Genomic DNA, 139,646 nt, shown 5'->3' with positions numbered 1-139,646 from the left:
TGTCGGTACACGGGCTGTGATTCTGTAGCTGAGTTTGCCTCTACCCAGGAATGCATTATCGTTAGTGACTGCAGGTCCTGGGCCACTGATCAATAAAGCCGCAGAGGTTCAAACGTTTGTTCTTTCCCACGGACCCGAGTGTTTCTTTCCCCACAAATTGAAAACCGAGATTCTGTCACTGCCTTGAAACCGGCACCTATATCGTATGCCTAGACAGGGCAACGGTGGCAAACACTCCCGTTTCCTTTCGGAGGTGGCTGGGAAGAGGATCTGCAGTCGGTAAGAGGCTTGAGGACCGAGAACATCCATTCAGGAGACAGCCTGGATGTGGGAAGGAAAGACGAGACCCTTTAGCCGTGCTGGCCCTCAGCCAGGACTCCCCACCCCTCAGGGAGTCTCTCCCTCCTACCCCCTGCTCCTCCTCTTCCTCTGGGCCAGAGTGAGAGGTGGGAGAACAAGCAGGCTGCCGTGGGGAAGCGGTGGGGCAAAGCCAGGGTTATTTTTACCCTGTTCAACCCACAGGTTCTGCTGCTGGTTTCATCGCATCGTTTGTGCTGGTGCTCTGCACGGTCTGGTTTCCTTTCCTGGCTCCAGTGCTTTCTGCCACGCAGCTTCCTGGTGGCTCAGCAATTGCTCAACTTAGCAATTACACTTCTGGAAATTAGGTTTGTTCTATGAACCACGCTGGAGTTGCCCCTCTGCAGCTGAGCACGGCCCTTCCTGTGCAGCTGCTTGTAAAAAGCTGAAAGGGCGAGCTGGGGGGTGCGGCTGCTCTCGGCACCTGCAAGCAGAGGTGAGCGCGGAAGGAGGTGTGCGCCATAAAGGCCTCGTTGAGCAAACCGGAGCGCGCATGACAGCATCGCTATTACTAGCATTAGACTTTCATGGCACCCCCAGCCCACTGGGCTCTCTGGGCGGCTTGCAGATGTAAAAATACACACAGAACACCCATATGCTCATATTTAACAAGCAAAGCACAGCAGATACAACAGCGCTCTGACGACCATGGCCAAGAGTCTCTGCCCCAAGTGGCCAAGCAGGCGATGCCTGCAGAGCCGAGCCGGGAAAAAGGGCCGGTGATGGGAGGCCCCGCCTGCTTCGGAGGCAGGTGTGGCCTGGTGCTGCCCTCTCTCCCACAGCCTTGTCTGCTGGCTCTTTCCAGGGGTGTGGGGGGAGTTTGTAACATCTGGGGGAGTTTTGGGGTGGCAGCGGCTGCGAGGGTCACTGAGGCAGCCTTCCTGTCCAGGGAGCGCTGCATGTGCCCTACGGATCTGAACTGGGTGAAGTGAGGTTTTCTCCCACAGCAGGGAAAATGCGTCATTTCATTGTGAAATCGAAGGGGTGCAATTTCCTCTTGTCTAACTGCTCTGCCGCAGTCTCTGCCCCCTCCCCACATCTGTCCTGAAAAAGCGGATGTGTTTACTCAAAGTCCTCTCATCTTACCTCTGTGATGGAACTGAAAGTGAGAAAAGCTGATTAGCAGCTCAGGAAGAGCTCCAGGTAGAAAAGGCATAGAAAGCACAAAGGTGTTCTAAAAATCGCATTTAAGCTTGCATGCTCCACTCTGTATTGCCCCAGGATCTCAGCAATTTGCCACGATGGTTCTGTCCCCAGGAGCAGGGCTGGTGTTTCCAAGCAGCCACCGGATGGGGCTTGGGGCTTCTTTAATGTGCCAGGTTCCTTCTTCCAGCATTGATGGAGGAAGCTCTTCCCAAACCTCCAGGCACTGGAAACTTGGTGCGGATCTACGGGGGCAAGCCTTGACCCAAGCCACAAGCCCCATGTAAGCACAGCCCACCCCCGAGTGAGTAGTTTTCCAGACAGAACAGAAAATTTTATTTATGTACTTAAAACTTTTGTATAGCGTCCCATCACTGACGTATCAGGACTGTTCACAGTAGCAGCAATAAAATAAGATGAAGAAATAGAAGTAGGGCTGCATTCAATAATAAATATAGGAACCACAAATTAAAACAATTAGCGATTAAAATAGTGAGAGAATAAAATGTTTTTCGCCTGGCACCAAAAGGAAAGACACGTGGGTGCCAGGTGAAACTCTCTGGGGAGCATGTTGCACAGTTGGGGTGCCACCACAGAGAAGGCCCTCCTCGGGTAGCTCCCCTCCTGAACTCCTGCAAGGAGGGTTCCTGGAGAAGGGCCTCTGCCCCTGATCTCAAGGGGTGGGGGGGGGGCGCACAGGGGAGATGGAGGCGAACACAACGTATAAAGCAGAACACGTGCTTGAGGAACCTGCAACCCACAGTGCTGCAAAGCACCCAGAGAGATTTGGCCTGTGGCTGATACTGAAGTGAAGTGAGATGCAAGCAAATGCTATTAGTGCCTCCAAGCCGGCAAGCCAGTCCTGCGGCGCTTTACGGGGCGAGGCAAGTGGCCCGCGGCCGTTTCCCGTCCTCGCAAGCACGAACGTAGCCTCTGCTGCTGGTGTGAGCTCACTGCGCTCACAACTGAGCACATGAAGCAATGGTTTCACCTGCGGCAAGGTACACTGCAGAACTGGATCTGAGCACCAGGGCACCAAACCTTGCCAGAGGTGCGCTGGGTGGTGCTTGGAGGGGAAAAGCACGGCTCCTTGAGAGGAGAGGGACTCTGGAGAGGGAGCTCTGGAAGTTCTCGGTGCACCTGCAGGGGAGGGGAGTCCTCCTTCGCAACCAGGGCAGACCTGGGCATCGTACGGCCCGCGGGCCACATCCAGCCCGATGGCTGACCCTGACTGGCCCTCATGAGGTCACTGGCAAATTAAAAGTCAATGCAAATATATATTGTCGCAATATAGCTGCAAGCAGTACAACTGTTCGGTCCGGCCCTTAACAACTGTCAAAGTTTCTCATGTGGCCCCAGAGGAAAATTAATTGCCCACCCCTGAACCAGGGGCATGACCGAGTCAGCACAGGGGCTTGGATGTGTCTGAGAGCAAGGGACCAGGGCAACTGCAAAGACTTTGACAAGGTGGGGCAGAGAGATCCCGGGATAACGCGAACCCTGCCAGTCCGGATGGGCCACGCTCTCCCAGCCAGCCTTCGCTGCCGGACAGGCAGCCATCAGGCCTTCCGGACACCTGCTTTGCTGGGGGAGCGGGCAGCGTTCTAATTTTGCTCCGAAATACGCCAGGCGCTGCTCCTGCCGTGCTTCCGATCGTCCTGGCCGCGTCGTCTGCCCTGACGTGCTTCGCTCGTTTCATCGCGGTGGCGTCTTGTTATTCTCTAACGCGGCTTGAGCAATAAATAGATATTCTTGGTGTTCTTCGCCTCAAGGTGTTTCAGCAACCACAACCATAAATTCCTTCCTGAAGTACTTCACCACTCAGCTGAGATGTACCAAACTGCTGGGGAGAAGGAGCTTTCCATCCGGCTGTTTTGCATCTCGGTCAGGCACGTCCTGGCCACACTTGTGGGAAAGGAAGAAGCGAGCCGGGTGGGGTGGAAGGCGGTTTCCCACAGGCTGTGGGGGGACAGCCTGTCTGAACAACAAACAAACCTCCTTTGCCACCTCTGTGTACAAACAGGAGACGCACGGAGGGTGACCCGGAGTGGACGTGACGGGATAATTCTCAGTGGGGAAGCACCATGACCGGTGTGCAAGGACAAGAAAAGGCCAGATGGACGAGGAAAAGACAGATTCTGCTGGGGAGGGGGGGGGGAGAAAAGGTCAAAAGAACACTGATGGTCTATTTTGGCATACAGGAAATACCTGTGGCAGGTAGGCAGCCCCGGAAGGGACTACCAAGATGGAGTCTGTACAAGAAGCTTTTATACTCTTTCAGTTACATACAGTCTGGGGAAGGGGGGGATCCCATAGGCAGTTTGCCTGGGGCACATGCAAATAAAACAAACCACTGGAATGGGATTAAGACAACATAATATGAAAAGAAGAACCTTCAGGGCAGCAAACATGTTTGTTTGTTCATGTATTTAAAACTTGGATAGACTGATCAATTAGCAAAAGCTCAGGGCGGTGTATGGAAAAATGAAAAACCATATAAAACCATAATATACATATATTGATATCAACAGGACATCTAGAACTTCCATTGAAATATAACATAACCAGCAAAGACAATGAACAACTTTGTTCAGTCGCAAAGTCATGCTGACTCTTTGTGGCCCCATGGACAACACTCCTCCGGGCCTTCCTGTCCTCCACCGCCCCTCACAGTCCATCCAAGCTCACGCCAACTGCTTCCGTGACTCCATCCAGCCACCTCATCCTCTGCTGTCCCCTCCTTCTTTTGCCATCTGTTGTTCCCAGCATCAGGGTCTTCTCCAGGGAGTCCTTCCTTCTCCTGCAGTATGCCAATGAAACGAAACCAATATAAAATTGAGTATTAATTAACTGAGTATTAATGTTTAACAATTAAAATGCTGGCGAAATAGAAAGGTTTTGACCTGGCGCTGAAATATTTAAAAAGTCCGTGTCAGGCGCACCTCCCTGGGGGCTGGTCCCACAGGTGTGTATGGGAGAAGACATGAGCATGCCCGAGGTGCACCTGGGAAGCAGGTATGTATTCCTGGTCAGGTCAGGAAGCCCACCTTATGCCTACGGCTGTTCTCAGTGTTGGGCTTTTAGCAGCCACCTGATGGCAGAGTTTCTGCTCATTTTGTCCTGACGGCCACCTCCCACCGGCATCTTCCCACCGGCCAATGGAACAAACCCAGGCTGAACCCGCCTGTGGTCCCTGGGGGGCTGAGCCAAGGAGTAGGAGCCCTTCCCTTGAGGAAACATCGAAGAAGGTGGGTGGTCCAGGCCCCCTCCCAGCTGGCTTCCTGCTCCACTGACAATGCCCTTTGCTTTCTTTCCATACTAGCCTTCGCCTGCTTTGGGGAAGGGTGCACTGAGTCGCTGGAATTACTTCCGGAAGTGCAAGTTCTGAACTTCCATGGCAAATCTTTCCCAAGGCAAATTTAAATATGCACCTCCTGGAGTCCTCCCAGTTTCTGGAATAACACCCTCCAGTTATGCCATCATGCCAGTGAAACTGCCCTGGAATGCTGATGAAACCCTAAGAGGTCACTCACCTGTGCCACCTGATGGGCACCGTCTCGGGCTTCCCTAAGGAAGGCTGCTTCCAGAAAGGAGGACGCCATGAGAAGCACCAAGCTCTCGCTGCTGCGGGCCGCATGTTTTCCTTGCCCGAGTCGGGAGGCTGGCTGCACGCGGCCTCTTCCCTGCTCCCGTGGCTGCTCGGAACAGGAGTGGAGAAACTCACCACACGATGACCGCATTTGGAGCTTGCAAACAAACGACCGTGCCTCCTGGGAATCTGGGGGAATTCTCACTAGCCTTCCAGCTGTTCTTGCTGTTACGGTTGGGTGCGACTAAACCGCAAGAGCAGCTGGCCAGTAGCTCATCCTTTTGCCTGTGCTGCCATGGACAGAGGACTGAAATGAAGGACAGTGGCCGGTTTTAGAGAGTAAAGGGTCAATTCCATGCCTATTTGGAATGAAAAAGCCCCGGGACACCCAGCATTCCCAGCCATGCCTTTTTCTGTCTAAGCATGCATCGGATAGCAGCCCTGGACACGCATCCGGGTTTCCAGCCACGGAGGAGCTGGCTGGCCGTCTTTCTGGATGTCTGAAAAGGACTGGAGTTGGGTGCTCCTCAGTCTCTGGGCAGCTAGCTGGGTTCCCAGGGTTGAGATGCACCTGCACCCCAGGACACCCCCAGCCCATTCAGTGGGGCTCAGGGGGTGACATCTTCATCCTTTCGGGGAGCACATGGGAGATGACTTCCCTAATCCTAATCCTAACCCCAGGCCCAACTCCAACCCCAACCCCAACCAGGGCCTAGGATCAGGCTATAAAATTCCACCTGAATCGAAAAACCCAGCCTATGGCTTGTGCACGCCCTTCCTACTTCCTTGAACAAGGAGCAGTCCAAAGATAAACTTCTCTTAAATCAACAACCAAGGAGAATGTGGATGGTGGTTATTCCTGACCGTACTAATCTCTCACTAATTTTCCTAGTGAAAATGCTTTTGTTATTGCACCTTGTACATTCCAGAACGTTTTATTTAGCCAGGTAAACATCTGTGGAGCCTGGCACATTTGACTGAGTCGAGTCCAGCGGTTTTCCAAGGACTCAGCTGCTGAAGAGGCTCTTGCGCAATTCCAAGCGTCCCTCTTCTTGATGGGCACCAGTGAGCACCAGTCAGAGGAGGAGGGGGAGGGCCTTCGAGGGAGAGCCCATAGGAAAAGCTCTGCAGGGTCAGACCCCAGGTCCTTCCTGTCCAGCACCCTATGCACACAGCGTCAAACCAGCTGCGCACAGGAACTCACCAGGATAGGTGCAAGATCTTCTCCTGCTCAAGCTCTTCAGTGGGAGTTATGTACTACTTTACCCATACTCCTTAAGGGACCCTGCTGCTGCTGCTGCTACCGCTGATGTTGGTGAAGTAGCTAAGGATCCAGCTGCAGAGATGGTGGGGGTCGGGAGAGTCAGGGCTTTGATCCTGGCTCAGCCATGATGCTCCGGGCCAGCCACTGACACTCAGCCCAATCCATGGGGGGTCTGTGGCTTGGGGATCCTCAGTGGAAAAGTGCCAGCTGAGGGGGGGCTAAAAGCCAGCCAGTGGCCAGGCCCTGGTCCAGGCAGAGGGAAAGTCCAAAGAGAGCCACCAGCGCTCAAAGCCAGAGAAGCAGCCAGGCTCAGGACACAGCAGAGCAAGGTCGGAGGAACGAGGGAGCTGGTGGATGATGCTGTTTCCAGCAATGGCGAGAAGGACACGGGAGGGTCCTCTTGCCAGAGCCTCCTGAACCCACTCGGGGCTCAGCCACAGCTCGTGACAGGCCCCCCAGCAAAGGGGGAGGGTCTTGCTCCCCAGGAGTCCTTTTCTGCCCCTCTTCGCCTGGCCGTGGCTGAGCCCGCTCCTTCAGGCTCTCTGGGGCTTGGAGGGGGATGACTCAAGAGCAGCTGGGGAAGACCTTGAGGGCTCTGGGCCACTGCCCGAGGAAGGCTCCCCGGGGTGGGGGAGGCCGGGGTGGGCCTGCTTCAGGAGCTGTGGAGGGGCGGAACGCAGAGGCGGGGTGATTGCTGTGCGCACATCCACCCTGGGCCGGGAGAACGGCTCTGGCTGCCTTCAGGGTGACTCTTGTTCTGCAGTATCGTTGTCTGTGTGAAGTTGTTGGGAGCGGGACCGAGATCTCAGTGAGATCTGTGCCGGGAGAGGCTGTGCCAGTCCTGAACCGGTTCCTGGGAGCAGGGCTGGTGTGGAGGAGGGCTAACGAGCTGGAGCTGAATCCCAGCAAGGAGAGGGCCTGCGTGTGGACAGCTCCCACACCCAGGAATTGGGCTGATCACCTTTTCCGGGGGGTGGGTGGGGGGTGGCCCTCCCTCTGCAGGACCAGGTGCCTAACTGGGGGGTGCTCCCGGCTCCATTTTTGCCCCGGGAGTCCCAGCTGGCCCTGGCAGCCCAGAGGGCTCCCTTCCAGCCCTGGCCGGCTCGCTGACAACGCCTGTTCCTGGAGAGGGGTCGCCTAGCCATGGCGCTTCATGCGCTAGGATTCTGCAGGGCGCTCTGCGTGGAGCTGCCCTCGGCTGGCTCAGCAGGCACAGCGCACAGCAGGCCGGGGCCAGGGGGCATTGGGGAATTTCAGCTAAATCCTGGTAGAAACATGTTGCTTGTATGTGCCTTCGTGTTATAAAATCAAATCTACAGCGCTTTCTCCCAAAGCAGCAGAATTCCCAGCCAGGTCTCTGTTTAGCATTGCTGTTGCCTTAAGAAGGTGGCATTCCTGGCTAGACTGAGAAGCTGCTGGAGGCTGACCCAATCAGGGAGGAAATACCTGTGCAGGAAAGCTGAAACAACAGTGTCCGTTTGCTCTGAAGGGACCCCTTTAATCATCTAGTCCCACAGAGGCGAGCCCCTGATGGGTGTGGTTGTCAGACCAGATTTCCGGGATAGTTCCTCCATCAGACGCATTTGTATGTTTAAACAGACAGACCGGCTGACCTGAACAGTCCAGAATTTGCTAGACTGACCCATCAATACGGCAGTCAGTGATGTTTTCCATGCTATTGTTACCAGTATTTCTGATCGGTTCAGAACTTGTCATGCCTCAAGACATCATCAGGCTGCTCTTGTGCTAAGATTATCTGCAAGCTTCACACTCTGTGTTGGTGTATGGGATTAGCAGCTTCTAAAAGTGTCGGTACACGGGCTGTGATTTTGTAGCTGGCGGTGGGGACCACTCCCCTGGGTCTGGGGTCCTGGTGATCTTTCCATGTAACTGCTGAGGTTCCAGGCAAAAGGGGTCTTTCCTGAGTGAACCTGGTTTTCTTGGTTGGGGCTGCCACTGGGGCTTTTCCTTAGAGGGGGCACCAAGCTTGAGCATGGCTCGGGAGCTAACGTAGGACCCATGGGAAAAGAACACCGGCCACCTGTTAGCGCCTGAGCCATGCTCAAGGTTTTGCTCATGCGATGCAGGGCTCTGCAAATTCTGACCAGACCACCTTCCCTTAGATACACGCAACTGACCTTCTGATGGCCAGGAGGGCCTGGTGGGTATTCCCCAATCCAGAGGAGGCTGCTGAGCAGCACCTGGATGGCAGGGCCCCTTTGGGGGTGGCACCCACCCTTTGGAACCCCCCCCCAGTGCCACCCAGAGGGAGGAAAAGTGGCCCTGTCAAGCGCCTCCTGGCGATGCCCTTGCTTACCCCACTTTCCTTGGCTTGCAATCAAGCTAATCAAGTGGTTCCTATAGTGCTCTAAATCATTAGTGTGGCTGTGACTGGAATTATTTGCAAATGTGCATTTAAATGTGGTTCTCATATCAATATTTGAAATGGGAATTTAATGTTTATTCATAAACCACTTAGGGATTTAATGAGACTTAGCTGTATATAAATACTATGAATAAATCAGAAGGCAGGATATAAGTCTTGAAGTGCAGGTTAAGGAGATGCAGGTCTCTTGGTGCCTAGGCTGGGAGGCTCCCAGCTGCCGGGAGACAGGCAAGGGATGCTGGGATTCCGAGGGTGGATCGGTGGGGCGTCTCCCTCAGTGGGGCTCCCTGCTCTACCCTGATGTGTGGCCGGGCACTGGTGGCCCCAAACGCCCCCTCTCCAGATAGGGCCACTGCAACTGAGAGAGCAGGAGTGGATTTGTGGGGTGGGGGTGTGAGCCCAGACTGGATGCACGGACCAAAGAAATGCCTGGACTCAGGGGGCGGCCCATTTCCTTGGCTGCTTTGATTAGGACTGCCTCTGAACTAGGAGTCTGATGAGTCTGCTGGCCAGCTTGAGAGCTGGGGGCTAGATTTCCTGATCTTTCTGTCGGCTGAAGCAACTCATCCATAGGCTGGTGCCTGTGTCTAAGGAGTCCAGCCCAGTGTGTGGATCCCACTGGAGCTATGGAAAAGTGTTAGCTCCGCAGCCTCGAGCCATTTCACTTGTGGTTTGTGACCCTAAGGGGTTACTTTTATCTCTTGATTTGGACAACAAAATGAACTTTGGAGGGATAGATACTTGGGAAGGAAAAAAAACACAGATGTCAAAGACAAAATAGAATTTATTGAATACAGTGAATGCCAGGATCTGCATTCCTCAGACTGCCACGTCCAAGAAGCCGCCCAAAAAAAGGCAACAAGGAAGGGGGGCTTCTTCATGGTGGCCCCCAATTATGCAACAACCTCTCTACCAAAGCATAACATTGTCATGTTTTCAGCCTCAAAGTAAAACTGCCCTCTGTTCTCGGGCATTTAATGGCATATGATGGGTTAAGCCAATTCTTTTAACAGGTCTAGTTTATATTGTCATTGTTTTAGATATTTAAACTGTTTTGGATATTGGATTTTTGCACTGTACTTTATTGAATCTATATTTTTATGGTATATATTTTTATTACTGTACTAATCTTACATTGCTGTGAACCGCTCAGAGAGCTTCAGGTATTGGGCAATATGGAAATGAAATTAATAATTATAATAGGAATGATAATAATGAGCTCTGGATGCAGAGGGGGAAGGAAGGAAGGCTTTTGGTCCTGTTCTCTGTGGCTTGGCTGGTCCCCTGACTAGGTCAGGGGATACTTGGTCAGCCTCCAGTGCTCCAGTATTTATTCGCATCAATCCCTGTTCCAGGCTGAAAGCAAAAGACGGTGCCTCGTCCCATGCACTTTATACGCTTCCTCTCTCCCACTACTGCAGAGCTGCTCCGGTAAGGCAAACAGTGTTGTTCTCGCAGCAAAGGCAGCTCTTGTCTAAAGAAGTTGCTGCAAAGGCAGCTTCAAGAGAATTTTCTCTGCTGATCTTCCCAATCTGCTGAGGACCAGCATGGCTTCAGGGAACTCCTGGATTTTGGCCACGGGGAAGGTTCTCTACTCTGCCTGTCGAGTCTTAACCACTTCTTCCCCGTTCTTCCAGTAGAGCCCATTCAAAGCTGGCCTCGTGGTCTAGCTATAAATGCTTGTATTGACCCTCCCTGGAGACTCAGATGGAGGGCATGTGAGATATTGATAACGTGGATTTGGCTGTCAGGATGTTCTTGGGGCTTACAGAGCAGGCCAAGCGTGCCCTCAGCACACCCGCTGGAAGGCGGAGATCATCCAAGAATCGCCATTATCCCACTGGGGAAACAAAGCGGAGAGGACCAAGCGCATGCATCTCCTGAATCTCCATGGGTGGCTGTATGCTCAGAAGATGCTTCTCGCTTTAGTCAGCCTGGGAGCAGCTTCCTAGCCTGGGTCCATCAGATGGTGTTGGGCTGAAAGCTGTACTAGGTAAGTCCCATCACTCTCAGCCACGTCTGGAGGGCCCTGGGCTGAGGACAACTGTTGCTGTTGTTATTTAAAACTTTTGTATGCTGTCCCCCATGCAAGACATCTTGGGATAGCTCACAATCAATACTTTAAAACAATCAATGAAATCAATTACATTAAAACAATCCAAGCAATAAAAACATTTAGAAAATGTGGAAATGAATCGAGCCTGACTGTGGCGCCATGATTCACGGAGAAATGCTGGTGAGAGCCAGAGTTGAATGGTGGGTAAGACCGGGACTCAGGCGATCTGGGTTCTAGTCCCTACTGAGCCATAGCACTAACGGGGTGACTTTGGGCCAGTCACAGATTCTCCGCCCAGCCTACCTCACAGGGTTGTTGTTGTGGGGATAAGCTTGAGAGGAAGAGAACTATGTAAGGGGGAAAAAGTCAAGACTTAAATATAGTAAATAAATAAATAAGGTTTATTTTGAGCATGCAGTCTTTTCTGCTGCAGAAAAGCAGGGAGAGACCAAACACTTGTGCAATCCAACCCTTTGTGCTGCAGGAGCGTTGAGAATTCTCTCCAGTTCTGTCTTGCCCAGTCAGCTAATCCAAGATAAGAGGCTCTGCCTGTTGAGTCATTTTGCAGAGTTATTTTGTGATCACATGACGTGCTGGGCTGGGTTAGCACCTTATTCTGGAGCTGGAAATGGAGGCCTGCAAAATGCAGAAAAGAAAAGAAAAGAAAAGAGGATGCTATTTATTATGGGCTGCTTGAATAGAAGGGTCCCACCCAAATCATGAGACATTCTACTTCCCCTCTGCTGAGCACTTGGTTAGGTCTCCGGCGTCCAGTTCCGGGTACCCCACGTGAAGCAAGATGTGGGCACTACTGATCCTCCAAGCTGGCCTTTGAGATCTTGGAGGGCGCTGACTTATTCACATCAGGTTTAGCAAAACCAGTCATAACTATCTGGGTATAAAACTGTCTGAGGCTTGAAGTAGGGTCTGAAGCCAAGGCTCTCTCATAACAGTCGAACCCAAAGGGGTTATCTGATGAAGCTGGTGGTGGGCATTCAGGATGGATAAAGGAAGGAGTTCTTCCAGCCGTCAGCCCAGATCTCACCAGGGCATTCAGTGCTCAGGTGGAAGCAGAGCAAAATTAGGGGCACCACTGCTCCATAAGGCCGGCATCACCCGTGTGTGGAGAGAAGCTGCAAAGAAGGAAAAATCTTGCCCTGAGATTGGGCAGATATCCTCACACGAACGGCAATGATCCGAACAGATGGACAAAGGAAACACTGTGAACATAATCTTCCCAGACTTTAGCAAATCTTTGGACCCAGTGTCACGTGACATTCTGATAAGCAAGTCAGCAAAAGCTTGACTAGATGGAAAAACTATTAGGTGGATCCAAAATAGGCTGCTAAATTGGACACAAAGAGTGCTCGTCAAGGGCACCTCCTCAAATTGGATGGAGGTAACCGGTGGGGTGCTGCAGCGTGCAGTCCTGGGCCCAGTGCTCTTCGACATTTCTATAAATGAGGTGTTAGACGGAGAAGTACAAGGGAAGATAATCAAATTTGCAGATGATACAAAACTGTGTGGAATAGCGAGATAAAATGAAGATTCAGGGCGATCTAGATAAACTTGAACATGGGGCTGAAAGCAGCAGAATGAGATTCAACAAGGACAAGTGCCAAGTCCTCCACCCAGGAAAGAGAAACCAAAGGCATCGGTACAAGATGGGGAACACGTGGCTCAGCAGAACCAAAAAAGAAAAAGACCTCGGAGTCGTTGTGGACAACAGGGTAAACACGAGCCAAAAGGGCAAATGCTATTTTGGGATGCATTTACAGAAGTATTGCTTCCAAATCACGAGAAGTAGTAGTTCCTCTATACTCCTCACTGGTCAGACCTCACATGGAATCCTGTGCCCAGTTCTGGGCACCAAGATTTAAGGAAGATGCAGGTAAATTAGAAAGGGTCCAGCGGAGGGCGACAGAAATGATCCAGGGTTTGGAGACACTGCCCTGTGGGGAGGGATGGAGAGAACTGGGCATGTTCAGCCTTGAGAAGAGGAGACTGAGGGGGGACATGATATCTCTCTGTAAGTCCCTCAAAGGCTGTCCCAAAGAGGAAGACCAAGATCTCCTCTTGCTGATGCCAGAGTGCAGGACGGGGAATAATCAAGTCAAGCTGCGACAACCCAGATTCAGGCTGGACATCAGGAAGAGCTTCCTCACGGTCAGAGCAATGGGGCAGTGGGACCAGCTTCCTGGAGAGGTGTTGGGCTCTCCCACACTGGGGACAACCAAAAAGAAACTGGGCAGCCCTCTGAGTGGGATGGTTTAACTTCCTGTCCTGCAACAGTAGGGGGTTGGACTGGATGGCCTTCATGGCCCCCTCCAACTCTACCATTCTATGATTCTATGAAGACGCACTGGCTGGTCCCTGCTTCTCCTTTCCCATAGCTGGAACCACCCCAAATGGCTGTACTTTTTCAAGGAGGAATGACCGTAAATGGCAGATGCTCGGTCCCAAACCATGAGAGACATTCTCAGCTGCTTCCCTTAAACCGGCTGGTTTCCTGTTTTCTTCGTTTCTGCAGCCAGAATTAGCTCGTTAAGGCAACACTTTTAACCAGTGGCCTAGTCAAGCTGACCTCTCCACACAGCCCTGCGTTGCCTTCACCCTTCACCCATTAGCTGACGGGTACAGTTGTCCAAGAGTTTGGGGCCTGTTGGAGGCTGAATCTCCAGAGAGGAGTTCAGGTTGCTCAACAACTGTGAAGCTCACAAATTTTATGGGATTGTCCCAGACGGGTGAGTTGCCCCCACAAAGAGCTGTTGGTCACCCCCAGTCTGGACAAGTCGCCAGTGCTGAATCCTGCCCTGGCCGACTCTGAGCTGCCCGTTGTAAATTTCCCACATGTCCCTGTTGTGGGCTGCTGCACAGCATTCTGGGAAATTGAAGATTGTGGTTCTGTTGTGTGCTGCCTCTTAAGGAGGGGAACCGATGAGCAGGCCAATTGAGAAGCACAGAAGGAAACATGTCGCTTTGGTGCGTGCGCCCAGGGCTGGACCAGATGCAATTGTCCAGCCATGTTGTTTATGTCCTCCTTGCTGGTTGAAGGGCTGCAAAATGAATCGTGGATGGTGTTGGGAAATTTCAGATAAATTCTGGAAGAAGAACGTTGCTTATATGGGCCTTAGTGTTATAAAATCAAACCTACATCTCTAACTTCCTGACGGTTAGGATCCTGAGGGGGTGGAATGGGCTTCCATGGAGGTGATTGAGGCCCCATCGGTGCGGGTGTCCAAGGACAGGCTGGACATGCACATGTCGTGAGAGGAGCCAGCTGCAGCCGGGGGTCAGACTAGATGGCCTGGGAGACCCCTTCTGACTCGCTCTGTTTCCATGTTTCTCACACCGCAGCAGAATTCCCAGCCAGGTTGCTGTTTAGCGTTTCCTTTTGCCTTAAGAAGGTAGCATTCCTGGCTAGACTGAGAAGCTGCTGGAGGCTGACCCAATCAGGGAGGAAATACCTGTGCAGGAAAGCTGAAACAACAGTGTCCGTTTGCTCTGAAGGGACCCCTTTAATCATCTAGTCCCACAGAGGCGAGTCCCTGATGGGTGTGGTTGTCAGACCAGATTTCCGGGATGGTTCCTCCATCAGACGCATTTGTATGTTTAAACAGACAGACCGGCTGACCTGAACAGTCCAGAATTTGCTAGACTGACCCATCAATACGGCAGTCAGTGATGTTTTCCATGCTATTGTTACCAGTATTTCTGATCGGTTCAGAACTTGCCATGCCTCAAGACATCATCAGGCTGCTCTTGTGCTAAGATTATCTGCAAGCTTCACACTCTGTGTTGGTGTATGGGGTTAGCAGCTTCTAAAAGTGTCGGTACCCGGGCTGTGATTTTGTAGCCGGCGGTGGGGACCACTCCCCTGGGTCTGGGGTCCTGGTGATCTTTCCATGTAACTGCTGAGGTTCCAGGCGAAAGGGGTCTTTCCTGAGTGAACCTGGTTTTCTTGGTTGAGGCTGCCACTGGGGCTTTCCCAACATGAACCATGGAATTTGGAGGCACCTGCTCATATACAGAATGGTGGTGGTGGTGGCGGCGGGGGGGGGGGGGTCTCTCCCCATGCTGGTGGGCAAGGCCAAGCGTGCTCCCCAGCTCTTTTCCCTCTACCATCGGCTGCTCTGGCAAATGAAGGATGAACTTTGCATTGGCCACACTGAAAAAGGCCACTCTGTCCACCCGCACCTTGGCCCTTTTATGCAGAAATATGACCTTATGGCCAGGGAGCGAAGAATAGCGAGGGTGCCAAACAGAAGCAGGTAATCTGTGATGGCCGGCATGGCGACCACCTTCGCAAGGCCTCGCAGCACCTGCTTTCTCAAGCACTCAGACCTCTGCAGAACAGGCTCCTTGAGGAAGGCATCTCTCTGCCCAAGGCGCTCTGGTCCCCTGTCGAAGTATGACCAGCAGGCCAGCGAAACCCGGCTCTTTTGTCTTCTGCATTTCACATTTCCTCTTCTTGCAAAGGGGGCTTACAGGGTCCTGTGAGACATGTCAGGTTAAGACCCAGGCATTGGCCTCCGATCTCTCAGTGAACTTCAAGGCCAAGTGTGGACTGGAACCCGGGTCTTCCAAGCTCCCTGCTGGCGCTCCAACTCTTGCAGCACACAGCTTCTCTGCTGTGCTTTGCCGAAATTTGTAAGTGGAACCATTTCTCACACAGCCTGCAAACACAGAGGCCTCCTGGGCTTGCCACTTACACAAGGGAGTACACAATGGGCCACAGCCATGCGCCGTGGCCACCAGTTCCGTCCACGGGCGAAGAGCCACGAATGCAGTGGGAGGCCAAGCTGGCCCCCTCAAAGCAGCCCTGCCACAGGGGGAAACAGGGCTGCTAAGAAGGCACAAGACAGATGCACTTGCGGTGAAGGGCAGAAAATGGATTTCCAGAAGGTCTGGAGTTCACCTCCCAGCGTTCGTGACAAGTCCGGAGCCACTGGAGAACCACATTCTGCCCATCCCTGGTACATGTATTTATTTATACATGTATTTATAGGCTGCCTGTAACTGCCAAGGCTTTTCTAGTGCCTCCAAGAGGGCCAAGGACTCTCCTGAGCTTTGGAGAGGCAGAAATGGCCTCCAACGCTCCCGGACTCAAAGCAGCAAGAATGTTCTGCATTAAGCCATGCCTTCCCCAGTTGGCATTGAGTTATTTTCTCCTTCTGCCTTCAGGACTTCCTGTTTAAATTATTTTTATTGCGAATGACAAGAAAACAAATAGAACAAAAAGAACCCAACAAATTAAATAAATAGGTAACTGCATAGATTTGCTGTTTCTGGAAAAACAGCTTTGGCACAAGTTCCAACAAAGGCAGGGCAATTATCCTGCCCAGGGTGCATTCCTGACTTGCGTCTGGATGGCACCTGATCAAGGGCTGCAGGCATTGTTTGGGCCTTAATCTGGTGCGTGATCAGAGGTCAGCCCTTGTTCTTCCAGTGTCGTAACACACCCGTCTTTTCACTGTGAAGCAGGCACTGAGAAGCCATTTACCAGTCCCATGTATTAACTCCCAGGCAATCAGCGTGCACAAGCCTATGGCGTTGGGCGCAGGCCCCAGAATCTTGGGACTTCCAGTCGCCTGAAAAAGAGCAGGAGGAGCTGTTGAGGCTGTCTCCCCCATCTTTATTTCCTCACTCTGCAATGCGAGGCATCAGGATAGCTCAAATCCTGGCCTCTTGAGTCTCCAAACCTCTCTGCCCACTGGAATGCTCTGAGGTTGCTTTCCCAAACTGGGAGAGCTGCCAGTGCAGGGGGAGTGGGGTCCAAGCCCTGATTCTTCACTCCCAGGTCGGAGTGTAGTAGAGCTGAATCTATCCTGCAGCCCCTCAAATGCCATTTAGGGCTCATTGCATTGGTCCCTAAAACAACCTGCACACTGAAGAGTGTTCCAATAGAAAGGTGATCCATATTATAACCTCCTCCTAGAATGAGGCCACTGCCGAGCGTTGCCAAACCCTATGATTAAGGAAGCACTGGTAGTCTCACAGCACCAGCACTTAGCCAACGCAGAGAAACCCTTATTAAAGGGATGCTGCAACTTCTTTGATCTCATTACATTTAACCCAACAGGTTTTCCTTCAGCTTAATTATCAACTTCACTTCCCACCCAGTCTCCTCCTCCTCCTTTTCACAATCTTAGAAGAGCCCTCCAGGTAGGTTAGTCATACTGGGATTTAGGTAAAATACCAACTGAGCTAAATATAATCACAAACAATATATTTTGGAGTTTATCTGTAGTGGAAGGGAAAGAGAGTAAGAGACATGAGACTTCCCGGGAAAAACATGGATATTTTAAGGCAGTGATTCACTGTGTATTGTATTAGTCATGGAAATGTAGCAGAGGTGTGGCTATTTACCTGTCCTGCCACGATTTTTTAAAACCCTGGATTGAATCTGCGCAAAACTCCTATCCTCTTGTAACAGAGATCTCATATAGCTTCATATCTAAACCAAACTTAAAACAAAGAATTAATGAGCATACTCATGCCCCCAAAATAGAATGACAAAATAACTGGGAGAAAGGAGTATATTGGGCCCCAAAATGCAGAACAATGGATGGGCAACCAGTAATGAAAGGCGTTAAAATGTTGGGCTCTAGCACCCTGCAATAGCATAAAAATGGGTGATCATGTATTTTATTTTCTATTTTCTTTAATGTTATTTATTTCTATACCACCCAAGAGCCAAAGCTCTCTGGGCAGCTCACAGCGATGCGTTCCCTTCTCTCTGTGCTTTGTGCAGGCTTCCTCAGGGTGCAATCCATGCATGGTTAGACAAAAAACGTCGTCTGCCTTATCACAGTTAGGCTCATGCCCCTTAGCGACTTTTTTTAGAAGGTTGGGAAATTATTTGGCTGAAATTGAGGCAGTCGGCCAGACTTGTGTGTATTTCATCATGTGTCTTGCTGCATCAGCCCTTGCCCTCCAAAATCGTTTGAGCACTTGCTGCGTCCATGCAAAGACTCAGCGTGGCTGAAGCAACTCTTCATCTGGAAAATGGAATAATCGGTGAACCTATCCACTCTCGCTTCCTCTCTTTTCCCAACATTGATCCCGAATCACCCCGCAAACCCGGCCTGTCCTACTAGGTCTCACAAAATTCCTAGACAAGAGTTCCATGGTTTAAAGGACTTTGGAACAGTATATGCAAGCAGATGGGCTTCCCAGTGAAGGAATATTCCTTAGGATGAGCAGGTTGCTGAGTTTAGTGTGTATATTTATTATTGTTACATTATTTATGTTATTTATTTTCCTCTGGCAAGGAATCCCAGCAGCTTACATGGGCTTTTTCCTCTCCATTTTATCCACACAACAACCCTGTGAGGTAGGCTAGGTTGAGCATCTGCGACTGGCCCAAAGTCACTGAGTGAGGTCCATCGTTAAGTGGGGACTAGAACCTGGATCTCCGGAGTCCCAGTCCAGGAGAACAACCACTGTGCTGCACAGATTCAGCGCCACTTGCTTGGAGCCTCCGTGGAATGAGGAGATGGTTAGATGCACTCTGCACATGGCCTGAGGTGATAGAAAGCAGTCCATAAGTAATATTCCTATCTGTTATCATGTCAGGTATTCCTGGCAGAATTTTGGCACGTAACCCAGGTCAGGAGGTTAAAGTCTGGTGAACCCTGCCTCCACTTACAACCTGATGCTTCTCAGCAGTGAAATAATTTAGCGAAGTATTTTAGTGCCTGCGGCAGGCAGTCCCCACGGCCTCTGTTCCCGCTGCTTCTCCCCTAGGCACAACCCCACGGAGGCATCCTCTGGCCTGAGCCAGCCCCGCTGAAAGGAGTGGCACTTGTAGCATCATGAGCCACAGCTCAAACGCGCCTTCCATCCTCTTGTCCCCAGGCCCCAAATCTGCCACCTCTCTTGTCTCGGGGTCCAGTTGTCCTGGGGAGGCTTGGCAGAAGGTCTGCTGGTCACGGAAAGACGCGGCCCTGTGCAATGGGCAACTTTACACCAGCAGGTCCCTGGTTTCCTTGCTGAGAACTCCAGGGGGCACTTCTTGTGTTCTTCAGCAAGCTTGCCCATCTTCGCAATGCACAAAAAACCGGACTGCGCAGGACCCGAGTCGGCCCTGCCACAGTTGCACCTGCCACTTGGAAGCCAGTCCTTGCCGGACCGGAGACCTCAGCTGGGGCGAGCCCCACATTGAGGCCTGGTCTGGGGAACACACGGGAAGCACAGGCGTGAGCTGCTGCCAACAAGCACGGAGGGTGGGAAAGAGGAGAAAAGCAGGCCAGCAAGAGAGCGCCTGGGAGCCTGGCGGTCTGGGTTCTAGCCCCTGCTCAGCCACAGAGCTCCCTGGGTGGGTGGCTTTGGCCAGTCACGCCCTCTCAGCTGATCCTGCCTCACAGGGTTGTTGTGGTGGTGGTGAGTGAAGATGGAGTGGAGAGCCACCTTGGGCTCCTCAAGATGGCACTGCCTGAGAAGCAAAGCCCAGCTGGAGCCGAGCATTCAGGAACAGGAGGCAAAGGCATGGAGAAACAGACGCAACTGGGAAACGAAATGCCGTGATCATAGGGTCCGGGCGGGGGGGGGGGTCCAGCTGCTGGGGGACTGAGGGGTGCAGGTTGAGGGAGGAGGGGCCAGGGGAGCACACGCATACAAGAACACAAGGAGCTGCTTCTGGCAGCCACTCAGCACATGCAGGCGAGGAAAGAGGACCTGGGACTCCACAGGGAAGGGGATCCGGACACGTCAACCAGGGATAAACCGCTGACTGCTACCAATGGGGCACGTCTGAATGCACACCACCTCCGTCTCCGTGTCCCACCCTCCCACACACTTGCTCGTGGGTTGGCCAGCCTAGGAGGCACAGCCGTGAGTAGATTGCACATGTGAGCAGATGAGTTGCGTGCCACCCATGTGCATCTAGGATGCTTCGACTTGCTTTTCTTACACGTGTACGGTCACTGCATTCAACGCTGCACACAGTAAGTTTCAAAGACGAATTTTCTTGTTGGTCCACACAACTGAGTAGCCCTGCAATCAGCTAAAAATCTATGGAATGCGCTCCCCGGAGAGGTCCGCCTGGCGCCGTTGTTATTTGTTTTTCGGCGCCAGGCGAAGACCTTTTTATTCAAATGTCATTTTAACTGTTAATAATATTTATTTATTTTATTCTTTGGCCAGGGCGACTTACTTTATACTGTTCATTTATATTATTTTAATTGAAGTTATTTATGTTTGTGAGCCGCCCCGAGGCTTCGGCGAATGGGGCGGCATAGAAATTTTCTAAATAAAATAAATAAATAGAAATAAATAAAAACGGGAGTCGGTTTAGCCTGAGATGGCACCACCAGCCATTGCAAGCTTGTGTTGGCGTGGGGGTAAAAATCAGCAAGATTTCAGACCGATTCCAGCTAGAAAAAAATGTTGAGGAAAGTAATGAGCATGGAAAACAGGACACCTCTTTCCCTCTCCCACTGAACCTGGAGTCAATCCCGTGAAGCTGAGGGGTGGTGGATTCCGGGCAGATCAGTTAAAGTATGGGATTCAGTCGTACACGATGCAATCCGGATGGGTTTAAAAGGGGACTGGATCAATTCTAGGAGGAGAGAGCCCGCCATGGCTACGTGCTCCATTCCTCTGTGCTGCGCAACACGGGATGGAGCGCGCTATTAAACGCAGGGTTCTGAGACACCCGCGTTCTCCTGCACGCGCGCGCACGCACGCCTCCGCAGCATGCGTGTCACGGGCAGGCGCTGCGCGGGACGCGCTCAGTCCGCGCAGCCACCGCCCCGCGCCCCGTCCTTTGCTCCGCTGCCCCTTTAACGGCGCGCCGGATCGTGCGCCTCCGTGTGGCGGCGCGCGGCCAGGAGCAAGGGGGCCCGGCGGGCGCGGCTGCCCCTGCGCGCTCGCCCGGCGGCACGGGAAGCCGCCTCCGCGGCCTCCTCCTCCCGGCCCCTCCCCGCCCTTATAGCCCCGGTTCGCCCTCCGGGAGCGCCATTCCGTCGCCCGCCCGCCCGCGTCGCACCGCGCCCAGGATGAAGTCCGCCTTCGTAGTGCTTGTGGCCGCGCTGCTGTGCGCGGAGCGAGGTGAGGGATGCCGGGGGGCGTCGGGATGCGTGCAGCGAGGGGGAGGCGCCTGGGCAGAGCGGGGGAGAGCGGCTGGGACGGTGACCTGGCCCCCTCGCCGGGTCTCCTCGCGTGCCGGGGGGAAAGGGAAGGCCGCTGGGAGGGATGCGAGCTAGGACTGGCCGCCATGCGAGAGGTGGGGGTCCGTAAGACTCCTGGGAAGAAACGGAACGGTCGACCAGCTCTCTTTCGTAGGCTGCCTCTCTTCCACAATGAGGTATTGCGAATGGTTTCTTCCGTTTACCGCAAGCTGATGCAGCGCCCGCTGGAGCAGAGGCCCTGCCCCGAGGTGCTTACAGTTGCTGCTCCCAATACCGCTCCCCCCCGACAAGTCGCTTTGATGGCAGGAATGGTCCACAGCGCTCTTGCGCAGCCCAGATCCTGCATTCCTGGTGGGAGCCGACGGTGCAGGGCTGGGTGCGATAAAGCGCCAGCGCGCAAGAGGCAGGGGAGGAGCTGGTGGTCTCCCGCGAGCCAGGAGCTCTGCGGGCTCCGGGTCCCGGTGGAAGCCCCGGGTCCCTTCTTGAGCGAGGAAGGCAGGCTGCCAGGTGCCGGGAAGTGGGCTCATTTCTGATGGCCGGAAGGCGGCTGGAAGGATTGCAGTGGCAATCCATCAGGAAAGGGTTCGGCATTTTTCAGGGAGAATGAGCGGGTGGCTGGGCTGCATACGAATGAGCGTGAGAACGAGGCACTGAGGACAAAGAGCCTGAAAGCGGAGCCCAGGACTGGGGCAGGAAATGGAGCGGAAAATGAGCTGGGCGTTTTCTCCTTAGGTTGTCGCTGGACTGCCTGGGAACCTATTTTTTGGGGGTTTTGGGATTGGAGGGATGATGGGCTCCCAACACCCCCCTCTGGCTCCTCCCTCCCGGGTTTTTCCACATTCCTCATAGCAGCTGGTGGAGAAGTGGATTTTCTTAGCCCGCCGCATAGGCCTGAGCAACCTTGTAAAGTAAAGTATATATACTGGGTGAGTCCAGACTCGAGTCCACTTGCATCGCAAAGAAGCTGCTCTCTGTTTGCTGAGAGGAATCAGCCCACGCCTCCGGGCTGTCCTGCAGGGCGGGGCTCTGATGAGAGCCCCCGCTTCAGCTTTTGCCTAGAATACCAGCTTTGTGGGGAGCAAAGGTGCCTGCTCAGCTGGGACTGCTCCCTTTCTCTTGGGCCCCCCGGGGCAACTGTCGGGCCACTGGTGGCTCAGGATGGTGGTGGGGATGGGCGTGTGTGGGTCTGGTCCGGCCCATTTTTCCCCTGTGCTGCTTCTTGACCCCGCGGCAGCTTGAAAAAGCTGAGGTAACCTGTGAGAAGCTTCTCTAAGGACCGCCCTGCCTGAAAGGGGCCATCCTGGGTGGGGGGTGCCCATGGCCAGCATCTGGCAGCCACGGAGCAGAATCTGCTCTCCCCAGGTTATGCATCGCATATTTTGCAAAGTCTGCTCTGTAAAGTACAGCTTATGATAAATGCTTCTAGATGGAGGGGGTGCCTTCTTCCTCCCTTCCTTTCCCTGACACCCCAAATGTCGCATGGGGGTGAAGGAAAGAAGGAAGGGAGCCAATGTGTCGTGTACAATCCACCTTCTCCATCAAGCAAAATTGTTCCCTGGAGACGGTGCTCGGATTTGGAGTTTTCCACCAGGAGAGCTGAGCTCTGTAGGACGGAGTGAGCTGTTTGCTGAAATATGTCAAAACCAGGGCTGTTGGTCTTCTGCTAAAAATCTGTGAGGTCAGCTGGGAAATCACAACCGAAGGGGCAGCAGGGAGCGGTGGGGTGGGGGAGAGGCTGGGGGGGGGGCTGCTTTGGCTCTTTTGTCTCTGCTTTGGGTGCTCCCCTGCCCCCCCTGAGAAGGAAAAGTGCGGAGAGAGAATGCCCTGGCTGTACGGCCATTGCAGCTTTAGCGTTTGGACTCTCTTTTGTCTGTGGGTGCGGCAGCCTGGAAGACCAGGAATGCTAAGGGGATCCCAGGAAGCACCTTGAAGACTGAAGCAGACTTCCAGCGGCAAATCCCCACCCCAGGATCGTAGCTGTGGGTGTGTCACTGGCAGCACCCGCATGACGGAGGATCCAAAGCAAAGACCATTTCACCGAAACCAGGGACGTGGGATGCAGTTTTTCCAGTGCATCCTTCTCCCCGGTACAAAATCCTTCTCCTGCATTGCTTAGTAAGGATGAAAGGCTGCCGACTGCAATTGCAAGGCGAGGCAACTTTAGGATGGTAATTAGTGTCTTGCAGATGATTATCCCTCGCTGTCTGTGAGCGCGTATGCAGATGTCATCGGACTCGGTGTTAGATGGGACTAAGAAAGGGGGACAGAGAAATTGGGGCACCCCACAAGCTCACTGGGCCCTGGGTTGCGAAGGAAATACATTGGGATATCAAAAGTTGTCAGTGCTTTTATTCCACCCCTGCCTTCTATGCAATCAAGCAATCAATCCTTTATTCGGTCATTGACCAGCCAATAAATAAAACATAAAATGGCAATTAGTTAAAAATAAGAAAAATATAGTACTAATACTAAACAGTAATTAAAATAAGAAAGTAAAAGCATTCTGGTAGAACCTAACAACATTTAGGGTTAATTCTACCATGCACTGTACAAACAACTGAACAATATTTGGGTGTGTAGTCAAGGAGATAAAATCGGATTGATCGGATAAAAGTGACTTAAGAGAAAAAGAATTGAAGTAACTGGGGTATTTAGAAAGGAGTGGGGATAGTGATTCCTGGCGAGCACCTGCATAGAGAGGGCAGAAGAGAATAACATAGAAACAGAGCGAGTCAGAAGGGGCCTCCTGGGCCATCTAGTCTGACCCCCGTCTCCAGCCGTCTCCACTCACAACATGCCCACCGTCTAGAGAAACGAAGCAGAATTGCTACTGGGCAAATTCTGCACTCGGTATTTTCCAGTTTGGCCACCTGGGTTTAGTGCAAAGAGGGGGAAAGCAACTGGTGCCAGTCTGCAGCCCCCCCCCCCCCCCCGCCGGACGTCCACTGGGGCTACTTCCCACTTCCAGATCCTGCCCCCGCATGCTGTTCATGCCTTCAGCCTCGGAAACTTGCTTTTTCCGTTGGCTTTGTCGACTCTCACATCATGCAGAGAAGTTGCAGAGCATTCCTGGTTTTGCAAACACCGCTGGCAGCGTCCCGGTGCTAATCACCTCCATCAGCTGCCTCACTCGGGCCAAGTCTCGGGGGGGGGGGGGGGGGGGGGGGCAGACCCAGAATGGGATTTGGGAGCCTGCCGTGGGCCAGAGCCTGCTTTTCATCTCATGCCCTTGGCTGGGTGGAGCGCCTCTGTGCTTTTATCGCGTGCCCTTGCGTCTTGAGAGAGGCACGCTTTGCAAACAGGCACGCTTTGCAAACAGCCGCAATCGTTGCCTGGGGCAGCCGGCTGGCTCAGCTGAGAGGACGGCAGAGGAGAGGAGAGCCCGGGGCTGGCTCCCGAGGTGGGTGGAGAGACGGGGCCTTTGCCGGGGACCCCAGCGGCTCCAGGGGGCCCTGCCCGCTGCAGCGGCATCGCAGGGCGAGTCTCAGGGCAAACAGATCGTGCATCCCCATCTTTTTCTCACAGGTCTGCCATCTTCATCTGTTCAGTGTTACTCAGGAAGAAGTGCAGGGGTCTGATCCAGGCGGTGTCTAGTGTGTGGCTGGGAGGTGTGGAAGCCTTCAGGCTGGGCGCCTTGTTAAAAATTAAAAAAAGAAGGAGCTGCAAGCACTGGATTTGAGGGGATGCCTGTCTTGGCCCTTCGCGTGTCCGTGGCAATTGTCAGTGGACGCCCCTCCAGAGGAGCTCCTCCACAGCCAGACCCTCCATGCGCCCCCCGCACCTTGGAGAGGGGTGCAGGCGCTGAGCGTGGGGGCCGCACTTTGTGTAGGCAGGGGCAGTCCCTCACCGGCCTCTCCGGCTAAAGGGGTCTGAAGTGGCAAAGTCGGTGGGAACCTGCAGCAGCTCGGACAGCCGGGCAGGTGGAGTGTGGGCCGTTGAGGAGCACGGGGCCCCCTTCCGTGCTCATGTGCACCCCAGAGTCCCAGAGCTGGAAGAGGCTGCCTTGCAGGGCGGCCACAGCCTCCGTTAAGGGCTGGGTCCATGTTTAGCCACCCTTAGAGAAGACCCCTTGCAGTGGCCAGGCCTTGCCTTGCAGACGAATGGTAGGGTACAGCCAAGAGGAATCTCAAAAGATTTGGGGGCTGGTTGGTGGTGATGCTGAAGAGGTCGATTTATGCAACCGCAAGTAGAATACGATTGTGGGATCTGCTCGCCTGGCACCAACACGTCTTTCTTTTCGGCACCAGGAAAAATCTTTTTATCCTCCCATTATTTTAATGCCTGATTGGTTTGAATGTGCTTTATACTGCATGCTGTGCTGTTTTAATTTCTATTTTACTTGTTGTTTGTTGTAAGCCATCCCGAGACACTAGTATCGGGATGGTTTATCGAAGCTTTAAATAAATAAATAAATAAAATAAATATGTACATTTCCCTGTGGCAGGGAGTTCCACAGGACTTTACAAAGACTTCCTAGAAGTAGGCGCTATTAAGACTATGTCCATATTTAGCAATAATGTAAGGCTTACAGCTGTGGATTCTATGTGTGCTCAGTGTATATGATGCCAGCTCAGCAACCCTGGAAAATGAGGAATAATACCAATGCTTCCAAAGAATCAGCTGAAAATCGGATTTCAAACAGCCTGCGGTCACACAGCCAGGTCGCCTCGCTAATGCCCCTGAACTGGGTGCTGTGTCTGTCGCATTACATGAGTGTAACAAGTGTGTGTGACCTTTTGCAGTGTCCTCTCTGGCATGCTTCTCCTGTGAAAATGCAGAGTCCAACCTGGAATGCCTGAGCATCAAGTCCTGCGACTCGAAAGACAAATACTGTATCACGAAATACTTTGGAGGCGGCATGGGTGAGTGCTTCTGGGGGGTCTTGGACTGCTTTGATTTAGAATCTGTGGATCGGGCCCATGGGACTGGCGCGCTCCTCAGTGGAATGGGTGGCTGCCAGCTGCTGGAGGTTCGATCACGGTCTGAGGAAGCCAGTGTCTTGCATGTGACAACCCGTCCTGGGCAGTGAGCCATGGGGGGCGCCGGGACCTGCGAGTGAATCCAGAGTCCCGCAAGGCACTTGGCGAGAGCTGCAGGCTCCCGTTGCTGCCTCTGCCGGGGCAAGCGGCCCACAAGGGCCCAGGGGCTCCCCCTGCCATGTCCTCCTTGTCTTTAAATCCTTTTGCCATTTTTTCGGGGACGGCCCCTGCCAGGCGCCTGATGGTCCTTTGGAGGGGCTGTCGGTGGCCGATGATTTTCTTCCCAGACAAAACACGCACAAAGAGGTCCGTTCCTTCATCTCGCCACATGTGCCCAGCTGCTGATAACGGCAGTTGCATGAAAGTGGGAATTGGAAGCCTCCGCTGGGTCAGCATCCCAGAGAGGGCTCCCGCTGTCCGTGTGCCGGAAGCACCCGTCTGGGACATGGCCTGAAAGGGGATCCAGCTAGATTTTTCTGCCCGCTTTCTCGTGGTTTGGGAACCAGCTGGCACCTTGTTGCCAGAGAGCAGGGTGGGTCGCAGATGGGGTGGGTGGGAGCCCGTAGTTTAGTGTCTCGTTTGGCGGCGCTGGGTGCCAGCTCTCTGGAATCCCCTCCGTCCCGAGAGATGCGGGGTCCTCACTTCCAGTCTCGGAGCGAGTTGCAGGACTGCAGCCAGGCCTTGTGCTAACAGCCAGGGCCTACGTGCATGGTGGCCTAAGTGACGGGCGCGGTTCTCTTCTCAGCCGGAGGGCTTTTAGTTCGGTTGAGCGCTGCAAGGACGCTGCCTCCGCACCCCTCACAGCCCCCTGTGGTGCAGGCAAGCAACCAGGGCACAGCTGCTGCCCTGTGAACGGGCTCACCCGCCGAATTCGGGCCGCCAGGTAGCCGCTGCTGCACAGTGGGCGGCCGGGCGGAGTCTCTGTTTGGCGGCTGGCCGCCTGAAGCAGCCGCGTGATGCAGGCGGCGTGGCCCCCCGTGACCCTCCCTTTCCTTCCACGCCTGCAGGTGAGAACCACAAGCAGTCCATCAGCAAGGGGTGCTCCCAGATCTGCCCCCAGGCCGGAGTTGACCTGGGCATCATGGCCTTCTCCGTGAAGTGCTGCGAGAGCACCCTGTGCAACACCAGCGGCGCCATCAGCGTGCGGGGCAGCCACGTCATGCTGCTTGTGGCCACCGTGGCCAGCCTCCTCTGTGTCTTCGGAGCCAAGCTGTGACATGGGACTCCGCGGGCTGACGAAGGCCCCCGGGGAGGGGCCCAGCCTCCCCCGCAACGCTGCTTGTTCGGCAGAGTCAACTCCGTGTTTCCCAAGCGCTGCCTGCAACCTCGATGTTCACTGATCCCTGGCCGTGTCCTTTGCACCCCTTGGCACGTGTTCCCACAAACGTGGACCTTTTTCTCCGCCAAAGGGCAAATCCTCTCCCTTCTTTCTCAGAATATTCCCGTGCTGTCCGTTGTCTGTTGAGAGTCTGTTCACATAAAGTGCCATACAGGGATTACTCTTGTGTAAGCCCCTCACGTTTCTTCTCGAGCGGGAAAGGAGAGAGTCAGGCTGCCGTTCGCTAACGCTGGCCCTGAGCTTCTCGCTGCAAAGGGCATCCTAGGGGGCCAACTTGCGAGTGGAAGAATTCCGGGTGGGCACCTCAGGTTGCGTACCTGCAGGTTGGCCTGGGAATGAGGGTGCGCCCGTGGCCTGCCCCTTCCTAAGAACAAGCCTGCAGTTCTCATGATGCCTCTGGGGTCTTCTGTAAGTTTGCTTGGAAATTAGTTCTTTAACAAAGTACCGTTTTCCAAGAAAACTTGGCAAGGGGAGAACTTAGCTGGGATAGTCCCCCCACCCCACTCGGGGAACTTATCCCTGGAGAACCGGCTGCGTGGGCAGATTCCCAGAAGGAATTTTTGGCTGGGGGGGGGGGTGGAACAACGTATGACACTTGATCTACTATTGGACTTTTTGTGGACTCCCTGATTTGAGAGCCAAAAGTGGCCTGAGGAGGTTTTTGCTGGCTTCCCCTTTTGAAGCAGATCACAAATTATTTGTGTACGTGTGTTTTAAAGTCGGTTGTGACTTCGGTAAATTGCTAAAATTTGCGTGACTTAACCCACCACCGCCTGCTTCAAAAGAGGAGGACTGTTTCTGGTTCAGCCTGTGTCCGGCAACCTGGCTCCAGACTCCGTTGATGGATGGATGGATGGACGGACGGACAGACGGGGGTGGGGGCAAACTGGTCCAGTCTGCTGGATTTTCTCCTCCCAGCAGGATTCCTTGCAGATCCGTCTGTCTGGAAGGGCTCCGTGTTTGCACAAGAGCAATGTTGCTCCCTTGAGGCAGAAGTCAAACTTGCACTGCTAGACGGAAAATCAGAGCCAGCTGGAAAACTCTTGAGCTGACTCAGTCACGCCTCGGGAGACTTCCGCGCATGGCCAGCCCCTTCAGGACTGTGTGTTTGTGCAACTCCGGGCGCTTTCTCAGGTTTACTTAGAAGTTAGTTCTTCTCTTCTGAGTGTCAAGGGAGGCTGTTTAGGGCGGCAGTCAGGTTTTGCTAGAAGTCACCATAAAATCAGTTACACAAATCCCCGTCAAGGAGGAAAAGAAATAATCTTGTTTTCAGACAATTGGTTGGAGTCTGATGTTTCATAATTGCCACTCCCTTCACCATGTACAGTGTATTCTTCACACAAATCTCTCTGAACCAGAATTAAAAGAGAGCTTTTCCTAACCATGCATACAGTTTCCCTGTCATTGTGTGATATTACGTAAGCAGCTTATTTTCATAACGGTTATTTTTACAGTCACCAAATCTTTCAAAAAGCGATAATCCAAGGAGTTATACCAGATGGGAAGGTCACCTATATCTACTAGGTGAATTGGAAAAATGCTTAGAAATTCCATAGCAACAATTCTGGTGAGATCTATTTGGTTGGCAATAAGCCATCGCTTCTGCAAAATTTCTCTCAATATTTTGCTCAGAGCAGCCCTAAGGGCAGGTGTTCTACCTGGCTGATACAAATGTTTGGAGCTGTAACCTGCACACATCCTGCCCAGTTTCTAAATGGAGGGTTCAGAATGACTGGAAGAGATCCAAGGAAACACAGAATATACCATGCATGTGTATAATGGGCATAAACTGTGGGCTTATGCTCACAGCTGCTGTCCAGCCATGCTTACCTGTGCTGCCAGGTGTGCATGGAAGAGCCGAACTTTTCCAGATGCCGCTTAGAGAAAAACGAGCTCACCTAGCCCTGTGTTTTGATGGTGCATTTTGCACCAACGTCGTCTTCACTTGTGCGCTGGGCAACTGTGCGCCAGGGTGAACCATCCGCTCCTTTCCTTCCAGGGGCGGCATTCACAGGCCTGGCCTAGTGGCTGTCCGGCGCTGGAGCCAGTTGGCTCCAAAGCACTGGATGGTTTCTGTGCAGCGCAGATCGGCACGGGGACTTTGCAGCTCCAAGACAGCAACTCTGGAAGCCCCCTGCTCATTGGACCCAACTCTGGAAGCCCCCTGCTCATTGGGCTCCTCTGCAAAACTCTTCTCATTTCGCAACTCCGAGGGCTTCCCCTGCTATGCAAGCCCTCTAAGTGGGCAGCTCGTCTCCCCGGATGGGGTGCTTCGTCTTGGGGTCGGGGACTGGCAAGGCAATGGCTCTCCCTCCTCCCCTTTGACGCCTCCCCTCTCTTCCAAGCATCCCTGCTCTCCTGCGCAGCCTGGCAACCGGTGGGCAAAGGCCGTGAGGCTGCTTCAGAGGCTTCCGCCTGCCTCTTCCTGAATTCCCCAAATGCCCATCGCAGAGTCTTTAAGGCCATAGAATAGAATCATAGCAGAGCTGGAAGGGGCCAGAAGGTCACCGGGCCCAACCCACTGCTGTCACAGGACACCATGTTACACCATCCCACTCGGAGGGCTGCCTCCAGTCCCCGAATCATCCTTGTTGCCTTCCCCTGAACCCTTTCTAGATTTTCTGCATCTGTTCAAAACTTGGGTGCCCAGAACTGGACATGACTCCAGGTGAGGCCTGACTAGTGCTGAGTGAAGGGGAACCAGAACTTCCTGTGTTTCGGAAGTGATGCTCCCATTCATGCAGCCCAAAATAGCATTTGCCTTTTTTGCAGCTGCCTCACATTGTTGGCTCATGTTTAGCTGCTGATGGGGCACCTGCAGACCCCTGTGGCCAAAGCCCCCCAACTTTCCCTCTTCCCTTTAACAAACAGTGAGCCTGCAGATGCCATTTTATGGCACAGCCTAGCAACAACTGGATTTCATGCTTCCAAATGGGAGAGCCTCCATTTCCCCCATTCTGGCCACCAGCAATTCTATGGAAGGCTGCAGGTCCAGGTTGTGACCATCCCGTGACCTGCAGTGCCGAAATAGACTTTTCCTCCTGCTCTTCATCTTGGGACTCTAATTATGGAGGTGATGTGACGCTTCCATCAACTCTCATTTCTCCTCTCCCCTATTTCCCCTCCCATGAACCTTTTTGTAATAATTTGCATGTGGAAGCTTACACTTAGGGTGATCCTTTTGGATGGCCCAATAAATATATTGCACTGATACTGGGGTTTTTAAATTTTGTTTAGTCACAAAATTGTGCCTGACCCATCATGACCCCCTGGACAACACTCCTCCAGGCCTTCCTGTCCTCTACCATCCCTGGAGTCCACCCAGCCCCACAGCCACCTCCCCAGTGACCCCCTCCAGCCACCTCATCCTCTGCCATCCCCTTCTTCTTTTGCCGTCAATCATTCCCAGCATCAGGCTCTTCTCCAGGGAGTCCTTCCTTCTCATTAGGTGGCCAAAGTATTTGAGTTCCATCTTCAGGATCTGGCCTTCTAAGGAGCAGTCAGAGTTCATTTCCTTTAAGGTTGACTGGTTTCATCTCTGCAGTCCAAGGGACTTTCGGGAGTCTTCTCCTGATACACTGATAGGATTGAAGCAAAGTACAAATGCATTTATCTCAGTTTCCTCACCGTTCAGTATCCTGTGAGTGGATCCTTATCCATTAAAAAGCAGAAGAGTTTCACTGAGCCCTCCATGAAATAAGCTGCAGCAATCTTTGGAAAAGACCAGACCCTCTCCACCAAGTATGTTTTTTGTCATGGCCAGAATGAGGATCCCTTCCCTTTCTGCACTCTGTGCACACGGGTGATCATGCGCAAGCTATGCGTAAGGGCTTTAGACCTGGAAAAGTCGTGGCTCATAGAAGACACTCTGTGCTTAGAACACCATCCCAGAAATGCTGGGCCTTGTGACCACGAAGAGCATGTGACGGGGCTGCATTTCTCCCTGGACACTCGTGTCCGCTGTTTCTGCGCCTGGGTGGATGACACGGAGCACTCCAGCCTTGCTCCGTCCCATCTGCCTCCTTCTCCTCGTGGCTGTTCTGGAGAAGAAACCCCGTGCTCCATGGGGTGCTCCAGTGCTCATAGTTTCCGGGGCTCTGACTCACGCAGGGAGCCTTTATCGCTCAAGAAACACTCTCTTCCGACGGCCACGCTCCCCGAGCTGAGGTGACAAACATACCAGCAGAGGGCAGGGCCGAAGCGTGCTTTCTTGCCCCGGTCTAGCCCTCGTCAGGAGCAGGACGCTTGAACAGGGCTCAAGAGTTGTGGGAACAACGCTCTCTGATCCTGCAATCGAGACCGAAGCTCTTTGGACGGCAGGTGGGGCCTCCTACGGGGTGCAACGGAAGCATTTCTCTTGGATCGTTCGCCAGGATGGCTGCATTGCAAGGGAGGTCATGGGTGGCTGGGCGGGGTGTTTCCAGACTTGGTGATTTAGTCATCTTTATGCACTTCCTGAAAACCACACGGCCCTTGCTTCGGTTCAGCTGCACTTCCCATTGGGGTGGTTCCTGTCGGTTAGTCATGTCTGGACAAGACGCTGTTCCCCACCCCATTCTACTGATCTTCTGGAAGCCTAGGAGATGCCACACCCTGGGAAGAGATGTCCTTACTAAAAGCATCGCTCTGGTGTCACCACAGGTCCGGGGACCGCATGTGCCTGCACACACAACACACAACCACAGTAAGCCTTTGCTCCCAGGTTTTTCAGGCACTTTGCACCTGGGCTTGCGATGTGAAGCATTGCGTCTGCAGGAGAGTATCCTTGCTTTGGCTTCTGAGAAAGAGAGAGGGGCAGGTTCAATGTGGTGGGTGCTGGCAAGTTCGGGACTTCGACCAGGCACTGTGAAGCAGGAACTGATCTGAACAGAAAAGGCAGAGCTGACAGAATGTGGGGAAGTGCGGAGATGCAGGAAGAAATTGCCTGCCTTAGGGTAACCTGCTTCAGCCTGATGCTGTTCCAGATGGGCTGCAACTCCAGCAGTGGCACTGCCTGGAGATGATGTGGGCTGTAGTCGAACACATCTGGACTGGAAACACTGCCTTAGGAAGGCTCCTGGGTTCGCACAGATGTGGACAAAAGCCATGTTTGTGCAAAACCTTTGTGCAAAACCTTTAGGTCCTATGGGCACTTAGAGATCTAGTAATGAACTCTGTAAGCAATTCCACAAAATGGCTCTTTTCTTACAAGTATATAACAGGCAACATGAACTATTTTAACGACAACGTAAACAACATAAGCCACAACTTATGCCAAGTCGTCAGCAGCCGCACTAGCACAGAAGTTGCTTGCAGAATTGCAAAGTTCAAGTGTCGTTTTGAGTTCATATTTACACAAGAATCCAAGATAGCGTTTTCGGCTGGGTCGAGCACCATAGCATAGAAGAATCAGCTCACCGTGCAGAATCTTCAAAACCCTGGAATTAAATGTCAGTACGGTGGTTAGATAGTGTCACTGATCCAATGAACCTGAATTTGGGTGATCTCTGGGAAACAGTGGCAGACAGGCAGGTCTGGTGTGCTGTGGACGAAGTGGTCGTGAAGAGTTTGGCATGACTTTGCGACTGAACAGCAACAACAAAGACTGCATATACAAGATTCCACTATGTGGGTTCACCCCTCCAACACAGACATATGGGAATTAGACCGAGTTGGCACAGGCCTTAGCAGGCTTCATGGCATCAGCAGCTCCTGTTCCCTGATTCAGGTCTGTTGCTTACAGCCTCCCCCGCCCCCAGCCCCCAGTCCACCCCTTTGGGCCGCACCAATATTTCAGAGCGGTCACACATGCGCGAATTGCCGAATTCAAGTGACAAATGCGGCATGTACCCCCCAAACCGGCATTAAGATACCCATGAGATCCTTTCATCACAATGGAAGGTGGAGCAGAGCTTGCAGAAAGAGAGGGAGGAAGGGTGCTGGAGCTGACTAGGCCAAGCGGGCGCTCAGCCAGCGAGCCGTCCGGGACGTGGGCAGCTCAAGCTGGGCAGCGTGGCCTAGCCGGTGGCTTGGTGGGCCCTCGTGGTCGACGGATTTCAGGGTGGTCTGCCCCTTTCGCCCCGGAAACCTTGCCCTGCACTACCTGGGAATGTTCAGGGCTTGGGTTCCAGGGCAGTTGGAAAGGATGCGGACCCCTCATTGCCCAAGGTGTCCAGGCAGGTGGAAGAGAGCCGTTCGAGTTCGGAACAGGAACCCGCCGGTCTGCTGGTGCTTGAGGACAACGCCTGGGAGACCAGTGTGTAGGTACACTCAAGGGCCATCCCTTTTTTCATCTTGGACTCTGGTCCTGAACTCACGGTCTGTGTAGCCTGGGTAAATCTTCGCCCTGACCAGAAGCACTGCTTCCAAGCAGCATTCCCCCCATTGCACCGGCTCGAGAAGCTGTTTGGATCCCCGCACCTCAGCACCTCCAGAGGGCCATGCGTTCGCCAAGCCTGGCTCATTCCGCTAACCGCCTGGTTCGGGGCTTTTCCTTACTGTGGTTCTGCCATCGTTCCAGCGCTGCCGAAGCAGAGAAATACCAGGCTGTCCCATGAAGGACGGCAAAGTCACCACGGCCCGAAATGCCCAAGCAGTGGCTCTCCGAGGGCTTCACATGGAACGAAGATGAAACACATGGTCAGCAAGATGGGGGAGCAGTTGCCAAAGAAAGCCGTACGAGCAAAGGAGTAAGAAGATCACCAGGACAAGAGTTACCAGGTTACGCTTGCCTAGACCTTGCCAAATTTCTTCGAGTTCTGATTATTGCTATCTTACTGTCACAGTTCTTCGGCTTTGTCAACACTTCTGCTTCTCCCAAGAATTCCCTAACTGGGTTTCCTGGTCCTTCTACCCGTCCTCTCTTTCTCAGCCTCCCTCGACCAACACTGCCTTTTGCCGCCGACTTTCTCATGTTAAAGCGAGCCTGCTCTCTCTTCAGCAGTGGTTCGCCCTGGCTGCTCTCTGCTGAGCTGGGCACACGGTTCTGCCAAAGCGTCCTTCTTGCAGAATGAAAGGCACGCTCCGCAAAGCCGAAGCCTTGGACCCAAGCAGCTGGGCAGGGCTCTGACCGGAGGCCGACTCTCCTTGCCTTGCTAATCAGACTGATTTGGGCAACCACACAGAAAGAGAACTAATCCCATTAAATGCATTTTAATTTGGTCCATAACCTTAACTGCGCCCTTTATTGTTAATAATGTATCATCTGTGAATAAGCCAATCTTAATTTTTTTCTCAACTGCTGTACCATCTATTAAATTATCGTTCCTAGTACTATTGGCTAGCATTGATAACTAAGGCAAACAGAGCTGGAGAAACAGAATTCTGAGGAAGGCAGGGAATGGGTGGCTTGTTTTCTTTTACGGGTGGCTTGCCCAGTTCCAGCCTTCCTTCCCACCGCCAGCTTAGGAAAGAACAAACGCTTTCTATTTTCTTGGCTTTTGACACCAAAACCCACTGATCTATGTAAAATGCCCCAATATGCATGGTGTATGATAAAGTAAAAGAAGACGGCGATTCTTGTCTTCCTGGACCTGGAAAGGGGAAGACAACAGCGGTGAAAAACAAGGGGAAATGGAGATGTGGTCACGACGTGTTTCTTTTCTTGGGAAGGAACTTCGTTTTGTTCTTCACCACTCGGAAGTAAACAAGTCTGTAACGAGTCTTGTACAGTAAACAGGTCTGAAGTATGTTTGGGCTACAGTACTCAGCTAGGCAGAATGAGAATGCTAGAGACAACTTTCCCACCATCCAAAACACCTGGAAAATGTTAGAAACTTCACAGGACCTTTCCATTGTGTGCTGCTGGTACGGGAAGAGCACCAACGCCAGCTGGAAAGAGATGAAGATACACTGGGAAGGAATGTTTCCATGGTTGTGATACACTGAAATAATTCTAGATGCTTCAGCATTTCTACTCGTAAATATTAGGCAATGGATGCTTGCCTCTTTGAAGGGGAGCTGGGCTGGATCCAAGCCAAGCTTCAGGTAGGCTGACCAGTTCACCCAGGATGAAGCCCCACAAAACCCACTGGGACTCCTGTCTGTTAGAAAAAGGACAGCCATTCTGTTAAGATGCTTCCTTGCTGGAGTTGGCAGGAAGACCATACGCAGACCGTTTCTGTGGCCCAGCGACCACGACCTCGGCCGGCCCAGCAAAGGCAGCCTTGGCAGTAGCTTCGGTGTTGCTGAGAGCAGCTCCTGATTTAGGCTCTGTGTGTCTAAAGCTGTAGTTCAATTAATCAGTGAAGCTGTACATGTTGAAGGCTGCAGATCAGTTAGTCAGTTAGAAGCTTAATGAAGACGTCTAGATGCTTGGAAAGTAATACCTGGCATAACTGCAAGTGTTCAGGGGAAGCTGTTATCGGAAGACCTTCAGCAGCTCTAACCACAGATTAGGTCTGGGAGACATCTGGCAACACCCCAAATGCCAAAAGAAGCCATTCTGAGAAGGTGCCCGCGGAACATCTGACCACAAGGGCTCACGAAGGAGTCTCGAAAGGTGCCGTGACGCGGCTGATCTGGAACTGGGGAGTGCGGGGACACCCACGCTTCAGGCTGCTTGCCAGTCTGTCATCTCTAAAGGTCACGTTTTTGTCAGTTCCGCTTTTGGAGAGAAGCCCAGCGGCTGACCCTTCTGCATGCAAATGAAGGCAGTGGTGAGTAGTTGAGAAAAAGGAGAAGCAAATGAAAGTGCAAAACCACAGGGGGCCCCAAGAAAAGCTCAAAAGCTAATACAATGCATGGTATCCGCCACACCCTGCATAGCTCAGTGCCTTTATTTACAAGGTCAGCAATAGAGGAAGTGGGAGGGGAGGGAAAACATGTAAGAGGTGGACAGAGAAGATGCAGCTCCTGAGTATCTCAGGCGATGAGGAGCAACGAGGAAGGGTTACGTGGCCGTGGAAAGAAATAAAAGACATGAATTGAGAGAGATCTTTTGGGAAGGACATTGAGCGTCACTTTGTCTTTCCCCCGTTATTGCAATGAAGAGATCTTGAGCTCACTCTGTGAGGCTTCCTATTTTGTAAAGAAAACAGGTTCTAAGATGACATTTTTATAACACAAAATAAAGGGATTGAGTCTCTACTGGGTGTTGCTTCCCTTTTTCCTGATCATTGAGACTTTCTGGGAAAAAGACCAAGGGCATGTTTGCAACATGTCGAAGTCCTAAGCCCTAAGATTGTGCTGCTGACTTAGCTTCTGTTTTTCACTCCAGCTTGGAGTCCACTGGCAGACGTGGGAGCAAAGAGCCTCTTCTGCCTGGGAGAGCAACTGGGACCTGGAGACAAGAGCATTGTGGGAAAGAGGCAGAGCACATGGCTGAAAAAAGGATGCAATGAACCCTGTTCTTCTTTTGCAGGAGGAAAATAGCTCCTTGAACCTCAACCCAGAGCAAGCGGCATTTGCTAGGACAGCCCCCAGACGCTGCATCTGCCATTGCATTACAAGAGCATTATGTCCTCCTTCCAGTTCGCAGTTCTTTTGCCATCCAAAGGACACCGAGAATCCATTTCCCATTCCATTTCTTTATTTCTATGAAGCAGGGAAAATGCCTAAAAGGACACAGACCACAGCGAATATTAAATGCACCTGCTTAAAAGCCCCGTTCCCTAAGGGAGCCACCGCTGGGCATTGCCAAAGCAGCATTTTAACAAACTTATAAATTGAATAAGTAAATAAAATAATGTTCACAGCAGTACGGCCCCCAATGACCCGATGAGACAACCAGTTGTCAATGACCCATCGTGGTGAACCATGGACACAAACGAGCTTTTTATAAGTCAGCTGCAGCCAAACAGCCTTAGGCAGGTACATGCAGAAGTGGGAACCTATGGATAAACCTGAGTGTGGCAGTCTCTGAGCCCCCAGGGTATGCACGGGCCCACAGAAGTTGGGTCCCTGCTCTATTGGGCCCAGTGTCCCTTCTGCACAGTTCAAGGTCTCAGGGCTGCCCCACATGGACCGTTAACAACATCCACCCCCTCCTGAGCAAGTGGCATCACTTGGAGAACGGGCTGCGCTCCCCACCCCCAGCTCAGGCCCAAGTCCAGGCCGGAGGTTCCTCCCTGGCTTCTGGAAGGCGGCATGTATTGTCCGTATCACAAAGAAAAGCAATCGGATCAAGGCTGGCAAATGTTACTTTGGCAGCCTGCAAGGCAAGGGGGAAGAACTGCAGAAACGACCAGAGAGGAGACCTTGAAGTTGCGCCAACAATATTCTGTTCAGTTCGACACATTTCAAGTCCGAGCCTTTTCTGCAAGAATCAATAATAAAAGACAGCTTGGTAATCTGTAATAAAGTACAATTTTAAAACAACATCTCGGAAAGATCAATGAATCTTTCAAATGATCAAAAGTGGCAGGGAAAATAATGGGCTGAGCTTAGCAGTCACTGAAAAATTTCTTCCTAATTCAAGTCACCGCCTCAGAGGAGAAATTTTCCTCCAAAGTGCAGTAGGAAAGAGCTCAGCTCCATCTCCCAGCCTGTACTTATTATGATGTTTCATTTATAACACACCTTTCCTCTTGCAAAAGAAGCAATTCAGTCCAGAAGAATTGCTACTTATGTTAAAAACAACCTGCAGGTGGGGAGTAAAGGTGTATTTACGTCACACGTACAATGGGCATGTTGAAGGTGCAGGAACTGATGCAGAAATAATTTTGCCTTGCTGAATGCAAGCCAGACTTCAGGTTTCTTTTGCCTGTGGGCTGCATTTATTTATGTATCGATTTACTGCATTTTTATACCACCCAAAAGCCAGAAGACTAAGTGCTAGGATGCAGCCGTGTGCATATTCACACACGGGGGAAAAGTGGCTAGAGTACACTGGGAATGGCTGGACCTTTTTCATGTCTAAGCCTGCCTAGAATTTATCCTAATTCTTCTTCCCCACTTCTTAGACTCCAGGGAGGGAATAGCAGGGCAGGGGAACTTGTCCGTCATTATGCATAGCCAGAAGTGTGGCTTCTGTATCGAGAGAGGTGTTACTGCCACTCCTTACGACTCTGGTGTGCCCGCAACTGGAGTACTGTGCTCAGTTTTGGGCCCCTCATTACAAGAGGGATATAGCCAGGTTGGAGTCAGTGCAGCGTAGGGCCACAAGGTTGGTGGCCGGTTTGCAGGGGAAGCCGCATGAGGCGAGATTGAGGGAACTGGGTCTCTTCAGCCTGGAGAAGAGGAGACTCGGAGGGGACCTGTTGGCGACACATAGAGGGTGACACACAGAGATGGGTTGTGGCCTTTTTCCTATATATGAGGGCAGGACGTGTTCCAATGAAGCAAAGCTCAGGGAACCAGGATTCAAGGTGGACGCCAGGAAGCACTTCCTGACAGTCGGGACCCCGAGGGTGTGGAATGGGCTTCCATGGGAGGTGGTGGAGGCCCCATTGGTGCGGGTGTCCAAGGACAGGCTGGACATGCACATGGTTGGCATGTCGTGAGTGGAGCCGGCTGGAGCCGGGGGGTCAGACTAGATGGCCCGGGAGACCCCTTCTGACTCGCTCTGTTTCTATGTTTCTATGCATTTCAGCTTTGGAAAGAAGGAAAGAAAGGCTTGCATCTCCCGGTGTCTCTGAGCCTGCCATTGCGAAGGGGTGTGTGAACTGATTCAGGAACAGGTTGAGGTGTGAACAAATTGTGGCACACAAACACAACTCTGATGCACTGGATGATGTGTGCTTATAGTTCCCGGCAGTGGGTGCCAGAATCCTTTCATCTTTTAAGGTGCTTGAGACTCTTGTCTTTGTTGGAACAGGCCAACAGGTCTGCCCTCCATAAAACATTCTGAGACTGTGTAGTTGGTTGCAAGACCAGAGCTGCCCAACAGTGGCTTTTGGGCCTCCTGTCCCCAGTTTTATGAAGCACCCCCAAATTCTGCTTTGTTATGAAGAGACCTCTACCTGGAGGAAGACGCGGGGGGGGGGGGCTTGGTCCTTGGGGAAGAGAAAATCATTCCGCCATTGGACACGCGGCCCTTGCTGGTCAAAAGAGGAACAGTCTTCTCGCATCCGGCTGTCTTGCCAGCCACTTTGCTTTGGTTACCTTATTTCCTCAGAGTTTAATTACAAAATTCAGATGCCTCAGGACTAAAAGCGTTGCAGGTCCTGCCATGAAATAGGTGCCAATCTTCCTGTTGCAGCAAAATAAAAAGAAAAAGCGATCCAAGAAAAATCGCATAGATACGTAAGTGTAGTGAATGATGGGGCAAACAATCAGGTGTACACTGATGGGATCTGTGGTAGCAGGGGCTGAGCACGGGAGGGGCTGTGGGGTGGGGCGGATGGCTCAGTGAAAACTTTGGCCCAGCTGCTGTGAAGAAGGGAAACACGTCCCTCGGAACGGAGCAGAAAACAGATGTGTCAAAACCTTACTGCCCTGATAAAAGTCTTCGGTGTGGCCACACTTGGAATATTGTGTACGGTTCTGGCCTTAGCCGAAAGAGGACATTATTTGACTGGGAAAAATGCAGCAAGATGATCAGGGCCCTCCGTGAGGAGCAGCTACGGCAGCCTGGACTGTTCAGATGAGGGGAAAATGTGAGGAAGAAGAGGCATGACAGAGGTGCTCAAAATAATGCTTGCTGTGGAGAAAGGGGAAAGGGGGGCACTTGAACCCAAAGGGGTCATCCCACGGAGCTGGCTGGGGGGAGGTTTAGGACAGATCAAAGGAGGGGCTTCTTTGCAGTAAACAGTGGAATTCGCTGGCACAGGAAGTGGTGATGCCTGCTAATCAGGATGGCTCTAAAAAGGAAGTGGGGAGGCTGACAAGGAAGGAGGGGATTGGTGGCCACTAGCCTGGTCACTGCCGGCATGCCCTGGTCACTGAGCAGCTGGGCAGGCAGAGGCCCTGCACCCATCCTGCCGGAGGGGCCCTGTGGACAGCCCATTTGCCCCCGTGTCCACAGAGTGCCGGACCGGATGGACTTGTCCTCCGATGCAGCGGGGCTTTTCCTCTGTGCAATGGAAGGACAGACCCAAGTTTTCTCCGGATGTGCCCGTACGTGGGTTTAGGAAGGAGGTGGTTCTGTGAACCCTGGAAGACGAGACTGTGCTGGCCTGTTGACATTCCTATGAAATGTGACAGAAAGGGAAGATCCCCCCCCCCCCCGGCTCCATTTTCCCTGCTTTGTGCATGGACACCTTTTTTCTGCAGACTAAAGCTTTCCCCACCTCACACCCAGGAGCGCTTGGCTGGCTATGGCCCACGCCAGGACTGAATCCCACGCTGTGGACAACAGGGTCCCGAAAAGCTGCGGGCTTTGTCACCTTTGTTTGAGATAATCCCTCGGGCCCTCTGGCTGACCTGCTCACCTGGACCTGTGATAGACGGAGATACGCAAAATACAATCCGTCAACTTCCTCACGTTAGGAAGGAAACTAGAGGCCATTGTTTTCTTTCTTCTCTGAATTTCTTGCACCGAAAAGTCCATTTCCCAACATCCCTGAGGAATGTTAGGAGAACTTGGTTTTATGGGGATACCCAGATCCTGAGAAGAGAGCTCAAAAGACCAAGCCAGATTCATAGGCGTGCAGAAAAGCTCTCTTCTCTCTTCAGGACAGACCCCTCATTCGTGTGTGTGTGTGCATGTGTGTGTGTGATACACACACACAAATCTCACACTTCTATACTGCTCCAATGCCCACAGACTCTCTGGGCAGTTTACAAATTTTAAAAAACATATAAACAACCACAGTCATATTCAAATAACACAATAAACCCAAGACAATAGCATCAACAACCCAGTGACCATATGCAGATATAAAACATGGCGCTGCAGCAATGATCATAAAACTAGCACTTAACTATTAAACTAGCTAGAAAAGAACAAGGTTTTCACCTGGCACCAAAAGAAAGCAAAGATGGGGAGCATGTTTCAAAACTGTGGTGCCACCACTGAAAAGGCCCGTACTTCTTTTTGAGGTTCCCTGAGAAGACCTCAGTGGATGATCTTAGGAGCATATGGAGCGTTTTCTGCTCCAAGGAGCAATTCCCAACCCTCTTTTGGTCTCTCCTTCTCTCCAGGAGATGGAGCTCAATTGGGCTTCCCAGCATTTCGGGAGTCAGCAGCTTGGGAGGAGTTTTATATTTACTGCTGCTTTCCTTCTAGGAGCCCACACCCCATGCATTCTCTCTCCCCACTTTTTCCTAATATTGGACCCAATTCCAAACTTGCAAACCCTTTGGCTTCAGTGCTGCCTGTCATTCGCCCATGCCCTTCTCTCCACTGTTGTCCCAAATCCCTGCTTTTGCTCTCAGCCTGTCCCAAACTCCCTCGCAGTCCCCCGTGATGCTCTTTCTCCCCAAAGTGACATTCTCTCTCACATGACTGTTGACATTAAATGCCTGCTATCTTTGGTTAATGTTTGGTCCCAGTTCCCTGGACACACGTGTAGCTCTAATATCCTTGATGTGTGATTTTAATTCATGTTAAATTCTTCTGTAATAGAAGAAGAACCTTGCTGAAGTCTTTAACGTTCTCAAACATTGCAGGTAGTCACATTTTCCTAATCACCCAGAGTTCAATGGCCAAAGATCTCTCATGCATGGAAAATACATTTGGATGTCTATGAAAGAACCTACTGCTTACTCAGTTAACAGATTCTGCTCCTAATATTTATGTGTCTGAACACTGCTATCCCAGGATGCCCAGCACATCCCCTCCTAGGTCCACCTAGTACCCTGCTTCCAAGAGAAGTCAGCCTGATTCCTTTGTTCTTGTTCCATGCCAAGAAGAGAACCAGGAGAATGCATGTTTAGATCCACACTGAAGCCACTACATTCAGTTTTGGCAGTTTATTAGCAGGATAAGCAGAAATCCTTCTCTGACAGAGGAAAAAACCAACAACAACAGTGCAGTTGGGTAACCAGTATCCTCAACTGGCTATGAGCTTCCAGAGCATAGACAGAGTTTTTTGTAAGTTGTGGGTCATGTACAAGATTCTGAATGGGTGAGAAGGCAAGGACAATGGGGAATAATACAGAAACATTGAGAAATCAGTATAGAAAGCATAATGACCCATCTAAGGCTTGAGTAACAGATAAAACTATCAGGGGAAATCTAACAGGTTTAAAATGTTGTGGTTTTGCAATCAGAGGTACACAATTCCTTAAGACAAAGCATCAGCTGGCTGGGTATTTTTGCATTGCAAAGGAGGCTGAGAGCATGTGGATCATTAGCATAGAGTGGGGCTGCTTTTCTCTCCTCTGCCCCCAGAGAGGGAACTAGTAAGGAACAAACCCTGCAGATGGGAAAGGAGAGTAAGGGCTCTGCTGCCTTATATTAAAGCATATTCTTTTATTTGAGGATTTGGACTTTCCCAACACCGTCAAGTTGTCTCTGACTAACGGCATCCAGATGACTGCTCTCGGACTGTCCCATCCATGGCTCAGCTCTGGGAACCTCAAGACTGCGGCTTCCTTCATGGAGTCAACTGATCTCTCATGGGTTCTTCCTTTCCTTCTGTCTTCCGCTTTCCCTTGCACTCCTGCCTTCTCCAGCGAGTCTTGCCTTTTCGGGATGCACCTGAAGTACAGCAGCCTCAGTTGGGTAGTCCTGGCTTGATTTGATCCAGGACCCACCTACTTGTCTTCCTGTTAGGCCAGGGCACCATGTTTTGAACGCCCGCCTCCTGCCAGCTTTCTTCACGGTCCGCGCACCGTGACTGGGAATACACGAGCACGGATGGATGATCTTGGCCTTCGTCTCCAGTGACGATCTTTTCTAGGTCTTTCAGTTCTGCTTTCCCAAGTCTCAGCCTTCTTCTAATTTTTCGGCTGCAGCCTCCTTTTGAATTAATGATTGAGCCAAGTTATGCAATACCTTTTGCAGTTTAAACGTCGATGCTGACATTCAAGCTGTGTTATTCTTCCGTAGTCACGAGTTCTGTTATCCTCGCCTTCAGCTGCAGGCTTTTGCACCTCCTTCTTTCTCTTTCATCAGGAATGCCAAGCTGTGTTATTCTTCCGGAGTCACGAGCGAGTTCTGTTATCTTCGCCTTCAGCTGCACCTCCGTGTTTCCCTTTCATCAGAAATGCGGTCACTGCGCTGCTGCTTTCTGCCAGTAGCTCAGGACTGTTGCACCTCTGAGAGGTTCCCCACCACCACCCTAACGAACACCTGGGCCATGATGGACCAAGGTTCTTAGGAGCTTCCCCCAGGTCTGAGCAGCCTAGTCACATTTTCCAGCGGGTCATCAATGAGCGGGCGACTGGGCACAGCAGAGGCTGCTGCAGACCTGCACCTTTGGATGGAGAAGGCCCCAGATCTGAACCCTGGCCTGGCCGGCAGGCAAGATCCTGGCACAAAACGCTGCCGCGCGGAGCGTGGCTGCCGGTCTGTGAGGGCAGTGCTGGGCGAGATGCACGCAGGAAGTGCTGGCAGGCACTGCCCAGGCAGCGTTGGATGCCGGGCTGAACGCGGGGCGAGCCGGCCAGTCCCACGTCGGGCTTAACCGCGGACGGGGAGAGGCTCCGCACCCGCCCCCGCCCCCGGCGCCCCGCGCAGGCCACTGGGCCGCGGCTGCCGGTCCGTGCCCGCGGCGCTGGGCTCCGGGGGCGGGGCGTCCCCGGGGGTCCGAGGAGCCTCCCGCGCACGCTTTCCCCGCCCAGAAGGGGGGCCGCCGAGCGGGGGCCGGGGGCCGGCGGCGGGCGGCGATTCGAGGAGAGCGGCACGTGGGCAGGCCGCGGGGCGGGGGCGGCCGCGGAGGCGCCCCTTTTCTGCTCGCGCGGCCCGCCGAGTCCCGGGAGGAGGAAGAGGAGAGCCGCCGCTGCCGGGATGAAGGCGTCGCTCGCGATTGTGCTGGCCTCCTGCCTCTGCGTGCAGAGAGGTGAGGCCCCCCCGGCCCCCCGCAGCAGACCTCCACCCCGCCCCCCGCGCTCCAGCCGCCCGCCCCTCCGGCCCCCCTCGCCTCTCCCCAGAAGGGGTCTTCCAGCGGGCCCCCCGCGGGGCGAGCGTCGCGCCCCCCCCTCCTGGGTTGCAGGCGGAGGCGGCTTTGCGGGGTGGGGGATGCTGGGAGTCCAAGTCGCGCGCATCTGGAGGGCGCCGGGTTGGGGAAGGCCGCGCCCGCGGCTTGGCCGGGCTGTGGGAACGGGCAGCGCCTCGTGTCGGACGTGCAGCGCCTGGCACGCTTTCCGAGGAAAGGAAAGGAAGCGCGCCCGGGAGACACATTGGGCTTGCTTCTGGGCACGGGTGTGCAGGCAGGTTGTAAGGAAGGACGTCCCGGGGCGCAGGGAGAGCCCGAGGACAGGCCCGTCCCCACAGAGCGGGCGACCCTCTTGGCTGAACTCCGTAGGAGAGCACTTTGCGCATGTTCAGAGGTATCTTTGTTCTCGGGAGTTTGTTAGATCCAGGGACATGGCGGGGGCTGTTGCTGAAGATGGTCACGGGAAGAGCCTTGGCGCAAATTGCCTCCTGCGGACTAGGGGCACGCGGACTTGTGGGTGTCAGTTTTGCACGAAAATGGGACAACCCTTGGGATATGTAAGATTTGCGCTTTCAAAACAGAAGGAACCCGGGCAGCTGCCGAGCACTATGGATAGCTTCTCCTGCTTAATGTATGCGTCCATTATTCCAGTTTGTGACCATTAAGAATCGGCTTGTGTCCCTAGGTTGCAAAGCCATGCTCACAAACCCCGAACCTTTAAACCAGTGCGTGGAATCTATTGCAACTGGATAAGCCATGCAACCATAAGCCAGACATATACCTGGAAAAAATCAAAGATTAAAAACTGAATTTCTGATTTAAATTATTTTTAAATAAAATGCTTTTTGAGGAAAAAAATCTATTTAAAGATAGTTTTCTGTTTAAGATACATGATAGTCTAAAGTTATTCACCATGAAATAAAGATTCTTTTTTGATGATGCAGCATGGGGCTGTATATTCATGCAATGTTTAATTTTTTTTGGTAAATGAATTCCATCAATCCATTCACAAAGTCATGGTTTTCCAGAGGTTTCTGGGGAATTTTTCCATCGAGAACATAATATCACAGATGCTTGGTTTTGCAGTTCTTGAATTGTGTCTGCACAGCTCACACATCTTGTCTTCACAACAGAAATATAGAGAGGACAGTATTTTAAGTTTTTCATGCATAGACTGGCCTGATAGCCTAAGTTGTTTTAAAACGATACTTTGTTTAACCACATCAGTTAACAAACATGGATGTTTAAACAAATACAAAAATACATATAATGTTATTGTTTTAGTTAAATAAACCTATTTAAATTGTTCCTGTTAAAGTAATGATTATTTTTCTCCTTCCGTTAAAGTACAGCAGAAAAGTTGTCCAAATATGAATGATTAACCTATAGAACTGGACTCTGTCTGATGCCTAATTCTTGTAGGAAACTCTGGATTTTACGTATGGACAAGTTTGTAGCACTTTGCACTGGCATGGGAATGGGCCCAGGAAACACCCTATTCTGTCTTGTGATCTGGTCTTCCTGGGAGGAACAAAGAACTAACCCTAATCCTAACCCTAAAACAGCAGGAATGAAAAGAAGTGGATTTCTAGAAGGGCAAATGGGCATCAGTTACGTACAGTTTGCTGAAGGGTGGGGGTCCCGAAGGCAGTTTGCTAGAGACAGTGAGAATAAAGCAGAAGGGTTGAATGGGATTAAGACAACACAATAGGAAAAGAAAGATCTTCAGGACAGGCCCCATTAGCATTCCGAAGGCGGATGTGGGAAGCCAGACTTGCAACATGGATTCCTGGCCGGATCAGGAATCCTGTCCCAAGCCTAGAGCTGTTCTTAAAGTGTCAGGCTTGTAGCAGCCATATTATGGGTTTGCTCATGTGGGCCTGACAGTAGCCAGCAAGGCTAGTGGCCTTGTAGCCCCTTCCCCCTCCATGAATGGTTAGATTCCCTTTCGAAGCCACCCAGCTTGGCATCTATCACTACTTCTGGTGGCAGAGAATTCCACCCCAGTGAAGACACCGTTTTTATCTGTCCTGAATTGCCCACCAATCAGCTTAATGGGGTAATCCTGAGTTCAAGTATTATGGGATAGGAAGAAAATGGCCTCCCTCTTTACTGCTGGTAGGGAAACCATCTATCCTCTCTCCCCTTACTCAGCTCTTTTCTAAGCTTAACAATTCCTTTATAGCCTGGAATTTTATCTTGGCTTAATTAAGACTTCTTGACTTTGGTTTGTATGAATCATCTACTCTTTTGGGGTAGCTATTCCTGCCATGGATTGAAGGGCAGGAGAGAAATACCTTAAAATAAATGTGCTTTCCATGGGTGGAGATGCAGATAACATGGCAAGAAGGCTGTTAGAATCACAGTGTCATTTTTTAAAGTCCCAGATTAGCATCCTGCCAGTGAAACTTGGCAGAGTTCCCAAGACCATTTCTGGCTTTCTTGGGGATGTTTACGTTTGGAATGCGGGTGGGAGAAGATGTTCCTCATGGAGAACACCTTTGCTTCAGGAAGATCTTTTGGGAGGAAATAGGAGCACAAGAGAAAATTAACCTAGAAAGTAAACTGGGAGAGATGGCTGAAAAACTCCAGAAGAGCTAAAGTCAGCTGGTTTGGCACATCTGAGCTGCATTATGCTTAGGGCTGGGGGTGACGTTGCCTGTTATTTAGGTATTTCCTCGTTTGAGTCTGGTGGCTTCGCACAAGCCTGCAGATTTTAACAATTCAAATATAGGACACATCAAAACCCAAGCAACTTTGCATTCACACCTGGCACATCCATCTGGTTTGGTCTAAATTTGGATGCCTAGTGTCATATTTTTCCCTATTAACTCTGGATAAACTTTATTCCAATGAATATCGGCATGAAGGAATCGAACTGTTCAGGCGTTTTGGTGTGTGAGCTTTTTTGTTAACAAAAGGTTGATTTCAGCCCTGAGATGATTCTTACCAGGAAGTTCAAACATTCCTCCCTGAAATGCGAAAGGCAAGAAACGAAACCTAATTATTTGGGGAAACAGAAACTTGGCAGGACTGCCCCACTTTTGCTCAGTGCTTAGAAGAGTGACTTATGATAAATACAACAAGCAAGACCAGGCATGATTATGAAATGTGGAAAATGGCAGAGGGTGGAAAGAGCTGGGCATTTGAGAGCTTCTCGCTAAGTGCCAGTGATGACATGAATGCTTTCAGAACACACAATGCTTTTTGTGATACAGAAATACTTCCTTCTTGCACCTTCATTTTTCAGTTGTGTTTTACAATCTGGGGGGAGTGTTCACTTTTTTAACAATACTAAGAGGGGGAGCTAGCGATCAGGATGGATTTGATTTAAATCGCTACTCAGGAAGACTAGATTTAAATAACAATTTTCTGCATCATTTGCATGCATGCCTGCCTTGCCTGTAGGAAGAGAAACGTCTTTAAAATACTCCCAAACTGGGCTTCTTCTGCATTACCAGTTTTCTCCTCCAGTGAAAGACTAATATGATAAACCTCCGGCTGTGCACAAAAGATCCAAAGACTTGTGGCATATTCTGCACGGAAGGTTTCACTTTCATTTTTACTGCCTGCCTCTCCCTCCTCGCACTTTGCTTCTTGTGCGGCTCCGTTCCACTTCCAGCCACCCTCTTCTATTCTCTGAAGTTTTTCAGACTTGGCACTTAAGGGGCGAGGGGTTGTTATTCTGTGCACTGGTTCTGCTCCTTGGCCTTCGAAGGCTGGAGGTACCGGGAACAAAGTCCTTCTTTTCAGACCAGCAAGGCAGCTTCTGTCCTGGGTGTGTGTGGAAGGGCAGGGTCCTCAGGGCACCTGAGTCGGGCGGGTAGCCCTTGTCTGAAGATCGTTCTCACTCACAGGTAGGGCTTCTCTCCAAAAGGCAAGCGCAGGTACCTTCAGGGGGCACCCGGCCACCTCGCCCACATGTGTACGTATGTAAAAATATCTCCTGGAGTTTTGGGATTGCTTCCTGAAAGGTCCCATAGCAGGATGGGCCATTCCATCCTGGTAAAGCCATCCTTTCCTCCAGTTTTGCTCTCCTGAGGAAAGAAAGCTTGCCAGCAGAGCCAAAATGCCAGTTAAAAGTGTTGCAAATTCAATTTATATCAGAGTTTACTTCCCAGTAATCTCTGTGCTTGTGTAACTTGACCGTGTGTCCAGATAACATGGTTGATAACTGTATTTCTTCTCCAGTGAGAACAAGATCTTGTCTTTTGGTTCCAATGCTGATGGTCCAGGGGGTGGGGAGACACCCTCTGTCTAAAAAATTGGGCAGTAGATTGATTCTTCATCAGACCTCCAAAAGAGAGGAGAGGTGGGGTCCACTGATCCACACTCTCCTCTCTTACATTTATACAAATTCCCTGTTGTCTGAACTCAGAACTTCTGGCTGGGTCAAAAAATAGCAAATATGCCTCTTTCCTGCCTTAGTTATGTTATTAGTCGCGAAGTCGTGTCTGCCCCATCGCGACCCCCTGGACAACATTCCTCCAGGCCTTCCTGTCTTCCACCATCCCCTGGAGTCCACCTAAGCTCATGCCAACTGCTTCAGTGACTCCATCCAGCCACCTCATCCTCTGCCGTCCCCTTCTTCTTTTCCCGTCAATTGTTCCCAGCATCAGGCTTTTCTCCAGGGAGTACTCCCTTCTCATTAGGTGGCCAAAGTATTTGAGTTTCATCTTCAGGACCTGGCCTTCTAAAGAGAAGTCACAGTTGATCTCCTCTAGGACTGACCGGTTTGATTGCCTTGTGGTTCAAGGGACTCGCAGGAATCTCCACTAGCACCACAATTCAAAGGCCTCAATCCTTCGGCGCTCAGCCTTCCTTATGGTCCAGCTTTCACAGCCATACATTGCAACTGGGAAAACCACAGACTTGCCCATACGCACTTTTGTTGGCAGGGTGATGTCTCTGCTTTTTAGTATGCAGTCTAGACTTGCCATAGCTCTCCTCCCCAGGAGCAAGTGTCTTTTCATTTCTTGGCTGCAGCCCCCGTGTGTGGTGATCTTGGAGCCCAGGAAAATAAAATCTGTCACTACCTCCATTTCTTCCCCATCTATTTGCCAGGAAGCAAGAGGACCGGATGCCATGATCTTAGTTTTCTTAATGTTGAGTTTCAAGCCAACTTTTGCGCTCTCCTCCTTCACCCACATCAAGAAGCTCTTTAGTTCCTCTTCACTTTCTGCCATGGGAGTGGTATCATCTGCATATGTGAGGATGTTGATATTTCTCCGGGCAATCTTAATTCCAGCTGGTGATTCATCCAGCCCCACCTTTGTCATGATGTGCTCTGCATATAAGTTAAATAGGCAGGGTGACAGTATACAGCCTTGCCGATCTCCTTTCTCAATTTTGAACCAATCAGTGGTTCCGTGTCCAGTTCTCCCTGTTGCTTCTTGACCCGCATATAGGTTTCTCAAGAGACAAATAAGATGGTCTGGTACTCCCATCTCTTTAAGAACTTGCCACAATTTGTTGTGATCCACACAATCAAAGGCTTTAGCATAGTCAATGAAGCAGAAGTAGATGTTTTTCTGGCACTCCCTAGCTTTCTCCATGATTCAGTGTATGTTGGCAATTCGATCTCTGGTTCCTCTGCCTCTTCGAAACCCTGCCTGTACTTCTGGTAGTTCTTGGTCCACATCCTGCTGGAGCCTGGCTTGTAGGATTTTGAGCATCACTTTGCTAGCATGTGGAATGAGTGCAATGGTGCGGTAGTTTGAACATTCTTTGGCCTTGCCCTTCTTTGGGATGGGAACGCAAACTGACCTTTTCCAATCCTGTGGCCACTGCTGAGTTTTCCAAATTTGCTGGCATATTGAGTGTAGCACTTTTACAGCATCATTTTTTAAGATTTTAAATAGCTCAGCTGGAATACTGTCTTAGTACTTGCATGGAAATCTTTTCACCTTGCAGTGGATCTCTCTGAAAAGATTCACCTGCCAAATATTGTTGAATCCCAGCAACGGTGTGTTTGTGTGTTTGAAGGATTAATTTTATTAGAGCAACTACAAATAACTAAATGGTAAAAGGTATGAAACTTAGAAATGCAACTGATTTTAACCTTACAATGTTTGGTAAAGTGAAGGACTCACTGGGCTGCTCTTTTTAGTGTTATATCCGGAAATATCAGGATATTGTAACTGAAATGTGTTTCAGAATGATAGCCTCACACGACGTCTTTTTGGCTCCAGATAGGAGAAGCATCTCTCCGTGTGGCGGGCCAGATGCTTCGCTTCTCTAATCTTTGCACAAACTGGAAGTGGGTGGGGGGATAGGTGGGTTTCGGTGGGCGGGCAGTGAACTGGGGGTGCCTGTTACAGCGACTGGGATGTGTTGGAGTTGTGTCCTCTACGCAGACAGTCACCTTGTGATCTCCCGTTCGAACCACGCTTGACCGCAGGTTGCGTGGTGCAGAACGAAGCCGGGGAAAGCGTCCCGCGTGTATCTGATCGGGGGGCCGGCATTCAAACTGTCTTGCAGCTTTCTCGCTGGTGTGCTGGTCCTGCGAAGGAGCGGAGTCCAACTGGGGCTGCTGGAGGTGGCAGATATGTTCAAACTCTGACAACTATTGTGCCACAACGTATATTGGAGCATCGCTTGGTAGGTGTATTTTCCATGGCGGCTTTTCTGTGGCATCACTGCCTGGATCGCTTGGCAAGACCAAATCACCCCTTTGCCTTGTCCAGCGTTCTGAGAGCGGATTCCTCCAGGATTATGGCCCAGACGCGGAGGTCTCTTTGGTCCCATTTCTCCTTGCCCCCTAATGGGGGCTTTGACCCCAGACCCCCTTCCCTACCTGGGAGGAACCCCCGCAGACTGGGGCGGGGGAGACACTTTTAGGACTGCGGAGGGAGAGAATTTTGCTCTGGCAGGCGTTTGACCTGCCGGACGGAGTTTTCCTGGCTTGCCCACTTTTTTTTTCATTGACTGGAAATGTTCCTACAGTTTGTGTTGTGCCACTGATTTTTGTAGTTGCTGTAATTTTTAATTTTTTCATAAGCCATCCTGAGTGTTGGGTTTATAGATAAATAAACCCTGCAATTATTTAACTAGCTAATGAAAATTGGTTTTGTCCCTGTCCCTTACAGGGGCAGGCAACTAGTGGCCCTCAATATGTTTGGGCCTGCAACTCCCATTATCTGTCACTACTGGCTGGGGCTGATGGGAGTTGTAGTCCTAACTATCTGGAGGACTGCGGGCTGCCAATCTGGGATGTAAATAGAAAAACATGGGAATGGGCACTGTCAGGGTGTTCAGTTTGGTTGTGGGGTGTGCAGTATTCTAGTCTTGTGTGTCAGAAAAACACGGGCTTCACATCATGGCATTTCTCCCCCAACACAGCACGCTCCAGATGTGTTGGGCTACCATTCCCAGTATCCCCAGCCATTGGCTGTGCTCTGTGGTGATGGGAGTCATATGCCCTCTGTCTGGAAGGTTCTGGGTTGGAGAAGGTTGGTCTTGAGATAGATGGATAGGAGAGCATGGAGGAGAAACACCGCAGGGAGAATGACGAAAGGGAAGGGGGAAACATCGAGGCTTTGCTCTGCAGCAGTGGCCTACCTTACAGGGGTGTTGCAACCAGCAGTGTGGGGGGAAATAGCAGGCCGAGAGCCAGGGACCTCCTTGCAACCATGTGGCCGAAAGAGGTTTGGACTGGGGGCTTCGCTGCACCAACTGGTGGGAAGGGAGGCATTCCGGGCACTGGAAAACGGCCAGTGCGTTTGCTGAATTCCAAAAACCCATTTCCTCCTCCTCTCCTCCCTGCCAGGTGGGTATTCCAAGCAGTCCATCAGCAAAGGCTGCGTCCCCATCTGTCCGGCGTCAGGAGTCAACATTGGCATCATGGCGGCGTCTGTAAATTGCTGCTCCTCCTTCTTATGCAACATCAGCGGGGCTTCCAGCGTCAAAAGTAACCAACTGGTCTTGGCTGCCGGGATGCTGGCCAGCCTCCTGTATCTCTTTGGGCCCAGGCTGTGATCCTGCAAGCGCCGCACGCAAATGAGTTGGAGCCTGGACCTGCATCACAGCCCCAAACACTGCAGAATTCCTATACTAATAATGGCATTTTACATGATTGCAGTTAACCACAGCCTGGCACTTGACCAAACATTGTAGACAGGAAGATGATTGGGGAAGGGGTGGGGCGGGGCAGGGGGAGATTTTGCTTAGCCACTCCACTTTTTGAGGCTGCAGAAGTTGTGCACCTCCCCATGAAATATCCCACAGGTCACCGAAACAGTCTTGTGCCAAAGGAAGTCAAAACTCTCCTGGACGAAAACATTCCTAATCCCCTGGGAGGGCTTTAAATCATTCTAGGGGCCTTAACATTTTGCTTGCTCAATGGATCACCAGGAGGGACGCGAGGGAAAACAACACCCCATGAGATGGTTTCTTTTCTGTAAAGCTTTGCTAAAACCCCACTTTTTTGCCTGTTACGTTGACCTAAAACAGTATATCCACTTTGGACAATGTTCAGAAGCTTGTTTCCTGTGCTTTCTGAACTTGAATAAATATGTTTTGATTCTTACCATATCAGTTCCTAATTTTTTGTTGCCGTTTTGCGGAATGTGCCTGTCATCGGCTGGGCGAGTGTGGCGGGAGATGAGAGAGGGACATCAAGATCAGGACATCGGGATCTAAGAGTAGACAAAGTCCAAAGTCTAATGGCAAGTCCAAATGGTCACAGAGCAGGCTGACGTAAGGAGCTGGGAGTGCGTACGAGGGCAAGACATGGACATGGTCATAGGCAGGCTAAGTCCTGAGAACCAGGAAGACAAAGGGGGGCAGGTACCCTGGGGCAGGAAAGCAGCGGAATTCGGGAGCAGTGAAGGTGAGAGACAGGCAAGGCAAGGCAGGGCAGGATATGCAGCAAAGGGTCAGGCGGGATGCAGGAAAACCTGCATCACTAAGGCAACAAGGCAGGAGCTGAACTACAGCTTGCAGGAAAACCTGCATCACTAAGGCAACAAGGCAGGAGCTGAACTACAGCTTGCAGGAAAACCTGCATCACTAAGGCAACAAGGCAGGACAGGACAGGAAGGAGTTTGGGCAGGCTGCAGACCAGAGCTCTCAAGAGGACTTGCGTTGCTAAGGCAGTACAGGAAGTCGGGGCACGGCAAGGTGGGGCATAGCAAGAGCCAGGTGGTGCCAGAGTCAGGCAAGGTGTGCAAGGGAACCACAGCTAGCTGGACGACCTGCATTGCTGAGGTGAGAGCAGGGCGGGGTGCATGAGAGGGGCCACTGCTGGATCGGACCAAAGATCCATCAAGTCAGACACATGGCACGCACGATGGCAAACTGTGGGGTCCCTCCAGCACGATGGGGGCAAGACCTGCCCCAGCTCCTCAGCAAGTGGGGTTTACAGGCAGGCCACCTCTGGTGTTGGAGGCAACCTGTAGCCAGCAAGGCTAGTAGCCACCAATAGCCTCCTCTCATGAATCGACCCGGTCCCTTTTTAAAGCCGTCCAGACTGGTGGCCTTCACCACCCTGTCCTGAACTCCCCCCGCCCCCATCTCCTTCATGGGACGACTCTTTGGGCTCGAGGGTCATGGGAGAGGGAGAGCAATCTTAATGAGGTCTCCCTCGCCACTTACTCCACATGACGCATTATTTTGCACACTTCTGTCACGTCTCTCCTTGCTCCTTTCTAAGCTGAACAGTCCCAGTCGCCGTGTCCGCTTCTCGTGGGGGTTGCTCCACCTCCCGGGTCATTTTTGTTCCCCCGGTCTGTACTTTTTACGACTCCCAAACATCCTTTTTTCAGGATGGGCGACCAGAACAGAGCACAACGTTCCGAGTGCAGCCTCACCAAAGATTTGCATAAGGGTTGTACGCAGCGGTGCTTGCCGGTCCATTCCTCATGACGCCTGATGCGGAGTTTGCCTTCTTCCCAGCAGCTGCGCAACGTTTTCACTGCGCCGTCCACCCCCCGCCCCAAGATCCCTCTCTTGCTGGGTTACTGCTGGAGACCGGACCTGGGTCAGGCGGGGTCCAGGGACTGCAGCCGGCCGGAGGAGTCGCGCTGCAGAGGTCCGTTCTGGAGGGCAGAGGTTGCTCTTATGGAGCTCTCCTCCAGGGCTCCCAGCCGGCACCCTCAGGAGGCCAAGAGCTCCAGCAGGGAGCAGTTCTGGTTCTGGTCACCAGAGGGAGCCGCAGAGCAGCCGGGATGCTGGCAGTGCCCACGTGTCCGAGGGTCTTAACAGCAGCAAAGTCCTTCCATGGCGGACTGTGAGGCAGCCTCGACGCGGCCTGGACTGCTCCGTGCTTGGCTTCGGTGTACCCTTAGGCCGGGCCCTGGCACAAGGGCACATCAAAAGCATCTGGGAGGAGCCAAAAGTAAGGCAAACACAGTTATTGGCATCTATTACTGACCGCCCAGTCAAAAAGAGGACAAGGAGGCAACCCTTGAAAAGCAACTTGCCGGCATTTCCAAGAATGATGTAGCCGTCATGGGGGACTTCAGTTTCCCTGATAAATGCTGGGAGACCATTTCTGCCAAGCATGGCCCCTCCAAGAGATTCCTGACGGGTGTTGCTGACAGCTTTCTCCAGCGGAAAGCAGAGGAAGGAAGAAGAGGACCGGCTGTCCTCAATTTAATGCTTACTGACAGGGATGGCCTGGTGGACGAAATAGCAGCCGTGGGAACTCTGGGGGAAAGTGACCGCGCGATACTTGGATTCTTAATTATGGGGGAGACAAAGGGTTAATGGTACCTAACACACATCCTGGACTTCAGGAAAGCCAACTTCAACGAACCCAGAACAATGATAAGCGAAGTGCCATGGCAGCTCACGCTCAAGGGAAAAGGAGTCCAGGAGGGGTGGGAAATCGTGAAAACAAAGATCCTCCAAGCACCGCTACAAAGGATTCCTGCAGGAAAGGAGTGGGGAAGACAGCAGAGGCAGCCCACTTGAGTTACGTGACAGCCTGAAAGGGAAAAAAGAACGTGTGCGGGAAGCGGAATCAGGGCCAAGCCCCAGAGGAAGAGTTGGGGCGGCATCAGGAAGGCTAAAGCAAGAAAGGAGCAGAGGATAGCAAGTGATGCTAAGAGCAGCACGGAAGCCTTCAGATACGTCCACATCAGAAGACATGAGAAAGGCGAGGGTGTCCAGCTCCTTAAGGCGGGTGGCAGAGTGAGAACAGACCGCAAAGGCATGGCGGAGGTGCTCAGTTCCTACTTCGCCTCAGTCTTCTCCCAGATGAGGGAGATAAGAAAACCTACAACCAGGAAGAGGCACAAGCTGGAAGTGGCAGGATCGGTAGACAAACGGTGAAGGAATTCCTTGACAGAATAAGCATGCTCAGCTCTCCAGGGCCTGATGAACTCCATCCCAGAGTTATAAAAGAGCCAGTGGAGGAACTCTCAGAACCACCGGCTATTCTCTTTAATAAATCTTGGAAAATAGGAGAAGTCCCAGACGACTGGAGAAGGGCACATGTCCCCATATTCAAAAAAAAAGACAAGAAAAAAAAAGGGGGGTGGGTGATAAACCTGAGAACTACGGATGTTAGTCCGACATCAATCCCTCGAAAAAATTTGTAGCAAATTATTAAAAAACCAGTCTGCAAGCACCTTGAAGAAAAGGCGGTGATTAATAGAAGCCGACATGGATTTATCAAAAATAAATCCTCTCAGACTAATTTAATCTCATTTTTTGACCGTGTCACCTCCTGGATGGACAGCGAGAACACAGTGCACGCAATCCACCTTGACTTTAGCAACGCTTTTGACAGAGGGCTGCGCGACATTCTAATCAGCAAAAAAAGTGGATAGAAAAGCTATTAGGTGGATCCCAAATTGGCTGCTAAATTGGGCGCAAAGAGAGCAGTGCGTTGTGAGTGGCTGGCTGTCGAACTCTTTCGAAAGCAAGTGAAGAGCTGTCCTCCTCGTAGGTAAACCTGGAGCTTGCACATCATTCCCTTGGAATCTCAGAGGACTCTCTCGGCCCACTGCGGGGGGCTACTGAAGGGCCATGCGCCCCCTTGCCCAAAACCAGCTTGGCTAATGGGCTGCAAAGCATGCCCTCCCGCCACCCCCACCTCCCGGTTAATGGGATTCCCCAGTTGGAATCCATTCCGCCTTCTGATTCCGGCAGAACAATAGCCGGCAAGTTCCGTTCTGGGGTGGCCGGCAGGCCATGTGGCCAGCGGAAGGAGTGGCGTGTTTCCGGGACAGCGCTTTTAGGACGAGACCTGCCCTAGAAAGCAGGTGAGAGCACCGGCGAGGTGGGAGGTGGAATCCAAGGGGGGTTTCTTAGCCAGGGGGCTAAGAAAGCGCCACAAAGGTGATTAAAGTCCCAGCAGGCCTTGTGGCTAAGGGCTGGGCGAGTTCAAAGGGTCTGGGGGCAATTTCCTTCCCTGGGGTGCACAGGTCTTGCAACTGGAACCCAGCAGGGGCGAAAACGGCGCCTTTCTGCTTTAGAGCAAGATGCGTAGGGTGCATGGCCTTGCAGGGGCGACAAAAGGGTTGCGTGTCCTCTTGTGGCCCTTGGGTTGCGCATTTTGTTGATCTGTTAGTCGCAAAGAGCCGCGGCTGCATTTTCTACACGGGTCACTGATGCTAGCCATGGTCAGAAGAATCAAGAGTTTGTAGCAATCAAGTCGCATGGGGTGGTTATGATTGCGTGAAGGTGTTTCTCTGCATGTGATTTTAACATGTGAGGACTTCCATGGGCCCCTGGGCAAGACCTGGGCTGGAGTGGGGTGCACACCCCTCCTTCAAAGGGCAACAGAAGTGCGCACGGGCCATTGGCACCACGAGTAGAACTTCCTGGAGCAACGTGACTTGAGTGAGTTGTCTTGGACTTAGGGCAGTCCTCCAAATGGAAGCTCTCCGAAGGCCCCCCCCCCCCCATAAGCCCTCCTCTGCACTTGGAAAGCAAAGGCCACGCCTGCCTGTACGGAGCCCCCCCATGTCGCGGTGGGTCTTCCTTCTCTTCTGCCTTGGACACGGCCATCTTCTCTCTTCAGTCTTGCCTCCTCCTGATGTGCTCCAAACACAGCAGCCTGTGGACATTCAAAAATATTATATGGATAAAAATTAAGCTGAACTTGGCCGCCTGATTTACTTCCCAACAGCAGATGGAGCTGTTTTACTTAAAATTCATTTTTGTCAAGTCTCCTCCTCCTCCTCCTCCTCCTCCTCCTCCTCCTCCTTGAATTTCAAAATAGGAGAGCAGTAACGCTAGGGCAGAACCACGGCCTGGCGGTTGAGCATCTTACCTTTGACTATTTGCAGATTTAGCCTTGGCTGGTGTTTCCAATCCTTGGGTCACAGTGAAGTGCCCATAGCTAACCCACACGCTTAACAAAGCAGACACCAAAACTCGCCAGAGGTGGATTCAGTGCTGGTTCTGTACTAACAAGAGCTAGTAATGGAAAATGGATCTTTTTGATCCAGTTTTTGAAATTAGGAATGCAAGTGTAACATTCCATTAAAATCTGGCTTGCATAAAATGACACAGGGACATTTTTTGTTGTTAAACCCACAGTTTTAAACATAAGGGGTCACATTTGAGGTATAAAGTTCTCCTTTCCGCTCCAAGCAGGCTTTTGGGCCAGCATCTCCACCGTCCTGGGGAAGTGCTAATGAGAAGCGCCCGCATTCTAAAATCAGAAACTTAGACTGTTTTATGAGCATGTGCAGAAATGACTACCTGATTAATACTATCCACTGTTCCATACTTGGAGGGCTAATTTTATTATTGCTAAGCATTCTTTGACAATTATAACACAGAAGAAAGCATGCTCATAAACCTTCAGGCTAGTGTTTGACTCATACCTCTGAGAAGATCACGCCTTCATTAAAATGTGCCACTTAAATCTGAGTCTATAAATTCATCTAGACATATGGCTTCACTGGAGGGCCAGCCCTGACCACTTGCGTGCCGCACACGTACGGTGCAAGATGGAGTTGTCTGTTTCTGCGATGAATGATTGACATGCTTATTTTGCACAACAAAAGGAAGAAGCAGCATCCACGGCCGAGTAGCATCTTCCCAGCAGACATGACAAGATGGCGGCTCTTCGAGCCCTCCTGTTGCTGACCTATGCTGTCCTCTGGACCAAGGGAGGTGAGTCTTTGGCATGGCCGCCAGTCGCTCCTGGAGCAGTATCCTTGGGGGCCCTTGGTGCCAAGCAAAACTCACACTAGGGGTGGGCATCTCCACGTGTTTCGGCTTGCCGTCCTCAAGAGTGGCTGTTCCAGGTAAGAGTAGTGGCAGCTGCAAGTAAAAACTCCTGCAGGGATGCAGGTTGTCCACTGCACCAGCATCTGAGGTCCTCCGTCCTCCAGAGATGCCGCCTCCATACATTCAGGGCAAAGCCTAGCAACTCAAAGGGTCAGTGATCTCCCAGGGTCGGGACCAGAGATACGGCTCATCCTTCATAAACGGGGCTGGTGGAAATGCACCAGCATGTCGGGGTGGGTGGGAGGGTGGGTGGTCCTGGATCAGCCAAGCGAATTTCTGTCTGCGGCTTGGCTCCAGACAGGCCTGAGTGCAGAGTCCAGCACGGCATCCGGAGGGGTGTCTGAGGAACATTTTGGTTCCTCTCCCTGGGACCCATTTCCGGTTGGTTGGCTTCCTATGCTGCCCAGTAGGCAAGGCTGCCAGGGCGGCTCACAACAGCACATGACAAGTGCAATATGAAAGGCACCATATGAAAACCTCACAACACCCACAACATTTAAAACAGATACAAAAATTACAATAACTTGAAAGTCTTAGGACCTCTTTGGCAACTAATAAGTTCCAGTAAACTAATGGAATGCCCTGCAGTAGAGGGGAGTCTTTACCTGGTGCTGAAAAGCTGGCAAAGTGGGGGCCAGGCAGGTCTCGCTGGGGAGTTCGAATTGGAGAGCCACCATGGACGAGGCCCTTCTCCTAGACGATGCCAGCTGAGCCTTCCTTGGAGGTGGCCGTTGGAGAAGCCTTCAAATTTGGTCTTGGTGTCCGGCAAATGGTGCTACTGAGGCCTTAATTCTGTCGCAATGGTTTCCCAAGATTGTGGGCATGGGACTACCCTGTGAATGTGATGGCCCATGAACAAAGTCCGATTTTGCACTCATGCACAAGTGGAATCGAATTCTCATCTCTCAAAGATGGATCCCATTGCATCGATCAGGGGAGGATGGAATGAAAGGGGGCTGACAGTCCATGGAACACAGATGGAAAAATCTGCCTCTCTCTAGAGGAAGCCCCTTCCCGTTTTGACGCTTGACACAATAAATGGCGTGTTTGCCATGCATGGTCCTTCTTTCTCTACAGCTGCATCCTTGCAATGTTATACCTGCAATGACTCGAAATATGCTGGCTGCCCAGATATTGAAAACTGTTCTGAAACTGACCACTTCTGCATGAGATACACAAGTAAGTCTGTGAAATCTTAAAACCCTCTAAGATGGTACACCTGGTCTCTTCTTGCTCAATCGGAATTCCACCTGCCCCTCCCAGAAATTTAGGCCATGCCTCTTAAGTGGCTCGCCAAGGCCTTTGTTCCCTGTAAGCTGCAGTGAAGATTTTCTCATCTTAAGTTCCACTTGGCTTGCAAATTCTAGTCTTGTGACCCTGCTAGCAAGGGGCACGGTCCTTCAGAACATGCTCCAGCCAAGCTTTATCAAGAGCATCCTCTGCCATGGAGTCTGGGGGGATGGACGGGTGAGGCTATGCACAGCATTCCAAGGGGTATTGTGCAGCGATCGGCATTTCTGCAACCATGGTTAGTACTGAAGTGAACGGGGTCTTCCTGGACCAGTGGGGGAAGGTTCTAGCGGGGCCGTGGACGATGGAGTATCATGGGTCTTGGAGGTGATGCTACAAGTGCTCCTGGAAATTGGGCAAAGAAGCCCCGACAGCCCGAAAGCTGCAACTGCCGCGTCTGCTGCTGAGGAACGAGAGCTCCAAACAGCGGTTGCACCCCCTGTGGTGTGAGAAGCAGTTGTGTTAGCTCAGCCAAGGGCACTGTGCCAGGAGTAAGAAGGGCTGTCGGTGTTTGTACAGTAATGCAGTGTCCAAAAACGGCATGGCAGGGGGCTCCTTTGTCAGTGGAGCTCCTTGTCCCCTGCAGCTTTTCTGTTCGGCTTCACAGGAGCTGTCCATGGTGCTGGGGTTAGGGTTTGGGCATTCACTCTTCATTTGCAGGTGCAACTACGTGAGAAGGGAGGGCAGGCCTGCTTATCCTGTTGCCGAGCTCTCGGTTGCGCAGCTCGCTTGCGTGCTCCCGGGTGTCGCTGGGGCTGTGGCCCTTCTTCTCTGGTGCTCCTCATGCTTGGAGAACGGGTGCCGACCGAAATCTGCCTCCTTCTATGTAGTTTGGCCCAACAGCGGCTGCCGCTGCTGCCAGACTGATTGGCCAGCCGTACTGGAGAGGCAAGGGAAGTGCGGGTGGAGCGGCTGGTCTGCCCCAGCTTCCGGAGAATGGGAATACTTGTCAATTGCCCCCATGGCAGTGGGAAGGCTCTGCGTAGTGAGGAACCCAACAGCGGAGGAGTGCTTGGAGGGACAGACAAAGGGCCCTGATTTGGGAGAGCGGAGAAGAACGTTTTTCCAAAGTGGACTCTCAAACTTGGGACGCCTCCCTTTCCGAGCTTTTGCTTGTGAGCTCCTCCTTGGCCTTCAAAACCTGAGCCTAAACCGAAGCTGGCCTTCGCTTTTCGTTGAGAAGCAGACCCTTCCACTAGCTGGGCCTGCGGTGGCGCCTGACAGCCCAGGGCTTGGCACTGCTTTTCTTTCCCCTTTCCAAGCTTGGTTTGGTTTAAATATGGACTCGCTGCTTGGCCAAGGCTGTAGGCTGGATTAGCTCCCAGAATTTTAGCTCTCAATTGGTAAGTGTGTGAAGTTTCTGGGACTTTGTCCCCTTTGCTGTGTCCTTGTTTTGGCTTCAGCTGGTAATTGTGATTCCCCAGAGCACACACACACGGCTGGGCGGGGTGGGGGGGGGGGAGAGAATCAATAAATAGCCCTTATTTTGCTCTTGCCCAGTTGCTGAACTCGTTGTGTGCCGACTCTTTGTCCCTCAGGCTTCTTGGGCTTGGAAAACGGATTCCGACAGTGGCCGGCCAGATGTCCCCTTTGTTTCTCTGTCCCCCGAAGTGGCAGTTAGAACTGTACTGCCTTTGAATATGGGGGTCCCATTAACCCCCGTCCTAAATCACCTGCATCCCCAGTGAATGCATGCAAATCCCACTGACAGGCTGAAAAGACCCAGACGACACATGCTGCCAGAAATGCACTTGTGAATGCGTGTGTTGTTTCTAACAACTCACAGCAATTTCCACGGCGGTCGTGTGGGGTGGGGCTTGAATCTGATCTTCTCCAGTGTCAGCTCTGAAGGAAATTTCCCCGCAGTTGCGGAAGAGGGCAGGACACAGGGGGAAAGACCCTCCATATGGAGGGGGGCCGAAGAAAGCACCATATTTATCAGGTTTGCTGCGGTGGAGGCAAAAAAGCCGAAACCCCCTGCCTTGCACACCATGAGCATAACATCTGCTTACACTGCCTCCACACAAGCAGTCAAAAGGCGAAGGAATTCCTCTTCGAAATGCTGGAACTTAGCAGGTCCCACATCGATGCTTTTGGGGGCACTTCCAAGATGGGTGTCAGATAGATAACGAGGAAAGGCTATCAAGAAATGAATGAGATGGGGGTTGCCTATATGATCCCCCCCCCAAAAAAAACCCCTTTAACTGCACTTGGCACTGCTTTTCTCCTTTTGTTTTCAATAACAAGCAAAGCTCTTTCCTATGATCGCTTATAAGTAGCAGGGAAGTCAGCCAGGTCCACGGCAAGGAGAGGGTGGTTTTAGTTTGCAGACATGAGAAGCCCCTCCCAGAGCAAAATCACCCCTTCAGCACTAGAACTGTGAGAAGGAACGACGACGACCCTCAGAAGCCCCGGAGGGCAGAATTTCTCTTAGGAGGAGAAGAGGAAGAGCCTGGCCGGAATGGAGTGCTGTAGAAAAGGGTCTGGCTGGCTGGAAGTTTGAACGAGGGAAGCTTGCGAATCTCACTGCTGAGCAGGTTCTGCTGCTAAGCTGCTAAATGACAACCGTGTGAAGACGAAGTCTTTTCTTTTGTCGGCTATTCAGCTTCCTTGAAGTCGAACGTCATGAGGGAGGCAGACAGTCCTCACATTCTCTGAAGCAGGGATACGCCTGCTTTGATACGCCTCGAAGGAGCCTCTCCCCTTAAGCCCTGCATTCATGAACAAGCACACTGCAAACCCTTGAGCCCTTCTGTATACAGGAGGTGCTCAGCCCCTGAGCGCCTGGGCCGGGCTGGACTTCCCCGGCTGCTGAGCTTGCACCTTTCCAGTGCTTTCCAGTTTCTGCATCTGATTCTTCACTCTTGGCTCAGATCGGCGATGCCCAGTTTGGGGACTGGCTTGAGAAGCCCTTGGTGCTTAGCTGTTGGGAGCAGCCTGAGGAAATGGCCTGGCGTTACTCGGCTGATCCTGTCTGAGAAGCAGTGCCTGAGTTCGGACATCACAGTAACCCACACTCAAGGTTGTTTTGAACCATCGTTATCATGTTGTAAGCCCCAGCTCTGGCTTGCTGACTGGAGAAACCAGGGGTTGTGGTTGGCTTGTCCACCTGTGGGTTGTTCAGCAAGGTTTGTTACTTTGTCTGGCTTTGGAAACCTGATAAGCCGTGTTTCAACAACAAGCCACAGTTCAGGTGGAAACTATCACGTAGTCTGAACCCAGCCAGTGACTAGAATTGCACAAAATTCTATTTTCTGCCCCTTTCCTAAGAAATCCGAAAACCCCACTGGTTTTTGCTCACTGTGGCAGCCTTCTAAGTGAGCTGCATTTACCGGGATACCAAGATCCTTTTCTCGGAAAGAGGCAGCAGCTCTGCTGACGTCTCCTGCTTGGGGTGGAAAAAATGCTTTAAATTATAATCATCTTGTATTTACATCCAAACTTTTTTCCTCTTGCAAGGAACTCTGCGCAGTCCATGTAATTGCATTTTAGTTTCACAACAACACCCCTGCAAGGTAGGTTGGGCTGAGAGGGAGAGCCAGGCCCAAAGCCACCCAAAGAGCTTCACGGCCGTGTCCGGACTAGAACCCAGGTCGCTTGGGTCCCCAGTCTCACACTCTCTCACACACTGCAGTGTCTTGCAGCCTGAGAAGGGAGAGTCTTCCCAGAGAAGCTCTCGGGGCTGCATTTCAGGGCAGGGTGGGGCTGAAGAGAAAGGGGGCAGGGAAAAATACAAGCCCACCCCACAGCAGAGAGTTAACCCATGGAATTCCCTTCCACACGCTGGAACGATGACCAATAACCAGGGCTCTCGTGATGTTCTTCAGAAGATCTTCTGAGCGTAAAGCTGGTTCAGCTTTTGGAGAGAAATTTCAACCTTGTAGAATAGGAGGAAAACTGTACCAAGGAGAATAAACCAGCAAATATTTGGTGGTTGGGAGGAAGGGAGGGGCAGGGGAAAGGCACGTGGCCTCCTCCCCCCCCCCCCCAGAGGGCGAATCCTGGGAGAAGGTATTGCCTCTCTGTGCTAGAGCCATCTGGCCTGGACATAGTCTGACCTTTGGGTTTTCCCTCCACATTTAGCTACCTCCAAGTCTGGATTCAGAATTCTACAAGGCTGCGTAGAAATATGCCCCATCTCCAAATCAGCTTGGCCACACCTGTATACATTAACCTGCTGCCAGGAAAACAGGTGCAACAGTGCAAGGGATGAAAACTGCTCGACAGGCCTGCTGGCAACAGCCATCTTCACTGGCCTGCTCAGATCTTTGATGGACGTGGACCTCTTGACGTGAGGAGCCAAAACGAGCCGTGCCGAAGCCGCAGAGTCAGCCCCGTGGTGGTTTCTTTGACAAGTCTTTCGCCCGGTTTTCGGACATGGTGCCTACACCCCGGATGCGGCATCTCGGCTGGCACAGCCACCGCCACCGGCTGCAGACGGGCTCCCGACAGGCTGCGCAGTCCTGTGGCTGGGGTTGGCCTAAGGCTGAGCCGTCCTGTCTACTTCCGTTGGTCGCTTCATTCGTCTCTGGCTGCCCTCTGGGCTCTGCACTAACGGGGGGACCGACTGGGCCTGCGCACCTTCGTCATGCAGGGCCCCTTGGCTGGCCTGAGCCGCCTGCTCGAGGTTCACAGCGGCTGCTCCCGCCTGAAAAGGGGACCGCATACCGCTTGTAGTAAACATAGTGTTTTTGCCCCTGCAACAACTGAACAGCATGCCTATGTTTTTGCTCTACTGTACCAGGTACGGACGAGAGACAGCGGCAGAGGTCTGCTTTGGAGGTAGGAAAGAAACTTACTGAAATAGAAACAGAGTCAGAAGGGGCCTCCTGGGCCATCTAGTCTGACCCCCAGGTCCAGCCGGCTCTGCTCATAGAAGCAGAGCGAGTCAGAAGGGGCCTCCTGGGCCATCTAGCCTGACCCCCGGCTCCAGCCGGCTCTGCTCATAGAAACATAGAAACAGAGTGAGTCAGAAGGGGCCTCCTGGGCCATCTAGCCTGACCCCCGGCTCCAGCCGGCTCCGCTCACGACGCGGCTACCATGTGCCTGTCCTTGAACACCCTCATGGTTGGGGCTCCAACCACCTCCCGTGGAAGCCCATTCCATACCGCTGGGGTCCTAACCGCCAGGAAGCAATTCCTGGCATCCACCCTAAAGCTTGGGTCCCTGGAAAGCAGCTGCTGCCAGCCAGTGCCTGCAATACTGAGGTAGATGGACCAGGGCTTCGCTGAGTAGTGGAAGACGGTTTTCTAGCTGAGCTCCATGCATGCCTGTGGAGCTGAAGAGAAATGGGGTGGGATGGGCTGGGGGTTCTTTCCCGTAGGCAGCAGATGATTGTGCAGTAGTCTGTAATGATAATCATCGCAATGATTATTCATATAAGATGTAACCTGGGGAGGTTGTGCCTCTTGGGGGAAGTGCTACAGGGCAGCGAGGGCTTGCTACTGTCCTTCATGATTAGGGCTTATCATTAGGGTGAGGGTTGGAAAAAGTCCTCCTCAGATGCTGGTGGCCAAAGAACCAAGGCTCTGGCAAGAACTTGGTCAGCTTCCAAACTCCTTTCTTTTTCCAGCGGCTTGAGAGCTGCCTCCTCCTTGGACCAGAGAGTAGCCATGGGGTAATTACACACACACATGGCTGAAAGAACCTTGTGAGAGTGGGAAGCTGCCAAGGGAGTGCAGCAGATTGAGAGCCCAGCTTGGCGGAGTGAATTATATAAGATTTCAAGGGACAGGTTTTCTTGGACTTTGTGATTTGCACAGACTGTTTTGGATAAAAAGGACCAAATCCCAAAAGTGTAGGATCTGGAAAATATCACCGAGACCTAAACAGAGTCCTGCCAAGCAGTCGGGAGTAGGAAACAGCAGGACAAATTGCAAAGCGCGGCTCTTACACTGCAACATAACTGGTTACAGAGCAGCGGAAAAGAGGCGCTCTCTTAGAGGTGTGGGTGCAGCGGCTGCCCATGGAGAGAGCTGCACCCAAGTGGAAGCCTCCCCTGCCTCCCTTTCAGCAGCGCTTCTGGCTGCTCCCTCGTGGCGACCTCTGCTCCTTGCAGGCTTCTTCGAAGTGCGGGATGAATCTATCTGAGCAGACTGCAAAGGGCAAGAGACGGGCCCCCTCTCTGCAAAATTCATCCAGGCTTCTACAGAATGAAACCACCACTACTAAAGAACACGGCAAACATGCCAACCCCTTTATACACAAGAAACCCGGCTGAAAGACGGTCGCGATTGTTCTCCCAAAAACCAGTTTCTTCCATTAGGCTCCATGTTGCCCCAGAAAGTAAGGTCAGCCTGGCATCACTTTTGTCCTTCCTTCCTTCCTTCCTTCCTTCCTTCCTTCCTTCCTTCCTTCCTTCGATTTATATCCTGCCTTTTTCCTACAAAGGGCTCAAGGCAGCTTATATCATGTCTCCTCCTCCATCTTGTCCCCACAACAACAACCCTGTGAGGTAGGTTGGGTTGAGTCTGTGACTGGCCCAAAGTCATCCAGTGGGCTCCATGGCTGAGCGGGGACTAGAAACCGGATCGCCTGAGTCCCAGTCCCACGCTCTTCACCACGACGCCACACTTTTCCTCAAGACACACCCAAAATCACGGAGAAGGAGAGATGGTCCTGGGGATGGGGGCTCAGCTGAGCCTAAAATTCCCCCAAATGTCCAAGGATCAGTTTCGGGCTGGCTCTGCTCAGAAGCTGTTCCCAAGAGCAGTTCAGCACCACGATATCCTGGGCAAAGCACTCCTACTGCATTCACCAAGTAGGATTAGGATCCTCGAGAACCAAGAGGACGGGAGGAAACCAAAGACCAAATCTGGACCAGTGTCCAGAGCATTTAGGGATTAGGGATGTGGCTTGGTCTTCGCAGCAGAGGAGTCCTGCAAGGCAAAACGACGGATGAGACTATTTCCCAATAAGACAGGACAAGAAAGAGCATGTGTTGATTTCTCTTTGAGCATGGCAGGTTCAAGGAACTCTTGGGTGTGTAGGAGCAAATATGCCGGGTAGAGAGGCGTGTCTATTTGGTTTTAGAAGATTGAATCGCCTCAGGACCAAAAGCCTTTTTTCTTTAGCACAATACCATTCTGGGAGGGAGGGAGGTGGGTATTAAAATCCAGTTACCGAGCATAAAAGGCGGAGGATGCCGGGGCAGCTAAGCAGTAAAACCAGAATGCCGAGATGGAGAAGAATTTGGCAACAGCCAAGATGAAGGTGCTTATTTCCCTGCTGCTGGCTGTCATTTTGTCTGTGGAGTTGGGTAAGGATCCTTTTGTATTTAGGTGGGAGGAAGAATGAAATCTGGAGCATCTGTGCAAGTCCAATGCATTCATCGGCTCACAATTTATGAGAAGCTCTGCTCTGAGGAACCTTTAGCGAGCTGGTCTGCAGTTCTCTTCTTTGCAAAATCATTATGAAAAGGGGAAAGCAGAGGTTACAAACAGGAAGGGGGCTGGTTGAGAGGAGCCTGTGCTTCAGGGAATTTGCTATTTGCAGGTCTCTGTATGTTGCTGCACGGGGCCTCCACACCTATCTCCCACACCTGACTTGCTGCTCGGAGCTGGATGGGGACGTGCATTTGCACATCTGAGGGTACCTGCGGCTGTACCAGGGACCCATCCTCAGAAGAGGCACTAACTCACCCCTGTGCCAAACACTGATGATATCTGCGTAAGAGAGATCCTTTCAGTAGGCTGGATGGTCCAAAAGCATTCTACCTGGACGCGTTGAGGCCAGTTACTCGTGGCTTACTCTCAGATTGCTTATCATTTGTTCGCTCCACAGCTGAATGCAAGGGCTGGCTAGCAGCCTCTGTCAAAAGGCATTTCAGCCGCTGCGACAGTTCCTCCTGCAGATGGGAGGCAGCTGCCACCAAAAGACGGACAAGTGAACCAGTCCGGAGAGCTGTAATTGAGTCACCCAGTGGAACAGATACCGACGTCGCTGGTCTTTTCCAGTATTTGATCTGCAAGCTGCCGCTTGGCTGATCTGTCCGCTGGGCCTCTGGAGCGCCGGCGAGTGCTCTCTTTTTGACCCCGAATATGAAGTCATGGCAGATCGGATATTGTGGATTATCAGGTGGGATGTGTGGGGGACATACCAAGCTAGCTTAGGAATGACGGAACAGTCGCAGTACCTCATTGAGACACCTGCCCTGTGGACAGGCCAAGGGGGCGATGGTGGGACCAGAGGCTCCCGCTAGGAGGAAGCAGAGGGAATTGCCGGGGATCCTGAGCACTGCCCTGCCGGATCTCCCTTCATCCCGAAACGTTTTCCCCAGCTGGGCTCATCTTGGTACCGGAGTTGGACTTGGGGTTCTGTTCATGTGCGCATGTCAGGTACATTGTTGGAAGGGTTTGATGAAGATTTCAGATGAGTTTTAATCCACACTCTTCCCCATATTTTCCTAATCATATTGCTTAATTTTGCTTACTGGAGAAAATCTCCCAGGGATGAAAAGAACAAAAGAACTGCAGTTATTCTTTGCAGGTGTGGATAGGAAAATGCGGGGCTGAAGCGCTCTGTCTCTGTCTGTCTCTGTCTGTCTGTCTGTCTGTCTCTCTGTCTGTCTGTCTGTCTCTCTGTCTCTCTCTGTCTCTCTCTCTCTGTGTCCCTCACAGAGTTGCACAATGTACTTCTTCCAGACTTCTTTAAGGCATTTAACCTGCTAGTTTAGCAAGGGTGCTTCTTCTTGTTTCTTTGCAGAATTAAAACCAGCTCTTTGACACCGGGAATGGGAAGTGCAAGCGCACAATCCGTGCCATGTCTAGGGACATCCTTTTTCTAGCTCTCGTCATGCATTCCTGGTGTCAAAGTCAGTTAAGATGCAGGAAAAATCAAGTTTGCATGGTTTCCAGTCTGACTTTGATCGATTGGATTGTTCAGTGAGATCCAGCTGAGAGAGCAGCAAAGCTAGAACCTGGGCATGTGCAGGTGAAGTCGTATCACAAGTAGGTTTGGCCACACGCAGGAACGTGAGGGGGTGTCACACAGAGGTGGGGACAGACCTGTTCTCCCCTGCAGAGGAAGGCAGGACGCGCTCCAGCAGAGCCAAGCTCAGGGAACCCAGGTTCCATTTGGATGCCAGGAAGCACTTCCTGACAGTCAGGACCCCGAGAGTGTGGAATGGGCTTCCACGAAAGGTTGCTGAGGCCCCATCGGTGCGGGTGTTCAAGGATAGGCTGGACGTGCACATGGTGGGCATGTCGTGAGTGGAGCCGGCTGGAGCCAGGGGTCAGACTAGATAGCCCGGGAGCCCCTTCTGACTCACTCTGTTTCTATGTTTCTATGTTTACTCAGGATTAAGCCTAGCTACAACGCTCTTTCCCTGTGCAGCAAGCATGCTTCAAAAATGTAATATTGTATTTATGCATCCATTTTCACAATTGTGCTGCTTGAAAGCTTCAAACATGCACACAGGATCCTAACAGGGTATTTATTTACTTCCATTTCTATGCTGCCCCATAACCCAAAGGTTCTCTGGGTGACTTACAGTACCAGAGCGTAAAAAACATACATAAATTACAATGCAACAATTATTAATCAGATAAAAGATACAACAATAAAAAATAGAATAATAGCACCTCAAATAAACTATATTCGTGCACCAGCAAACAAAACCAACAAATTAACCAAAATGAAATTAAGATAAGAAATCCATAACAAAATTAAAAGTATTAAATAAAATTAAATTTAATCAACCCAAACCTTGTTTATTATAAAAAAAGTTTTCACCTGGCGCCTAAAAGAAAGAAGAGTCATCGTCCCCCGTATATCCCTGGGGAGGGAATTCCATAGTCTAGCCACGACATCCTCCTCCTGGCCCTCTGCCCTTTGATCTCCCTAGGGGATGATCCTCAGAGGACCACTTCCAAAAAGGATCTAAGTGGATGGGCAGGAATATATGGAGAAAGACTCACGCTCAAGTGCCCTGGTCCCAAGCTTTTTAGGGCTTTATAAGTCCAAGACAACACATTGGATTGGGCCTAGACGGGAATAGGGTGCCAGTGCAGGTGATGGAGGACTGGCGTGGTATATTCTCAGTAGCTGGTCCTCGTAAACAGTCGTGCCGCTCTGTTCTGTATTATTTATTTATATTGCGATTTATATCCTCCCTTTTTCCTACAAAGGGCTCAAGGCAGCTTACATCTCCTCCTCCATCTTGTCCCCACAACAACAACCCTGGGAGGTAGGTTGGGCTGAGAGTCTGTGACTGGCCCAAAGTCACCCAGTTGGCTCCATGGCCGAGCGGGGACTCGAACCCGGACCGTCTGAGTCCCGGTCCCAGGCTCTTCACCACTGCACCACACTGGCTCTCATGTCTGGAACATTTTCAAGGGCAGCCCAGCGTAGACTGCATTGCAGTGATCCAGGTGCGAGGTTACCAGCGCGTGGGTCACTGTGTCAGAGTCCCGCTCATCCAAGTAGGAACATAGTTGAGAAATCCGCCAAAGCCGATGGAAGGAGCTCCTGGGCCACTGAGTCCACCTGGGAAAGAAGAACTGCTCAGGTGCAGGAGCACCCCTAAGCTACGACCCTTCTCCTTGAGGGGAGAGGGACTCCATCCAAGGTGGGTGGAAAGTTTCCTAGTTGGAGTGCCCACCAGCAGGACCTCCATCTTGTCTGGCCACAGCTTCAGTTTATCGGCCCTCATCCAGCCCATTACTGAGTTCAGACACCGGTTCAGGACAGCTCCTGCCTCACCTGGATCAGATGAAAAGGTGGGGTAGAGCTGGGTGGCTCCATTCTGAAAATTTGGGGAAAGGGTGTGTGGGTGGCCGCTGACAGGTATGTCAGGGAGACGGAGCAATGTAATTTGTAGCAGGGGCAGCCGTCCAAGAAAGTCCTGCTGGGTGGACGGGAAATAGCAGTGCTGCCTGGAGTCTCCATCAGATGCATCCACTGCCTGGAAGCCCCCTGGAGGACACGTGACGGGGCACAGGGGGGATTAAAGGGGAGGATGGAAATTCAGCTCTCTCGATGTCAGGAGAAACCAGACCCTCCTCATTATCCTGAAAGAAGCGGTTGCTCTGCTTTCATCCAATCTAGCCCTGGGCAAGGGTGCCAGGGAATCCCAGTTCCAGATCCTTTTTCAGCGGCAAACTTGCCAGGGGCTGGGAATCACGAAGTTGCCAAACAGTTGCAAAGAAGCAGGAGGAAGCCGACGCAACTTGAAATGGTGATCAGGTGTCGGGGGTGCTCAATCTTGTTCCTGAAAACCAACCTGGGGACTCATCTTGGAAGGCCTGTTGGGAGAGACATGTCGTTCACTCCCTCTTTCCCACACCTTGTGCTGTGGCCAGAGAGTATCGGCGACCAGGGCAGAGACTTTAATATCGGTGCTCTGTGGTCTCTCCAGGATGTCCCAGAGACCAGCCTGGCTGCCAAATTTTGCGCTCGTTGCAGTTTCTGACACAAGGGTAGCCCTGTGCCAGTCCTGCGATGTTTCTTGCCCTTGTTCCCCGCATCCAGTCTGACCCCCGGCGCCAGGCAGCTCTGCTTATGACATACAGAGGAAGGGCTTCAGGACCTTTTCCCCTAAAATTGAGCAGGGATCTTTCCATTTGCAAGGTCGTCCCTCCCCTTGCCATCCTGGCACGGGCTCTTTTGCTACCTGTGTTGGGGAAGCACATCACACCCTTTCCCATCTGCCAGTGCTTCAGTGGCAGCATGTTGTGACAGAGCCTGGTATAATATTTCCAGGAGCTTACAGATCCGAGAGACAGTGTCCCTTGGTTTTAAAGCACAACTAGATGAGAATTAAAATAAATAGCTAGGTGGATTATACAAATAAATTAAAACTGATAAAATATCAGAGGGCGCTCAACAAAGGGACTGTTGCTCGGTTGCCATCTTGGCACTGCCCCCCGAGAGAGCCCTAGGGAGGGTGCATGGCAGAAATTGAGCCTAGAAGTTAACCGGGGGGGGGGCACAAATGTTCTCAGGTAATTTGCCTCCAGGAAGGGCCGCAGTTAGTGAGTCAGCCAAAGCTCATTGTGCCCTAAATTCCTCTCCTTCCAGAGATATTTCCCCTAACCAAGGTTCAGGGTCTTTATATCCTGCATCTTAGCAGGGAAGTGGAGCGGGGAGGGGACAGGGCGTCTGCAGAAGGAAGTGGGTGACAGAGGACGGACAGAGCCTTCCTGCCTTCCAGTCCCCTGCTTCAGATCAGGCTCCTGCAGCTGCTGCCCAGGATGGTGCGTCCATGTCTGGATTTTCACTGGAAGTGTAACTCCAGGCCAGGTGAACGTAGACACCCCCTTCTCCCCGACCCCTTTGCAGCGGGGCTGCAATAGCATTGGCCTATCTTTACTGCTGTCGAGATGGCTGAGATAGCGGGCCTCAGAGGCTTGAAAGCAGCCAGGCAAAGGTTGAGGAGAATTGCTTTTGGGATCTGCACGTTCCAGTGGGCAGGTGTCCCCCAAAGGTCAGGAAAGCCGAGGAGCAGCATGAGGGTTGTCCCGAGGAGACAGCCTGGAACTTGCTCCAGGCATTCCAGTTTGGAGACTTCTTGCGAGAGCAATTGATTTTTTTTCTGGCCACGGTTACGGACGGCCTCCAGAGTCGTTGCAGCGTTTTGCCAGAAAGTCTTTTGGAAGACTGTCTTCTGACATGTCAGTCAATCGTGAGACAAAATTCCGGGTTGGCTGGGGAGATGAGTGTGCGTGCGGAATTGTTGGTTTTGGCCTCCTAGGAATGAACGACTGCATTGTTGGGGGTCTCAGAAGTTCTGGGGAAATAGAGAGCCTTTGATATCTGCCACTTATGGGGCTAAGGAATAATAACGCCATGGGATTTTTGGAAAATGTTGGTGATGAGTTATGAGGGTTTTAGAAACGGATAAGGGGCCGACTTCTGGGAGAGACTGTTGACTTTAGTGAGTACATGATCAATCTCCAATCTCTGAAAGACCTCAAGAGAAAGTCGGTTTTTAACTCTCCAAAGGACGCCACAAAGCATCGGTTTTAAAATGTTTATATACATATAATTCATACGTGTATAAAATGTATAAGGTATGAATGAATAAATGGTCCCCCGGGTTCATTAAGGTGGCAGCAGCTATGGAGATAGTCAATACTTATTGCTCTTGCTGGCCAGTGGGTAATGCACCATTCCTCCTTACGAGCACTGGAAGAGCTGTGAGGCTCGACCAGAGCAGGGCGTGTTTAGTTCAGCTCCCTGTGGCCCACCAGAGGTTCTGGGAAACCCCCATCAGGCGAGCATCTGTCTCCTGTCCTTTGTCTCAAGCGCTGGTGATCGCCGAGGCTTTACCGAGCTGTTATGACTAGGGGCCACCGACGGACGTCTCTTCCATCATGAATTTGTCTAAGTCCCTGCAACACCATCCAAGCTAAGTCGTCATGGCCGCTGTGGCAGACAATCGGACAGGTTAGGTTTAGGCCGGGTGAAGAAATATCTTCTTTTTCTGTCTTGTTTCTCCTACCAATTTGTTATTGGTTGGCCCAGCATTTGCTGTTAAGAGAGCAGCTTGTTGGTCTTTCCCTTTCACCCACCTTGCAATTTGATAAGCTTTGGAAACTGCAAAAAGAAAAACGGAAAGAAAGCATCAGCTGAGAGGGCTGGCGACGATGACTTGCCAAGAGAAATGCGACGTGGTCTAAATTTAGACGGGCAGGCTCCCTTCCTGTGTCTTTACTCACAAATTGAAGTTAACTGGCTGCTGCTATGCCACGTTTCTCTCTAATGTAATGATCTTCCTGAGACATTTTTAAACTACAGTTCGAATGCAATTAATAACGTACGCAGAACATCAAAGGCATATTTTTAAAAATTGAACCTCTTGCACTTTCTGATGCTGTCTCCTTGTGTCAGGAGCTGGGTGAGCATCGGGTCATGATCTGGCTTGAGAAGGTTTCTGTTTTTGCTGAAAGCTTGAGCTAAAATAATTGCACAAATGCAAAGGAGCCGGGTGTTTTTCCCTTCCTTCTTCCTGCAGCGTTGACATGCTGCTGGATGCTGGGGCAGCTCAAGGCATTTTCCCAAGGTGTTCCCCTAAACTGGCTTTTAATTGGGACATAAAACGCATATAGGTTATCTCTGGCAAAAGAGATAGATAATAAATAGCTCTGCACTGCTATTGCTTTAAAGAACAGAGGGGGCCATTTTAATGCAGCTACTTTATGGAGTCACCCTTCAAGCTTGCAATACAAGGAGGCCTTGATCCGCTTTCACTTCTGAGGGAAGAAAGACCAAGTGTTAACCACACAGGAGAAGAAGGGACTGGAGCTGGTTTCAGCCTCATCTCTGAAACATGGGAAGTATGTAGTAGTTCCTCTATACTCCTCACTAGTCAGGCCTCACCTGGAATCCTGTGTCCAGTTCTGGGCATCAAGATTTAAGAAAGATGTAGGTTAATTGGAAAGGGTCCAGCGGAGGGCGACAGAAATGATGCAGGGTTTGGAGACACTGTCCTGTGGGGAGGGACTGGGAGAACTGGGCATGTTCAGCCTTGAGAAGAGGAGACTGAGGGGGAACATGGGATCCCTCTAGAAGTACCTCAAAGGCTGTGCCAAAGAGGAAGGGCAGGATCTCCTCTCGCTGACGCCAGAGTGCAGGACACGGAATAATCAATCCAAGTTGCGACAACCCAGATTCAGGCTGGACATCAGGAAAAGCTTCCTCACTGTCAGAGTGATGTGACAGTGGGACCAGCTGCCCAGAGAGGTGGGAGCTCTCCCACATTGGAGACATTCAAGGGGAAACTGGGCAGCCCTCCAAGGGGGGTGGTGTGACATGGTGTCCTGCAACAGCAGGGGTTGGACTTGATGGCCTTCATGCCCCTTCCAACTCTACTCTCCTAGGATTCTTCTTCAGTATTTAAGATCTTGGGGGACACCTTTCTGAGCTGAGGCATGACTTCGGCTCTTTTTTTTTTTTTTTTTATGGCAGTCCAAGCGTTGCTGTGCTACTCATGCCAGGAACCCACAACCGCCGAGCAATGCCTGGCCGTGGCCAACTGCAGCGAGACCGACACCATGTGCAAGACGACCATGTACTCCCGCGAAGAAGGTGCGTGACGCGGGAGGCTTCCAGGGCCGGCTTCACCTGGGAGAACGGGGATGCTCTGGCCACCGCACAGAAACCTTCCTTTTCTCGCTCCCCGTGAGCCGACTTATCCTGAACGGGGGGCAGCGCCAGGCCCTGGGGAGCCCCAATGGGGGTGTCCTGCTGCCCTGGCATCCCGCCCGGGGGCTCCCTGTAGATACTATGCCGGGCCCATGTGGGCAGAGCATTCTGGAAGAAAAGTCTGTTCTGTCCTGACAGCCCCGGGGGAAAAGCATGTCCAGAAACGTTGCACCCAAACCTCCCTACAGTGTTAATCGGAGTGTTCTGGCCAGCTCTCACGGCTGAGCCATCCCAGGTCTACTCGGAGCAAGGGATGGAGGGGGGCACACTCAGTGGCTGGGGTGGGAGTGTTTCTCCCACCTTGGGCAACAGGCGCCACCACTGCAGAAGGTGATGAGGACACGATCCGGCCCTTGCTTGCCGAGCCCATTCAGTCTCATAGCCCTTTTCTAACAAGCTGATCTCAAGGTTCTGTACTGGGCCACTCCCTCATCTAACAGCAGGTCATCAGCATGTAGTATGGCCTAGTGGTTATGGTGTTGAACTGGGAGCTTGGGCATCTGGGTTCTAGTCCTCATCAGCCACGGAGCTCCCTGGCTGACCTGGGGTCAGGCAAGGACACTCTCCCTAACCTACCTCACAGGGTCGTTACAAAAATGAAACTGAGAAGAGAATCCTGGGTTCTCTTGCAAGAAAGAGAAGAAAGGTGGGGAAAACACACGCTTTTCCATTTAATTTGTATCCAAGTTGGTGCTGCCATTGGTGGCAACAAGGCCCCTTTCTGCCTCCTGGCCGGTCTCAGGGGGCAGCTGGAGGATGGGGGCTGACCTCTCTTCCTCCTCGGGTCGCTTTTGCAGTGTACCCGTTCGTGGGGGACTCTACCGTCACACGCTCCTGCTCCTCGAAGTGCATCCCGTCTGACGTGGACGGAATCGGCACGACTCGCCCGGTCACCTGCTGCAACACGGATCTTTGCAACCACGACGCTGCGTCCAGTGTGCGGGTCAGCCATGCCGCCCTGGGGGCCGCGGCAGCCTCCTTCCTCCTCCTCCTCCGGCCTGGACCGTGATGCACAAGGCCGAGGCTGCAGCATCCCTTTGACCACGTCCTGGCTGGCCCGGGTCTCGTAGCCACGGGGCCCATCGCCTCCGGGAAAGGCGTGCCGATGCCTGTCTTGCTCGCTTTCATCACGCAGAGAAGCTGGGGCAGAATCCTTGCTCTGAGACCTGCGGCCACTTCCTCATAGCAGCAGAGAACCAGAAACCTGCTCCTTGAACGGTTTGGGAGGGTGGGGTGGTGGTGCAGGTATCAATACTCTGCTTAGCTTTTTTTAGTTTCCAAGTTTTTGCGGATTTGCTTTAAAATCAGCTCAGTAAAAAAATAAAAAGGGCTTTTTAAATAACTTTCCCAACTATTTCTAAAATAATCTTCCATATTTTGAGTGTACTAGGAATGAATTTGACCTTCATAGGAAGTTTTTAATATACAGCACATTTCATGCTTTTATTACAAGGTGCACAATCCTGCCGTTTATTGTGCTTTGGGAGCTGTACCGCAAAGGTCTCCTCTAGAACCTGAGTTGGGTTTTTTGCAGAAGTTTCAGATCATTTATATCCCCCCCATGCGACACGTGAGGCCAAGGGCTTTTCATAGCAGGATACAGAATCAAGTCCTTACATAGAGTGAATCGGATACTTCTCCGCACACTGCATACCCAAGCAAGGCTTTTGCGCCGAGCAAATACAGTAATTGGACAGTAACTTGGACAGATGCAAAGGAGATTAAACAACTCATGGAAGAGAAGGCTAACCAAGCTGCTAGTCCTGATGGACATAGGCTCGCTTCAGTATCAGAGGAAATATGCCCCTGCATTGCAGTGGCTGGGGAACATGGGCAAGAGGGTGCAGCCACAGTGTTCTGCTTGTGAATCTTCCGGACGCATCAAGCCTTTGGTCCCACACAGCTTAGCTCTTAACAGTCTTACCTTCCTGCCACAATCTTGCCCAACCATCTGGTTCAGAGGGATTTGCCAACCTCTCTGCCCATGTCTCTCTATTGCGTATCATCAGCTGCTGAGTCGAGAGATGTTTAATAGAAAAAATGTCTATTAAATGGCGTTCTTTTGTCATGCTGAAACCCGAAATCAAATCCAAGTACCCCGATTGGAGCCACAGTTCTTCTCTTTGTAGGAATGGGGTACAAGACAGGCCTCCTAACATGGTTAAGCTACACTCAGACCAACCAGCAAGCTGGAATTTGGTATGTCCCAAGCCCAGTTTTACTAGGAAAATCCTTGAAGAACCTAGAGAGAAATTTTCCAGTCATACCACCAGTTTTGGGCATGAAACTAGCCAACTTTGTTCAAAATGTCCACAACTGATGGAAAGAAATCGTCAAGATATGTAGCCAGATCCTTGCTTACCATAAAAAAACCCTGAATGTGTACAAAACCTTCCTCAGGCAATGCAGTGAATTCTACCTGCAGTGCACCTGGAAGGGGGGTCTCTCCATGGCTAGAGTGCTCATGTTTGACCAGGAGGCCAAATGAGGAAGAGTTGCAGCAGGACATCCGGATTCCTAGCAAAATGGGAAGAGCACCTCCCTCCGAATGGGCTTGTGGGAAAGGAAGCTGTAAGCATATTAATCCACTAGCCCCGATTACCAGAAAAAGCCCAAAGGGAGGCATTTGGACCCTTCCTTGGATGAGGGCAGGAATTTGACCCAAGGGCATGCCCCCTAAGCTTGGGATGAGATGTGGGGACGGCTGTCCCCTCCACGCTGCAACTTGCACTGGGTGTTCCCAAGAACATCCATTTGAAAAATAATCCGGAATCATTTGCTCCTTGCGTAGCACCACCAATGCAATCTCTTTCGCAATTTAAGCTAGTCTTATCCTTTTATAACTGACCCTCAAGTGGCCCTTTCTTGCTCTGGTGTCCGATGACAAAAACATCCTCCTTCTAAGTACCTGAATAAATAGATTAATCATCGTGTGTTAACACCTACTATTGTTCCCGGGCCTATAATTTGCATTGTTTAGTTGCACAAGAACTGGCCATTCCCGTTCCTCTGATCCATCTGTCCATGCAGCTTTCTTCTGGAAGCCATAGCAGATACTGCTGGACCATCAAGGCGGCCTTGGAAATTCGGAGGGCAGGGGGCAAAGGCACCCCTCCTAGAAGCAGTGGGCTGAGCACCTTGAGGCACTGTCAGCACCTGGATGGGTGACATATGATCCTACCTACAGAGAGCGACCTGGAGAGCTGGACCATTTTTGTTGAAGGCTGCCTAGAATTGCCAGAGTCGTATTTTCAAAGACATGCATTTCATGTGTAGCTACTGCTGTGAGTTGTTCCCCATTCGTGGTTAGGTCTTTTCTTCCTTGTTGCAAAAACATGCCCCTCCTGTTGTTTTAAAGAATTGGGAACAATTGTTTGGGTGGGGAAATAATCTAATTGAGCGAATATTCCCGCAAGTGATAACCGACATGATAACCAGCAAAAATCATTCAGAGGCACCATATAATATCCATTGCACCTTCTATACCACAGTCCAGGACAGCAGCTTTTCCAGATGATACGTTATGCTTTGTAGACCTACTTAAGATGTTCTAGGATAGCATAAAGTCAACCAGAAGTAACTACTTGAATGTCCTCGATGAGAGGTAAATATGGGTTTACTCTAGGAAGAAAGTATGGTCAGGCTTGCCTGGACAAACATGACAACACAAATGGAAACAAACCAATTGAAAACCCGTGGTTCTCATGTGGTAGCACCAGATCCAACTTTTTACATGCATTTCATATACTGTTGCTCAAAAATATCCGTGGTGTGTCCATGTAAGGAGGATTTTTCCAAACCTCGGATTGGCTGGGGACTATGATCTAATCTTCTCCAATGGGTGATGGAGGCAACTTTGGTTCAATCTGTGGTGAGCCTGGGAAAGGCCGTCCACCCGAGGTTGCTATCCAAGTGGCTGCACAACTTGGGCCAGGTGGTGTCATCAGTATCGGGGAGCCAGCCAGGTCCATCTTTGGTCCTTCATCCTCCAAACCTGTGTTCACCCCATCCCTGGACAATATGGCAGCATCCTTTAAGAAGGCCTCTGATCACAGAGATGTTGCTGGCATAGTGGGAGGAGAAAGGAAGTCATTTGTGCTTCTCCGTCTTCCTCCTTCCATTTAATCTCTAGATGGCCCTTTGAGCCTCTCCAGGGGAGCTTCTGGCTGGGACTGGACTGCAGCTAGAGAGGGTTTCCCTTGTCCTTTTCTCTCCCCACCCAACAGAACCCCCCTTTCCCTCCCTCCAAGGCCACATTTGTGACCTGGGATCAGTCAGCATGGTCCTTCTGGTGGCTACTCAAGAGGTAGTGGCTTATAATGCTAAGCCCTCCCCTGAAGTCAGAGCTTCGTCTACTGAATCGCAGGGGGACTCCAAACAGCCCTCTGCTCCCTGGAGTGCTCTCCCAGAGACTCTAAGATTGTGCTCCAAATGATGGAAGACGCGTACATGAATCGGCCGCTCTTCCTCTTCCCTCTCTCACCTTCTTCTTTTTGTGTCATGCCTATTGGGGTGGGAGTTGTTACTTCTGGTTGTAAACTCCCTGGACATAGCAATGCAAAAGCAGCATATAAATATGAAATAAATATATAAATAACACATGTTCATCACAACTGCTGGCCATTCCTTTCCTTCTCCCAATATTTCTTTACTAACAGATTCAACTTCTCAACTTACTGAACACTCACTTTACTACTGTCCTATGTAATAACAACAAGAAATAAATTAATTCCCAAGTGTGTGTGTGGAGATGGTTTTGTTTTTGTTTTTAAAGAATGCACCACATGGGAAATTCTGCTGATCCCATTTCACCATTAAACCAGACTTTGGGGAGGGATCTGCATGACATGAAGCTCGCATTGCACCAAGGAGGACCTTGGTGGGCGTGGAAGGGCGTGACGGACTGATCCTGCTTTATTAGGGTTGACTCATGCAAAGGCTGGAGACAGGATGTGCGAAGCAAAATCCTCAGGCAGGTAACGCCTAATGCTGGAGTTGCGTTTTGAAAAGAAGCCTCCACTCCATGCGCCATCAGCGAGCCAAAGACATGATCGGAGTGTTCTTTGCACAGCTTTGCACCCCTGGCATTCTAGTTTGTGAAGTGCGTGTGTCCCTTTAGTTATTGATTGGTGCACACCTATGTTTCTACTTAAACATTCATGAGGAAGCAACTAATCTAAACGAAGGCAACTGTTTGCAAACCGGGGATCATCTTTCTAAGTTCTTGTCTACTGGTCTTCGGACCCTGTAAGACTAGGCTGTATTGATACTTTGGCTTTTGCAATAACCTGGATCTGTGGTCACCCTGAATGAAGACCAAGGGTTCCTTTGGAAGCCTAAAGCATGACTCTCCAATGCTGCCTGGGCCATGGAGGTTACCTGATGGCTTTCTTTCAATGTTGCTCTACTGCGCCTCTGCGAAACTAGCGTAAGGCTTAAAGGCATTCTAATCTGGATCTACCCATAACCATTGCGCACTGGAAGAAGACGGGTCGGCTATTAAATACATGCGTGTCTCAGCCCAAGCATATGGCAGCTTCGAGAATACTTTCACGACGGCTCCGCCAGAGTGCCGCCGCGAACGGCCCCTGGCGTCAGAAGGCCATGGAACTGCCTTGCCAAAAAGATTATGTGGCCTTGTCAAAGGCTCCCCTTCTGCTGTGGAAGAGCTGTCCTAACCCGCAACGATTCGGCTGAGGTGCAAGCTTGCTCTGCCAAGAGTGCAGTACGGGGCCGCTCTGAGCAATCCCACTACTGGCTTTTGCTTTCGGTTTGGAGCCCACTCTCTGCCCTCAGCTTCCGGCTGCTGGCTTCGTTGTACTTCATCCAGTGCTGGACTTCTTCTGGAAGTTCCGGAGACTCCACCTGCATTAGAATAGAAACAGGGTCAAACTTGTACAGATCTGATATAGAGCGCCAAGAAGAGGGCAAATTAAATTTAATTCTAGCATTGTAGCCCAATTCTCCGCATCCATTTTCAAGAGCAGAAAAAGTTTAAAATGAGAGTAACATGTCTGTGTGTCTAGGAAGGCAGATATATTTTAGTGTGGGAAGATTTCAGACTTCCTGTTTGCCAACAGCAAAAACCTACCATAAGTTTCAGCTAATTGAAAGCCCATGCATTTAAAAGCCCATGCATTTAAAATGCTTCAAAAGCCTGCTTTCAGTTTTAAACCTTTATTTTGGTCTAAGTGCAATTTTTTACGGTTGTGCTTTTACTGTGTGGCACACACCTTAGCACAGGGATATAGGAAGAATCTGTTTTGGGTGAGAATCTGTCAGATTCTTTGGCTTGAACCCTGGCCCTTTTTCTTGTGGCCATGAATCTGACTTTCTGGCAAGCGCACTGAGCATTCATGGAAAAAAACTTGTGGGAACACCACGCAAATGGTGTTTCTCTTCCTCATACTGGCCTTGCAGCCTTTCTTTGGGCTGCAGATGCCATGGAAGAAGATTGCTGGTTAAGCAACTGAGGTCCCTGAGCATCTGCCAATGGAATGTCAGCAGCTACTGGAACAAAAGCAGGGCCTTCTTCAGCCCCATATAGCTTGAGAAAGGGTGGCAAGTTTTACACACCCTTTTCAAACATACCCGTTCACACAGGCTTTCCCTGATCAGTGAAGGATTCTATTACTGGCCCGCTTAACTGGAGGTACTGAAAATAATTAAGCACATGAATCTTTGGTGCTCAGGTCACCCACGCAGATTTTAACCAGGCCCGCCCCCGCTTCGCTTCCAAGATTAGCGCGCTCGGGGCCGCACGGAAGCCGACTGGCGCGCGCTACATCGCTGCGCGCTCGCTTCTGCCCCCCGGCGCGGCGACTCTGCCCCCCGGCGGCATCGCGTTTCGCTCCCGCCCCGCCGCCCCGGCTTACCTGGCGCCCGCAGAGCCGCGCGACGGCCTGGGCGGGCGAGGCGCCCTCCACGTGCAGGCGCGCCAGCAGCACGGCGCAGACGAAGCCGTCGCGGGCGCGCACGAAGCGCTGCTCCGCCACGAAGGCGCGCGCGTCCCAGCCCAGCAGCCGCGAGCGCACGGCGAAGCGCTCGGGCAGGCGCAGCGGGCGCCGGTAGCGGCAGCACGAGGCGGCCAGCACGAGGCGGGCGCCCAGCGCGCGCACGGCGCCCAGCAGCCCGCAGCGGGCCAGGTGCGCGCAGCGGGCCAGGTCGGCCTCGCGCGGGTAGCGCGCGTTGCTCATGTGCAGCAGCAGGTCCAGGTCGGCGGGCAGCACGCGGCTCTCGAAGCGGTGCTCCTGCAGCAGGGCGCGGGGCGCGGGGCGCACCAGCCCGGCGCGCAGCGCCGCCAGCCCCATCCGCAGCAGGTGCCAGCCGTCCAGCAGCGCGAAGAAGGCGGCCGCGGCGCCCAGCAGCACGGCCAGCATCTCGCCTGCGCCGGCCTCTCTCCCCCGGCGTGCGGGGCTGGGCCGGGCCGTCTCGGGAGCAACCACCGCGCCGCGCGCGGGGAGCCGAGCTGCAGGGATGCTCCGCCTCCCCCCGCCGCCGCCTGCTCTTGGGCCCTCCCGCGGGCGCGCGCGCCCCCTGCACGGCTCCGCAGCGGCTTTTCCCGGCGCGCCGCCGGTTCCGGCAGCCGAGCGTTTGCCGGGCGCGGCCTGCGCGGCGAGCAAAGGGTTGCGTCGCTTCCAGGGGCGGCGAGGCACCGGGAGCCGCCGGTTATGTCTGCGTATTTTGGCTTGTCAGGCTTGCAAATCGCCCCGCCACCTAAGCACGTGTCCCTGTTGTCCCGGAAGAGGAAAATAGTCATGCGAGATTCAAGCCGGCCTCCATTTCTAATGCAGCCCTAAAAACAAGCTTGCTTTAAAACAGAATAAAACCCCAAGTGGGTGTTTTTGCACCAGCTGCCTGTAAAAGATAGATGCATTATAATTTCTCATAAGGGTTTCTCAGTTAAGGCTTGAAATCCCCAAACGAAAGGTGCCTGTTTTAAAAGGCCACTTTCCTATTTCTGTTTTATTTCCTGAAGGGAGAAGGTAGCACACAAACAAATCATTAAGGAGCTTATAGAATCTGGATGTTTTCCCAATTACGGCAGTGTATTTTGTGGGATGGGGGATAGAAGTGCAGCCAGAAGAGCTGACCATTCTTTGAAGTATGCAAACTGAGCAAAGTGTATGAATTCGTTTATTTGCATAATTATTTTTCTCCTCTGTTCTACCATGGAGCAGGGCACAAATGCACCAGCCACTCTTTTCAGCCTGGTGACCTCTGAGACATTACCAGGCACTGCGACTGGATTCTAAAACTTATATCCACAGCTGCAAGGACTAGAAACTTGAAAACTGAGGTCCTCTGGGTGCAGGATGCATCTTCCAGCCCCTGTGGCGACAGCCTGTGGTTTGGCTGTTCAGCAAAAAATTGTGGGACGCCCCTGGTCTTGTTGGTATATTACATGGGGAGAGAGTCTGTTTGTGCAAGAATCTGCAAGCTTTTGAGTTAGACAGAACACTTTTCAGCAGAAGTCTCCAGCCACTCGTCGCATTTGCCTTCCAGTCCCGTCTCAAGGATGGATCAAGGATTGTTTAAGCTTTGGGTGAGGCAGAAAAGATGCCAAGAGGGTCTGAGAACAAAATTGGAGGCAGGGAGAAGGCAAGGGGAAGCTTGAGTGGGGTAGAGCTGAGGGAGGGTGCCACAATCCTATGGAGAAGGGTGCAAAGGACCCTCCCTGTGCAGTTGTAGGCTTGTAGGGAAATATTTGGGAAAACAGATCTAAGTGGATCATTGACCTGCGAGAAGAGGAGGAGGAAGAGGAGGAAGAAAGTTTCTGCAAGCTGTCTCCTGATCATCCTTTAATGACTGACTGGCTGTCAAGGAGGTACCACTGGCCCTTTCCAGGCCCAGAATGAGATGCCAAGAGAGCAGAAGAGCTGGGAGCAGTTTCCTGGTGTTAAAGGGTCCCAGTGGTCCAGAGAATATGGGTCTTTTGTGTCACAGCCTTTCATAATCCCAATAAAAGGGAAGCGAAGTTCTTGCAAAGTCATTCAACAGTTTTGCAGGTTCGAGACAAAGGGATACAGTTTTTCCTTTAGCTCCTTCCTGGTGTGAAGTAGGGATGGTGGGGAAAAGGGGGGTGGGCCCTTCTTTGGCACCCCCAGCTGCAGCCTGGACAGGGTGTCCAACTTTTGACAAGTCCTCGATGCGAGAGGAAGGCAGCATATGAGTGAGGACTGCTCAAGGCCAGTCCAGGTGAGCAGGCTGTGATCCCACAGGGTTTTGGAAAGGCCGGTTTCCCCCAAGGACGATGCCCCCTTTTTCTCCCAGCTCAGTTCTAGGAATGGAGAGCTTGAAAACGTGGTGCCAAAGGGCCACCCGTCTTCGATTTGGTTGGGCTGCAGATGGCCCAGGCAGCGTGACCACTCAAAGGTGGCCGGCGGTGGAAGTGCCGTCTTCCCCAGCGCCAATGTCTGTTGGCCTTGGGAAGTGTCGGTTCCGGCTCTGAGCGTCCCAGCAAGCCGAGCTCGGAACAGCAAATAAACATGAGCTCTTGAAGGGGGAGGAGGGCACCCGCCCCAAATCAGCAAGGGCACCATTTTGGGGAACCTGAAGCCGGCTTGTCCTTTCCATTTCGTCTTGCCTAAGCAGGATGGCCCACAATCAGCGTAAAACGTCCCGTGTGGGGCACTTCTCCGCTTGCCGCTTCCTGGCAAGATCTGCAGTTTTGCAAGACCTGTGGTTTCACAAGAGTTAGCAGGAAGGGATAGGAGGGAGTGGAAGCTCGGTGGCCCACCCTAAAGTTACTTTCGAAGATCACGTATACAGTTCTCCGCCTTCATAATGAGCTCTTCCCATACCCTTTCCCAGACTGGTGGAACAGAGCCTCTCTTTCCAGAGGCAGTCTACCTTTCTCCCAAAGAGCAGAGTCAGGGTGCACTTTGTATTCATAGCATTGGGGATTGCGCCATTTCCTCCACTGCCATTTTGCTGGCTTCAGAGTTAGAAAGTTTAAACCGAATTCCAGCCATTTTGTAGAACAGAGCCACCTTAGGAAAAGGCCTCCTGGAGGCAGTATAGAGCCATGAGGACTAGTCGCCTCGGACAGCCTTCTCCAGGAATTTGCCCAATCAATTCCCCTTTTGAGGCCACCTGGACTGATACCCACAGTGAATTCCATTTTTTAACCCTGCAGTGTGAAGAGGTCCTTCCTTTTACCTCCCCACATCAGCTTTGGGATGATCCCTTTGGATCGGAGAGCCATGGGAGAGGGAGGAAAATGCTGTGCATTACTTTAAACACCTCTGCCATGGCTCCCCTTCCTCACCACCTTTCTATGCAGAACAAGCCCAGTTGTTCCAGTCCCGTGATCATTTTTGCTGCATTTTCCCCAGTCCAATAATGTCCTCTGTCAGCAAAGACCAGAACTGTACACAATATTCCAAGTGTGGCCACACCGAAGATTATTAAAAGGACATCAAGATTTTGGCAGTTCTGTGTTCTGTTCTGTTCCTAATTCCGTCTAGCGTGGCGTTTGCCTTCGTTAACAGCAGCCATGCAATGCACTGGGGTGACTCTCCCATGGAGCTGCTTGACCTCGCCACTCACCTGCCCCGGCCTCTCCCGTCACTAGCTAGGACGCGCCTGCCAGACAAGGGCAGGGTACAACCTGCCCTTGTCCGGCATTTCAACACATTCTGGATCTAGCTGAACGATGGAGCTACCAAAGCCGGATTCAAGGATACGTTTTGGACTCTCAGCTTCTGAAGGGTTCCCACCTGGATTCTGTAGGGTTCAGTTTGTTACTTTCCCCCCAAATGTACTTCTGTGTACAGTTACCACTTGGCCCATTTAACCCAGCCTTCCCTGGCCAGCCAGTGGGACATACCCTGGCCAGGATTCCATTGCATTCATTCATTCATTCATTTCTGGATTTATATCCTGCCTTTTTCCTGCAAAGGGCTCAAGGCAGCCTACATCATTCTCCTCCTCCATCTTATCCCCACAACAACAACCCCGTGAGGTAGGCTGGGCTGAGAGTCTGTGGCTGGCCCAAAGTCACCCACTGGGCTCCATGGCCGAGCGGGGACTAGAACCCGGATCGTCTGAGTCCCAGTCCCACGCTCTTAGCCACTACACCACACTGGCTCTCCTGTTTTTTCCCCTGTTCCCATCATCCCTGGTTTGTGAGCATGCCAGTTACTGAAGAAAGCTTCTGTTATGCAGAGTAAGCTGGACTCTCAGCGGGTCCATTTGAAATAAAGACTGTCTGAGGAAGGTCTGTGGACAAGACACTGACAATCAGAGTGAGCATGTACATTTGTTTGTATTTGCATGTTTCCCCATAGTCTGAAGGTGTTCTGGGCAGCTTGCAGAAAGAAGCAATAAGCATAAAATCATAAGGTCATAAAGCAATTAAAACTGTAAAATCCAATAACCAGCCTACAGTCCAAATAACATAATGTACCAGACAGGAGAACATGAAAGCAAAAAGCATGGCATACTATTAATAAGCAATGCTGAAAACGAGTATTAAATTAAATGCCTTAACCTGGCAGTGGCTGACAAGTAACGAGGATCCTACACGCGCCTTCTTGGGAAGGGCATCCCGCAAGCGAGGCGCAGTAACGGAAAGGGCCTCTCCTCGACATTTCCCCTTTTCCCTCATTAAGGGATGGCTCACGAAGAAGGGGATCCACCGCAGAGCTTCATGGTCTGGTAGGGATATGTGGAGGCAGGTGTTCCTTCAGGTATCCTAATCCCAAGCTGCTTGGGGCTTTCGGTGTTGCTCTGAGCACTCTGAATGGGGCCCGGGTCCCAGGATGCCCCCGTGCAGTTGGCGGAGGACCGGCGTGGCGGCTCCTCCAGGGCTGGTCCTCGTGAACAGCCGCGCTGCTCTGCTCTGAGTCACCTGGAGTGCCCGGACAGTCTTCCAAGGCGCATGAATTCAGGCGAGAGGTGACCAGCTCGTGGCTCACTGCGGCCAGGCTCAGCTTGCCCAGGATGGGACGGAGCCGCAGAGTCAGCCTGAGCTGCTCGACGGTGCTCCTGGCCACGGAGGGCCCCTGGGAAACAAGTGGGAGCATCTCCAAGCTGCAAGCCTTGTCCGTTAGGGGGAGCACAACCCTGCCCAGGGACAGCAACTCCCATCAGCCCTAGCCAGCACAGCTCATGTTGGGGATGATGAGAGTTGTAGCCCAGCACCATCCAGAATGCTGCTCACTCCTTTAAGGCAAAGTGTCTGAGCACTTGTGTAATTTTTCGGGGGCTTTTCAGAGATCCTTGCTCCGTCTTTGGCAGAAATCCGACTGTGAAAGGCTCTTGGCCTCCCTTTTATTTATTTCTTTTGTTTGAAATGGAGCACATGCTGTGAACACATACAGGGAAGGCGAGAAGGTGCCACAGGAATAAAACCCTTATCTGTTGTTCAGTGCACGCCTTGGGCACATCCAGGAGAGGAAGGGGCTGCAAGAAACCTTTGGGTTAAGGGCGCAGCATCCCCTTTTCACAGAGGTGGCGTGGGGGCTGGGGGGCTTTGTGACTTGCCCAAGACTACAAGCCCAGTCAGGCCTCAGCCGTGCCCCAGTGGCCGCTGTGCCCCCCCCCCCCCCAAGTTCCCCTTACCTGCATCTTTGAACTGTTCTGCCTGACAGGCAACATTTTTCCTATTGTCTCCGTGTGCAGCTCATGGTTGCTGAGGGCAAAGAAGGTGGGGGGGGGGTGGCGGCGGCATTATTAGAGGGGGGAGTAATTGGGACACAACCCCCCATACTCCTTGCACAAATCAGCTGTGGATCCATGCAATATCCGCTATTTTAGATTTTATCCAAAGTGAGCAACATTCTTTTGCATTTTGCCTGGGCACCAAGAGGGCAAGAAACTTAATTTTGCAGATTCTTTAAGAAAGGTTAATCCTCAAGTTGAGGATTGCTGTTGTCAACTGAAGATAGATTGTTTTTATTCAAGAAAAGGCCCCAGACTAAACATTGGACTGCAAGGCTGCGTATGTCCTGGAAGTTTGAGAAGATTGGCCTCTTCTCATAAAAGAATATTGGAACTCATGCACCTTCCAGTATCCTAGGAAATATTTACATTTTTACAGGACACACATGCCTATTTTCCTGTTTCTGTTGTACGTCAGGATCCCCAGTATTATAAAACTCCAAAGTTCAACTCATAACTTGTAAGTTAGCATACAGGAGTTAAAGGACTAGAGCCCTTTAACCAAGGTCAAAGTCCTGATATCCTGCCATTCAGATGGAAGAATGGCTTCAGGATTACGTACTCATGGCCATCTGGTCGGCATGTCATGAGCAGAGCTGGCTGGAGCTGGGGGTCAGACTAGATGGCCCCGGAGACCCCTTCTGACTCGCTCTGTTTCTATTAAGAGAAATGATGTGTTTTAACTATGAAGCAAGCATGGACAGAAGGGTCGTAACTGTGCAGCTTTGATTCTTCCTTTTTTCATGGTTATATTCCTGGGGCTCTCTTGATTTCCCTGCCCTGTCTCCGTTCGAAGGAAAAGCACCAACACGCTTGTGTACAATGCCCTCTGAAGGGTGTTTCTGCTGTTTTCACGCTCTGGATGATCTGCGCAGGACCCTTTCCCAGATGCTCCTCCTCCGAACCAGCCCAGCGTCTCCCCAAAGCTTCACAGTCGGGTCCAGAGGAGCCCCGAGGCCACGGCGGCTGTGACGACCACGGCGGAGGACGTGGTGGAGGCTGGCTGCCCAGCCCCGACGTTGCACAGGTCGGTGGAGCAGCAGTAATCCGGGTGGTTCTCCCCTATCCCGTCTGGCTCCGCTGGCACGCAGACTTCGGAGCAAGATTTGGTAACAGTGATGTTTCCGAAAAAGGGATAACCTGAAAGGTATGGATTGGAAGAGGGTGTCAGAGAAGGGGGCACAAAAAGATCGGATGGGGTAAGAAGGGGAAGGTAAGAAGGGCCTGCCGGATCAGGCCCAGGGTCCACGTTCTGTTCAGACGACCCCGTGAGAAACCCATCTGCAGGACAGGCGTGTGGCAGCACCCTCCCACCCATGTGCCACAGCAACGGATATGCAGCACGTTGCCCGTGTCGTGCGGCTCTGGCGGAACAAGCGCTTCCTATTTTCGCAAGCAGGTTCTGTCGTCACAGATGTCGTTCTGCTGAGCCGCGATGCGGGCGAAGAGCCAAGGCTCCGGCTCCGGCCTGGGAGCACAAGCCCCCTCGTGCTGGGGGAGGCGCCGGCCCAGGGTCAAGCGGGGGAGGCGGAGGAGTCCTTTGCCAGGCTGCGCGCGCCCGTACCTGAGTCCACCGAGTGCACCGTGGTCTTGCAGGTGCCTTCCCCCTCGGAGCAGTTGGCGATGGTCAGGCAGTTGGCCAGGTCCGTGGGCTTCGTGCAGGTGAAGCATCGCAGGGAGAGCGCTGCGGGAGAAGACGGGGCGCATCAGGACGCTCCGCAGGCCTTGCATTTCTCTGCGGCTGGCGAGGGAGCTGCCACAGGGCTCCTCTGAACGATTCTGGGAAAGGCAGCCTGCGGGGCTAAAAGCTGCTGATGCAGGCACACCCCCCTCCCAGCCAGCGCTGTCTCTTCTGGCTGGTGGTGGACCCCCGAGCTGGCAGACTAGCCCCGATTGCTGCCTGTTTTGTTTCATTTAAAGGGACACCCCCGGGATTGAACCCGGAACATTTGACCTAGAGGGTGTCAGAGTCTCTTTACCAAAGGCAAGAATGAACACCAGCACCCGCAGGGAAGATTGAATCTCCCTGAACCCCAGTATTTTTATGGGTGAGATCCTGCGGCTACTTACAACAGCGTGCTACTGGGTAGTGGTCTCCACTGCCTACTACAAGCTCTTAGAACATACACAGAGTGTCTTCTAGATTCTGAGTCACATGGGCCCAGCAGCTGGGCAGTAGATGACGAAATAAGGGGAGCGCAGTCAGAAGCAGGTGAGGGGTCTGCCGAGGGGGCTCAATGCAATGGCATTTGATTGCAGGGGATTTACATAAAAATCACTGAGGCACAGAGATTCCTGTGGGCCTTGGCATGCAAATGCGGGTGATTACAATGCTGTTAACCTGGCAGCCTTATCAGCCCTTCCTGATCCACGAAAAGAATAAACCTGGCAGCTTCTTGGGGAAGCCATCTGGTCCCACTTCTAAAAGTAACAGCAAATGCCAAACAGTAAGCTGGCTTGGAACTCGGGTGCCTTCTGAGAAAGGGGTGCAGGTTTGATTTTAGAACACAAAGGCACATATAAGCAACTTTTTCCTTCCAGGATTCATCTGACTTTTCCCAACAAGGGCGTGCCTGAGCTGTGGCCCCTCTATCCCAGAAACGTGCCAGAGGGTGAGGGATTCTTGGATCTGTGAGTGGGAACGCTGTGGGGGAGTCTGCAGCCTTGCAGTCTAATGTCGAACTTCTCCGTCCCCTCATGCTCACCGAACCCACGAGGAAATGGCGTGTGCCCAGGCTTCAGGAAAGGGTGTCTCCCGAGGCTGTTTCTGCTATTTCTGTGCTCGGGTGGGGTTGTATGTTTTTCGGATGGCTGTGTTCACCTCCCTTGGGTGGCGTCCCTGAACTTGTTCCAAAACATCCCGATGAGCCAGAGTCCTGCAATCTGATGGACGGCCCATCTCTGATTGCCAGATGGATGGCAACTGCCTGGAGAGCTTATTGGGCAGTTGAGAAATTAACTAATTGTAACCATGGAGATGATGATGAATCTGAACAGGTGAGGTGGGTGCCCCCAGGGTCCACGGACGGGGGTTCTGCTCTGGGTGGGAGCCTAAACTGTAAAGGAGTGATGCTGAACTCTGCCCGAACCTTCTTTCCCAAAGAGGCTTCAGCAGCTTAACTGCTCAGAGGACACCCTGGAGTGGATACGTGGCCCCCCGACACGGGGGGGGGGGGGTTGGAACACCTGCAGCACAAAGCTGAGGAAGTAGGTCACCTGTAAGAGTCGCCAGCCTACCCTCGCCCCATCCGGCTCAGCGACGCTTGCCGTAGCCTCCTCCAACCTGGCGGACCGGGTGACAGCAGCCCGCCCCACCCATCTTCCACGCACCTGCTGGCCACGCCGGCAGGGGATGATGGCAAGTCTAGTCCACCACCTCTGCAGGGCACCCGTTTTTATTTATTTATTTAGTCCCATTTCTATGCTGCCCCATAACCCGATTCATCAGATAAAGAGATAATAAAATAATAGAGAGCACCTTACGCAAAATACGCTCAAATATATTTTGCGAAGGCTGGGCCGTGCCCGCTGGTCGCAACCCCCAGGGGGAGCTCTTCCCACATTTATTTGGAGATGCCGTGACTGAGCACAGGGATGGGGGGAAAGCTGCAGCCTGTTGCAAGCCCTTTTTCATTGGCTAAGTCCTTTCCCTGGTGTTTTCTCTCCAAAAGCAATGCAAGTGGGCCCCTCTCCCCCAGTCCATTATTTTAAAATGGTTCTGAGGGTGTGGTGGCTTTGATTTACGCAGATGAGCTGCCTGGACTCTTTGGCCGTCCTCGTTTGGGGGTAAGAGGTGCGTCAGTCAAGAAGCACACGCCCTGGGAGGGGCGGCAGGTGAAGGTATGTGCAGGGACATTGCATTGGGAACCACCCCCGGGGTGGGGGGGCATATCTCAGAGGGATCCCCCACATTGCCAACACCTGCAGGGGATTCGTGTCCTTCGGTGCGATGGGCGCAGGGGCTCAGTGCTTCCTTTCTGCTCAGGGCAGCTTTTTCCATCAAAAAGAAAATGGAAAGGAAATTTTGTCAGCCCTCTGGCCAACTTCTTGTGGGATTTTGACACCAAATTTCTGGTTCACTGAACTGTGGGTCCTCTCCAAGGTGTTTATGGGATTTCTTCTCCTATGAACAAGTAATCAGCAAGAGTGTCCCATCCCAGACTATGCCTGCCCTGGAAGCCATGGGGCTGAAGAAGCAGGATATAAATCTCAAGAATAAATGATAAATAAGCAGTCTCTGCCTAGCAAAAAGTTTGCGTGGCTTTCCTAGTTTCCTGTTTGGCTTCACTGGGGCTAATCATATCACTGCACATGGCAGTGAAATAAGCTTGCAGAAATACACAAATGGAAAGACAGGAAAGTGAATTGCTTTTACCTAGTGCAAATGACTATTTAAAAGGTTTGATTATTGTTTGATTATTGAAGCACTTCCTGACAGTCAGGACCTCCAGGGTATGGAATGGGTTTCCACGGGAGGTGGTTGAGGCCCCATAGGAGAGGGTGTTCAAGGACAGGCTGGACATGCACCTGGTGGGCATGTCGTGAGCGGAGCCGGCTGGAGCTGGGGGTCAGACTAGATGGCCCGGGAGACCCCTTTTGACTCGATCTCTTTCTGTGTTTGTTTCTATGTTTCTATGAATTGTAAGGGTAACCTGTATGGCCCTGCATAGGGAGGGCGGGGTTAAGGCGTGATGGGATGCCCCAGCCTGGCCGGTGCCCCCCACCCATACTGCCTTGGCGGCCCGTGCCCATCGCTGGCACCTTTCAACTGACCCCCTGTAGAAAAGGTTTGAGGACCCCTGGCCTAGGTCAAAGATTCTCCTGGCTTGAGTTCGGAGCATTTCTATAGGAAGGGCTCTGCCACTGAAAAGGAGCTCAACCCTGGCTGCTCTCTGGAAGGCCAGACACTGAGGCTCAAATACTTTGGCCACCTAATGAGAAGGAGGGACTCCCTGGAGAAGAGCCTGATGCTGGGAACGACTGATGGCAAAAGAAGGAGGGGAGGCAGAGGGTGAGGTGGCTGGATGGGGTCACAGAAGCAGTGGGGGTGAGCTTGAGTGGACTCTGAGGGATGGTGGAGGACGGGAAGGCCTGGAGCAATGTTGTCCATGGGGTCGCGATGGGTTGGACACAACTTCACAACTAAACAATCAAACAAGCTGCCATTGAAATTGCCAAGCACAAACACGTCATAGAGCAGATTAGAAACTCACTGCAAGCAGGGATGCCTTTTTCTTGCAGGACAGAGTGCGGTTGGATGCAGTGTGCCGTCAGCCCCGGGGTCAGTGGGCAGGCAGACACTGCAGGAGTAATTTGACGTTTGCAAGAATCATGAGATCTACCAAGCAGAGCCTGGTGCAAAATACCTTCACGTAGAATTTAAGCATTCTGAGCCAAGCAATTGCTCTAAGTTCAAGAACCAAATGGAGCACTCCCAAATCCAGCCACGTGACTCCGAGCGTTCCTTCATTTCAGCAATATAATGCTGCTTTTGGTGGCTTGGTGAGGTGCCCTCCTATGTGCAATTTGGCAAGAAAAAAGCATCTTTTTCCTGCCTAAATACACACAGGGAAAACCTTTGTTGCTTCTGTCTTTGCCTCTTGCTGATAAATGGAGAGTCAGAAATCCTGACTAATCTACTGAAAATTACCCAGAGATATAACAGGTCTAAATCCACCTTCTGCTCAACTCCAGAGCAGTGGTAGGAAGCGCTGATATTCAGGCAACAACAGCATGAGCCAGTGGGGTGCTCTGGCTGAGTGCAGGTCTGGGACATGGGAGATCCGGGTTCTAGTCTCCATTCAGAGGACTTTGGGCCAGTCACAGACTCTCAGCCCAACCTACCTCACAGGGGTGTTGTTGTGAGGATGAGATGGAGAGGAGGAGAATGACGTGATCTGTCTGGAGGTTTTTGGAAGAAAGAAAGGTTATAAATTTAATGATCAAAGCCTCAGCATCCTCAAGTGCGTATCTCCAGAAGCCAATAAAGTTTCTCTATAGGGCCCAGAAACTAAGGTTCAGAATTGTCCAGAGGGGAAAGAAAAGACTGCTTCTGAGCTGGCACTGTGTGCATTTCTCAGTCCTTGAGTAAACACCACCAGCCATACCATTTCCAAACATGATTCTGCTCTAAGGCTGCTGCCCTTACAGAAAACCTCTTTTAAGAAAGATGCAGGTAAATTAGAAAGGGTCCAGCGGAGGGCGACAGAAATGATGCAGGGTTTGGAGACACTGGCCTGCGAGGAGAGACTCAGAGAACCTGGCATGTTCAGCCTTGAGAAGAGGAGACTGAGGGGGGACATGATATCCCTCTAGAAGTACCTCCAAGGCTGCCACAAAGAGGAAGGCCAAGATCTCCTCTTGCTGATGCCACAGTGCAGGACATGGAATAATCAGTTCAAGTTGTGAAAAGCCAAATTCAGGCTGGACATCAGGAAAAGCTTCCTCATGGTCAGAGCAATGGGGCAGTGGGACCAGCTGCCTGGAGAGGTGGGGGGCTCTCCCACACTGGAGACATTCGGAAAGAAACTGGACAGACATCTGATTGGGATGGTGTAACCTGGTATCCTGCAACAGCAGGTCATTGGACCTGAGGGCCTTCATGGCCTCTTCCAGCTCCGCTATTCTATGATTCTATGGTCACAGCCAAATCCAGCAGCCCCAAAATATTCCTCGACGAAAATCAGCTTACCGAGTTTCCAGGAAGCCACGGAGATCAGCCACGCAGCTAGGAATGCATTCATCATGGCCCGCTGTGCCTGCGCGCTCTGGCAAGCTTCAGGTGCTCCCCTCTGTTCCCTTTCCACGTGCGTTGTGTGTTCACAGATCCTCTTCTCATCCGGCAGACTGCAGATTGCCTGCAGTCAAGGCAAACAGGTTCCCTCGGTTCTGGAGAAGAAAATATCCCTTCTCTGGGCCCCACCTCTTGCATTCTCCACCCTGCTCATCTCAGGATCTGCCTGGGGGGACAGAGAAGATGTGTTGAGCATAGAAGCTGTGTGGCTCAGAAAATCACCTGGGTTACACCCGGATGGAAAGGGGCTGGAACCCTCAGCGGTCGCTCAGGGATTATTGCTAGGAGGCAATGCAAGCCTCTTGTGCTCGGCACCTTTCTGCTGGAATGCCTGTTCCCCTCTAATTCTACCCCTGTTCCCTGTTTATATCTCTCACTAATGCCTCATGGAGGCAGGCCAAATCTCTAGAAATGTCCCCTTCCTTCTTAGTCCTTTGTTCTGTCTTTCCATTGCCGTCTTCAAGGCAACCCACAACACAAAAGGCAGCGTAGGAAACGCCATAAAGGGGAGGACGCTTGGTGGAAGCAGGACTTAGCTGGTTCCTGGAATATTCCTGGTGGTAGGAGCAATGGTGGAAATTGAAGGGGTTAGAAGTTTGTCCTTCGCCCTCATTGCTCCTGAACGTTGCAGGCGACTGGGAAGGCAGCAGTGGGGGGAATTCACAGGAGTATCATGCTGTCCCCCTTTGAAAGGGAAGATCAAATACAAGATGGACTGGATCCATAAAGGAAGCTACAGCCTTGAACCTGGAAGAGCTGAATGGAGCTGTCATAGGACATTTTGGAGGGCTTCCTTACATAGGCTGAAGGAGACTTGCTGGGACATAACAACAGTAGACAACATCTGAGCAATTCGACAGTGGAACCAGTTCCCTGGAGAAGCGGTGGGTTTTTCCACACTGGAGGCATTCAAGGAGAAACTGGACAGCCCTCTGAGTGGGAGGGTGTGACGTGGTGACCTGCAACGGCAGGGGGTGGGACCCGAGGGCCTGCTTGACCTCCTCCAACTCTGCTATTCTACTATTCCACAACCTCCTTCCTCCTTTCTTCTTCTTCTTTTGTTGCTAGTTGCGAAGTCGTGTCCGACCCATCACAACCCCATGGACAACACTCCTCCAGGCCTTCCTGTCCTCCACCGTCCCCCGGAGTCCACCTAAGCTCACACTGACTGCTTCAGTGACTCCTTCTTCTTACACTATTTCAACTTAGCTGGACGGAAAGAGATCGCTGGACTAGTTGGACTCACAGATGCTCTTATTTCTATTTACCGATCTGTCACCATCACTGTACATGGTATTTTGCAAAGCTGCATGAGCAAAAGCAACAGACCTTCTACCTTAAGAGTTACCTGGAGCTTCTGCAAGAATTTGTCATCATTATCTCCCTCCTCTTTTTTTACTTAATAATATTCTATAGGTGAGTGTAGGTAGGGAAGGTACTGGAAAACTCTGCAATGGGCTCAAATAATTTGAGAATTCTTTTACTCTGACCTGTAGATTCTGCAGAGGATCAGCTTTTGCCAAGTCACTTGCAGATCAGTTTTTACATACCGGAATTGCACGCCCATTGAGTCATAGAAAAAATGTGAAATTTGCTGGAAGCTATGCTAATATACACACCATTAAACAACAACAAGAGCAGTAGCAAATTGCACTTTCCTCATACACTAAAACATGAACATGGAGAGATTCAGAAGTACCCATAGGTGGAAGGGTGCATTTTTCAGCACAAATGCAAGTCCAGGAAGCTGAGAAAAATCCAGCTCTGGCGATGCCTGGTTCAGAACAAAGGCTCAAGTGCAAGAGGTTGAGGACCAAGGCCAACATTTGATCTGTGATGCACAAGGAGAGACAGAGAAGAGATGGAAATTGAGAAAGGGTCGTAAATTGGTCAAACCCCAATTTTCACACCCAAAGAGAACGATCTTTGTTGTGAATTTTTTTTGGTGGGGATTTAACAAGAACCTCATCTTTTCCATCTCCCTCTTTGGTCCACAGTGGGCATTTTGTCCCCAGCTTTGAGGGGCTTGGGCAAGGCTAAAACCAAGACTGAGTCTGCCAGCTAACTCTGTGGATTTGGAACAAAGACCAAACTTTCCTCCCGCTGGGAGAGCGAACGGGGAAACCAAAAAAGAGAAGGATTTGGCTGGGAAGTGTCCCCCAGCACCACCTCCTCCACAAAAGATCCCTTGCCTTCAGCTGCCAGGGTGGGGTCATGGAATGGGAGCCCCCCAGCCGTGTCCACGGGGAATCCCTGCAGCAGCCTGAATTCCCAGCAGTTGCGCTTAAGTGAGCAAATGCGCTTGCGCAGCTGCAGGTAAAGACTAAAAGCCTCAGTAAGATGATGATGATGATGATGATGATGATGATGATGATGATGATGATGATGGACAGCTCCAGGCAGCCAATGGCCCATCTTGAAGTCCTCTTTTGTGATCACAAAAAAGGGGGGGACCCCCACCAAGCTTGGTGGTGGCCCGCCGAGGGAGGGAAGCCTCGTTTCTTCTACAGGACCCCCTGGATCCTGACTGGAGGACAAGGGGGAAGGGGGGAGGGAGTGGGCTCATTCCCCACGATGCACCTGGCCATCTCCCAGGTGCCTCAGGGACAGGGTGGCTGAGCGTGGGGTGCAGCCCCACCCAAAGAGGAAATGAAGGCACAGAAGATGCCCGGCGAGCCACGAGATGCAGGTGGGACAGACGGGGCGAAATCTGTGGCGGGGGGGAAGGTCAGCAGCCCTGCCATGTAACTGGTCTCACTTTCATTCCTGTGCCCTCACAGCTGTGGGCCGTCTATTGCCCTATGATCACATCCAGCTTGAGGGCAGGGTGCTGAGACTTGGTCAGCCCCTGGGCCAAATCGGGCCGCCTGGAGCTCCAAGGTGTCCCTAGAGATGTTCTCTAGACGCCCAAACCGCCTTTCCTATTTCCCCCAGCCACTGATCATTTGGGGGCTTCAAGGCATTTGCACCATAACCCCCATTCTCAAAGTTTGGAGTGCTTCAGTCTCTGGCTGCCAGAGGTTTAAGTCAAACTTGGCTGGCTTTTTCACACAGACCGGTTTTGCCTTTGTGCATCGCTGGAATGTGGCATCTGAAAGCGAGAGCGTCTCCAAAAAGGAAACCGGTCCTGGGCTGAAGGACCTTCTTCACCCCTTCTTCAGGGAGCAGTGCAAACAGGGCAGGGACTGAAGGCTTAAGCCCAAGAGAAAGAAATGAAAGGGGTGCCGGGAGGGAAGTCCCGGAAAGCTCGGAAGGTGGAGTGCTGGGTGGAGAACAGAACTAACTCATCTTGCTACCTCACGATAGCTACACAAAATACTCGCACACCTCACCACCTCTGCATGTTTTGTGGGGTGGATATGTTGCAAAAAGACTGTTTAGCCTGCAGTCCAAAGCACTGTGCCCGTTTTCAGTTCCTCCTGGAAGCCAACCCTGCACTGAGGCCTGAATAATCAGGAGTAGGCACAAAACCACAGTGCCTTTTAACCAGGCTGTCCAGAAGGACTTTAAAAAATACTGAGCATCATGAATCAGCTTCTTGTCACTCCAGGTTCGGAGAAGCCTAAGCTGCTATGAGAAATTGGCACAAAGACACCAACAGAGAGACAGGTGCGTGCAGAAATGTTGGGCCTCCCTGTGCATTTTCAGAGATCATGTCTTCCAGACAATGAACCACAGGGGAAGTTTTCCTGGCCTGAAGCCCAGAGCAGAAAACATTTGCTCTGTCGTCTTGTCTTTCATTTTACTCCTGGAGGGGTCTATGCAAAATATTTCTTAGTTATAACAGTGCAACCCTGTACAAGCCCGTGGATGTGTACATTTCTCCAGGTTTAAGGGGCTTTATGCCCGCGCAGGTGTGCATGCACGCCTATGAAATGCATTTTAAAAGGACTTGGCCCTTCGTTTAGATGAACCTCTGGTAACACCAAGATAAATTATAGGAGCACCATCTTTGGAAAAGAACAATTCGAAATCATGCAGCAGCCCCAGCAGACTTGGCACACGTAATTGTGCGATGCTGTGTGTGTTTCAGAGAAGTAGCCGTACAATTCCCAGCTTCCCACACTCTCCGTCTGAACCGACACAGGTCCGCATCGTCAAAAACCCAGCCAGGAAAGAGATCTTCCTTCCATGGTTAAATGGCACCCGAGCCCATGTGGCTTGGTGGTCTGAGTGGAGACCTGGAAGATATCTTGCTCTTCACAACACACTTCCGCTCTGGAAAAATACTGGCGCGTTGTGTCTACCCCATAAACTCTGGGTAGAACTGAATCGGATGGAACCAGTTTTGCAATTTCAGCCCAAGGCACCCGAGATGAAAGAGGAGCTGAGTGACCTGCGACTCCAGAGGTGCCTTTCAGGAGATGTGGCTGGTGCAGGATCCATCACAAATTCCTGGCATGACACTTTGGGAAAAACCCCCACACAGGTCACAAAAACAGCAATCGGCACCATCAGTGTGGTGCCCTGAGGAGGAGGAGAACAAAGTCCAGTGTTTGGTGAAGTTTGAGCAGGAGTTAATTTGCACTGAGGCACTGGCTATTCTGAAAGCATCACTCTGTTTTTGCAAGTCTGACCTGCACGATCCCAGCTGTATGCTTATCTGTTCATTATATTCATATAATAAATAGATAAGCATGCAGGATTCTGTGAAGAATAGGGTGGGTGGGTATCTGGGTGAAATCAGCTGCTGTGTTTGACATTTGAAGCACTGAGGACTCAATCTTCTGCATTCCAAGACTGGAGAAAACCCCAAACGAACCAAACTGCTTCTGCAACACCCAGAATGTCAGGCTGGGGAATGCTGGGAGTCTATGACATTTTTTCCTGTCGAAAGCTGCATAGGATTGCACCCAAATGCATCCATGACTGAACTGCAAAATCTTGCAGATGGCTTTTACAGATGAGCCATGATAAATATTGGGGCAGAGAGGAAAATCCCAAACTACTAAATTTTCTAATTGCTCTTGGCCATTGGGTTGCAGTTTCCCACTGTAGTTTTCAGCATGTGCTTGTTCTTAGCTTCGCCACCTCTGAGGCAAGCAGGAGCCATGCAAAGCTGGAAGACCCAATTCATAGCAAAGGAATCCACGTGAAGCAGAATTAAAACCGTGATGCCGACTGCCGGTTAAAACAACTCCCAGGCTTGTTTATGGGCAGTGCTTGGGCTCTGTCTTTGTTTCCTTTCAGCTTTGTTCTTGAGAGGAACCCAAGGAGGCTTAATGATTCTCCTTTCCATTTTAGCCTCAACAATATTTATTTATTTAATTGAAGCTTTCATAGACTGTCCATCTACTGGCGTCTTGGGAAGTAGGGTAGGCTACAAGTCCATGACCCACCTGCTAAGCTTCATGGTCCAAGTGGCCCAAGCAGAACCCAGATTCTTGAATCCCAGTCCAATGCTCTAACCACTAGGCCACACTGGCTGTCTTCATCATTAGTACCTATTTAGTGACATCAGTGGCGGAGAGGTAAGGAAGCAAATTCAGAGCAAGACAGAATTTTCCTCTCTGGTTTTCAGAAGCTGACAGAATTTTTGAATAAGGTGTGTCAGAGTCTCTTTACTAATAGCAAGAATGAATTACCAGGACCTGCAGGGAAAACTGAATCGCCTTGAACCCCGGCATTTTTATGGGTGTGATCACCCAGATCCCCCGCTGTGACTTACGACAGCATGCTTTCAGGCAGTGGTTCTACAACTACAAGCTCTTAGAACATACACAGAGTGTTTTCTAGATTCTGAGTCACATGGGCCCAGCAGCTGGGCAGTAGATGACGAAATAAGGGGAGCGCAGTCAGAAGCAGGTGAGGGGTCTGTCGAGGGGGCTCAATGCAATGGCAGTTGATTGCAGGAGATTTACATAAGAATCACTGAGGCACAGAGATTCCTGTGGGCCTTGGCATGCAAATGCGGGTGATTGCAATGCTGTTAACCTGGCAGCCTTATCAGCCCTTCCTGATCCACGAAAAGAATAAACCTGGCAGCTTCTTGGGGAAGCCATCTGGTCCCACTTCTTAAAGTAACAGCAAATGCCAAACAGTAAGCTGGCTTGGAACTCGGGTGCCTTCTGAGAAAGGGGTGCAGGTTTGATTTTAGAACACTAAGACACATAAGTCACCCTTTCCTGCCCGGCTTCATCTGAATTTTCCCAGCAGGTGAGAGAGAGAAAAGGGACAAGGAGAGAGAGAGGCCAGGGCGGATGGACGAGGAGCAGGTTCGCACCATATTTCGTGATGCTTCCATGCAAGTTTGGAGGTGACCTGAGGGCACCTCTGGAGGAACTGCTACTGGTCAGCAAAGGGCACGGCATTTTGCATACCCATAAAACTGCTTTCAGCTTCTGCAGGGGAGAATGAAATGAAACAACGGGAGCTTCCGTGTATTGTTCGGGTGAGAAATCAGGGGGTCTGTGATTGCAGAGGCAACACCCTCTGGGAAAGGGCATTGCAGGCGGGCCAGTATTTTTCCAAGTCTCTCAAGCAGAACGTGTCGCCTCTTCCACCAGCCAGGGCTGCACACAGATGTCACCCCTTGCGCAAGACCAACATCCTGCTTCTGCCCCAGCCCGAAGCGTCCCTCCTCAGTCCTCAGCCGCTCCCAACTCAGGCAGTTGCCCAAGAAGAACGCTGTGGTTGATGGTAATGAAAGCGGCTGAGGACCCAGGAGGCCCAATGGGGTCACATGCCCCCATCTCTCTCCCAGTGGGTCACACTGGGGGACCACCGCAGCTTCTGCACCAAAGCCAGGCCTGCACCCTGGCTGGGGTGGATTTGGGTAGCCCACCCCACCCATGAGTGCCCGGGGCTGGTTGGCCCCCACCTGCTCAAGGACCTTCCCCAGGGAAGGCACGTTCATGCCAGCTGAAGCTTCCTGGGGCCTGCTGGTTCCAGAGGGGGCTTCTTCAGGGGGGCCTGTTTAGGTGGCGTTGGACCACCTCCTCTTCCGAGGACCACCTCCCTGCCCCAGCCGGCTCTTCCCTCCCAGCTACCCAGGGAAGCAAGGATCCGGCACGGACGTGGCTGCACACCCCTGCACCAGTTGAATCTCAGCCAAGACACTGGACCGGGTGGGGCTCTTGGAAGCTCGCCTGGTGCAACCACTGGGACAATATACTCTCCATTTTAAGATTTGTTTGTTTTAATGGGGGTTTTATTGCTAGTTGGAAATGTTATAGGACGCTATGTTTTGTTTTATACTGTCTCACTGTTAAACTGTCCTGAGATTGCAGTGAAGGACAGTCTAGAAGGGTTTCAAATAAGTAAGTAAGTAAGTAAAAGTAAGTAAGTAAGTAAGTCCTGCCAGATGTTGAGATTTTCTTCTGGCAGTGCCTTTAAGGCTATTGCGATAGTCCCCAGGAGATCTTTAGGGCCAGTGTACAGCCACCCCAGCTGACCCTAAAGAACTGCACCGGGCTCTCGGCCCTGGGGTAGACCAACCCTACAAGCTCTGCTACAGACAGGGTGGCTCTCTTTGATGCTCAACCGAGTACCCCAGTGGGCACAGCTGGGGGAGACCAGCCCCCCCCGTTCACCCCCCAGATCTGGGTGATGCATGCAGGGTCTTCATCTTTCATCGTGGGCAGGGGAGGTCTTGTTCTGGAGTGATATGGCATTCAGAGCAGCATCCGGACGGAGCCTCGAGGGCAGGCTGACTGGGGAACCGCAGGGTTGCAGATGCGAGGAGGACCCGAGCACGTGCCCTTACCTGGCTAGACTTTCTCCCAGGGCCAGACTGTCCTCTGCGCATCACCAGCAGCCTCTTGGGCCCCCTGAGAGGGAATCACAGACTGGTTAGCCTTACGTCCCTTGTAGGAAAGACAATGGAAAGGCTCCTAATAGAGAGAGATCTAGTAACCCTGGAAAGGGAAGGGAGGCTGGTGGCCACGCAGCATGGCTTCCGCAAAAGCAGGTCCTGCCAGATGAACCTTGTGGGATTCTATGACAAGGATTCGAGGTGGCTACATGGTCACCTGGATTTCAGCAAGGCCTTTGACAAAGTGCCGCGTGATATCCTGGTTGAGAAATTGAGGCATTTTGGGATAGACTGATGCACCGTCCGATGGATTAGGGCAGGGAGGGCAAACCTTTTAGAGACCCAGTGCCCAAACTGCAACCCAAAACCCACTTATTTATGGCAAAGTGCCAACACTGCAATAAAGCCTGAAAACTGAGGTTTTAGTTTAGAAAAAACAACTCACAGCCAGCCCAAGCAAATCTCTCTCTCTCTCTCTCTCTCTCTCTCTTATTGGCAGTGCACTGACCAGCCCCGTGAAAGCTTGGACGAGTTCTGGCTAATGAGTCGCAGCTCGTGGCGTCTTTGCCTGATGCCACTACTCCTTTCCAAGCACGCGCATGGCCCCCATGTGCGCTGTTATCCGATGCTCGGCTGCTGGGGCGATGCTGGGGCGACTTGTCTCGCATGCCGACAGAGAGGACTCTCCATGCCCACTCTGGCACAGGTGCCATAGGTTCGCCATCACTGCTCTAACCCTAATATAGGGGTAAATACCATGGAAAAGAGGATGATTTTGAAAAGGACTTCCTTGAGTAGCTTTTTCTACATAGCTCATCATTTCTGCCCATTCTAAACACATGCCAACCATCAGAATCATGCCAGGAGACCTTGTTTTTTGAACCCGAACCCTATCCTGGTGCACTCTCCTAACCCTAACATTGGGCGAAAGTTCCATTGAAGAGAGGGCGATTCTGAAAAAGCCTTCCTTGAGCAGCTTTTTCTGCGCAGCTCATCATTTCTGCCCCTTCTAAACACATTCCAACCCTCAGAATCATGCCAGGACACCTTGTTTTCCTAACCCTAACCGAGTGATGGTGAACCTTTTAGAGACCGAGTGCCCAAACTGCGACCCAAAACCTACTTATTTATCGCAAAGTGCCAACACTACAATAAAGCCTGAAAACTGAGGTTTTAGTTTAGAAAAAACAGCTCACAGCCAGTCCAAGCAAAACATATATATCTCTCCATCCATCCATTCCTCCTTGGCAGCACACTGACCGGCCATGCGAAAGCTCGGACGAGTCCTGGCTAATGAGTCACGGCTCATGACATCTTCGCATGGCACCCCTCCTCCTTTCCGAGCATGCGCATGGCCCCCATGTGCGCTGTTATCCGATGCTCGGCTGCTGGGGCGATGCTGGGCTGACCTGGCTCACGTGCCGACAGAGAGGGCTCTGCGTGCCTGCTGCGGCATGCATGCCATGGGTTCCCCTCCACTGGATTAGGGCATGGTTGACAGACTGAACGCAGAGGGGAGCACTTAGTGGGGAATCATCGGGATGGCGGCCAGTGATGAGTGGGGTCCCCCAGGGCTCTGTCCTGGGGCCGATCCTGTTCAATCTTTTCATTAATGACCTGGAGGACGGGGTGAGTAGTCTGCTGGTGAAATTCTCTGGAGAGCAGCGCTTGTGAAAGGGACCTTGGGGTGCTGGTGGACTGCAGGCTGAACATGGGCCAGCAGTGTGATGCGGCGGCCAAGAGGGCGAATGCCACCCTTGGTTGCTTAGCTAGAAGTGTGGCTTCTAGAGCGAGAGAGGTGTTACTGCCACTCTATACGACTCTGGTGCGCCCGCAACTGGAGTATTGTGCTCAGTTCTGGGCCCCTCATTACAAGAGGGATATAGCCAGGTTGGAATCGGTTGGAATTATTTACAGTTCTTTACACATTCAGTGAAAAATCCTAGTCTGACAAAAAACACAGGATTGTGTGTAGTTCATGTGTGTTTATTTTAAAGCATGAGTTTTTTCTTGAATAACATATAAATTAACATAGATTCTTTTTGTTATTTGCTGGAGCTTTTTCCTACCATCAATCTGATCAACTCTGGTTTTTTTTCTAATCACAACATTCATAACAATAACAGGATTTTTAATTTAAAGGAGAATAGTTACAAACGCATCATGTGGAGAGCCTTTAAATCTTGTTTTTTTAACTAAAGGTAGGAGTTTTTCAGCCCTACCAGGAGACCACATTTGAGATCTTGTGCAGGTCTTCTGCTATGTTCTATCCGCCCATCAGGAACGTTCCGCCTGCTGCCCAAAGTGGCACATTACACACATGGCAGGAACGGTTTATCTCAATTTTTCATTTTTCCAACTTAAACTTGGTCCATCTCAAACTCTGAGAATTTCTCCCATCTGAAATTAATTTCATCCCAAACTTTGATTTTTTTAAAGAAATTGCATGGGATCCATAATTGTGCTTGTGGACATTTCTCCAAGTGTCCCTTGCATATTTTGATTGCCCTTTTGTTTAATAGACACACGTTGGAGGGTCATTTTCCTAGAATAGCACAGTATTTCTCATAATAAATGCATTTTGTATGCATTTTTCAATTGCAAATTTCAGAGAAGTGCTCATTTTGCAGAGGGGCTGAGTTTCAGTTCAGTGGTATGAAACAATAAAAAGAGACAAATTCTCAATCAAAATGCAAACTGATCTAAAATCCGCATTTCAGAGGCTTCTACCTCTTTATCTTAGCCGGTGTTAAAGTCCATGATTATCAAAATGACATCAGGCTACAATCTACCTCTTCCCTGGAATGGCGTAGCGACTCTTCTGCATTCAAATGGCACCAAAATAGCTCTCACAACACCCAAAAATTAACTCTGAAAGGCCCCCCACAGTCAAATGCTACAGAACCGATCCACACAGTGAAATCCTAGAGTGAGTGTTATTTAATGAAGCTTTGGTGGGAAAAGATCTAGATTTCATCTCTCCTCCACTGCCACGTGCCACCTGGCCCCACCTTCACAGACTGCCTTTGAGAAAGAGGCAGGCCAAGCTGGTGAAAACAGCCAAGACCACCGGGCCGTAGCTTGTTCTGAAGCTGTGGGCGCCGCTCACATTGCAGAGGTCAGTGCTGCAGCAGGAAATGTTCCTTTTGCCAACCGTGAAGTTACTGAGAGATGATTCACATGATGCAGAACACTCTTTCGTGATGATGTTGATGACCTGTGCGACAGCTGAAAAGAAGATTGGCAGAGCCGTTGGTATGCAGGAGGGGTGCATCTCAGGGTGCGGCTAGTGTCAGGGCGGATGGCTCCTAACATTTCTGGGAAGCCTCAGCTACCTTTTGAGGATGGGGTCAGCACCATGGCTTGCTCCCATAAAGCTCAGAAATAACCGTGTAGAATCTCGGCGTTTGTGCATTCAATCCTGAGCTTTGTAGGAGCTCTCCGTGGTGCTGAACAAACTCCTTTCTCAAAGCAGGTCACCCTGCCGCACCATGAATGCGTTGAAGTAGAGCAGTCATGGATGAGGAGTTCTCCTGACTTCCTTCCCTGCATGAAAGATGAAGCACCTGGGTCTTCTTTCCCTGGCACACCTGGTTCACCTGATGGGTTGGACCTGCAGAAAATGTGTAATTTCTAATGTTCACCAGGACGTTTGAAGTCACTCTTAAGGCTGTGATCCTTTGCCTGCATCAGTTGGAGTAAGCCCTGCTGTACTCAGTGGGATTTCTCAATAAGCAACTATGTGACTGTACAATTAGGATACATGATCTATAAATTACAAAGCAGTTGGCAGTGGGGGAGGTCAGGAGAGGGGGAAGCACAGAGAAGTGCCTGCTGTCAGAAAAACACCATGATTTTGCAGAAGTGGTCTTGGATTAAAGAGAGGGTGTGTTGCTTTGTGAAAAGCAGTCCCTTCATAGACAAGGAGTGAGGAAACAGAATAGAACCAAGAAAGAATAGTTGTCTTTCCAGTTTTGCACTGGAAAGGGAAGGGAAGAAACGTTCCTGCAAAACCAACAGTGGAATCAGAACACCACACCTCTCATTTCAGTTTGGCTTCGGTATTTGCAAGAGATGAACAGCAAAAAGCAACAGAACAGACCAAAGGAAGGTGGGGAAAGCCAAGAGCTTATCTTACCAATCACATCTGTTTTGCATGCTTTTGCACTTGTTTCACAATCTTTAGTTGTGTTACAATTCTTGTTGCTGAGCTCGTTGTTGCATGTGTAACATTTGAGAGATCCAGCTGCAGGAGAGAGAAACATCTTAATGGCAGAGGCTGGGAAGGAAAAAATCTAACCTGTATGTGAGAAAGTGCAGCTGCCTTGGGCGATTCTTCTGGGACCAGCCATATGCAAATAGTTGCCGCTATTGCTTCGTTGGAAACAAAGGACCACAGAGATGTTTCAAAACAATCTCTTCAGAACGGCAAGTGTTGCTTGCTGAGTCGAACACGTCTCGTCTGTAATGGACAGCTTAACATGGCCCAGTTACCTTTCAGCATGTTATATTCTAAGCATCACTGACTCTGGGTTCAACCCACATCGCTCTGCTGGATGAACCTTTGCTCAAAGCCACTGAGGAATTCCTTGTTCTGAGGAGCAAGCTTGGACCCAGCCATCCAAAATTACTAACACAGATTTGTTTTCAGCTTAGCATAACCATGTAGCTAGATCTCACAAGAGGTGCGTGATATAGGCTCGTGTGTGCATTCCCTGGAATGTCACACTGAAGGGAAGAGGCTTTCTTTTCTGCTGTTGAAGATGTACCTTGAGAAGCAGATGGGCCACAGGATACAGACCAGGAGATGCCAGAGTCAAGGGTGGGGTGTGGGATGAGTGCAGGTTGCTACTGAGCTATGGTAGGTGGTTGAGATGTGACTGATCGTGTTGTGTGAATCCAACTGTGTTAACAAGCCATGGCGAACAACCCACAGATGGGTTATCTGTGGTTAACAAACCATGGCTTCTTAGTGTAGCTTCGCCCAGATAAGAACCCCCATTTCAACAGCAAACCACAGTTAACGGCAACCCACAATCAATTTTCGATCTGCTAAATCAAGCCACCTGTGGCTAATCTACTTCTGATTTGCATGCCGGAAGCAGCGGTGGCGATTGGTTGGGGGCAGGGCCCCGCCATGGCGCAGGCCGCTACTGTGAAGCACTTTTCCAGCGCCCGGGATGGTAAGCTTGCGCCTCCCACGCTGGTCTGGTCTTGGTGCCACATCCCAAGATGCCTCCAGGGGACCCACCACTGGGGAGCAGAAAGTCAAATTTTGCTCCCCCTCAAGGCCTTTTGCACTTACAATGTGGAACATGATCAGGGGAAGCATCCTTGGAGAGTTTACCCACCACATAGGTCGACTTATTCACAGCAAAAAGTAATATAAAAGCATTATAATCGATCAGTTAACCTTTTTCTTGCCTCGATGTCCAGAATGCAAACTTGGAAGAAAAACAAGGCTAGGTTTTCCGCACACTGGTAGATTTCCCTCTGCTTTCTTATGTCTTGGGGAATGATTTATATGCCCTCTTTGACTGTCTGTGGATTGGAGCTGACATGAAATGTTGCAAACATTTGGGATGTGGTAGCATTTCAGATTTGAAATCTGCATGCTGTTGACCTGCTAGCATCACACGCTTGTTTTGATTTTAGCAGGTGCCATACATGAAACTGCCGTTTGTGAAGCCCTGGCGATAGCCCATTGCTGAATACCTCTGCATACCCAACTGTAAAAACCTGACAATAACTGGATACTGAAATCAAGGGGTGATTGCGTGTAGAATTCCAATTCAAATGCTTGCTAATTATTAAAATATATGTAGAATATTTATTTATTTTATTTATTAACAGCTTTTGTATGCCGCCCTATTATACAAGATCTCAGAATAGCTGGTGAAAGTTAGGAGCAAAATTTTGGTTTAGGAGCAAATTTACTGCAGTTCTACTTCAGAGCTGCTTCACCCTTCGTCAGCCCACGGTCTGTGCATTCTCCTCCAATATGGAAGGCTTGAACTAGCATAGGAGGAACATTTCTCCATAGAAAACCTCATGCTCCACAGAAGTGGACAAAGACAAGTGAGAGCCTTGGTGGAGCCAAATTCTCCAGGGAAGGTAATGCTGTAATGGAGGAAGGCCATCTGAAAGACTTACTTGGCTGCAGGAAGAAGCTTCCAGCCAAAGCGAAGATCAGAAGAACCTTCATGGTCGGTTACGGGATCTGCCAGACGGGGAATGGGGCATCCTCTCTCCTTGGGGTTGCTATATATGCTCTGAAAAGTAACTGTCCGTCCACGTGAGGCAGGGAGGTGCATCCAAATCTCCATACAGGACAAGCAGGTTCTTTACATTACATGAACCATGATGTTGATCATAAACATCTTCCCTTCGCAGTTTTGTTTGAACCCATTTGCATGACTGATTCCCTTGGGCTGGTCAGAATGAGCTCAAACATGCTCAAGAATGGGGTGGACACCTTTGGTACACAGACCTCTCCCTTCTCTGAAAGTGAATGAGATCACTCTTGTTCAACAGTGAAAAAGGTGGCGCATTGCCACATGTCTGAACCAGCACCATCACACCCTGCTTGACCCGGGTCCACGGGTTTCAATCGATGCAAATTATGGTCCATTGGATTCAACGTATGCATATTCTGCTGGGGCTGGAGGAGGCCAGGAGAATCTAAGCCGTCGCTCATTAAGCCTTGTCTATACCTGAAAGCTATGTCCTCAGTCTGTATTTGTAAAAATGGACGTCTTAAAATACTGGAAGGGTCTGGTTGCTAACGTGCCTCCGTCCAGAGCTACAGATGCCCAAAGCCAGAGCCATCACCATCTTGGCTCAGAAGTCAGGGTCTGGGCTGGCTTCCACGAAAGAGCTGAAGACCATGCTGGGGGCTCAAATGTACTTTGTGGGCCCCTGTTTGTACCTGTAGCACGAGCCCCTTTCTGCACAGATATTCCACAATGAGAAGCTGATGGGTGGCAGGTTTAGAAGGGAGGAAGAAGAAGAAGATAGAAGACAGAAGGAAGGAGTTCTTGGTGATGGCCACCAATCCGGTGGCTTTAAAAAGGGATAGGAGAGAGTCAAGAGGAAGGAAGCTGTCCGTGGCTACCAGCCTTGCGGGCCACGGCTCCCTCCTTCCCCAGAGGCGGCCTGCCGGCACGCCCCGGCTGCTGAGGAGCTGGGCAGGGGGAGGTCCTGCACCCATCCTGCCAGAGGGACCCCATGGGCAGCTGGCTGGCCACCGTGTGCCCCGAGTGCTGGGCTGGATCGACCTTGGGCCTGATCCAGCAGGGTCCGTCTCCTGCTCTCCGGTTCTCAATGGACTCCCATGCATGCCATGTTGTGAACTGTTGAGGAACTGTTTCTGTTGTCCTTCTGGAAAAAGATTTTCTACCACGGCTGCCAACAACCCTGAAATTGAGCCTCAACTGAAACAGGGGATTTTCTTCCTTGCTCACAAACAACCCTCCCATCTTTTTTCCTGAAGGAAGAGTCCTCCAGAGAATTCCAGCCTGTGGACTGAGGCCTGCCAAACTTGCTGACTATCTTGAAGCATTTTGGTTGTTCCCAAGAAAGCCAAACCTCCTCTTGGTGTTTCTTTTTTCTTTTTTAATGGTGATTGTTTGGTGTCTTTTAACTTCTTTTAGTTTCTCCTGTTTAACCATTTCTGGTTGACTGATTTGCATAGTAGCAAGACATGCCAGTGGGATGCAACCTGCCCCAAGTCCCTTGAAGGAAAAGACACACAAATCCATGCATAAAATAACGATGCTCCGGGCATGTGCATGCGCTACTGGGCCGACCAACAGGACTGGCTCCCAAGGTCCTGGGATCAATGTGGCACGTGATGGATATGGCACATTGCTTCCTCACCTAGAGGTTGACCTTCCCTCCTCTCTGGGCACACAGAATGCTTGGGGCTTGGAGTCCTCGGGGCAGCCCAGCCCATATGGCAGGACGCATCTCCGTCTTAGACTAAGCTCATTCACAGAAGTTGCAAGCAGCACGTGAAAGCCAAGAGGTGCAAGAGATATTGATTTAAGCCCATTCAAGCCCACCTGTCAGAACTTTTCCCAAGGCGGCTCACCAGCAATGGATGGGAACAAGCCACGAAATGTTTCCACAATGCTGATAATGAAAAGGCAGCATCCTCATTCTCTTGAACAGAGATGGAGCATCTATCCTGGGAGACTAATTGCCCTGATCGCCACAGTGCCGGTGGTGAAGGGGGAGGCACGGCTCATCACGAGGTAAGGGGATGCTTGGGTCTATCGCAAAGAATCACAGTTTGCCTGGGGCTTTGGTGCAGAACCCCTCCTCACCATCGGATCACGGGAATCGTGGCAGGGCTCTCCAAAGCTCTCCACATACACTGTGCATGCAAGCCTTAGCAGAGTCCCAGGAAGCTGGTTGGAAGTTGTGGGACCATATTCTAGGATGGGGGTGGGCAGCCATTTTCAGCCCATGGGATGGATTCCATGTCACAGAAAGTTTCGAGGGGCTACTTTCCAGGAAGAGGGAGGCACAGAAGGTGGGAAACCAAATGCCAAGGGGCACGTGGCCAACTGGGAAAACAGGAGAGCCCAGGCCTGGATGCTGGGCCGATGGATCCTGCCCTTGACCGAGACAAAGGGCTGAAGGGAGCAGTTGCGGAGGTGAAGTGGCAGGAGCCTCCCTGAGCAAGGGCAGCTGCAGAGAGCGTTGCGGGGACTTGGGGGGCTGGCGAGGGGCAGGAAGGGGCACGTTCTGAAGGACGCTGCCCCATCCTGCCTGTGTCACCTGGCCTCCTCTGAGGTCCTCCTAGCCTTGGTTCTGCACCCAGCCTGGGGCTGTCCAAATGCCTGGATGCCACCTCTCATCACCCCCAGCCTGAAAATCCAATGGTCAGGAATGTCGGGAGTTGTAGTCCAAAAGGGCACCATGCCGGGGAAGGCTGCTGTGACTGGGGAGGCCCTCTGGGAGCTCAGCGCACCAAGACAGGGTCCGCACCACCACCAACGCCCAACTGGTCGAACCTACAGGAGGCGGCTTGCCAGTCTGGCGGCAGCTGTCTCTTCCTGGCCTCTGACTTCTCCCCCTCTGCAGCCCTGCGGGGTCTGACCTCAGCGCTGGATGTGGTGTCACAAATGCCGCTTCCTGGACCACCAGCTTCTGGATGGGTTGCCAGATATCCTGGCAACTCAGAGGATCAAGGGGCTGGAGCAGCTCCCCTACGAGGAAAGGTTACGCAGCTGAGATGGTTTCGCTCGGAAAAAGGTAAGTAAGGGGCACATGGGAAGAAGTGGGAGCGTGAGCAGAGAAGGGGCAGCCTTCTCCCTTGCCCATAATACTGGAACCTACGTGGGGTCACCCCATGAAGCTGGTGGGTGGGAGAGTCAGGAGAAATCAAAGGAAGGGCTTCTTCACACATGGCTTGCTTAAACTATGGAACTCACTTCCATGGGGTGATGGCTTGAAAAAGGGATTGGGCAAATTCTTGGAGGAGAAGGCCTAAGGATGGCTGTGGTGATGCCTTTCCATTTCTATCCTGCCTTTTCCCCTCTTGCGAGAAACCCGAGTTGGCTCGCATGTTGTCTTTTATCCTGGCAACCAGCACCACCTTGTGGGGTTGGCCGGACTGAGGGTCTGCCTGTGGGATCCTGTGGCTGCTGCTGGGCCCCAGTGCGAACGGAGCCGTGCATTGGACGGACCCTGTGCCCGACCCACCGTCTCAAAGCCCCGGCATTGCTCTGCAGCTCAGAAGGAGCGCCACCGCTTCCACGGATTCTGCCTCCCCTGCGAGCGTCATCCATCCAGCCTCCTTGCGGGCTGGTGCTGAGGGGGCCAAGCAGCGTCCCTGCGCGGACACATCGGCAGGTGCTGCTTTTCCCCAGGTTTTCCTCTTTTCAGGTGGGCTCTGCCACCATGACTCCAGCAACCGCTCAGCGTGCAAAGGTGTGGCACAAGATTTATCATCATGGCCGCTGCTTTCCCACATTTCAAGGGCAGGAAAGAGAAGACCGAGCTGCTGCTGGTCATGATTGTGGCTTGGTCTTGTAGGATCACAGAATCATAGAACAGTAAGGTTGGGAGGGCCAAGACGGCTGTTGGGTCCAATCCACCACTGCAGGTCACCACATCCACTCTCCTTTTCCAGTGTGCTCTTCGAGGAGCCATAAACTTTCCCTGAAGGCCCCAGGGCTGGATGTGGGTTGCTTCTGTGTTACCAGAACATCTTGGCTGGCCCAGGTAGACCCTTCCTTAGCAGGAAGCTTTGCTGGGAGCATCTCCAGAAGTCATTCTCCTGCTTGGGAAGGAACGGAGTTCAGTGCCAAGCAACCGTCCCACTGGCCACAATCTGGATCAATCAGTTTCCAACCCCAGTGGAGAGAAACGGGTCTAGTTATGGTGGTCCTGTGCCTGTGGGGGGCACAGAATTTGGGCCCAGCCCCCTTCTTGCAGCACACTGGTGCTGAGTTCCAAAATGCCAGGGACAAATCCAGGACAAGGACAAGGTCCTCCTAGGTTTGGTGGGCAGCACCAAGCTGAGCACGGTGATGGGAGACGGAGATGGGGCTGGAGGGGACCCAGCTGGTGAGAGTCAGGACTGAGCCCAGAAGCTCAGGGGAAGACTAGGGGCGACGCCTATGGGGCAGTGCTCTAGGAAAGGTACAACCAAACACGTGTGGACAGCTCTCGCCAAACTCTGCCGTGTGTTAGCCTTTCGGTGCCAATGGCAAGCATGGGTTGCCTGCAACCAGGTGGGACCAGGAGCACTGGATGGCTGGGAGGCCGTCCGTCACAAGGCCAGTTCCTGCCCCCCTTGCTGGAGCAGGTCGTTCCACTGCAGGCTGCAGTTTTGTGTTTCTGCCCTGCCTCTGGCTGCCAAGGCTGCACCTTGGCGTTTGGCCTCGAGGTGCCTCCGCAGGAACCTTCTCATGGTTGCCCAGACGAGGAAGCCCTCTAGGCCTCTGCCCTTGGCAAACACACATGCACACAAAAGCCAGCCACCCTTCTGGAATGTTCCAACTTCTTAGTCACTGCACTGATTCCAGCTCAGCGGGTTTCTATGGTGACGGGCTTAGCATTGTGTCCTCAGACGCAACCACAGTGCGGATACTTGCAGGTCCACGACTTCATGCAGGTGTTGAAGCCCTTTCCTGGCATGGGTTGTCCCTGCCCTGCAATTTGGGGTGCGTGTGTGTGCGTTTGAATCTTGCTGAAACTCTTTGCGCTGCTGCTGCGGTTCTGATGAACTAGAACCAGACCTGCTGGGGGATCACATATTCGACTGGGCATCCTTAAGAGTCTGAGGTTTTTAAAGGGCATCCGTCAGGTCTGTTTAAAAGGGGTATGTGTGGAGACGCAGCGCTTTAGTGGAATTTATTTAGAGTATTTGATCTCTGAGGCTTAGTCTGGCTTCTGTACTTTGGACGCTGCTTTTCATCTGCTTTCAGGCACACTCTGTCCCATGAGCCACTGCAGGGGAGTCTGCCGTGAGTAAAATATGTTGGCAGCAGACGGCAGGCAAAGGAGAGCTGTGAGACAGGGATGGCGGTTGGAAAGGGCAGGGAACCCCAGCACCAACCCTTGCTGTGGAGGTGTAAGTTGTCCTGTTTATTAGACTTGTATCCTGCTTTTTTCTTGCAAGGGACACAAGGAGCCTTACCTGATCCTCCTCTGCATTTAACCCTCACAACGACCCTGTGAGGTTGGCTATGCTGAGAGTTGGGGATTGGCCCGAAGTTGCCCCATGAGCTTCAGGGCTGAGCCAGATCTTCTGAGTTCCCGGCCAAAACACTCACCTCTGTGCCACACCAGCTCCTTGCTTACACAAAATGCCACTCTTTTTGCCTAGGGTGCCATTTACGTCTCAACCGAAAAGAGCATAGGGAGGGCCCAGATGTGCATTAAATTGCATATGCTAATTAAAATGCATCTTTGGGTATATATAAATCATTATCCCATTTGGAACAGAAATACAACCAATGCCAGCATGTTAGAGAACAATGACCAGGGGACGGGTGTGTGAGCTATCCAGGTTTTACCTGTAAGGCAACCTTACGTATAGCACCTGCTCTCCCTTCTTAGAGTTGTTTATTTTTAAATCAAATCTGAACTGAATACTGCTTCAAATAGAGGGCGTGCCCAGAAAGAAAGTCAGCCGCCTGGCACGAAGGGTGCAGTAACAGGAACCGCGAAACCAAGAGCATGGGAACATGCATGCGCGCAAGGTTCATTCGCGCATGCATCAGCTGAATGAGTGTGTCGCCTCGGATGCGAGCTCCAGTTTAAGGACTCTATTAAGGGATGGTGCAACGGCACCTTGGCTCCACAAGATGGCACACGTGCACTTTTAGTGGTGCCGCTGCTTTGTGCATCCTTCAGCCGCTGTGGCACCTGAAAGTCCTTCTGCCTCTTGCAATTCCTAGCATCCTCCGTGGAGTGGCACGCCTGCCTGCCTCCACTCTCTCACAGGGTACGGCGCCTCGACACGCCACTCTAGTTTAGGCTTTTCTTGAGTTAATGTTGGACAGACTTTTCTGGAGACGCTGTACCTGCCTTCCCAACGTGGTGCTCAACGTGGTGGACTGCAATTCCCACGGCCACGCCGGCTGTGGATTAGGGCAGCTGTACTCCAGCACTCCTGGGGGACATTTGGCTGGGGGACATGGGTGAACAGCGTGGTCCACAACGAGGCGAGCCCCTTCAAGGCGGGCAGCTTGGTGCATTGATTGGCAGGGCACAGGGTGGGCAGGAGGCCTCATGGGACATTCAGTCTCTGGCTGAAGGCGCTCAGGTAAGCCAGCTGGGGAGACCGTCTCTCTCAGACCGTGCAGCGCCTCTTCCCCTTCAGGCAGACCGTGTCCGTTCCGGTCGAGCCAACGCCATTCATGGAAGGAAAGCCTTCCCATTGAGTTCCCCAGGGGAGGGGGCTCTTCCTCCCTCCTGCCTTTAGTGGGGGCCTCCTGGCCACAGGGAGAAGAGGACAGGCTGTGGCTGGCAGGATGACAACGGATTCCTCCAACATCCCTGGCATGTGGGGAAGACCCTTCCCGACCTCAGTGAATCACAACTAAGGCACAAGAAGTACAGGAAGAGAATTAGAGATATGGAGAGGGGGAAACTCAGAGGACCTTATTGCATTTTAAAGACCAGAAGAAGAAGAGATCCCAGATCAGAACAGAGGTCTGTCTCATTCAGTTTTTTGTTCACACAGTGGCCAAATGAAACCTCCAAAGGTGGCATGGGGGCAACACTTGTCCATACAACTGGGGTAGATGGGTGTGCTGGTTTTGAAGTCGAATATATAGCCTTCATGACAATTAGCCACGGAGAGTCTTCTCTTCCATGCATTTATCTAATTCGTTATTTGTTTTTCGGCGCCAGGCAAAGACCTTTTTATTCAAGCGGCATTTTAACTGTTAACATTATTGGTTTTATTTGGCCAGGGCGGCTTATTTTATACTGTATTGCTGTATTTTAATTTAATATTTATATTTTTAATTTATATTATAATTATTTTAACTGATGATGTGAGCCACCCCGAGGCTTCGGCGAATGGGGTGGCATAAACATGTTTTAATAAATAAATAAATAAATAAAGATTTGTTGGTTTACTACACTTCTAGTTGACCCAATAACTGGATTTTATGAGGTGGCTGGGGGCCATTGCCACATTTGATGAAGTGAACCCTCATAGAATCACAGAATAGCAGAGTTGGAAGGAGCCATGAAGGCCATCAAGTCCACCCCCCTGCTGTTGCAGGACACCATGTTACTCCATCCCACTCAGAGGGCTGCCCAGTTTCTTTTTTGAAGAGAAAGTGGAAATCCAGCTGCCAATCGCTTTTAGCCCCTTTTGGGGGCAGTGGTCTTCAGCAAATCGGGCACCATTCTGCTCTGGCAGGACAGGAACCCAACCCCAAAAGTCCTACAGAAATGTTTGTACCAACTCGAGCTTGAAAGAAAGGGACCCACCAGTGGCGCAATTGCATCTAAACGAGAGACGTTCTCTTAACGCCAAGCCTTCTTTGATAGCTGTGGGTTCTCTTCTTCATCTCAGAGGACGGAAGGAAGGTCTAGTTCCTACTTCTCTTTTTCTGGCAGCCCTTCCACTGTGTGATTAAGGGCTCAACCCTATATAAGTTTAGACAGAGGAAGAGGCCTTCCAATCCCAGACTGCCCTCCTGCAAGCATGACTGGGGCATGCTGGGAGCAGAAGGCTATTTTAGGGATATATGATAAATTGTTTTCAGTGGTTTTGGAACACCTGTTGGACAGAACATGGGTTCAGGCACTGGCCACAGACTATACGTTTCACCTTAATCTATATGTTTCCAAGCTTGCAGTGTGATTTGTGGATCCTTGCCTGCCATGTGTTTGTCAGCACATATACAATCCAAAAATGTACACATTTTATGCTTTAATCAATGAGAGAAGATTTCAAAGTACACAACTGAGGCATTCCTTTGGAAAGAGACCCACTGAAATGCATTTGGCTTCTCATGCAAAAAGTGCGGGGACCCACTGAGCTCACAGTATGTCACAGTCCTGAGCCAGAACAAGCTTTGAAAAGGCATCTGGAGAATTTCCTTCAGCTCAGTCTTCACTGATTTACATTTCTCTGCCCCTCTGCATGGATTCTGTCCCCAGAAAAGGTACCCACTGGCCTCCCTCTTCATCCCTCCTCAAATTGCACCTTTAGTGTGTGGCTTTTAATTCTCGTTCTTCTGCTTTTGGGACAAATGGGAGGCAGCCTTAATTTTTAAGCCCCTCTTCATCCTGTGGGTCTCCTCTGCCTCGCTCCTATTTTGGCATCTTCCTCGTTCCATTGCATAATGCCCAGATCCGGACCTGCTGCTTGGTGCTTTCCCAGAAGATGGTGCTGTTGCACTTTCTCAAGTTTGCCTCGCGGGCCTCCCTGGGATTGGCAAAACGGTTTGTTTAAAGGCCTGGCAGTTCCTGCACATCAAAAAGGCATTTGCCATTTTTGTCATTTTGCTAATTAGCTCCACTCTTTTCAGATGCAGAAGGAAAGAAGGAAAGAAAAGTTCTGCGGTCAGGATTTCAGCCACCATCTCTCGGAGGCTTGTGTGTGATTTGAGGGGTCGGCATTTGCGATCTGCTTCCTCATGCAAAAAGGGCAGATGAAAACCAGCAAAAGATCTCCTGCAATCTGTCCCCCTTTTCATGCAACCCCATGAAGGCCTGTGTGTTCCTGTGCTTTTCTGTTTATTGTGTGGGTGTGTGCATTGTGGTGCTTCTTGGGAAAATGCAAAGGCAGCAGGATCCCCATTCATCACAATGGAGCCTGAGCAGGAGGCATCCTCAGAGAACACTGCTCCTCTACCAGGTTCCTAAGGCCATTTTTCATAGCTCTCCACAAAGCAACACTAGAACATAAAACATTCCTTGGGCTGAGTCAAAAAAGTTAGTGGTGCTTCAGTTAAAAGAAAGAAAGAGAGAGAGGGAGAGAGAGAGAGGGGGAGAGAGAGAGAGAAATAGATAGATAGATAGATAGCTCCACCCTCTGTGTAATTTACTCCCACTGCCTACCAGTGTCATTTCAAACAGAAATCCGCTGGCCTGCAAATTGAGACAAACGTCTTCTCCGAATCGGAGTCCGGGCAGGAAGTCCTTCTGCACGTCCAAGGGAATTTTGGAGTCCTCTTCTAGGCTGATCTGCTTGGGGTGCAGAAACAATGTTGGGGGGTGGGGGTGGGCAGCCCCTTTGGCTTCTGTGGGCTATAAGCAGCCAGGTGGCCAGGACCACGATCGCCTGGCAGCATTTGCTCCCGGGCGAGGTGCTGGGTGGATCCTGCATTCTGCACCTGCAGATGGACGGGGCTTCGCGGTGGATGAGAGGAGACCCCCCACTAGGCACACCCGGTCCAGATGAGTCTCCAGCACCCCCCCAGTGGAGGAACAGTGGGGCGGCCCTCTCTTCCTCCCCCCAGGGGCTGGCAGGCTAGGCTTGGCCTCACGCTGTGCAGGGGCTCCCCCGGCCACTAGCTCCTCTCCCCACCCTTGCTCTTCTTCCTCCCAGTTGGGAGCAGGGGCGGCACACGAGTGGGCCCCACGGTTATCTCCTTTCTGTGATCAGGGCGGGTGTTGTGAGCTGGTCCTTTTCCTTCTTCCTTTGGGTGCCAGAACTCAGGACAGTCCTTGGAATCGCAGGCCTCTTGTTGCATTGTGACAGTTTGCGGAAGAGCTTCAGTAGCTCTTTACCAAAGCTGGAAGGGGCAGGCTCTGCTCAAGGGCAGAACTGGCTCCTAAAGGAGCAACCTGGGCGAACCTTCCAAGGGCTCAGCCTGCTGCTGCTGGCCTTCCTCCTCAGTTCCTGACGTCAGCTCCCGAGTGAGAGGCTGGCCCCCTCTCTACCAGGAGCCTCGGGGAGAACTGTGGATTTGGAGGGGGGCGGCTTGTGGGAATGAGAGGGTGGGCTCCATGGAGGTTGAACAAGTCTGATGGCTGGGGTAGGACTGCAAACTGGAGGGTCTGGGCTGCAGGATCCCTGATTGGCTGGACTGTGTTGCCAGCAAGGGAACCTTCCTTTCTCAGTGGGGGCGGGGAAGCAAAAAAGCATCTGAGATGTGGAATGAACTGGAACCCAGCAGAGCAAAAGTGTGTAAAAAGAGCAAGGGTCTTTTTGAGGACTCTCTCTCTCTCTCTGAATATTTTTCTTTGGGAAAGGGAAATTGAGAATATTATAAGCCCGGCCCTATGGCAAGTCACCTTCTGAGAAGACCAGCATCCACAAACCTGAGTGTGCCTCAGCTGAACTCTCACAAATCCAGGAACAAAAGCAGTTGACTACAGAAATCAGGGCTTTGCCATCACATGACTTTGGATCTGTCACTGCAGAATCTGGGAACTCCTGGACTCTCCACCAGTTTTTTTGGAGCAGTTCACCCTGGAAGAGGAAGCAGCGGCTGGTTCTGCGGCTGCAAATTTCCTTGCAAGGTGTTTGGAGTTGAAAGACACAGCGACCACAAAGCTGCCTCGCCTGCATTCTGACTTCTCCTCAGGGGCCTTAGTGTGGGCACACCTCCAGGCTCATCCTATCGGAAGGGCAGAGACTTGCAAGGCACAGAATGCCTTGGCACATTGGTGTGGCTGTACAGATAAGGGAAGGTGGCCATCTGTGCTGGCTCACATGGCGTGATCCTCTCCCCTTGTTCTCTTTGGTAACGATTTGCTTCTTCAGTCCAGAACGATGGCTTTTGAATAGACCGAGGATTCATCTCGTCCAGCATTCGGCTTTTAACTGTGAGTACGAGGAGCTCCTAGACAAAACATGAGGACCATCCTCGTAGTTTGCTCCCCAGCAAATGGCATTCAGTGGCACGGTCCTTGTGAAGTTCCATGAAGACCTATCATGTCCGGTATGTGATCCCTAGTTGGTTGGGATTGTGGGAGGAGGGCAAAGGCACTGGCAAATTTGGCTCCCGAGCAGGAGCAAAGTGGGGAAGAAGAGGTAGAATGAAAGGCTTTGCAGAAAGGTGGTGGCAGGTGGACGTGGGAGTGGGCAGGTGGGGACATTGACCTTCATGTCAGAAATCGTTGCTTCTAGGATGAAACGCAAATCTGGGGAACCGCGTCCCAAACCGTGTCCAAACACCGTCATGTTCCAGCAGATTTCCCTGAGCACAAGTGAAACAAGATTGATCTCCTATTGAAAGAGTGGAACCATTGCGGTCCCTGCTGAACGGAAGAGTATTTTGCACATCCATTTCATCACCTCAGCAGGTACGCTGATGCCACAGTAGTGGGTGTCGTAGGAAAATGGGGATAGATTGCTGGCACGGCGCATTGTGCTTGTAACAGCAGGTATTAAATAAATGTTTCTTTGTTGCATTGTAATTACCAGTTGTGCACAGACGGGGAAGTGTCTATGAGTTTTGATCACCTCCTAGTCAAAGGAGTCCTGCTGCACACCGTCGAGTAAATAGGGAAGTTCTGCTCCGCAGAAGATGGTCCGGTGTAGATTCCCCTTCCTGAAGCAATCAAGTCCTTGGCTTCCGTCGCAGGAGGGGCTTGCTGACCGATTCTCCTGGGAAGCTGCGCTTCATCATAGAAACCTGCTCGTTCACCTGCCTCTTGCTTAGGCCCGGGCACTGGTGGCGGAAAGAAGGCGTGTGCCAGCTGGGGTGTGGATTTCAGGAAAATGCACCAGCACCCAGGCAGCAAGGAACACAAGTCCAGAGTCTGCTAACCAGTCTAAGTCATACTGCTAGCAAGCCAAGGTTCAAGCTGGGGGTAATCTGTAGAGCAGAGCAGAGCAAGGTGTTCTCCAGTAAGCAAAAATGTGGATGGAGTGGGCCAGGAGTCAGGAACTGGGGAAAACAGCATGACAAAAGGTGGGTCCCTTGGAGCTGGAGCTGGAGTCAGAGACTAGTGTTGCTAAGGCAGCTTCCAGAGACAAAGGCCAGCTCTGAGATAGCCCTTCCCCCAAGGTTCGGCTGTGAGAGTTGGACCATAAGGAAGGCTGAACGCCGAAGAATTGACGCCTTCAAATGGTGCTGTTGGAGAAGACTCCTGAGAGTTCCTTGGACTGCAAAGAGATCAGATCAGTCAGTCCTAAAGGAACTCAACCCTGGCTCTCTAGAAGGCCAGATGCTGAAGCTCAAATACTTTGGCCACCTAATGAGAAGGAAGGACTCATTGGAGAAGAGCCTGATGCTGGGAACAATTGAGGCCAAGGGAGAAGGGGATGGCAGAAGCTGAGATGGTTAGATAGTGTCCACTGAGGTAATGAATGTGAATTTGGGAAACGGGGGCCTGGTGTGCTGTAGTCCATGGGACCCAAAGAATCAGGCACAACTGTGCGACTGAACAACACCACCACCAACAAGGTTCCCAGGCCGTGCTCATGAAGGCCCTGGCAAGCTGCAACAGAGTCTGGGACTAACCCTGGAATGACCAGGCTCAGCGTTCTAGTGCCTGGCCAGCAGATGGAGCCCCAGAGCTGCCCAGGTCCTGACCAGGCCACCTTGCTCCCGGGCTCTCTGCCTGCTGAGTGAGCCATGCTGGGGAGCAACAGAAGCTGGTGAGGAGGCTGAGGGATGGAGCTGAGGCCATGGAAGGCGTCTTGCCCCAGGGCCTGTGAAAAGAGGGAGCAGCAGGGCTTCTGCCCTGCCCTGGTCATGAGAACAGGGCCTTCTATGGTGCCGCCTGAGTTCAAGCTGTGGAGTCGCCTAGAGCGGCACAGATTTCTGCAAAAGGAGCATTGGTTGGCCCAGCCTGCGCGCCCACCTTGGCCTGCACGGAAGCTGCCGCCTCCCCCTCCTCCTCTTCCTCCTTCCTGCCCAGGGCTAAGCAGCTTGTGCAAGGCTTGGGAAGGGGAAATTTCCGCAGCCCAAAAATAGCACATTGCAGCTGAAAGCTCTGTTTTGGGCATGCTTCAGAAAGGGGGGAAATTCACAAAAGCTGGGAAGCCCCCAAGCCATCAGCTCTAGGGGGAAGCAGGACAAGCCCCCAGGTGGTCCAGGCTTTGCCCCTCGTTCTACACCCTGCTCCCATGCACCAGTGTTCCCTGGGGAGAAAGGTGGCCCGTGTTTTGTTCTGGGCAGAGTGAATCACGGAATCACAGAATAGCAGAGCTGGCAGGGGCCCTGAAGGCCATCAGGTCCAGCCCCTGCTGTTGCAGGACACCAAGTCACACCACCTCACTCAGGTGGCTGCCCAGTTTCCCCGTGAATGTCTCCAGTGTGGGAGAGCCCACCAAGGACTGAAGCCCTCAGCCCATTTTGGGAGCAAGGCTGGGAACTGGGAGGAGGGGCTTCACTGGCACGGAGCTCTGCCTGGCAGCTGCGGGCATGTGGTCCCCTTTTTTCTTCCTGGTGCGGTTCGAAGAGGGGGTGTTGCTCCAATGAAGAGCTCAGGAGCAAGCGACGCTCCCCTGACACAATACTGTTGTTGGGGACCTTTGGAGAGGGAACGTGGAGGCGATCCAGGCAGGAGAGGAGGCTTTCTGCACATTCCAGAACAAAGATCAATGGAAATGGCCTTGTTCGTTGACAATGAAATGTGGCGGCGTTTCGGCTCTCCTGGGAGGACCAGTATGGAAAGCCCCAGAGAGGCCTGCTGGAATGGAGAGAGGCAGAAATGCGAGGGCTGCGCATTTGGAACCAAAGAAGACGTCTAAGTTATGGCGACCCCCATAAATCAGCTGGGTTAATGTCCTCACAGACGCATCTGACTTCCAGCAATTGATCTCTCCTTCTTGTTGTATCCTGGAGTATAAACCTCAATTGATACATACATCACTGAATGCAAAGCTTGCTGATGGGCATCAGGGGAGAACCTCACAAGGCCTGGAATTGTTACCCGGCTCAGATGGAACCACCTAAAGGTCATCCAGTCTAACCTGCTGAATATTGATCGCTTCTCTGGCATCAGATACAGATTTATTTCTGGTACTGTTTGAATACCGGAATAGAGCTGGTATCAGTCTACATGAATGGGTGTCATGCGCAGGCTTTAGAAAAGGTCACAGAACCGTGCCTTTTGAATGGTTCTAGAAGTTGGACCTGAATCCTTGGCTGGAGAACAGGGCCCCACTGTTTGCTCTGTCTAGAGTTCTGTCTTCATTTCCAGCCCACCATGCGGGGCTCAGTTGAAATGATTTTTCTGCCTGCGCCCCTGATGACGCATGCGGAAGAGGAAATGGGGCTAGTTATGGTTGACCGTGGTGTTTAGCTGGTGCGCTTCAGAATTTGTCCTTCTGGTCCAATGAAGTCTAATGTCCCCAGGGTGATGGTGGAGACAGACACTTCTCTTGGTGCCCACCGGGTTCTTGGCCCACCACGACTTGTTTCTCAAGATTGTTAATGTTTTCTTTTTTTAAATGGGCAGCTTACAGGCTGCGAAGTGAAGTGCGATGCTCCAACACAATTTTTATACTGGAGTTAAAAACAGATTTATGTGTACAGGGCCACTGTCTTTGTATGGTGCCTGTGGGCTGTGGATTGTGCAAACCCAGCTGGCCGGGGTTGTTTAGGGGTTAATCAAATAACCCATGGCTTGTTTAAAGCTTATTTGAGGGTTGCCTCACCCTGAGACAGTCCATTCCACTTGGGTTTGCATAAGCCAGACAAGCAAGGGAAGGAGCCCTCGGGCATCTGGCACCAGGCAGCAGGCCCCGGGGGGAAATAGGGCCACAGTAGGTTGTCATGAGATGCAAACATGCCTGTGCTTGGAGACCAGTGGTGGTTTTACCGCAACTTCCCTGAAGGCCTCTTGGGACTCCTTAAGAACTGGTGGAGACGGGAGGTGGTTGAAGCCCCATTGGTGAGGGTGTTCAAGGACAGGCCCATGGTGGGCATGTCATGAGCGGAGCCGGATGGAGCTGGGGGTCAGACTAGATGGCCCAGGAGGTCCCTTCCGATTTGCTCTGTTTTCTGTGTTTCTAAGACCAACAATTAGCGTGCAAGTGACGCACACTGGAGTTTTGCACACATGCACCCACTGCGTGTGGTTTCATCCTTTCCGTTTGTGGCAGCTTCACTCTGCAGGAGGAGGGAGTGCAAGCTGGGCCAAACTGCTGTTTGGTCACCGGCACACAGGGACCTCATGTTCATGTTCCGTTGTCGATACTGATTCCCGGGCAAGCCTGTGCACACAGCCAGATTTGGATGCCTCCTCCCACTCTTTAGGAAGCCCTGAGCAACTCATTTCCCCGGCCTCAGAGCAGGCCACCATCTTGGGCTCGGACGTCTCCAGCCGTGGGATCTGCGCCACACGACAGCCACTTCTGTGTGGTCGGGGCCCAAGGCTGCCCGAACAGGCCTGGCTCTGCAAGAGGAAAGGGCTTTGTCGGTGGGTAGGTGGCGCTCACTGGCATTAAGGAAGGTCTGCAGGTTTGGGGATCAGTTTTTCTGGCTTCTTCCAGCCCGAGTGTGATCCAGAGCTGCCCTGGTTCTGTCTGCATGGGCGTCCACTGAGCTTGACTAATTTTATTTAATTTTTATTATTTAATTTATATCCCACCTTTTGTCCTTTCAAGAAACTCAGGGCAGCTTGCATTCTCCTCCTGCTCGTTCTCCTCTCAGCCTTAACCTCCCAACAACAACCTTGCGAGGTAGGCTGGGCTCAGAGCCTGTGAATGGCTCACAGGGGCCTCCAGGGCTGAGTGGGGTTGAACCAGCCCAGAACTGTCACCACGGCACCACGTTGGCTCTCCAGGCTTTCTGGCGTATTTGGCACTATGCGCTTCCGCAAAGTCTCCCTGCCTATAATTTGCCTCCTGCTCAGGCTCTCCTGGCTACGATGTGCACTGTCTCTTTTTCCTCCGTGTTCTGGAACATCGGATGCTGACTTATTTGCCTGGTCAGAGCAAGGTCCCTCTAGCTCTACTTTTACGGAGCAGTCTACTTTTACTGGGAACATCTCTCAGGCTTTCCGACTGGGTTTTTCCTTTGCTCTCCCCAGAGACGCGGGTGACTGAACCCGGGGTCTTTTGAATGCAGAGCAGGGTGCTTAGCTGTGCACTGATGGCTCTGCCAACCTCAGAATCCACACGGTTCCTTGCAGAAAGCATCAAAACAGCAGGACAAATTCACAGCTGCCTCACTTCCCAGACCCATGCAACCAGCCACCGGAAGACGATTACGCATGCTAATTTGAAAATTCACCCTTATTCTTCAGTCTATCCTCTCCATCCCTATAACCCCAATATTTACAAAACTAAAAATAACAGCACCAATATCTGTGCGAGTCTGAATACTGGAAGAGAATTATATCTTGCAGTGTAAATATGGAGGCCTCGTGGCAGGAACTAATTGGCCCCATCCTTCCCACCTTTTCGGATTGGCTCCCGGGGGTGATTTGCGGCAATGGATTGCTCCCTGAGTCAGCAAACAGCCAAGATGTAGACAATGGCAATATGAACGAGCAGAAGAGGAAAACTCATTAAACAGCGGGGGGAAGAGAAGCGGCGGCCTTCGCTGCCCTGGTGCCAAATGATTAACATGGTCCGAAAGCGACCGGCGGCAGCTCACTGGAATGAAAAGAACCCGATTGGCATTTTCAGAATCAAGCTACAGCCTATGTCCCTTGTGTCCACCGCCTGCCCGAGCAACAGTAAATTAACCGATTGGCAGACGGATACTCGGAGCATACGGGATGAGCTGGATCTGCTGCTAGCAGCTCCTCCGTGTCTGCCTTGTCACTGCAGGGGTGCAGCGGGGCCAGCTCCTGCAGTGGGCCTGGGCAACGGGCTTTCGGCACGTGGCAAAATACTGGGCAGCCAAGCGAGGCAAAAAGGCAGACTCAAAGAAGCAAGCAGTAAAGAGGAGAATGAAGCAATGAAGGAGGAAAGGGAGAGGGTTGAAGGATAAAGGGCATCCCTGGCCCTGTTGGAGAGATTCGTGGATACCAAGTGTGGGGTTGAGATCCAGGCACCCCGTTCTGGTGCCCATTCTGCATTGGCTCTGGGGAGATACGCGTTCGCCTCCCATGTCCTAAAGATGGCTTTATGTGATCCTGAATAGATCAGGGAAGAGGCGGATTTCAGGGCATGTGGTTCAGCCTGCTGCTGGGAGGGCGCATCTTCCAGCCCGGCTACTCAGCCGTTGGCTCAGCAGTTCATCTTCACCCCTCGAGCTGTCCAACTGTGGCCGGCGTGGTGGTGCCAGGAGGGCCACGTGGGGACCTCCGAGGAGCTCTCCGTGGTGCTGAAGCGGGTGCTTGTGCTCCTGTGGTCATTTTCCCCACTTGGAAGGTTGTATGAGGCACATCATATCACCTGCATCAAGGTGAGGTGGTTCACACGTGGTGCCTCCTGCTCTGACCCCATGATGCTGGTTCCTCTTGGCCTCAGATGGATGGAGAGGAGATGCAAGAGAGGGCAGGCAAAGAATAATGCCAAAGAAATGGCCAAAACCCCTGCTTGGACATTTCTAAGGTAACTTTTGATGGGCAAAAGCTATCAAGGATGATTTAGATGCATGATATCCTGCCTAAGTGGGAGTAATTAAGCATGCACACCTCTGGCCTAGCAGGGTGCTGGAGGTAAAGATGCTATTAACCCAACCGTGGTCTACAGAGGACCACACACGATGAGTTCCTGCTCTTCCCAGAACAAAACTGGGCCATTACTTTTAGCTGGATCTTCTCCCTCCTCTTGAGTAGAGCAATAGACTCTTCTGGAAGTTGCATGGGTGCTTCTGCAAGGACTCAGGGCTTCCCACTTTGCACTTGAGGGCTGGGGACGAAAGAGACGAGCTGGGAGCGAAGCAGTGCTTCCAATGGGAATAGGGCGGTTGGGAGTCATCCCTGAGATGGGGATTCCTAGGCTGCCTTCGGACTACTGCATTCTCCTTCTAGACTTTAGCTGGAAGGGTAATCTCTGCGGAGCTCCAGGTCTCTTCCACTGGGGACGTTTCTCCAGGATCTGGGCCAGTTGGGGTCCTGACACACCCTTTCAAGCAGGTCTGAAGGCATCTGGAGGGTCTGAACTCCTGTTCGGCATTGTTTTGGTAGCCACGCTCTGTTTGTGGCCTCATGATTGCTTGTTTCAACATATAAGAAAGAGGGTGTTTGGAGAAACTCATATTTCTTTGAGGGAGGGGGAATAAAATGTGGTGGGGAGGCAGACACCCAGCAATTCTCCCTTCAAAATAGGTGCGGTGCTTAGTCGAGCAGCCTGCCTCGTTTCCGCCTTCAACAACAAGCCTGCACCCAGATGGTTGGGGAGCCGCAGCACAAACATTTCCTTTTGTGATTACTGCATAACTAGACAAAGAAAACCCAGGGCTCTTCCAAACGCATTCTGGAACTTTCATTCATATGCACGAGGATGTGAGGAGATGAAATATTTGTGTCTGTGAAAGGACATGTGTTTGTGTTTAGCAAAGAGGTGTCTTTGCTGGCAGGAGACAGGGAGACGAGCGATCTGGGGGTGGGAGATGAACCATCAGCCTCACCTAACAGGCTTCTTAATGGTGTGCTTAGATGAAAATTACCATCTTGCTTGCTCATTTCTTTTCTTCTAAACAGAAGAAGGAAACCGAAGGCTTCGCAGGCCATTAGGATAAATCAAAAGCAGTTAGAGCTGGGGAAGTATTTACAAGGCGTTCGCAATTGATTTTTATCTTTTTTATTTTGACTTTACCATTTTTGCCTAAGCCAGTGGAATTACCCAGCAGACCAGGCGCTGGAAATGGACCAGGGCAACAGGGGGACAGGGGCAGACAGAAGCATGTAGACCTGGTCAATGAGCATCGGGCCACTGGTGCTCAGCTCCGGGAAGGGTTCGGTTCAGTTCAGCTACTCAGCACTGTGTTACCCTTCACACAAGGCAGCGAACACCCCAGTGGACCAGCAGGCGCAAAACATCTTCATTGAGCAATGATGACAGAATCACAGAAGGGCAGGGTCTGCATGGGCCACGAAGGCCATCCTGTCCACCCCCTGCTGTTGCAGGACACCACGTCACACCAGCCCACTCAGCGGGCTGCCCAGTTGCTTCCTGAACGTCCCCAGTGCGGAAGAGCCCACACCTCCCCTGGCACCTCCCCGTCACACTGCTCTCAGTCAGGAAATTCTTCTGAGGCAAATGGCTGGCTTGCTTTCTGTCACGGTGACAATTTCATCCATCGGTTCCTTCATCGGTTCCAACAAAGAAGCACAAATGGCTGCAGACAAAGCTTTGCACTCGGCGCAGATGGTTGGGAAGCATCGTTTCTTTGAGCGCTGAGCTGCACTGCTGCAAAATCTTGCTTCCCCGTAGGGCGCAGGGGGACACTGAATCGGCTTTCATGTGCTCCTTTCGAAAAGGTTCTATCTGGGTGGCTTATTATGAGACAGAAGATAGGATTTAGTGCATTCTGTGAATGAAGAGCCTTTTGTCTTGCTGCCTGAATGAAGCTGGGAGGCAAGCTCTGGGGGAGAGGGGTCGCAACTGGATTGATCATCATGAAGGAGCTGCAGTGGAGAGCCAAGTGTGGGATCGGTGTGGGCATCCTGAGTTGTGGGAAATGTCCTGCTTTGTGTGCTTCTGTGCAAAGGATTTTGCATAGATCCACCATGTGCAAATACTTCATTGTGTGTGTGTGTTCCTCTGCTTGTTGCATAAGGCATTTGTGACACGTAATCGCTTACACGGGTTTGGTTTTATTACAGTTAAATGGGCAATTTGTGAGTTGCAAAGTGTCCTCAGGAGGACTGGAATGGAACAAAAGTGATTGCGTTTGAGTGCAAACGATCCCCCAATTTCCTCCTTTGGAGGTTTCTATGGACTGTGTAGCATGAAATAAGTCATACCCAATAAACATGGGCCAAATGTCATGGCGGTGATTCATTAATATGGCGGAAGCGCTCCGTCTAGAGCGAGGGCAGCGAGTCTGAGTGAGCAAGCACGCGAAGAGCACAAGGGAGCAAGTCAAGGAAACCTTCCGCCAGCTCCTCGTCTCCTGCCTTTTCTTTGCATGGAGATGGAATGTGTTTCTCCTTCACCCATCCTGATGGCCTTCGAAGATCTGGAAGCCTGGAATCTGCCTCCAGGAACTGCCCCGCTGCAAACCTTAAGACGGTTCATGGAATACCGACACACCTGGAAGGCAGCAGTCTGAGGAAGGCATCCTGAAATGATGCTCTTGGGTACCTCAAGGTAGCGTATCAGTCCCAGTGAGAAGCACCTCTGTGCTGGCCTAGAGGGCAAAAGGGCCACCCTTGCTGCTGTGCATTAGCCAGTTACATGCCCCACAAGCTGGCTTCTGGTGACCATGGCATGGACATTGGCCAATACAAATGTATAGAAACAGAAACTGAGCGAGTCAGAAGGGATCTCCCTGGCCATCTAGTCTGACCCCCATCTCCAGCCGGCTCTGCTCATGACATGCCCGCCATGTGCATGTCCAGCCTATCCTTGAACACCCTCACTGGTGGGGCTTCCACTACCTCCTGCGGAAGCCCATTCCATACCTCTGGGGTCCTAACCATCAGGAGATACTTCCTGACATCCAAATTGAACCTTGGTTCCCAGAGCTTTGCTCCACTGGAACATGTCCTGCCCTCCTCTGCAGGGGAAAAAAGGTCATGGCCCACCTCTGTGTGACACCCCCTCACGTACCTGTATGTTGCCAGCAGATCCCCTCTGAGTCTCCTCTTCTCCAGGCTGAAGAGACCCAGTTCCCTCAGTCTCGCCTCATCCCCTGCAAACCGGCCACCAGCCTTGTGGCCCTATGCTGCACCGACTCTAACCTGGCTATATCCTTCCTGTAATGAGGGGCCCAGAACTGAACACAGTCCTCCAGCTGTGGGCACACCAGAGTCATATAGAGTGGCAGGAATACCTCTCTTGATCTAGAAGCCACGCTTCTGGCTGTGCATCCAAGGGTGGCGTTCGCCTTCTTGGCCGCTGTCTCCCTGGTGCTATTGTGGAGATTTGAGGCCCCATGTCCAGGTTCTGAGGACCTGGTGCAGCCCTGGGAAGGCCTCAGTTGGAGTGTTCAGCTTGGCCTGTTTTCTCCTTGGCTTACAGGGTGAAGCAGGGAGCTGGCTTGGGCCAAAGCAGACTGGAAGGCCAGAATGGTGGCGGTCCAACTCTGCCTGGTTCCCCCTAGAAGGAAGCTGAACTGATCCACTGCAGACGCTGGCTCTGAATGAACTGCCTGCGGCTGGGAGCCGATAGCCCAGCTGTGAGAGTCTTGCATGGAGAGGCTCAGCTGAGGAAGGAAGGGCTTCCAACTTGCCTCCTTGGGAATGGAGGCTGCTTGAAGAGGGCAGAAAAGCCATGTCCAGCAGGTGTAGCTCTGGCTTGGGGTTCAGGACCAGTGCCTGTGAGGTGATCAGAGTGAAGGCAAATGCTTTGCGTGTGGAAGAGCTGAGCATCTCCAGTTCAAAGGATCTTGCGTTTACAGGTTGCTCTGTGGCTGAGCTCTGTGTGGGACCTTGCAGAGATGCTGCCAGCCAGAACCGGTTGCACTGGACTGACTCCCGCCTTCCGTACAGGGAACTGCCATGTTAGCTCCGGCGCAGAGGATCTGCTCTGCTCGACGCACATTTGGGGCAGGAAAAATGGCCCAGGAGTGCTGGCAGCATCGCATGGCTTCTCCGCTCCCTGACGCGAGGCCTGCCCTGCCCAACATCACTGCTGGGGGTTGCTGCACTGGAACATCCCGGGATTCAGTGCCCTGATCTGAAGCTGCCCCAGAGAAGCTAGCAGCACTCCGCAACACTGCGTACCTGCCAGCCAGCTCGTGGCACAATCAGAGGTCTCCCCCTGCAGGGCTACTCAGTCTACTCCTGGCGTTAGAGCAGCAGTTGAACAAAGGCCTCCATTATCGATCGCGTCCAGCCTCTCCGAATCCAATTATGTCTGCTTTTCTCTTGCAGGTTGGAGGCTCCAGATGAAAGGGCCGTGAAGTATCCTCATGAAAACCGGTGGAGCTCTGAAAGTGGGGAGGGAAGCTTCACTATTCACAATTGTTCCTATTGTTCTGCTCAACCCACTCTGCTCCGCTCAGTCCAATCGATGCGGAGGAGCATTCCTGGAAGCAGGAAGGTGGCCTGCAGAGGGGACTGCAGCTGCCTGGGAGAGCCACACCCCAACACACCTGGGGTGTCACCACAGTGCAGGCCAACGGACACCTTGGAAAGGCTGCAGAACGAAGGCAGGTGGTCTACCTGGAGGGGAAGGGGTGGTGAAGGGCCATATGGCGAACAGCCTTCCACATTTGGAGCGTACCAGCCTTCTGGTTCCCTCCAGATGCTGTGGTCTCCAGCTCCTAACATCACCTGTCTATCCTGTAGAACAAGATAAGGCATGGTATGAAGGAAGCGGGTGGAAGGAACTTTTTCTTCCTGTCTCATAAACTACAGTGTGGTGCCTTGAAAATGCTAGTGCTCAGCATTAGATTCAGGATAGACAAAAGAAGGGACTTTCTGTTGCTGCTTTGGCAGCTGGAGTGTGTGACTTCGCTCTCTGAAGCATTTGGGGTGAGTTATTTGTGTCGTGCGTTGATGGAAACCAAAGCCAATGCACGGATCAAAATGGAGATGAAAAGCTGGAGCCCCCCTCCCCAATCCGTGTGCCTTCATGCAGATCCGCTCCTTTTTAAGACTTGTGAAAGCATCTCAGGCCTGGGAAAAGTTTCCCTGCCAGTCCCAGAGGAGGTCTGAGGAGCAGAGGTGCCAGCGCGGCTGACACCATTGCTCCTCAGCTCGTCCAGACAGATGGACAGGAAGCTGCTCCGTATGAGCTCCTCACGCCTTCTCCATGTGATAATGAGAAATGACAAGCAAGAGATTCCCCCCATGGAAAGGAAACCATTGCTACAATTTTGAGTTTGATTGCATGGAAACACCTGCCACCACATTGTCTGGGTGGCCCCATCATGCACAGCTCTTGGGGGGACTTGCAGTACCACTAGCGCTGAAGCAGGGTCATGTCTGTTGCTGCCATTGGACATATCCAGAACATGGTGGGAATAGCAGCCGGCCTGCACACTTTTGCTGCTCCACACTAAGCTAGAGCTGGAATTCTGTGTCAGTGTTTAACATGAATGAATGCCGAGTTCAGTTCTGGAGGTGTGAAGCCTTGTCGGGGTCAGGCCCCCGGATATCAGGTTCCGGGACCTTGGGGAAGCTGGCCAGTATCCCAAACAGTCTGGAAGCAGCTGCACAACCCAGAATTGGGAGGGACATGTTCCCAGTTAGCAATCAAGGGGTCCCAGGCCAGTGTGTTGCCAAAGTCACGCTGGGATCGAAGCGGCAAGGAAAGGTTGGGAGCCCATGCCTGAGAGAGCCAGTGACCCTGATGCAGGGTGCTTGGGCTCAAAAGAGGGTTGGGTCCCACCATAGCGGAACCTGTCCCTCCAAGCACTCATGGGCTTCGTCTTGTGCTTGGCCCAGTTTTCCAAAGTGAGCTGAGCCAAGAGAAAGTCTGTGAATGCTCGTGAATGCTCATGGATGACTGGCAACCTTCCTCTTTGTCACCTCCAGCCACCCAAAAGGCAGCGGCAGCGGGCATGTGAGGGGTCCCTGCTTTTGTGGTGCATGGGGCTCAATCATGAGTGGGACTGGCTGGAACCAGAGGTCAGACTAGATGGTCCAGAAGACCCCTTCTGACTCACTCTGTTTCTGTGTTTCTATGTAACCCAGAGTGCACTCACCAGGACTTTGGATTCAGGGCTGCTGAGCCCAGGGTATCTAGTGTACTCCGTCCCCCAGATGGTTTCTTCAGACATCCCTACTCAAAAGTAGGCACTGAAGCAAGGGCTTTTTAAGACTCCGAGGGATGGGTTATGCTCTTGGAGTTGGGTGGATCAGGCTGGTGTCATGGTCCTTGACCTTGACTCACTCAAGCATAGGAGAAGATGCTGATGTTAATAGGACTCAGACTACTTTCCCAGAGATGGTCCAGCAATCCTGTTTTGAAAGGCCAGTAGATACAACCTTGCCATCATCTTCTGCGTCTAAGAAAGAACTCTCAGTAAAACCTCCATTTGTCCAGCCTTGCTGCAACTAAAAATCAGGTCAGGCTCATCAGCACCTCCAGAAGTAGACCTGAGCTTACCGCAGATCACAGCTGCCTACCTGATGCTTCCTTTGGCGTTAGCTTACTGCTGAGACAACATCTTCCTATGGCTCAGCCCCAGCTGGTCAAATTCACTTGGAGCTATCCATGGTCCTGTTTCACCTGCTCTTTCTACAAGCAGGCTTCTGCCTTTGCTCACCCAGCTCTGTCTAGATTTTACCTGCCTGATGCAACTTTGCTTGCCTGGTGCTGATGGTTCTACATAGACTGAGTTCCTACTGTTTGGTCTTCCTGTCAGATTCTGTTAGTCCTCCCAGCCCTCCCTGTGATGTTCAGGTAACCACAGATGGGGACAGCGGGTCTGACCCCTGTGTGTTTCCACAAAAAAGGGGGCAGTGGCCCAGGAGGCTGTTCCCTAGGGCTGGACACAGGTTGTTTGCCTGTGTTTCTCCTGCCACATAAATTGTTGTTGTTAGTCGCGAAGTCATGTCTTACCCATCGTGACCCCATGGACAACATTCCTCCAGGCCTTCCTGTCCTCCACCATCCTCCGGAGTCCACTCAAGCCCTCACCCACTGCCCCAGTGATCCCATCCAGCCACCTCATCCTCTGCCGTCCCCTTCTTCTTTTGCCATCTATTGTCCCCAGCATTAGGCTCTTCTCCAGGGAGTCCTTCCTTCTCATTTGGTGGCCAAGTACTTGAGTTTCATCTTCACTATCTGGCCTTCTAAGGAGCAGTCAGGGTTGATCTCCTCTAGGACTGACTGGTTTGATCGCCTTGCAGTCCAAGGGACTCGCAGGAATCTCCTCCAGCACCACAATTCAAAGGCCTCAATTCTTCGGCGCTCAGCCTTCCTTATGGTCCAGCTTTCACAGCCATACATTGCAACTGGGAAAACCATAGCCTTGATTATGCGAACTTTTGTTGGCAGGGTGATGTCTCTGCTTTTTAGTACGCTGTCTAGACTTGCCATAGCTTTCCTCCCCAGGAGCAAGCGCCTTTTAATTTCTTGGCTGCAAATTGGTGATATTTAAAAAAATAGCTTGCTCAAATGTGGTTTTAAATGTACATTTTGAATGTGTGTTTTCTCTCAGCATAGAATTTGCATGCATATTTTCTCTTCAGGCATGTATTTAAATGCATTTTAAACTCCAAGAGCTGCATCACAATATCGGGAGCAGCATGAAATCCGGCGCACAGCGAAGTTCTCAAGGATGCGCTCAGCCACATGCACGGTGGATGCGAAGATCTCCTGTGGGAATTTGCAATGGTTAGGAGAGCAGTGCGGCGTGAGGTCTAGAGGGCTGGACTGGGATTTGGGAGGACAAGATTTTTGGTCCCACTTGGCCATGAAGCTCAGTGGGGGGCCTTGAGCCCCCCACTCGCTCTCAGCCCAGGCTCCCTCACTGGGTCTGTTTATTTGTTGAACACTTCTGCATGCTGCCTCGTAGCCACACAGCTCTCTAGATGGTTTTCATGATAAAAATCAACAACATGAGACATCCTAAAATACACCCAGTTTAAACAATGAAAATCAGAAAAGCAATAATAAATATAACAACATGGCAGGAGCACCGAATACTGGTTTAACAACAGATTGGAACTATCCCAAATTAAGTAACTAAAACTTACATTAAAATATAATTAAAACTAAATTCCAATTAAAATTAAATTCCAAAACAATTAAAATGCTCCTTGAAGAAAAACATCTTAGTCTGGCAGGGGAATATGTATAAAGGTGGTGCTTGACAAATATCCTTGGGAAGTCGATGCCAGAGGTGGGGCACCACGGCTGAGAAGGCCCTGCCATCTGGGTTGTTGTGAGGATGCAATGGGCAGAAAGAAGATCGTGCAAGCCCTCTTGGATTCCTTGCAGGAAGAAAAATTGCAGGGCCTAAAAGCTATAATATGCAACTAATATGCAAGATCGAGCTGTTTCCTCCCCGCCGGCCCCGTCCCCATCCCAGGCCTGATTGCAGGGCAGGGGTTTGAGTCCTCACCGGGTGCTTTATGGGCAAAAAGTGCTGCATCGGCTGGCAGAAATGCACTGAGAACACAGTCCAGCAAGCAAGGGAGAGCCCCATGGGCTATGGAGCAGTTTATGAATGCAATAAATCATTGTAAATTAACTCCCCTAGGACTGGCGTGGGCAAGAGAGAGCCTTGAATGGCACCCCCCCCGGCCCCCCGACTCCTCTTTGGTGGCTCAGGCACTGCTGCAGTTCAGCAGGGGGTGGTAATTCTTTCCTGGCCGTCTCCCATGGGAATTCAGCTGCAAACAGCCAGAGACCCCCAAAACGGATTTCATGGTGTGTTTTAAACTTGTCCTTTTTCAGGACCTGAACTTCAGGGCTGTAGCAGCAGGAGTGAGGCCTGTGGTGAGGAGGAGGCATTGAGGGGGCAGAAGGCACCCCTTGGACCCTTCAAAATCACCCACACGTGAATCGGGTGGCCTGGCTTTTTCCAATCTATTTCAGAGTCCGAGGGAAATGCCGGAGTGCCCCAGCAAGAGTGGCAGCACCCCAGCTCTTCCCAAGGCTGCAACGCTCCTCGATGCAACAGCAGACCACATTTGAATCTGGTCTGTGATGACTCTGGGAATGCTGCATTGATTTCTGTATATCACGCCACCAGAACTGTTCCAGTGTTTATTGGGAGCAGTTTCTCCCCTTTTGTTTGTCCTTTTTCTGATAACTGTCCTGAGGATGCTGACCTCCTCCAGGTTCCACCTTTACTTTAGATGGGAAGATATTTAGTGCAATTTAGTGTGATGTGCGATGTGAAACTACCTGGACTAGAGGCACCATGTATAGCATTTGGATGCAGGCCATCAATAAGCAGGCAAACCAAGGCTTGGAGCTTCCTTCTCCAATGGGCATCACGCAAGTGGGACGCCAGCTCTGCCCAACCATGTGCTGGAGGCCAAGCTGCCTTCCTCCCTTCCAGAAGGTCTGGGAAAGCATTCCAGGCCGTCCGTCAGCCGGGGTGGGGTGGGTGGGAAAGGGAGGAGGCGAGAAGACCGAGCTGCCCAGGTAGCCTTCGTGTAAGGATGTGGTGGATGCACCATGAGGCATCCCAGTGACCTGTTCCGGCCCTTTTCAGATGACAGTTTCTCCTGGGAAGACAACAGGAAAGCCTTCTAGTCGAATGCTCCTAACTTGGAGGACATGCCCAGAAACTGTGACCCATTCATACTAACTCCTTACTTTACTGTCTTCTGATCCATCCCTCTGGAAGAGGTCAGGAAAGGACAAAATTATGCTTTATTCCTTGAAGTTAAAGTCTGTAGGATGCAACTGGCTGCTTGGGACACAGAAACATAGAAACAGAGCGAGTCAGAAGGGGTCTTCCGGGCCATCTAGTCTGACCCTCGGCTTCAGCCGGCTCTGCTCACGACATGCCCACCATGTGCATGCCCAGTCTATCTTTGAACACCCTCACCAATGGGGTGCAGAGGAATTCCAGGTTTCTTCTTCTCTGCCCTTTCTGCAGCAAGGAAATTCTGACTCATAATATTGCAGAAAAACCACAGAGTCTGGCATGCGAAATGCACAGTTGCCACTGCACTACGATGTGGCCACTGTCTGGTTTCCCCAGACCACTCAGGTGTGGATCAGGTGTGTTTGTAGTGCATGCACCAAGGTCCCAGGAACTTGGAGAGGCATTGTTTTCCTTGGCACATCCAAAATATAAAGTTAAAGAGAGCTTCTGCTATTGGGTAGGAGAGAAACGGGATGAATGGATGGGTGAGTTGGAAGGATGCATAGGTAAAATTTAGGGCCAAGTACAATTCTCAACAGAAACACTTTTAACTAGGCACAGCTAGTACTGCTCCATTCTGCTCCACAGTTTCTTTCTCCTGTTGTTTGAACTCTTTCCCTTTCTTTTCCTGCCCATGATTGATTTTAATTGTTGAAATTGTCACTGTGGGAGGCTGGGCTTCCCGCTGCGCATGCAGACAGAGGAGAAGCAACGCTCTCGAGCTGTCATTGAAGCTGCAGCACTGCCCAACCAGCGCTCTCCCGTCCAAACCAGTCTGAAGCCATGGGCCTCATGGGGTGCTCGCAGTTGGCAGCTGAGCCCTAGATGAGGGGGTCGGGGTGGGCTGGATGACAGCCTGTGCCTCTCCATCCACCCGGCACATGCGCCCCACTTTCAAAATCTGGGGATGTTGTCATGAAGGCATCACTTTTAAACAGGGTGTGTGCACTGGATCTGATCACGTAGCCAATATTCCAGGCTGAGCCTGAAAGTCGGCCATGTGATTTAGACTTCCATGTCTTGGATTTTCCATGCATAGCTCCTGTTTGAGGAGAGACTGAGGGAACTGGGTCTCTTCAGCCTGGAGAAGAGGAGACTGAGGGGATGTGCTGGCAACATACAGGTACATGAGGGGCTGTCACACGGAGGTGGGGAGAGACCTGTTCTCCCCTGCAGAGGAAGGCAGAACGCGCTCCAACAGAGCCAAGCTCAGGGAACCCAGGTTGCATTTGGATGCCAGGAAGCACTTCCTGACAGTCAGGACCCCGAGGGTGTGGAATGGGCTTCCAGGGGAGGTGGCTGAGGCCCCATCGGGGAGGGTGTCCAAGGACCTGCTGGACATGCACATGGTGGGCATGCCATGAGTGGAGCTGGCTGGAGCCGGGGGTCAGACTAGATGGCCCAGGAGACCCCTTCTGGTTCACTCTGTTCTATGTTTCTGTCTGGAGGCCATGCCTGCGGATGAACAGCTCAGGATGCTGGGAGAAGGGCAAATGTCAGGTGGGTGGAAAGGGAAGGTACAATTTTGCTCGCTGCAGGTGGCTCAGGAGACCTGGGCTCCCGTCTATTCTAAACTCTGCCATGAAGCTCACTGGTGACTTTGGACCAGTCACTGAATCTCAGCCTAACCTACTTCACTTAACAAATAATATGAAGAGGAGCTGCAGGCCTACGTTAGCCACCTTGAGTTCTTTATAGGGAGAAAAAGGGACATATCCCTAATACGTAAGAACGGGGGCAGGTGTTACCTGATTTGGCCCTGGGCTGTCAAGGTCAGAGCTGACCTTTCCAATTCGGACCCCTCCAACGGTTGCAAGCTGGATTCTTTGCTCAGGAAGCATTAAGAGATGCCTGATGGTGGCTTGGACATTCACTCCCTGTTGGAGGAGACCAAAGATGCCGTCTGTGGGCATACCATGGCATCACAGGGCATGCTCTGACACCAAAATGCCACGGCCTTTGTTTGCAGCCTCCATGGAAGGACAAGCAACCTGCTCTCAACTAAGAGGTCCCAGGTGGCTTTGGCAGCCTTCTGAAACAAGCCCTGCTCCCCCGGGAGCATCCCAAAGTCTGCAGCATCCAGCTGACCCGTTCCTTGTCACCCCCTTCCTGCAGTCAGAGAGCCTTCTGTTCCATCAGCCACATCCTCGTGTTGGTCACTGACAGTCCCCTCCAGACCTTTCCCAGAATCCAGTGACGTCTTGTCTTTGCCACGGCAAAATATTCCAAGGTGGTGCCACATTTTGTTGCTTGAGGTTGAAGATGGAAATGGCATCCCTTCCACTGAGTAACATGCAGCATAACCCACCAGAAATATCTCCCGAGTTCTCCAAGACATGCAAGAGGGTTTATTGTTCTTCACACAGAGAGACTTCTGTGAGCACTGCATGTTCTTTCTTTGAGCAGAAACAATATAGAAAATTGACATCTGCCCAAGGCGTGCAAAGAAGGACCAACTTCCCTTCCAGCTGCTCGTGGCAACCTTGCTATGACTTGGGGCTAAATAAATGTTATTGTTCTGGGGCTGTCATTTCTTGAGTTAAGTTTTATCTACTTCGGTATTTATGTTCCTGCTGTCAGGCCTTGGTTGCGTGGACCATGCTTTGATTTATAGGCTTGATTATTATTATATATACAATGATAAATTAATGAATTACCTAAATTAATTAAATGCCACAATGCAAGTGGAAATCTTCAAGAATTACTTAAGCAAGTCAAGAGACTAGAACTATTTGTCTTACAGGGAATGGGAGACAAAGTTGGACAGAGCTTTTTTCCTTTTAAGATATCCTGCTGTTCAGCTTTTTGTACATTTTTAAACAACATCCGAAATGATTAAAAAAAAGCTGAGATTCTTTTGCCAAACTGATAGACAGGAAGCCATAGTGTGAACTAGAGAGAGAGAGAGAGAGAGAACAATCTGGTTCAGCTTTGTTCCTATGCTAGCATTATTCTGAACTGTTTTTCTAAAAGAAAAAGAATTCATTGTCTAATTTAGTTTTTGAAATTATTCAAACACAGGGCACAATCGTACGCATGGTTAGATGAAAAAGCTATGCTTGTCACTTAACAGGCTGGCAAATGTGGAGAGGAGAGGTGTGGGACCTTTCTCTGTCCAGCGCACACCGCGTTGCGACAGTTTGGCAAGGCACTTTGAATTTTGAGGCCGAGCTGAAGTCGAGGTGGGCTGCGCCCCACAAGGTGAGACTGGGAGCGTGATGGAGGGGCGAGAACCCCTCCCCACTGTCCGCACAGACCTCCCCATCCTCTCCCCTTTTCCACATTTGCTTGGTGGGGCGGGGGTCTTTGCTAGGCCCTGCCCCAGCTTCCCCCAACCTGGTATCCTCCAGGTGGCCTCTCCCCCCATCAGAGATGGCATGCCTAGCCCGATCGGGTGGCCGGCAGGCTGGCGAAGGCAGCAGCCCCGGGCCTGACAGCTGGCTCACAAAATGCCAGCCCTAATTTTAACGATGCAGCCAGTTCTGCTACAGACACGAAATAGTGCCTGGAGATTATGTGGCTGATCACTGCTGGCTGAGAGAAGGAGGGCAGAGCGAGGAGGCGGCACTCCATCCGTGCTGCCCGTGGGTGCATGTCCCACATGTTGCTGCTCGCGGAAGAACTAAGGGTACGAGTGGGAAAAGGGATAATGAATCCAGGGATTTAGCCTGCAATTCCCCCAGAAGCAAATTCCAGTGAGCTGTCCTGGGTCCGACAAAAGACTGGCCAACCGACCGACAGAAGGACAGGAAAAGCACCTCTCCTCTCCTCCCTTCCCCTCCCCTTCCCTTCAGGAATCATCTGTGGCTTACGGAATCATGCGCTTTGTTCTTCCGAAACAAAGCACGTCTTTGGAGTTTGCTGGGCAGTGGTGGCGGCTGTGAGGGGTGCAAACTGGAAACCAGAATGAAGGAGCTCCCCCATTCGTGCAG

General features: G+C 51.7%; 5 protein-coding genes across 5 annotated transcripts; 3 read left to right on the top strand and 2 right to left on the bottom strand.

The window, feature by feature from the left end:
• Positions 1-20,755: 20,755 nt before the first annotated feature.
• Positions 20,756-28,632, top strand: LOC123035314 (lymphocyte antigen 6E-like). Its single transcript, XM_044453351.1, has 3 exons — positions 20,756-20,848; positions 25,671-25,790; positions 26,915-28,632. Exons 1-3 carry the CDS (start codon positions 20,797-20,799, stop codon positions 27,121-27,123), a joined length of 381 nt encoding a protein of 126 aa, XP_044309286.1. The 5' UTR covers positions 20,756-20,796; the 3' UTR covers positions 27,124-28,632.
• A 15,273-nt stretch (positions 28,633-43,905) lies between these two features.
• Positions 43,906-52,677, top strand: LOC123035305 (lymphocyte antigen 6E-like). Its single transcript, XM_044453339.1, has 3 exons — positions 43,906-44,051; positions 50,628-50,747; positions 51,916-52,677. The coding sequence occupies exons 1-3, from the start codon at positions 44,000-44,002 to the stop codon at positions 52,122-52,124; spliced, it is 381 nt and encodes a 126-aa protein (XP_044309274.1). The 5' UTR covers positions 43,906-43,999; the 3' UTR covers positions 52,125-52,677.
• A 5,385-nt stretch (positions 52,678-58,062) lies between these two features.
• On the top strand, positions 58,063-75,810 carry LOC123035304 (ly6/PLAUR domain-containing protein 2-like). The gene is made up of 4 exons (XM_044453338.1): positions 58,063-58,220; positions 59,415-59,516; positions 74,535-74,654; positions 75,569-75,810. The coding sequence occupies exons 1-4, from the start codon at positions 58,163-58,165 to the stop codon at positions 75,778-75,780; spliced, it is 492 nt and encodes a 163-aa protein (XP_044309273.1). The 5' UTR covers positions 58,063-58,162; the 3' UTR covers positions 75,781-75,810.
• A 3,857-nt stretch (positions 75,811-79,667) lies between these two features.
• THEM6 (thioesterase superfamily member 6) lies at positions 79,668-82,150 on the bottom strand. Its single transcript, XM_044453227.1, has 2 exons — positions 81,647-82,150; positions 79,668-80,636 (listed from the first exon to the last, which is right to left on the bottom strand). The coding sequence occupies exons 1-2, from the start codon at positions 82,148-82,150 to the stop codon at positions 80,523-80,525; spliced, it is 618 nt and encodes a 205-aa protein (XP_044309162.1). The 3' UTR covers positions 79,668-80,522.
• Positions 82,151-104,996: 22,846 nt separating this feature from the next.
• LOC123035310 (prostate stem cell antigen-like) lies at positions 104,997-108,188 on the bottom strand. The gene is made up of 3 exons (XM_044453346.1): positions 108,137-108,188; positions 106,122-106,229; positions 104,997-105,211 (listed from the first exon to the last, which is right to left on the bottom strand). The coding sequence occupies exons 1-3, from the start codon at positions 108,186-108,188 to the stop codon at positions 104,997-104,999; spliced, it is 375 nt and encodes a 124-aa protein (XP_044309281.1).
• Positions 108,189-139,646: the final 31,458 nt, after the last annotated feature.

Source organism: Varanus komodoensis, unplaced genomic scaffold (assembly GCF_004798865.1).
Source record: "Varanus komodoensis strain SLA01 unplaced genomic scaffold, ASM479886v1 scaffold78, whole genome shotgun sequence".
NCBI classification, from domain to species: Eukaryota; Metazoa; Chordata; class Lepidosauria; order Squamata; family Varanidae; genus Varanus; species Varanus komodoensis.
The sequence above is the reverse complement of the archived record's forward strand: the minus strand, read 5'-3'. Positions and strand labels throughout refer to the sequence as shown.

What these genes read in the sequence shown, in the direction of transcription:
- LOC123035314 (XM_044453351.1), top strand. Translation starts at nt 20,797, where the DNA reads ATGAAGTCCGCCTTCGTAGTGCTTGTGGCCGCGCTGCTGTGCGCGGAG. An exon ending in GCTGCTGTGCGCGGAGCGAG is followed by an intron (nt 20,849 to 25,670) that starts GTGAGGGATGCC and finishes GACCTTTTGCAG; the next exon opens with TGTCCTCTCTGGCATGCTTC. An exon ending in ATACTTTGGAGGCGGCATGG is followed by an intron (nt 25,791 to 26,914) that starts GTGAGTGCTTCT and finishes CCACGCCTGCAG; the next exon opens with GTGAGAACCACAAGCAGTCC.
- LOC123035304 (XM_044453338.1), top strand. Translation starts at nt 58,163, where the DNA reads ATGGCGGCTCTTCGAGCCCTCCTGTTGCTGACCTATGCTGTCCTCTGG. An exon ending in TGTCCTCTGGACCAAGGGAG is followed by an intron (nt 58,221 to 59,414) that starts GTGAGTCTTTGG and finishes CTTTCTCTACAG; the next exon opens with CTGCATCCTTGCAATGTTAT. An exon ending in CTTCTGCATGAGATACACAA is followed by an intron (nt 59,517 to 74,534) that starts GTAAGTCTGTGA and finishes TTTTTATGGCAG; the next exon opens with TCCAAGCGTTGCTGTGCTAC.
- LOC123035305 (XM_044453339.1), top strand. Translation starts at nt 44,000, where the DNA reads ATGAAGGCGTCGCTCGCGATTGTGCTGGCCTCCTGCCTCTGCGTGCAG. An exon ending in CTGCCTCTGCGTGCAGAGAG is followed by an intron (nt 44,052 to 50,627) that starts GTGAGGCCCCCC and finishes ACTGTCTTGCAG; the next exon opens with CTTTCTCGCTGGTGTGCTGG. An exon ending in GTATATTGGAGCATCGCTTG is followed by an intron (nt 50,748 to 51,915) that starts GTAGGTGTATTT and finishes CCTCCCTGCCAG; the next exon opens with GTGGGTATTCCAAGCAGTCC.
- LOC123035310 (XM_044453346.1), bottom strand. Translation starts at nt 108,188, where the DNA reads ATGAAGGTTCTTCTGATCTTCGCTTTGGCTGGAAGCTTCTTCCTGCAG. An exon ending in AAGCTTCTTCCTGCAGCCAA is followed by an intron (nt 106,230 to 108,136) that starts GTAAGTCTTTCA and finishes TCTCTCCTGCAG; the next exon opens with CTGGATCTCTCAAATGTTAC. An exon ending in ATGCAAAACAGATGTGATTG is followed by an intron (nt 105,212 to 106,121) that starts GTAAGATAAGCT and finishes TCTTCTTTTCAG; the next exon opens with CTGTCGCACAGGTCATCAAC.
- THEM6 (XM_044453227.1), bottom strand. Translation starts at nt 82,150, where the DNA reads ATGCTGGCCGTGCTGCTGGGCGCCGCGGCCGCCTTCTTCGCGCTGCTG. An exon ending in CGCGGCTCTGCGGGCGCCAG is followed by an intron (nt 80,637 to 81,646) that starts GTAAGCCGGGGC and finishes ATTCTAATGCAG; the next exon opens with GTGGAGTCTCCGGAACTTCC.